The sequence below is a fragment of the Phocoena phocoena genome, chromosome 6 (assembly GCF_963924675.1).
Source record: "Phocoena phocoena chromosome 6, mPhoPho1.1, whole genome shotgun sequence".
Lineage (NCBI taxonomy): Eukaryota > Metazoa > Chordata > Mammalia > Artiodactyla > Phocoenidae > Phocoena > Phocoena phocoena.
Window position 1 is genome coordinate 21,009,224 of NC_089224.1, and position 144,179 is coordinate 21,153,402.

At 44.4% G+C, this 144,179-nt stretch overlaps 1 protein-coding gene and 1 pseudogene across 3 annotated transcripts; both read right to left on the reverse strand.

Moving 5' to 3' along the window:
• Positions 1 to 22,477: 22,477 nt before the first annotated feature.
• On the reverse strand, positions 22,478 to 22,804 carry LOC136124650 (anaphase-promoting complex subunit 15 pseudogene; annotated as a pseudogene).
• Positions 22,805 to 35,916: 13,112 nt separating this feature from the next.
• On the reverse strand, positions 35,917 to 88,820 carry SYK (spleen associated tyrosine kinase). 3 transcript variants are annotated; one of them, XM_065878603.1, is made up of 13 exons: positions 88,419 to 88,820; positions 85,914 to 86,074; positions 72,711 to 72,846; positions 69,457 to 69,538; positions 69,030 to 69,073; positions 67,269 to 67,337; positions 58,121 to 58,202; positions 56,523 to 56,700; positions 53,097 to 53,306; positions 52,065 to 52,254; positions 40,887 to 41,027; positions 39,370 to 39,482; positions 35,917 to 36,594 (listed from the first exon to the last, which is right to left on the reverse strand). In XM_065878603.1, the coding sequence occupies exons 1-13, from the start codon at positions 88,818 to 88,820 to the stop codon at positions 36,522 to 36,524; spliced, it is 1,881 nt and encodes a 626-aa protein (XP_065734675.1). In that variant the 3' UTR covers positions 35,917 to 36,521. The 3 variants fall into 3 exon arrangements, with proteins under 3 accessions (XP_065734675.1, XP_065734673.1, XP_065734676.1); XM_065878601.1 differs by lacking the exon at positions 67,269 to 67,337 and adding an exon at positions 66,640 to 66,648 and having other exon boundaries at positions 36,522 to 36,594; positions 69,033 to 69,073; XM_065878604.1 differs by lacking the exon at positions 67,269 to 67,337 and having other exon boundaries at positions 36,522 to 36,594; positions 69,024 to 69,073.
• Between the last annotated feature and the right edge of the window lie 55,359 nt (positions 88,821 to 144,179).

Below are 144,179 nucleotides of genomic sequence, written 5' to 3' on the forward strand. Positions count from 1 at the left end.
ACTTGGACCCTGCTCTGCCTCAGTGTCTGAGGGTCTTCCCTGGTGCCCCAGGAGCTTGCTCAGGGCCTGTGCAGGGCAACCAGAGCACTGGCTATTCAACTTCCCAAGGAGTTAACCTCAGCCAACAAGCAAAGCAATGAGTAGATGGTCCCCAGTGTGTCCATTCCATGGTAGGTCAATTTGGTGGCACGGTCTAGGCCGTGACTTGGAGGGCCCTGGGGGGACTGAGCCCAGTTGCCAAGCAATGTCTGTTCATTGGTGCAAAGCTGCTGGCCTCCTTTCTGCCCCTATCACGTTCCCTCTCCCTCAGGGAACCTCCCAGACCACCTCCCAGATAAACCGCCCGCTCTCCAGACCCTGTCTCAGCATCTGCTCACAGGGGCAGCTGAACTAAGACAGAGTTTGGTGGTGTCTTGAGAAGGCACATAGCAAACATTCAACTCATGTCAGCAGTTATTGTATCTTTGCCTTCTAGAAATGCCTTACATCATAATAGGGTTAGTTTTCTAATCCAGAGGTAGAAAATTCCATAGAAATGTAATGACCTGATTTCTGGACTGATTTCATGGTTAAATTAGGCTTGTACCTGTCTAATTCTCAGCCCTCCAAGATCAGAGAAACCTTGCTCTCCTTGTGTGAACCACCCCTGTCATGAGTCACTTCACCAGGCCTGTGTGGAACGTGGTGGATGCAGCAGAACCATGACAACCTCACATCCCGGGCGTGCTCAGGGGAAAGGCCCTGGACATGGGACAGTGAGGCGGGTTCCCCAGTTGGTGGTCTCTGTGTCTTTGTGGAGACCTAGCAGAGCGGCATAGAGATGCTTTGAGTCTTGGAGTTACAGGGCTAGCTTTTCCTGAGCTCTCTCCTTCAGGAGGATTTTCTCATTGCATTCTTATACCTCCTGGCTTTCAGGTACAATTATGGTCCCCATTTAGTAGAAGAGGAAGCAAGGTCCAGGGATGCTTATTGAATGCATGCTTCCTATGGCAGCTCATCCTCCCGTCCCTGTCCTCATAGCCTTGGTTCCCCAGTGACATCTAACATGCAAATGCGCACGCGTGCACACACACACACACACACACACCCCACACACACTCTCATACCCTCAACACATATTCACATACACACCCTCATACTCACACTCTCAAATACATTTGCACCACCACCCCACGTATGCCCCTCTCTCCCTCTCTCTCTTACCCACACACACACACACACACACACACACACACACGTATACTGCTAGACACTGGGAAGGAAGTTTTCTGGCTTACAAAGGTCATGATTGTGAATCATTTCAGCTTTCATTCCCAAGACATGTTGTTCTGTTTTGGAGATGCCAGGTTCGAGTTTAGTGAAACTTTGGGACAAAAACTTATTATAAAGTTGCTGAAAGAGCCAGGCCATGCTGGTATTCTACATGGGAAGAAGCATCATGCCAGTGGTGTACCAAGGACAGGGAGTGGGGTGGGGGCTTGTTGCCCTGGTGCAGACAATGTGGGCGGTCACTGACTGCAGAGAATCTAAAAAGGATGTACTAAAATTTTTTATTGTCACCCCACACTGGGAATTCTAAACAGTGTCAGTAATGACATACTCTTTCCCCCAAAATTCTCTGTTGGGGCAGGTCTTGAAGCACTGCTGCAGTTCCTGGAGCCTCAGTGATGTGTCATCAGCTGCATATGAGCAGGTGGTCATTTTCAACCTTTTAATAAGTGCTGTAGTGGGTCAGAGGTGATTCTTGGTCCTGGACACTCAGATACAGCTACACACTGGCTGTGAAAGCACGTTCTTAAGGGCTCTGACCATTCAAGCTCACTTCAGGCACAGTTGGGGTCCCCAGCTCTGGGGGGCTATGTGTTCCTGCATCAAAACAGTAGATCGGGGGCGTCCCTGGTGGCACAGTGGTTGAGAGTCCGCCTGACAATGCAGGGGACGCGGGTTCGTGCCCCGGTCCAGGAGGATCCCACATGCTGCGGAGTGGCTGGGCCCGTGAGCCATGGCCTCTGGGCCTGTGCGTCCGGAGCCTGTGCTCCGCAGCGGGAGAGGCCACAGCTGTGAGAGGCCCCCATACTGCAAAAAAAAAAAAAAAAAAATTATCACTCGCCTCTCCAGATCCCCATCTTGCATCAGTTGGCCCTGTGGCCTGTGCCCTCTTCCCCATGTGCACTCGTGGGCCCCCATCTCAGCCCCAGTAGCAAGCACTGCCATACAGCAAACACTCCTGCTGCACAGCCTTCCAGGTTTACCTTCCTGGCCCCCTTTTCCTACAGGGATCTCAGAGGCCCTTTGGCAGCTGCTGGATGGGGCTCCAGAGTGAAGGCTTAAGCTTGGCTACCCTGACCCGTAAAGAATTTAACCAACCCACCCATGACAATGAGCTTGGTATTATTCCTCTGCTTCAACTCTTTTCTGCCCCTTCCCTCCAAGGGAGCAAAAGGATGGGGGAATGGTGGGAGGAGGAGAGAACTGATCATTGTTCTATTCAGAGAAACAATAAGAACCTGCTGTATAAAAAATAAATTAACTAAATTAAATTTAAAAAAACAAACAAACAGAGAGACAACTAAATCAGATCTTCTTGTCCACCAGCAGACAAGTGATAGAGACTCTATTAGTCAGGGTTCTCCAGAGAAACATAACCAATAAGAGATGGAGAGAGAGATAGATAGAGAGAGAGAGAGAGAGATAAAGGGATTTCTTATGAAGAATTGGCCCATATGGTAATGGAGGCTCAGAGGTCCTACTCTCTGCTGTCTGCTAGCTGGAGACCCAGGGGAGCTGATAGTGTACTGCAGTCTGAGTCTGAAGGTCTGAAAGCCAGGAGCACTGATGGTCCCATTCCAAGGGCAGGAGAAGACCATGTCATGGCTCCAAGACAGTCAGGCACAGGGAGCAAATTCCCACTTCCTCTGGTTTTTTGTTCTATTCAGGCCTTCAACTGATTGGATGAGCCCCTCCACATTGGGGAGGGCAATCTGCTTCCCTCAATCCACCAATCCAGATGCTAATCTCATCCAGACACACCCTCACAGACACACCCAGGATCACATTTAAGCTGATACCTGGTTGACCCATTGCCCAGTTAACTTGACACATAAAATTAACCTTTTGTGCATAGCTATGATCTCTGGGTTCCTGGGGCCTCACCATTGTTCTGGGGGGCTCAGAACTATCTGGGCCTTACGGAGTTATTGAGAAAAGTTGAGGATGGTCCTCAGGCAAACCTGAGGGTCACTCCTGTGGGACAGCCAACATGAGGGCAGTTGAGGGGTGTCCTGCTGGTCAGCAGCCAGGAGGCTGCTAATGTCACTCCTTTTCATGGAATATGTGTTCCAGGCTCACTGGATGAGATGGAGGTTGGCAAGCATGGACTCCTCTCCCTCAAGGCTGGCAGCCCTGCCTTGGCTACTTGCAGCCCTGTCCTTTCACGTCCCACAGGGCCCAGCAGCCTCCTCTCTCTGATGCTGTGACCACAACCCTGGGCAGCCCTCCATCTTCCCACCTCACCCCAGCCTTGGATAGGCCAGTTATTCACCTGATACCTATTCAATCTATTATTCACGGAGAGCACAATGTCCTGCTCACTAGTCTTTGGGTTTTCAGATCCTTTTAAATGATTGTTTTTTTAATGTTCAAATGCTCTTTTCTGGCAGATTGAAAGCTTGCCTTTTAATACTATTGTCTCAAAGTGGGCTTCCTGTCAGAGGCCAAAGGTTGTGCATGGGGCTCTTTCTTTTTGATAAATTCCTTCCATAACAACCATCCTTCTGGAGAACACGTCTGTCGGGTAGAAGAAGGGACCTGAGGGCACAGGAAAGAAAAGCACAGCTATTAACACTGCAGGTTCTTTTCCTGCGGGAGGTCCGGGCTGGGGCAAGCTTCTGCCACATGGTAAGGGAGGGGGCTCTCAAATGTGTGTCAGCCCTCTGCCTCCTCTTTCCCCTTGTTGAGTTTGTCTTTTTATTATACACAAATCCTGTGCACAGTTAGAAGAAGTTACGTCTGGGCAATCAACTCAGTTCCTGAGTCGAGAGAAACAATTTTGTGCATCTTGGATAGGTTTTACCATCTCTGATGGGCCCTGGATGGACATCACATAAGAGATTTCTGTTACTTCCTTCCCTGATGATGTATTTAGGGACAAGACTTGAATGATTTTCGTAGATTCTTCTGATCTGGTGGATGGTTTTAGCCCTTCTTCAGTTCTGACATAGCTGGTACCCCTTCTGCTGTTTTCACTTGGGGGCTTTCAGTTTAGAAGGAAACTGGTTTAGAAGGAAAGAAGTTTCTCAAACCTTCTGCAGCACCACCACCTTGCCTCACCTGTCTGTACTGGCTTGGAAATCAGAAAAAATCAAAACACTTCTTTTTTTTTAAATCTGAAAATATTCTACCCTCTGTTGGTCATTCGATACTCTGTCTTGGAATCAATGGAGAGCAACTGACAGTGTTGCAGCGACAGGGACACAGGGAGCTGTGGATCACATGGGGAGACTTGGACAAGACAGACCCTGGCCGGACAATTCTCAAGCAGCCTGCAAGCCCTGGGCCACCTGCCCTGGGGTGAGGCTGCCCAGCAAGGTCCGGACTGAGGAGAGCACCACAGCAGGGTAGTTGGGAGATGTTGCTATTGGCCCGGGGTGAGCCTGCATCATCTAACATCCCCCAGAGGGGAGCTGGCCTCCTGTATGAGAAGGGGGCACCTGCTCACACAGTGGATCTCCTGGGACAGGCGGGACCTGGCTGTGGGCCTGAGACTCAAGGCAGCTGCCCTTGCGGGTGGTAGGGAGTGAATTGCATCTTGGAACTCAAGCAAATTTCCAGCTGGAGGCCAGGTGAATCTGAGAACAGAAACTTCTCCCTCGTTGAACAGATTCATCTACTCTTTTGTTCATTGAATGAATTTATGAAATAGTGCTTTCTTGGGGAAAAAAAATGCCCTGGAGCCTGAAAATGCAAGATAATACCATGTAGTTAATATGCATTCAACAGAAGCAGCAATATCACGTTATATTAGCACCAAACCAAGAATATGAACATCCAAACTTTTGAATTCTCCAATGTCAAAATCCTCTGAGATTTACTTTACTCCATCCAAGTGGGGAAATTTGACTTCCGGTTAGAAGTTTCTAAGTGGTATGTCCATGGGCTTCCTTGGATGGCGTGGCATCTTCTGGAGGTTCATGACATTGACCCCTTGCCACCTCCAACCTCCTTCAATCCAAGGAGATTTTTTGAGGAGAGAATGAGTGGCCTACTCCCACTTTCTTCATAGTGGGACAAGGTAAAGTGATCAAATGTGTTTTTCACAACCTTCTAGATTGGAGACATCTGTGGAGTCAAGCATACAGGTTTTTCTAAAAAGAAAATGTTCCTTTTGAATGATGTCATCTGCTTCTCCTTTCTCCCCTCTCCTACCCACTTATCCTTCCTTTCCTGATGAGATCTTCCAGCAAATCAAAGGTGGGGTTTGGTAAGCAGCTTCCCAGTTATCACCAGCTATCTATATGTTAAAATCTTTATAAGCTCAGTCAACACTGCCTGCCCCAGAGAAAGGGGGAAAGGGCAGTAATCCAGGGATCTAGAAGCAGCTTTCATGCCTCTTCGTGTACAGACTGAATTGTGCATTTAGTGGGGCTGGGTTTGGTTTGTTTCTCAAATTCTTTAGACAATAGCAACTGTTTCAACCTGAAAATACTCTTGAAAGCATCAGCACTCACCCCCAGCAAGTGGGAATAAGCACACAAGTGCCCCACAGCAGAGGAATGCACCAATACATCACCTGACATCCCCACCCTTCCCAGTGAGGGAACAGGCATCCAGAATGAGGACGAGGTGATCTACAAGCTCATGAGACAACATGGAGGAGAACCTTGCCAGTACAGCATGAGCCAAAGAAGCTGGACAGGAAAGTACAATTCCATTTGTACAAAGAACCAAATGAAGGGAAACTAAGCTGTGCTGTTGGAAGTCAGGGTAACAATGGCCCCGGGCCTGGCCACAACCAGGTGATCCTTCCGTGGTACTACTGACAGCTGCTCTTGTTCTGGGGCTGGATGCGTGGGTTGAACAGTTAGTGAGCCTTCAACAAATTGTGCACTTCAGAAATGTGCTCCATTTGTGTGTGTGTGTGTGTATCTCAGATTTAAAAATAAAATAAACAATCAAGGGCTGCATCAGCTGTGGGGCAAGCAGGTCAGAAGATCCATGTGGGCCTTTGGAAAGGAGAGACCCTTACAGACACTGCTTTCCTCCTTCAGTGGCACTTCCCTCCTGCGTGGTGGTCTGGTCTGTTTCCTCTCCATGGGCTGTAAGTGACAAACTGGGGATAGGAGGGGATGGCCAGCACAGACAGCAGTGGGATCCCCAAATGCTCCCCTCTCATGGGATCATGGCTTTGAGGTGGCTGACAAAAGGGGGAAAAAAAACAAAAAAAATATTGTTATTGTTGTTTTCAACATTAGGACTCCAGATTACCCAGAAGAGTGAAGACCCCCAAGAACATTTTGGCACTTGAAGTCAAAGATCCAGGGTTCTTGCAGAATCTCTTCAGAAGGACAAAGAGTTCAGACTGTAAGAAGAAGCAGAGGTATGAGGGGCAGCCCTTGGTCCCAGGGCTCTTGGAGGAAAAACCTGGGAGAGGATGCGAGCTTAAAACCTCCCAGAGCCAAGGAAATGGGTTTCCAGTGGCAAACTTCTTTTGAGGTTATAATCCAGGATTTATTATTGTTGTTGTGGCTGTTATTAGTTTGATTCATGTAAAAATTTCCCTGTCAGAAACCCTTAAAAGAAGAACCATCCTCTTTGAGATAAAAGAGGACAAACCAATTCAAAAATTTCACTTCCTCATTTCTTTTGCTGAATCTCAAGTGAACGTAAGGAAAAAAAAAAAAAAAAACACTGAGACACACAGACCTATTTTAAGAACAGCAGGTATTTCCACATTGGTGCTTTGACTTATTTCTAGACCAGAAACTGGATCGCAGGTCCACAAAGCCCCGTCCCACCTGGCGTTTGCTCTGCACGGGTTCTGGGAAAGAGCAGCATGGGGTCAAGCCAAAAAGGCAGTTCTGTCTTTTTTTATGATCGAATGCTGAGAATGTACTGATTTATAGCATCTACTTTGATATTTTACACAGAGGCCAAGATTGGAGCTTAGCCCAGTCCTTTCTGGAAATGTATGCTTTGAATCAGGAGGTCCACTTAAAGAAAAGAAGCAGAATTGTGTGTTCCCTGGTGACTTACATCACCACTGTTATGTGCAGCTATCCTTGTCGAGACTGTATCTGGGAGCTGCTCGTGGGAGGTTTGTTCCCATCTGAAGTGTGATGGTATTCAAGTCACCACGAGTGTACCCGCCGGGGGGATGCTTCCATTTCTAGAAACACGCCCCAATGAATGTGTGGGAAGGGATTTCACAGATTTCAAGTCTGGGTATTCCCCTACAAGGAATCACACAATATTTGAGTTTGAAATGAACATCTGGATCACCGGGTCCAGGCTGTGGTCACTGAGACGCATGGCTCGGGAGCCCCACCAAAGTCCATCTTGAGGTGGGGCTGCAGGAGGGATTTCCAAGGTGATGTCTCCAGGCTTGGCATCTGTTGGGATTATTGCCACATGGTCTCCATTTATACACTGTGCTTCCACAAATAAGTTATCATTTGACAACATTTACCAAAGCTAACAAGAGTTGAAAACCACTGATCTACTTCAGGTCGTTATTTTACAAATGAGAAAACCGGGCACAGAGAAACAGGACTGATCCAGGACTCCCAAACAGAAAGATAAGCAGATAGCCGAGAGCTGTCAAACATCAAAGAAAAATGAACATTATGAAAAAGTGGCAATCCAATTCAACAAATGGAAAAAGGCCATACAGCAAAGTTTTGAAGGTAATTATAATTAATATAGTCAAGGAAATTAGAGAATGTAAACTATCTATAAAACACGAAGAGTTTGTTATGAAAAAGAACTAGGGAAATTGGAAAATCAAAAAAATGATTGCTAATTACAGTATCAATAGGCTCAGTAGCAAAATAGACATGATTGAGGAATGAATTAGTGAACTGAAAGACCAGGCATTTCTTGCAGACTGTTCATGAGGACAAAGAAATCAGAATGAGAGAAAAGTGGACACATAAGTGGGAGAACCAGAAGTCTCGTTACTTATTTTCCTAGTGTTCCAGGAAAACAGAGAGAATCCAGGGAGGAAAATAATCAATTAACAAATAGAAGAACATTTACCAGATTTTTTTCAGTTCTAAGCAGGACTAGCCTCACTGCTGTGTGGCCTTCGCAGTCACACGGGGCCCTCTGCTCAGAAGGCCCTCCACTTGATTTAATGCCCTGCTGTCACCAACTTGAAATCGTTAATAATTTAAGCTTTGAACTTGTGTTTTGTAGGTAAGGTCTGGTGGGATAATGAAGCGTGCCTGTGAGCAGAGGAGACATCATGCAGAACTAATGTCTGCCGGTTTTTTGCTGCCTGATTCGAGTTCACAGCACCCCATAAATAGGGTTCCTATGCACTCAGGATGTGTGGAGTTTATTCAGCAAAACTCAAATCATGTACAGGTAAGTGTGTACCTTTATAGCCGAGGGAGTGGGGCGCTGACAGCTTGAGGAGCCACACTCTTCACTTGAACCAGAATTTGCTTCAAATGCAAATGGAAGGCAGTGGCCTTCTCAGCAACAAGAACACCCAAGGCACCCCGGCCTAGCTTCTCTCACCTGTTTACATCCCTGTAACAGCTGAACACTTACTCTAAAGTGATGATGACACAGCAGGAAAGGGAAACACCTTTTTTTTTTTTTGCGGTACGCGGGCCTCTCACTGTTGCGGCCTCTCCCGTTGCGGAGCACAGGCTCCAGATGCGCAGGCTCAGCGGCCATGGCTCACGGGCCCAGCCGCTCCACGGCATGTGGGATCCTCCCGGACCGGGGCACGAACCCGTGTCCCCTGCATCGGCAGGTGGTACTCTCAACCACTGCACCACCAAGGAAGCCTGGGAAGCACCTTCTGATTCAGTCCTTCCTTTCTCCTCACCAAGCCAAAGTGTCAATAAGTGAACTAAAAATACTTGAGTTCGTTTTTTGCAGTGTTTCCATTGTTCTGGTAAGAATGAAATACACCTGCATGTATGAGGTACAAAATAAGCTAGGTAATCTCAATCGTTCTTCGTGTGACTTAAAACGCTCTTTCACTTGCATTTAAAACTGGCATTGCACAACATAAAGGTTAAGGCTAAAATGTACACGAACAGTTTAAAATTTCAACTTTTCTTTATTTGGAACGACATTAAATAAAAACACCACGGCTAGTCAAGAAAGACTGTGAAGGAAAGGAAAGCTTTATACTTTGGTACCTTTAAGCATGCTGTTTTCCTATGTTTTGAACAAGGGTCCCCCATTTAAATTTTGCATGAGGTCCTGCGAATGAGGTAACTTGCCCTGTTTAAAAAGCCTGACTAATTCACAGCAGAATACATTTTAAACATGCTTATTTTGGAATTTCAAAGGTAAACGGGAATTCTTGAGGTTTCCAAAGAGAAAAAGAAGAGCTCATTTACAAGAAATGAAAGTGACCAGGATAAGTGATGGCCGAGCTGGGTATGGATTCCTTTGCTGACCACTTGGGATGTGGGCACCGAGGGGTCCCCTTCCCAGGGCTCCCCACTCTGAACAGCCAGGTGGCCCAGCCTGCATCTTGTCTTCATCTGGTCTAGAAAGCAAAGGAGGTGGAGAAGCCAGCATCCTGGGGCAGTAAGCAGGCTGGTTGTGAAACTCCTAGGGCTGTCTCCTCACAGAAGCAGCAGGGCTGGCTCTGGATCCAGTCCAGTTTCCTGGGATGTGCAGAGTTGCAACTCAGCTGGGCTCTCTCTGTGGGGCTGTGGGCGGTGGGCTGCAGCTCGAGGACACATTGGAACAAAGCGTCCCACTGCTCCAGCACCTGGACATCTGGGCCCAGCAGAAAGCCCAGGAAGATGGAGTGGATAGTGGAGGCCGACTGCCATTTTCCATGTCAGAGGATGGCCAAGACTAACTCTGAGTTCACGCCCTGTGTTCATGCGCTGGTAGACAGCGCACACACACACACACACACACACACATACACACACACATCTACAGGCATCCACAGACATACAGACACACACAGATACCTATAGACACACACAACACACATACATTACTATACGTTACACAGATACATACATAGGCACACATGCACAAATATGCACGGACACACATGAACACACCCAGACACATACTTATATATACACACAGACACGCACATATACAGACATACACATAGACATATACACATCGGTAGATATACAAACACACACACAGACGCACAGACACACAGACACACACAGCAGTGGAAATTTCTCCCTTGGCTCTTCAAATACAGAAATATACCAACCATTCACTTTGGCCAAGCAAACTCCTGTGCAATGTTAGGACCTGGTGAACGACACGGTCAGTCAGGGTTCTGCCTTTCATCCCGTCCTCTTCATTCCCTGGTAGAGGCACTAATGAGCAAACCCAGCCAAGCTGTCCAGGAGGAGGGATGCAGAGCAACAAAGCGTTGGGAAAAAGTCCAGTCAGCCAGGGGTGTTGGATGACCCGCTAGGTGCACACTTAGCACCGTCCTTGCTGCTCTGGTCCAGGCTCAGGAAGGAACGGAATGCAACTTCTGCTTCAAAGGACTTACAGCCAAACATCCATAAAACATACACCTCCAATTGGATGGTACATCGTGTTACTGGGGCCGTGAGAGCTGAGGGAATGCGAGGGAGTGGGCGCTCAGCAGTGGAAGGAAGGAAAGATTTATGGGGAAAGAGGGGTGGGCCGAATTCTCCGGCTGGAAGAGCTCAGGCCAGAGAGTGAGGCCAGGGTGAGCAGACAGGTGCCCTCACTGGGCAGGCGTGAAGGGTGGTGCCGGGCCAAGGACCCCGAAGACATACAGGGTCACGTGAACAGGTTCCTGTGATGCAGGCATTCTGTGCATTTTAAATGTGCTTTCTGGATCTCTGATAGGAAACCAGTCGACACAGGTTTCCATAAGAATTCAACCACGGACTCTGTTCTGCTGGGCAGAACGCAGTCTGTAAATCCTCATGCGAGCAGATGGTGAAGGCCGTAAGGCTTATGGGGAGGTGACAAATTGCAGTTGGGAGACGGGACGAGAGGGTCCTGATTCCAATGCACAGCAGAGTTGATCCACTCTGCTAGGTCAACAGCGTGTGGAGCTGGAAAGCTGCTGTTGGCTGAAAAGGACTGGCCCCAGGGAGGAGTGGATCCCTCACCCAGGTGCTCACAGCTCTTGGTCGAATTTGAAGCCCATTTGCAGGGAAATGCAAAGTGTAGGGTGAGTCCGCTCAGCCCACCTTCAGAATGAAATGCAAAATGACCTCGAAGGGGAAATCTTGTCTTTCTAACACAGCTGAACTTCCAGAAGTGTCACGAACCACGTGAAAGGGGGAAACCACATGTGGGGGGCAGTGGCAGCCATCAATTTTGACTTCTAAAATGCCTTTAAACTATCCACGTGCTGAAGATGGTTGCAGAAAATGACTTCCCCTGATGGTGCTTCTGTCTGTGTGGTTAGAGACTTGCCTTAGAGGATAAAGGGCCAAGCTAAAGGTTAACGGGGTAAGTGAGGGATGAGGGAATGGATCTTATTTAATCGTTCTCTCTGTGGTTGGAAAGAGAAGGCGCACAATAAAATCTCCAAGTCCAGACATTTAAAAACAGAAACAAGTGTATATTGACAAACCCACTCCGTGAAGGCAGTTCTACTCCTGTGGGAGTGGGCGATGTAGGTCAGGCAGCATCTGTACCATAGGAGCAGGCTCTGTGCTGGGCCTGAGGTCTGGAGAATCACTCTGGACCATCCAAGGGTGCCAGGCCCGAGCTTGGCCCTGGGTTATAGCAGGGGTCCCCAGGCACAAGGCACCCCCCAGCCTTGGGGTCCACCTGGATGGAGAGGTCCTTGGCCCTCCATCCTGGGAAGCCTGGGCGAGTGAGGATCATGTGGTAGCTGCCCTTGCTCTTACAGGTCCACCTTTGGAACTTGGTTCCAGAGTTGCTCTTGGGTGCTGAGGACCACTTGGACTCCTTGTGCAGGGCCCAGCTCTGTAGGTGCCTGGGAGGCAAAGTTTGAGGAGTCTCCACCCACTGCCACCAAAGCCTGCCCTTTTCCTTCTCCAGCGCATTCCTCAGCCTGTGCGTAACTTCTAAGTCTAACCTCACCCTCTCATGCTGCAGACACATGTGATAAGTCACGACGCACTGGTTGGAACATAAAAGCTTTCTTCCCAAGCTGAACCTCCCCATGCATGGACTGGAACTTTGCCTGGAGGAGCTGTGGTGAGAAGGTCGGGACTCAGCTCCCAAGTGGGTCGCTTGAAATTTTTCACGGTGATGTGCCCAAGTGTAGGGGAAATTGGAGGACAAAACACAGTTATCTGGGGTCTAAATCCCTGCCCTCTGTGTAGTGCTTTCCATAGGCCAGTTGTCAGTTAACTAAAAGGAGGCAAAAGAATATGTAGAAGTACATCTCTTTTCTCCAACCTAGAAGAATCACCTGTCACTCTTCTTGACATTTCTCAAACATTTTGGGGGTGTGTCAAGAAGGTGCCTCATCCTTGGCTTCGCTCCATGTCTGGGAATCAAGAAAAGACAGCTCAGCCCTGCAATGTGATTTCCTCCACTCACTGAGGCTCTGTGACCCGGGCAGAGTGAACACAGCACCACACAAGCAGTTATGAGGTCCACGGGCTCAATACACACCCATTTTGGGGGCTTAGTTGCTCTCTCTGTAAAACAGGGTGAATTAGACCTGGGATCCTTTGTGTTACCCCCTTAGAACCTACATCCAAACCATGTTGACTACATAGTAAACCTATTGTTTTTAGATTTCTTTTAATCAAAGGCCTGGACTATTCGAACCCGAATTAAGGAACCCAAGTCTTTCTGACGTCTGAGTGGCCTTCTCCAGGAATATGTGGTGTGTCCTTCAGTTCCCAAGGCCTCTAGATTGCAGATGAACAAGCCTGGATGAAGGGCCCTTCCAGCTCAAACTTTCGGCATCCCACCTCAAAAGGAGCCCACCTCGAGTTCAGGCCAGCAGGAATGAACATGCACCAGGCAGATCTTTAACAAGAGGACATAAGAAACCTTTCCAATTCCCTTTCAGCCCTCAATACATAATGGCAAAGATTAGACATTGCTTCCCTGAATTGAGTAGCCAGATGCCAACCACTTACTTCGAAAATAAATCACTTACTACATCTTTTTTACCTGCCGAAATGTGATTTCCAATACTGCATCCAGTTGGCAAATTTCAGGCTTTTGTGAAAATAGGTGGAACCTAAATCACTGTCTCCAAGACTGGCAAGCTCTCGCCCTGGTGTCATGCTGCCACCTAGTGGACGCTTGGGGAGCAGCCACATGCGGTGCCCGTCCTGCAGCAAAGCGCTCCCCTGTGTCAGCCATGCCCGTGGAAGGGGCCCAGCAAGCCTGCTGCCTTCCTGCCAAGGTCAGGCCAGACCGCCTATGTTGACTCGATGGGATGGTCATCGCTCCCGTCTTTCCCTTCTTTTCCTCCCCTCCCATCTCTTAAAAGAGGTTCAACCCAATGAAATGAATCCCCCCTGGAGGCAGCTCCTGCAGCAGAGGACCAGGTTTTTACTTGGAGAGAACACTGCCGACTCTTAGAAATTACCCTGGGCATGGCCCTGGCACAGGTGGACTCAACCCTAGCAGGTCGGGGGCTGTTAGATTCCGGAGGACAGGGCCTCTCCCCGTCAGGGTTTCAGGAATAAGGCTCACTTAGGGATCGTCATTCTGCCCTGGTCCCCCTAGTTCACTATAACAGGGTGCCTAGGGGCCCAGCACGAGCTGATCAAGTTGTCACTTGGTGGCTTCACAGGGGCCCACACATGTGCCAGGTTGGTGCCCCCCGAACATGAACTGCATAGAACTGCCATCCCACACCTGGAGGGACCCGGAGCTGGTGTCTGTGGACCTTATCAGACAGCTTGAGAAACCAGCTTACAGGCTTGTAGGCCCAAGGGATTGTGAGCTCTGGGTGGCAGAAACCAGGGTCCCGTACCTGGTTCCCCTCCTGTCCCAGTGTCTCATCAGCTCCTCCCCAGGAAGCCCCAGATGCAGGTGAGATGATCACTCCCGATTTAACAGCTAAAGCAGTGCCAGGCAGAAGGTGGTTTTCTCCAGGGCTCCCTGGGAGGGCCACTGGGAACTGGAGTCTGGTCCAACTCCACAGGCCACAGACAGGTTATGGGGAAAATCATCCCAAGTTCCAGGCTCCTGCTTCCGCATTGGTCCTTCCCTAGGACTCTGGAATTTAATTTTACTAGAACAAAATACTACCTGGGGCGTTTCCCCAGGTATTGGCTCTGGGCCTTCTTTGGGCTATAGAAAACCTTCTGCTGGCCTTTTATTCTTCTCTCTTCTCTAGTTCTTTCTCTCTCTCTCTCTCTCTCTCTCTCTCTCTCTCTCTCTCTCTCTCACACACACACACACACACACATACACACATACCCCTGGCTGAATCCCAGATTTTGAAAATCCCCACATATAAACCTGTCTCTCAGCCCTCCCAGGGTTTCTCTGTCCCTCTGAGGAAGGATGACAATGGGTGGCAGGGTGACATTTATCTTTGACCTCCAAAGCCCTTGAGCTGTTTCCTTGGGAGGGGGCTGGAGAGCAGAGGGGACTCCACCCTGAGGCCCTGCAGGGTGAGGTTAAAACTGATGACCTTGGGATGACCAAGGCCTCCTAGGGTCAGAGGGCAAAGCCAGAACACAGTGGTTGGACTGCGCACAATCCCCGCCAGATCTGGCTGGGCAAATCCACACGGAGAGGCCCTGATGACAGCCAGGGAGCCACCCGTGACTGTCCATCCTCTCACTGTTCTCTTGTCCATGTGGGCGGGAACCTCGGGAAATCTCTTCCAGTGCCTTTATCTGCCTGTTCCACCCCCGGACGGCCTGTGTCCGACACCAACAGGTGAACACAGCGGCTGTTAGACATCAACCACCAATGCCTGGGCACTTTCTCCAGGTGAGCCTGGCCTCCTCCAGTGCTCCCAGAGGCTCAGTGTCTCCCTGTGGATGATGTCACACCAGTGCCTGGTCCTGTCTGTGAAAAGCCTGCAGGGCTGCATAGGGTGGGCTGAACCCGGGGAGCAGGGAAAGGAATACTGGACTCTAGCAGATTCTAGCACAGCCCCCTTTTGTCCAGGTGACTTCTGACGTCTGCCTCCCCTCCACCGCTGTGCCCACTGTCCCGACTGGCCAGAGTCAGGGTGACAGCTGGGTCCAGAGAAAGAACCCATGGTCGTGAAGGCGGGGTGTCTCTAGGTTGTTAAACACAGCTGTTCAGAGATCAAAGTCAGGTGCCTCAGCCGGTCCCCAGTTCTCTGGTTGACCTGGAAGCAGGGGCCCGGGGCTGTCTCAGAGGATGGAGGCTGTGGTGCCCTGGCAGGCTGTTGGACGCATAGGTCAGTGAGGGCCATCTTTACACAAATGCAATCACATCTGATGTTGGATTCTGTGAATGAGAGTACTCCTCTAAGGTCAGCATTTCTGAGCCTACAGGCCACCGTGGGAAACAGAGGAGCGGACACACGGGCACACGGTGTTCGCACGTGGTTTTTCCCGGGATGCCCCAGGGCCCTGTGCTCTTGCTGGGATGATGTGGCCAAAGCCTGGTCCGTGCAGGTGGGGAAGCTGAGGGGACAGAGAGGAAGAGAGACTCAGGGCAGGAACAGCCAGTCCTGGCCAGGCCGCCTACCCATAGCTGCCCCCGTTTACACAGCACTGTGTCCTCAGCCCGCACTCAGGTGAGCAGGGGACACAAGGTGAGCATGGTGCTCCCCTCCTGCCCATGACCCTCACCCCGACCCCTGCAGGCTTGCGGACTCTCTGGGGACAGAGTCCTTTCTTCTCCTGCCTCAGGCCTCGGGAAGCTGCCAAGTGCTGGAGGGATCAGGGGGGATGGGCCAGGTACCCTCACTGACAAGCAGTGGCGTCCAGGGAACAGTCTGGCCACAGCTGCCAGTAGCTAAAGTGCACATGTCTACAGATTGCCAACAGACACATAAAAGAGTGCTCAACATCATTAATCATTAGAGAACTGCAAATCAAAACTACAATGAGATATCATCTCACACCAGTCAGAATGGCCATCATCAAAAAATCTACAAACAATAAATGCTGGAGAGGGTGTGGAGAAAAGGGAACACCCTTGCACTGCTGGTGGGAATGTAAATTGACACAGCCACTATGGAGAACAGTATGGAGGTTCCTTAAAAAACTACAAATAGAACTACCATATAACCCAGCAATCCCACTACTGGGAATATAGGCTGAGAAAACCATAATTCAAAAACAGTCATGTACCAAAATGTTCATTGCAGCTCTGTTTACAATAGCCCAGAGATGGAAACAACCTAAGTGACCATCATTGGATGAATGGATAAAGAAGATGTGGCACATATACACAATGGAATATTACTCAGCCATAAAAAGAAATGAAATTGGGTTATTTGTAGTGAGGTGGATGGACATAGAGTCTGTCATACAGAGTGAAGTAAGTCAGAAAGAGAAAGACAAATACTGTATGCTAACACATATATATGGAATCTAAGAGAAAAGTAATGTCATGAAGAACCCAGGAGTAAGACAGGAATAAAGACACAGACCTACTAGAGAATGGACTTGAGGATATGGGGAGGGGGAAGGGTAAGCTGTGACAAAGTGAGAGAGTGGCATGGACATATATACACTACCAAACGTAAAATAGATAGCTAGTGGGAAGCAGCCGCACAGCACAGGGAGATCAGCTCGGTGCTTTGTGACCACCTAGAGGGGTGGGATAAGGAGGCTGGGAGGGAGGGAAATGCAAGAGGGAAGAGATATGGGGACATATGTATATGTATAACTGATTCACTTTGTTGTAAAGCAGAAACCAACACACCATTGTAAAGCAATTATACTCCAGTAAAGATGTTAATAAAATAAAATAAAATAAAGTGCACATGTCGGTACTTCCCTGGTGGCATAGTGGTTAAGAATCCACCTGCCAATGCAGGGAACATGGGTTCGAGCCCTGGTCCGGGAAGATCCCACATGCCGTGGAGCAACTAAGCCTGTGTGCCACAACTACTGAGCCTATACTCTAGAGCCTGTGAACCACAACTAGTGAGAGCACATGCCACAACTAGTGAAGCCCGTGTGCCTAGAGCCTGTGCTCTGCAACAAGAGAAGCCACCACAATGAGAAGCCTGCACACTGCAACGAAGAGTGGCCCCGGCTCGCTGCAACTGGAGAAAGCCCACATGCAGCAACAAAGACCCAACACAGCCAAAAATAAATAAATAAATAAATTTATTAAAAAAAATAAAGTACACATGTCCTCTGACCCCCAGCAGTCCACACTCACCACAACACAGGACACACAGGAGTGGAGTCCCAAGGGCACTGGCTTCTTTGGAAAGAGCCTGAAAGCAGGTGGTCCTCTGGGAAGCTGACTCTGAGGGAGCGTCGGGGCAAGCGTTTATCAACGAGGGTGCAGGGTCCATACCATCAGCAGTGGACAAAGGAAGGGGCACAGCAGCTTTTCCACAGGGGCTCCAGGGCTCACATGACCCAGCAGAGCTGTCCCAGGTGGGCAAAAACCGCCAGACCTGCACAGACCTGGACAACCCATCTGGTTGGAGACCCACCCGCAGCCTCCCTCAGGAGGCCTGCCTATGCCATGAAGCTGCGAGGTGCTTAAACTCCACACTGGATGAAGTCAGGTCCCTGGGAACCCGAGATACTCCTTCAGGCCCCGGGTTTCCCTCTGGGACAGCTTCTGGCTTAGTCCTGGGAGCTCTTCCCAGTGGACCAGAGGTGGGTCACGGTACAGCTGAAGATGCTCAGGATGGGGCCCCCACCCTCTTCTTCCCAGGGTGGGGGACGCACTGCAATGACTTGTTCACATGACTAGATGTTCTAGTAAAAGGGAGGCATTTTGAGCACAGTGCGTGAGACCATGGTCTCCCTTCTGGACCTTCCCAGTGTATTCACATTTGTCTATTCTTACAAAGCGGTCCCAGACTGGATGAGATTCAGGCTCTGGAGATGCTTCTGCTCCCCCTGCCCCCTGAACACCCAGGGAGTGTCTTCCTCCCAAAGGCTGCACATCAGACTCACCCAGGGGCCTTTAAAAATTGCCAACACCCAGGCCACAGCCCAGACCCGAGGAAACCAGCATGACATTCCTCTGCAGGCAAGTCTGAAGGGCAGCAAATCGAGTACCAGAACCCAGACTCCTTGTTACTCCGGTGGGGCCACATCAGCCTCACCCGGGAGCTGAAAGGAATATAGGCCCCACCGTAGACCCACTGAGTCAGAACCTGCTTTTCAACCAGATCTGCACAGGAAGAAGTGAGAAAGCGACTGGGAGAAAGCGACTCGGCCCTCTCCTGGGTCTCCCTGGCACTAGCCTCCACTGCCCCTGAGAGAAGGGGCACCTGGCAGAGGAGGCAGGGCCACGGGAGCCCGGGTTTCCCTGCCGACACTTGTATTCATTTCCTGCAGCTGCCGTAACAAAGCACCACAGACTGGGCAGCTTAAACAACAGAAATGTATTGCCTCACAGTCCTGGAGGCTGGAAGTCCAAGATCAAAGGATTGGCAGGGCTGGTTCCTTCTGAGATTGTGAGGGAAGGATCTGGTCCAGGCCTCTCTCCTGGGCCTGTAAATGACTGTCTTCAAGTTCATGTGACATCTCCCTCTGTACATATCTCTCTGTCCAAATTTCCCCTTTTTATAAGGACAAAGTCATTCTGAATTAGGACCCACCGTCGTGACCTCATCTTACCTAAATCATGTGCAAAGACCCCGTCTCTGAGTCAGTTCACACTAGCAGGCACTAGGCTAAGACTTCAACAACATGTTGGGGACACAACTCAACCACACTTTTTCCAGAGTGTCTCAGGGTGAGGCTGGTACAGCAGCCCCCTCCTGATGGGTTGGAGCCGCCCACGGTCAAGGGAAATGTAGAGAGTTCCCCAGAAGGTGGCAAGCTGACTTCAGCTGCCCCTGCCATCTTCAGAAATCATCCTCACCGACTCACAGCAAAGCCTCAGGGTCCCACTCTGAAGGAACCATCGAGTTGGTCAGCTAGAGTCTCTCCAAGCTGGGAGTGAAGCTCTGGTTGGACCCTGGTGGGGACCCAGCCATTTCCAGTCTCTTGAGATGAGCCAGTGAACAGAATGACATGGAGTCCATCTGCACAGTGTTATGGGCTGTGTCATGTGCCCCAAATCCTAAAATCCTAACGAAGGGGAAATATGGACTCAAAGACAGACACTCACAGAAGGATGGCCACGTGAAGACATGGAGAAAACAGCCGTCTGCAAGCCAAGGAGAGAGGCCTCAGGAGAAATCAGCCCTGCCCACACCTTGATCTTGAACTTCCAGCCCCCAGGACTGTGAAGCGATAAATGTTGCTGTTTAAGCCACCCTGTGTGTGGAGCTTTGTTACAGCAGCCCTGGGACACTGCTGCACACAGGGATGTTGACCGGGGGAGGACTTGGTTCTGCTGGCCTAAGGGAAATGTTGGTCACAGGAAAGAGCATGTAAAATGTGGTCTTGGGGGCAGGGCCTGATGGCCACACCCAGCTGCAGACATACACACAGGTGTGCAGACAGGTGTGGCGGGCAGTCTGAAGAACACAATTTGGTTCTTGTTCCGTGAGACATGGGCCAGGAGCAGCCCCTCTGGGCCTTGGTCTCTGCATGGACTCCAGGGCAGGCTGCCCTGAATGCCCATCAGCATCCCTGGCCAGGGATTGCAAAGTCTGTTGGGGCCACATGTGAGACCCTGGGGGGCTCAGCAATAAGACAGGGTGTTCACAGATGCCGGGAGCCAGGGACATTACCATTGTCTCTATGAATCTGGCCTTAGTTTCATCCACAGGTGGTGTGACCTGGCGAAAAGGAGGATGGAGAATGTGGGGGCCAGGAGGGACCCTTCTCAGAGCCTGATGATGTCCTGATGGGGCTGAGCTCCAGGGGGCCCAGCTTGGGGGTGTAGAGAGGGTAATAAGGGTCCAGGTAGAACCCACAGTACAGTGTGGCCCTAGCAGGTGACTTCTCTCCTCTTTTTTGGCACTACTTGCCCACCTCCTCTCACACCACCTACACCCAGTTTCTCCCCTCCCTCCCTCCCTCCTCCATTCTCTCTCTCGCTCTCTCACTCCCTTGTTCTCTCTCTCCCAACACCCAACTTTTCTCTATCGTATTGGCTGTTGGCAGAGATGGATTCACCATGCAGCTATCTATAATTCGTACAATCCTCAGGGCCTGGGGTTTGCATGGGCTCCTTCCAAGATCCTTGGAGAAGACCTAGCAAGGTAGTTATGTTTTTTACATAAAATTTCCCCAAGTAAGAAATTTGATCTACAATCTCTCAAGACAGCTGTCTCTTTCCCCTCCATGTTCCTGGGTAGCATTGGAACAGCCATGGGCACTGTTAAAATTCTGGGAAAGGAAAGCCAAGTTAGGGATGCAGAGAGCCTGGGGTCCCTGCAGCAGAGTAACTTGGTTCCCTGCGTCTTCCATGTATACCTAGGTCACCGCCAGCCTTCCAGGCAGCCAAGGCCACCACCCATTCTACTGAGCACATGGTTTGAGACGGGAAGGTCACAGGTGATAGGATAGTGTCCTGTTTGCTAGCACTGGATTGGTTGGGGGGGACTTGCAGGAGGAACACGGTGGCCACATGCCGGGCTGGAAGCGTGTCTGAGAAAGCCTCCTCATGGTGGGAGGAGGGGAGGTCCTTATTGTGAGGCGAATCCCCCTGGCAGCCAGACACCCTGCACAGTGAGACTTATACAATCATTCATATGATTGCACCATGCTTTTGTTTTTTCTTTTTGATGGGAATTAATGGAATTTACCAGAATTCCTATTTTCTTGCATCAAACCTGTAGCCATCTTACACTCAGTATGCAGAATTGCACATTTTATACCTCCCGGCACTTTGGACCAATCTGAGCACACCTGGACCAGAGCCAACTCTGGTGGTTCCGATGAAATCTCTTTCTTAAAGTCGGCTCCACAACCCTGCGTGTGAGCTTCAGACTCCACAAGCCTGAATCCGCCCTGGCCTCCGGGATAGACATAAAAGGCATTCGGTTCCTCTGTTCCAGTGCTTCAGGGATGTGGACCTCCACCGGGATGTTTGTAAGAGAATGGCTTCAAGCTGAAATTAATGTGGATTTTGCTCATTGCTGGGCATCCTGCAAGTCGTCTGGGGACCCAGGTGCTGAGGCTTGTGCATTCGAGGCTGAGATCTCCCTGATTCTTCTCCTGAGCGAGGCCTGAACCTCACAGGTTCCTCTGAGCCACCCTGAGCTGACAACAGCTCCTGACACCTTCTCAGGTCCCCCAAACCCCATCCCCCTATTTGTCAGACTCTGCTAGCAGAGAGGGAGTGAAGGAAGCAGCTCAGTTCCCAGGCTGTTCCCCAATTTGCTGACCAACACCGACAGGCTGTTCCCTGTTCTTCCATGAAAAGTTGGAACCCACATCACAGAAAAGTGATGAAGTTTAACAGGGAAAACCACGAAGTCAGATTTATACCAGCCAAGAGAATTTTAGACCTTCACTCTTCACTGGGCTACTTTGGGATGGCAGGGACCTCTTAGAGGACTGTCCTGGCAGGTGTTCAGTGACCCATCGTAGAAAACATCGGTCCACACCATTTGGCTTCATTGGAGAAACCCAACCTGCTGGAACTCAGGTGAGGCTCTGACCTTAACTTCCTGTCCCAGGACCCCAAATGATTCCAAGTCCCCTAAGTCAGAGTCCTGATAAAAAGGTGCACCAGTGATGGGCCACACAACGGGAATGGATTGTACTTTTAAATATTGTCAATGCCTTGACATCCCTGGGCCCCATTTCAGAGGAATGCAGCCATGCTCTGCGAACGAAGCCTGGACATGAGCCTTTTTAAGGCTCCAGCTGATTCTGCTGTGCAGTCCGTCCTGGGACCCAGTGGTATTAGACAAAGACATCTGGGCTGACCACTTTCTGGGTGCACTTTTCTGAGTCAGGGACTTTTCATTTGTAAAATAAGGAGTTGATAATCACAGCTATCTCAAAAGTTGGTTGTTTTTTTATTTTTATATCAGTCCCGTGTCTTTATTAAAGAGAGTTAGAAAGAGACTAGGTCTGGCAACCAAGGAGTGAGGTACTGGCCAGAAAGGTGGGGATGCAAGGGCAGACTGATGGACTGGGAGGGGCCGAGGATACCAGGTGCTGGCAGCAGCTGAGGAGGTGCCCGAGGGTGAGCTTTCAGGCACTGGGGTTGGTGGCGGGGGGTGTTGGGTGATCAGCTGGTTCCGCAGGGTATCCAGGATAGATTGGGCAGGCCTGGAATCTCCCTAGATCATCCAGTGGTCCTGATCCTGTGAGCTGCCTTCCATGTCCACCTCACTGACCTCTCCATCATCGGGTGACTCATTGTAGTCATTCATCTCATCCATGCCCTGTGTGTCCCCATCAACCTCTGAGTCCTCTTCACCATCTTCATCCTCATCTTCATCTTCCTCGTCATCACAGTGCCAGGCCTGATGCTGCTGTTCCTGCTGCTGCAGCCCTGTCTCCTCCACACAGGGTCGATCCAGACTAAACCATAATGTCTCAGTCACACAGGGGAAGGGCGAGGGGAACAAGGTGCGCATGGCTTCTAGACTGGGTTTGAGTCCTGGCTGCACCACTTACTAGCTGTTTGACCTTGGCCGAGTCACTTAACCTCTCCAAGACTCAGTTTCCTCATTGCACCGGGAGGTGGCAGCTGGCAGCAACCCAGAAGCACTTCACTTTCAAAAGTTGGTTGATTTTAGGCTTAAAATAGAAAATATATCTGCAAATGCCAGCTGGATTATGCAAATGCAACTTTTATTACAGAGGGCTCAAAAATGGCACTGCACACACCTAGTCTACCAAAGCAGGCTGAACCATTTGTGGGCCTGAGCAATGCTCTGGGCATTCACACACTGTTTGAGTTTTTTACTATAAAGCCCTTTGCGTGCTGGTGCTCAGTGGTCAGAGGTGCAACCCATGGGCTGCTGCAGGGCATCATAGAGACATTCATCTCTCTGACCTGTGAGTGCTCACTGGGTGCTCTCCAAAAGTTGAGAATGGGGAGAGAGGAAGACTATGACCCCCACAGACTCTAATTCCACCCTCAAGTGATGTGGATAAGTAGTCTAACTTTGTTTTCTCTCCTGATGAAACCTCCAAGAATCACCAGTGGCCTGAGGCTTCACCTGAGGACCAAGTAGTGTCCGCCCCTCCCTGTTGACCATGCAAGGAGTTGTCTTTGGGAAAACCTGGGCCGTGGCTGGCTTCCAAGTGCCGTGCACTGTCGCTCTGCTGGTTAGGCTGGTTCCTCAGGGGCAGGAGGACAGGGAATTGCAGCAAAAGTCCAAGTTTCACTGAAGACGTACCTGCAGGTCCGGAAAGGATGCCCCCTGCTCTCGGTGGACCTGATTCTCATCTGACTTGGGGCTTCCCAGCACCCACCCCACCCTCTCACCGCAGAGCAGGGGGTCAATCTCTGCGCAGTGCAGGGAAAGCAGACCTTTCCTTGTGCATTGACATACTTGGCTCTTTCGAAGACGTCAGTAACAGTGCGTCAGGCCCCAGGTCCATGCCGGTAAGCGGGGGAAACCTGTTCTACACACTGAGAACTGAAAGGGGAAAAGCAGTTCAAGCTGGTTAATAAGAGAGAGTTATTTTCATGTTGAGAAGAGCATTAAAAGTACAAGAAGTTCTGAAAAAAAGAATAGACACAGACACCTGTTTGACAGAGTCACACGCACTCACACATACACACAAAGAATCCCTGGGGAAACATTACAAAAGAATACAGGTCCCATGAGCCAGCTGTGGACCCTGTGTTTCCAAACGATAACATACAAAAGTAGGAATTCGGAATAGAATGAACTCTCTGGCACTTTAGCCAGTGAGTTCTCATCGCAGAACGTTCAGGAAAGGATGTCGTACTGACGTTAAGAGAAGAGTGTCCCAGAATGAACAAATGTCTGAAAGTTTTGATTGCAGAGTAAAGTCGATTGACGTGGCTCTCTGTTCCATGCTATGCTTTATCTCGGCAGCCCTTTGCTTTGGAGAGATCCCCTCTGCTCAATTCTGTCCATCTCAAGACAGAACTCATCTCTGAGCCAAGGAGAGTCTGCTCGGGTCCTAGTGTCCTGATACCCGTTGTGTGTTTAGGTCACTTTTTTTCTGTCTGATTTCCCCGCCATGTTCATAATCATGTGAGGTACAAAGTGCTGGTAAGTGGGATTGGCTTCATCAAGCATCCTCTTTTCTTTCTTCTTCAGGGTTGAATGCTGACGGAAGTAAGAAGAGGTGGGGAGGGATGGAGCAGGCTGGAGGCTTATCAGGCAGCTCGTGCCCCTCAATTCTGACAGGTGCTGGGGGTGGCAGCATGCTGCAGTGTAAGGTTGCTCACCTGGGCACCCTGGCAGGCAGAAAGCTCCCTGGCATCCCTGGGAACACATCCAGTGTCCAGGGGTCCTGCTCTCCCAGATGCCTTCAGTATGAGAGGAGACACTTCTCTGGATGTTCTCCAAGCATCTCCAGATGCATCATGAAATCGAAAACTCACTTCCTGCACAGCAGGTGCAGATGACTTGCCTACTTCGGTGAAAATCACTTTCTTTCTGGAACAACCCACCTGAGAAGGACTCGAATTCAGCAAAATGGTTTTCTTTTTTTTAACATCTTTATTGGAGTATAATTGCTTTACAATGTTGTGTTAGTTTCTGCTGTATAACAATGTGAATCAGCTATACATATACATATACATATATCCCCATATCCCTTCCCTCTTGCATCTCTCTCTCACCCTCCCTATCCCATTCCTCTAGGTGGTCACAAAGCACCAAGCTGATCTCCCTGTGCAATGCAGCTGCTTCCCACTAGCCATCTATTTTACATTTGGTAGTGTATATATGTCAATGCTACTTTCTCACTTCGTCCCAGCTTACACTTGCCCCTCCCCTAGTACTCAATTCCATTCTCTACGTCTTCGTCTTTGTTCCCATACTGCCCCTAGGTTCATCAGCACCATTTGTTTTTTGTTTTTATTAGATTCCATATATATGTGTTAGCATACAGTATTTGTTTTTCTCTTTCTGACTCACTTCACTCTGTATGACAGACTATAGGTCCATCCAACTCACTACAAATAACTCAATTTTGATTCCTTTTATGGCTGAGTAATATTCCATTGTATATATATACCACATCTTCTTTATCCATTCATCTGTCGATGGACACTTAGGCTGCTTCCATGTCCTGGCTATTGTAAATAGAGCTGCAATGAACATTGTGGTTCATGACTCTTTTTGAATTATGGTTTTCTCAGGGTATATGCCCAGTAGTGGGATTCCTGTGTCATATGGTAGTTCTACTTTTAGTTTTTTAAGGAACCTCCATACTGTTCTCCATAGTGGCTGTATCAATTTACATTCCCACCAACATTGCAAGAGGGTTCCCTTTTCTCCACACCCTCTCCAGCATTTATTGTTTGTAGATTTTTTGATGATGGCCATTCTGACTAGTGTGAGGTGATACCTCATTGTAGTTTTGATTTGCATTTCTCTAATGATTAGTGATGTTGAGAATCCTTTCATGTGTCTGTTGGCAATCTGTATATCTACTTTGGAGAAATGTCTATTTAGATCTTCTGCCCATTTTTGACTAGGTTGTTTGTGGTTTTTTTTGATATTGAGCTACATGAACTGCTTGTATATTTTGGAGGTTAATCCATTGTCAGTTGCTTCATTTGCAAATATTTTCTCCCATTCTGAGCGTTGTCTTTTGTCTTGTTTATGGTTTCCTTTGCTGTGCAAAGCTCTTAATTTTCACTAGGTCCCATTTGCTTATTTTTGTTTTTATTTCCATTTCTCTAGGAGGTGGGTCAAAAGGGATCTTGCTGTGATTTATGTCAAAGAGTGTTCTTCCTATGTTTTCCTCAAAGAGTTTTATAGTGTCTGGACTTACATTTAGGTCTTTAATCCATTTTGAGTTTATTTTTGCTATTGTGTTAGGGAGTGTTCTAATTTCATTCTTTTACATGTAGCTCTCCAGTTTTCCCAGCACCACTTATTGAACATGCTGTCTTTTATCCATTGTATATTCCTGCCTCCTTTATCAAAGATAAGGTGACCATAGGTATATGTGTTTATCTCTGGGCTTTCTATCCTATTCCATTGATCAATATTTATGTTTCTGAGCCAGTACTATATTGTCTTGATTACTGTAGCTTTGTAGTATAGTCTGAAACAGGGAACCTGATTTCTCCAGCTCCATTTTTCTTTCTCAAGATTGCTTTGGCTATTCGGGATCTTTTGTGTTTCCATAAAAATTGTGAAAGTTTTTGTCCTAGTTCTGTGAAAAATGCCAGTGGTAGTTTGATAGGAATTACATTGAATCTGTAGATTGCTTTGGGTAGTATAGTCATTTTCACAATGTTGATTCTTCCAATCAAAGAACATGGTATATCTCTCCATCTGTTTATATCATATTTAATTTCTTTCATCAGTGTCTTATAGTTTTCTGCATACAGTTCTTTTGTCTCCTTAGATACGTTTATTCCTAGGTATTTTCTTTTTGCTGCAATGGTAAATGGGACTGTTTCCTTAATTTCTCTTTCAGATTTTTCATCATTAATGTATAGGGATGCAAGAGATTTCTGTGCATTAATTTTGTATCCTGCTAGTTTACCAAATTCATTGATTAGCTCTAGTAGTTTTCTGGTAGCATCTTTAGGATTCTCTATGTATAGTATCATGTTGTCTGCAAACAGTGACAGCTTTACTTCTTCTTTTCAGATTTGTATTCCTTTTATTTCTTTTTCTTCTCTGATTGCTGTGGCTAAAACTTCCAAAACTATGTTGAATAATAGTGGTGAGAGTGGGTATCCTTGTCTTGTTCCTGATTTTAGAGGTAATGGTTTCAGTTTTTCACCACTAAGAATGATGTTGGCTGTGGCTTTGTCATATATGGCCTTTATTATGTTTAGGTGAGTTGCCTCTATGCCTACTTTCTGAAGGGTTTTTATCATAAATTGGTGTTGAATTTTGTTGAAAGGTTTTTCTGCATGTATTGAGATGATCATATGGTTTTTATTCTTCAACTTGTTGATATGGTGTATCACATTGATTGCTTTGCATATATTGAAGAATCCTAGCATTCCTGGGATAAACCCCACTTGTTCATGGTGTATGATCCTTTTAATGTGTTGTTGGATTCTGTTTGCTAGTATTTTCTTGAGGATTTTTGCATCTATGTTCATCAGTGATATTGGCCTGTAGTTTTCTTTTTTTGTGACATCTTTGTCTGGTTTTTGTATCACGGTGATGGTGGCCTTGTAGAATGAGTTTGGGAGTGTTCCTCCCTCTGCTATATTTTGGAGGAGTTTGAGAAGGATTGGTGTTAGCTCTTCTCTAAATATTTGGTAGAATTCGCCTATGAAGCCATCTGGTCCTGAGCTGTTGTTTGTTGGAAGGTTTTAAATTACATTTTCAATTTCAGTGCTTGTGATTTGTTTGTTCATATTTTCTATTTCTTCCTGGTTCAGTCTCAGAAAGTTGTGCTTTTCTAAGAATTTGTCCATTTCTTCCAGGTTGTTCATTTTATGGGCATATAGTTGCTTGTAATAATCCCTCATGATTCTTTGTATTTCTGTGGTGTCAGTTGTTACTTCTCCTTTTTCATTTCTAATTCTATTGATTTGAGTCTTCTCCCTTTTTTTTTTTGATGAGTCTGGCCGTGGTTTATTAATTTTGTTTATCTTCTCAAAGAACCAGCTTTTAGCTTTATTGATCCTTGAGATCATTTCCTTCATTTCTTTTTCATTTATTTCTGATCTGATCTTTATGATTTCTTTCCTTCTGCTAACTTTGAGTTTTTTTGTTCTTCTTTCTCTAATTGCTTTAGGTGTAAGGTTAGGTTGTTTATTTGACATTTTTCTACTTTCTTGAGGTAGGATTGTATTGCTGTAAACTTCCCTCTTAGAACTGCTTTTATGGTATCCCATAGGTTTTTGCTCATCGTGTTTTCATTGTCATTTGTTTCTAGGTATTTTTTGATTTCCTTTTTGATTTTTCAGTGATTTTTTAGTTATTTAGTAGTGTATTGTTTAGACTCCATGTGTTTGTAGTTTTTATAGTTTTTTTTTTCCTGTTATTGATATCTAGTCTCATAGCACTGTGATCAGAAAAGGTACCTGATATGATTTCAATTTTCTTAAATTTACCAAGGCTTGATTTGTGACCCAAGATATGATCTATCCTGGAGAATGTTCCATGAGCACTTGAGAAGAAAGTGTATTCTGTTGTTTTTGGATGGAATGCCCTATAAATATCAGTTTCAATTAGGTCTATCTTGTTTAATGTGTCATTTAAAGCTTGTGTTTCCTTATTTATTTTCATTTTGGTTGATCTGTCCATTCGTGAAAGTAGGGTGTTAAAGTCCCCTACTATGATTGTGTTACTGTCAATTTCCCCTTTTATGGCTTTTAACATTTGCCTTATGTATCGAGTGCTTCTATATTGGGTGCATAAATGTTATATTTTCTTGGATTGATCCCTTGATCATTATGTAGTGTCCTTCTTTGTCTCTTTAATAATAGTCTTTATTTTAAAGTCTATTTTGTCTGATATAAGAATTGCTGCTCCAGCTATTTTTGATTTCCATTTGCATGGAATATCTTTTTCCATCCCCTCACTTTCAGTTTGTATGTGTCCCTAGGTCTGAAGAGGGTCTCTTGTAGACAGAATATATATGGGTCATGTTTTTGTATCCATTCAGCCAGTCTATATCTTTTGGTTGGAATATTTAATCCATTTACATTTAAGGTAATTATCGATGTGTATGTTCCTATTACCCTTTTCTTAATTGTTTTGGGTTTTTTAGGTCTTTTCCTTTTCTTGTGTTTCCTGCCTAGAGAAATCCCTTTAGCATTTGTTGTAAAGCTGGTTTGATGGTGCTGAATTCTCTTAAGTTTTGCTTGTCTGCAAAGGTTTTAATTTCTCCATCGAATCTGAATGAGATCCTTGCTGGGTAGGGTAATTTTGGTTGTAGGTTTTTCCCTTTTATCACTTTAAATATGTCCTGCCACTCCCTTCTGGTTTACAGTTTCTGCTGAAAGATCAGCTGTTAACCGTATCGGGATTCCCTTGTATGTTATTTGTTGCTTTTCCCTTGTTGCTGTTAATATTTTTTTGTATTTAATTTTTGATAGTTTGATTAATATGTGTCTTTGTGTGTTTCTTCTTGGATTTATCCTGTATGGGACTCTCTGTGCTTCCAGTACTTGAGTGACGATTTCCTTTCCCATGTTAGGGAAGTTTTCAACTATAATCCCTTCAATATTTTCATAGACCCTTTCATTTTCTCTTCTTTTTCTGGGACCCCTGTAGTTTGAATGTTGGTGTGTTTAATGTTGTCCCAGAGGTCTCTGAGACTGTCTTCAATTCTTTTCATTCTTTTTTTTTTTTATTCTGCTCCCTGGCAATTATTTCCATTATTTTATCTTCCAGCTGTCTTATCCGTCCTTCTTCCTCAGTTATTCTACCGTTGATTCCTTCTAGATAGAGAATTTTTAATTTCATTTATTGTGTTGTTCATCATTGTTTCTTTGCTCTTTAGTTCTTCTAGGTCCTTGTTAAATGTTTCTTTTATTTTCTCTATTCTATTTCCAAGATTTTGGATCACTTTACTATCATTTCTCTGAATTCTTTTTCAGGTAGACTGCCTATTTCCTCTTCATTTCTTTGGTCTGGTGGGTTTTTACGTTGCTCCTTCATCTGCTGCATATTTCTCTGTCTTCCCATTTTGCTTAACTTACTGTGTTTAGGGTCTTATTTTCGCAGGCTGCAGGTTCATATTTCCCGTTGTATTTGGTGTCTGCCCACAGTGGTTAAGGCTGGTTCATGACTTGTGTAGGCTTCCTGGTGGAGGGGACTGATGCTTGTGTTCTGGTGGGTGGGGCTCGATCTTGTCTTTCTGGTGGGCAGGGCTGCATCCGGTGGTGTGTTTTGTGGTGTCTGTGAACTTATTATGATTATAGGCAGCCTCTCTGCTAATGTGTGGTGTTGTGTTCTTGTCTTGCTAGTTGTTTGTCATGGGGGATTCAACACTGGAGGTTGCTGGCCATTGGGTGGAGCTGGGCCTTAGCATTGGGATGGAGATCTCTGGGAGAGCTGTTGCCAATTGATATTACATGGGGCTGAGAGGTCTCTGGTGTACAGTGTCCTGAACTCAGCTCTCCCACCTCAGAAGCTTAGGCCTGACACCAGGCTGGGCCACTGAGACCCTGTCAGCCACACGGCCGGGTACGTGGGGATTTTCTTGCTTTTTGGGATGTCTGAGATCTTCTGCCAGCATTCAGTAGGTATTCTGTAGGAGTTGTTCCACATGTAGATGTATTTTTGATATATTTGTGGGAGGAAGGTTATCTCCACATGTTACTCCTCTGCCATCTTGAAGGTCCCTCAAATGGTTTTCTTTTTTTTATTTTCCAGATGGTTTTCTTGATCAATGATCTTTCCTACCTTTCCTTTCCTGTTCATTGTCTGTGTAGCTGAGGCGCCACCTCTTCCCCCATGTTAGGGGAGGAGGGACTCAGAGCAACTGTTCACAAGCCGTGGGTATTAACAGTGCTGTCTTCCAAAGAGCTTTGACATCCTTGGTGGTTTATAGAAATTCATGGTGTCATTTCATATGCGCTATGGAGAATAAACAGTACTAGACACTGGCTCTTTACTTTTATGAACGAGGAAGAGTTGTTTGTGAACAACATACAATTTCCACTCACTGTTCCACAGTTGAATGTTAGTCATGGAAAACTGAGTCATTTGAAGACCTCAAAGACTGCAAAGGCATAAAGTCTCATGAATCACGACTTGGGTAAAATAACGCCTCACTGAGAAAATAGCTCCTGGAAATGTCCTCAGCTGAGTAACATGTGGGCTGAGAGCATCACTTGGTCAGCTAATGCCCCAAAAGGGGGCAGTGACTGGCAGCGCCCAGCTGGTGAGATCATGAGTTTAAACAGGCACAGGACGGGTTTGAATCAGCTCAGGACGTGCTGGGTGTCCAGGTGGATTTTTGCTGGATTTGGTGGTGGTGGCTCTGGAAATGTGTACTTTCTTAATGTAGGTTAATTTTGTAAAACTACAAAATAATAAATAAGTGGTCTTAAAAAGAGCTCTGTGTAATGAAACATCAAGTTATGTGCCCTGGGCCCTCCTTCTGTATCAAAATGCTATCATTTTATTTCTTTTTCTTGGAAGGAAAGATTGATTATATGTGTCCCAGTGTTGTGTGTATGTGTGTTTGTGCTTGTGTGTGTGTGTATGAGAGAGAGAGAGAGAGAGAGAGCGAGAGAGAAGGAAGGAGAGAGAGGGAACATGATGTATAAATAACCCACACTTGAGAACAGGACAGGGCTGGTTTTTCAGCTAATAAGAACAGGGTAACTGTTTCCTTGGATGATTTCAGGGACAGAATTACGTTCCCACAAGTGCACAGTATCCCACTGTAGAGACCCCTCCCTCCTGCGTGGTAAGTCTGGCATTTCCTAAAGTCTGTGAGGAACACCAGCTTGGTCTTGCTAGTAGGCATTGAGCACAATAGTGCTTCTGTGGTCAAAGAAGCCGGGAAAATGATGAGCTAGAAAAAAATGTGTGAAAAGGTCTTTGTTGCACTTTATTTCTTGAACTTTGGGCTAATGGGGCACCAGTGTCCTTACGTGGGAATGCACTCAGCCATGTTATTTGATCAGGGAACTGCTGGGTGCAGAGCACAGCTCTGTCTTCCAGACTCATGTTTGCAGGAAGACACCTGTGAGCTGTTTCTCCGGTTTTTCTTTGGATAGACAGCAGGGAGAAGGAAAAGGTGTAGGGCCTGGGGGCCTGACTGTGTTTTGCCTCTGCTGGGCTCCCAATACCTGAGAAAGGCCATGATTCAGGAGGACTTGCTTTCCCTGAAGCAGGGACAAATTCCACCCTGAGGCCACAAGCCAGTGTCTAGAAGGAAGCAACTGCTGCATAAAGTGGAAATGGCAGCATCGTTTGTCCTGAACTAGAATCTCTTTCTGGCTCTTTCAAATTATTTTCATTTTTTTGAAAATCAGCTTTATGTTTCAGAAGCTGGGAGCCACTGATGCTCCTGGCCTTAGGTGTTCTACAAATTGATAGGCAGTTCAGGGTCACACAATGAGTTGTCACTTCCATGTATCAGGTGGTCATTTGATACGTTTCTTTATAGCAATGTCATTCATAGCCCCCTCCCCCCCGTATGGGGGGTTAGTTTTCAGACCCTTCGGTTTGGCCTGTGTGGGTGGGATGGGAAAAACACATTCTCTTCCTCCAGTCAACAACACCAGAATGGGCCAATTTCAATAAAATGGAACTCTTGAGTGGCCAAGAAGTCACCCAAGCTTACAGGAAGTCAGCTGTTCTCTGCCGCCCCCCTTTCCTTCGGGCCCCAGCAGCTCTCATCTTAACTGTAGCTCGGGACAGACAAGGTCTAATGGGTGCTTCTTCTAAAAAGAGAAAGTGTTTATTGGCTGGTTCTGAAGTCCCCTCCTCCCCTTGGAAAGACAAGGGCAGGTCTTAAAATCTCTCTCTGCCCGAGCTCACTTTGGTGACAAAGCCATCTCACATCCCTGCTTCCAAGGATCACAAACATGTGATTACCTGGGTTCTGAGCCCTCCCTGGGGTTGAAGAAGTCACTTCCTGAGCTGTCACACAGTGCCACCTGCTGGCCTGCAGAATTCCCATCGACCAGGTTGCCCATTGCTCTTGGGGGCACAGGCTGTGGGGCCCGCTGGCATTTTTAGAATATGGCTCTTGGTCTCTGTGGCCAGCACTTACACGTGTCATCGTAGGTCAGTGGGTAACCCTCAGCTGCAGTCATGCACATCAGGAGGTTGAGTTTGTATGACTCGCCCAAGGTCAGTGCCGGAGACCACCTGTTGTGCCCTGCTTCCAAGGAAACCAGCCAAAGGGCTTTTTGGCAGTCATCCCCCTTCTGGGGCCCTCCAGTGGAGTGTGAGGCCAAACCCAGGTCTCCTCCAAACCTCTGCCTGCCAGGAGCCGGAGGACCTGTAGTGGGGCTGGGAGGGAGGCTGATGGCCAGGAGAGACTCTGGTACTTGACCCAGGCCCAGAGCAGGTAGAAGAGAGATGACTAGATCCACTAGCATGTATTCTGAGGCAGGATGTCTGCCCCACAGTGGCACTGAAGTGGTCATTCGGAATAAGGTTCAGTGTGCATGTGTGCTTATTGCAGTGTGTGTATGTGCATGGTGTGTGTGTGTATGTATGTGTATGTATGCGATGTCCATGCATGTGTGTAACCTCCTTTAAAACAGGGGATGGGGGCTCTGGATATCTTTTCTTGATATCCTCAATGCTCCCTAAGCTATCTGTACAGAGAAAGGGAAAGTTCACCAGCCACAATGCTGCTCTGGCCTCTTTTGGGATTTCTGTCTTGTTAGCCCACCTCTCATTAGTGTACAATGTGAGCTGTGAGGCTCTCGCTGGGCAGATCCCCTGCCCGTGAACAGAGGATCATGGCAGGCCAGAGCCCTCCTTGACAGGCCTTTTCCTGCTGTGCATGGCAGAAGCTTCCAGATCTGCTCCGACCAGCCTGCATACATCCATCTTTTTAGGATGTGGCTGGGGACTTACCATTTTTTAAAATACATGTTGCACATTTGACAATGCTGTTTGGCACCGTGTATTTGACAGTATAACTTATCATACTTTAATCACATCCATGAAAATCATCACAAAGCTCATTTCAAAGTTTTATTAAAAATCACAGTTGAAAAAAAGTCCAGTGACAAAAGATTGCTCTTCTGAAATGAATGGAGAATATGATGCCCGGATTGACAGGTAGAGTGTGCTCTTTGGGAGTCTGGGAGCCTGATAAACTGGCGGTCACCCCTACATGTGAAAACCCAGGTGGGGATGCAGTCATTGGGCTGGGGTAAATGTGAAGTCACCACGCAAAGGACAAAGGCAAGGCTGGTACCAGCAAGTGCAGGGGAAGGACATGCTCAAACGAAAAGCACTTGTAATTATTTTAACCACAGAATGAACTGTGTTTCTGCTACAAAAACTTTTGGTCCCACTGAGGTGACAAAGTGTTTGTGGCATCAGCAGACAATTGGTACTGGCCAGGGCTGTGTGTCTGATGTGCTGTCCTTTTGTTCCTGCTAAACATGGACCAAAAGGTGAAGGCACATGGAGGGCGCCCAGACCCAGGTAAAGACGTGGTTAGACCCATCGGAAGGGCAGCATGCATGTGAAAGCCCAGCCCTGCAGTAAGCCCTAAGCTTCCAAATTTTGCACATTTACATCATAAATCCTTCCACAAAGGTGCCTTTCCCTATGTGCCTTCCTCTGTGACCCCAGGGAGGAGAACAGTTATCTCTAACACAGGACACAATTTTCACTAGACAAGACTTGGGCAAGCGGCCACAGTGAAAATTCTACACACAGGCCTCTTTCCACTACGGGGAGAAGCAGAGGACAGAGTGGAGGGGAGTGCTGGCTGCCTCCTGGGCAGAGCATCTCTTGCCCACTCACATTTTAGATGTTCTTCATCCCCAGACTCCTGGGAAGGGTATTGAGCTGCTAGACAGTGTGGAAAATCCCACTGGAAAGAAGGCAAGAGCTCTACATGTTTATGACATGCATGCCCTCTATTCCTGTAAGTGTGTGGCCTTGCTACAGACACATTTTGCGGGTAGAAGAAGGACCCTGGGAGTTCAGCAGTGTGTATGGATGGTCTCTTTCTCAGATGCCGTTACTGCTTTATCCAGCCCTTTCTGTGATGATTCTACAAACAACCTGACCACAGAGATTGTGTCATTCATCTTTATAATCTCAGGGACTCTAAATGTGCATTGCCATTGTTTTGAGTATCTGCTCACCACACAGGGATCCTCTCTTTAACACGATGATTAAACCACCATGTGGCAAAAAAGCATGGGCGGCTTCTGAAAGTTTCTTAACACAAGTTCTACCAGTGGACCCATGTCTTCTGCTGGCTAAGCTGGGGTGCCGACTGCTGCCTTTCTCCGTGCCTGGCTCCCCTGTCACGAGTGGGGCCTCCTCTCTGGCCATAGGCTGGATGTATACTTTAAAATGTCTTAGGTACCACTGAAGACAAGATGGTCTGAGTTTATGCGTCTCGACTGACCTAAGAAGGATGGCTACAGCAAATCTGATATCAATGGGCTGATGATCTGCATGAGATCAAACATTAGCCAAGGATTAACTAAGACTCAGGGACTAGAAAAAATTTCTTGGGTCTTGTATCTTCAACCCAAAGTCACACTCAATGAGGTTTACTTGTGGAGAGGGTCAGGATCTGTGGCTTTATTGTGAATTGATACTTGCCTTAGAAACTCCTCTTTAGATGACTTTGGCCACCAGGTTGTCCCTCACTATGAATACAGAAAAAGTCAGGGAATTCTGGCTGCAGCCCCTCTCTAGGGGAGAGCAAGCTTGGACCCCACTAAGCAGACGACAGCCCACTGTACCCTGCTGTCTGTCCTAGGTCAGATCTGAGATGACAGACATCCTCTTCCCTACTGGGTCTCCACGAAGAACTTTATTTATTAGTCTCCAGTCAAGTACAGTCTTCAGAGAGGCTTTTGGGGGGAAAGTAAGCCAAGCCAATTCATTCCAACAGGCTCCATTTTTCATACAGATGTGAGTCTTCTGCCTCAGAACACATAGAGCAAAAGCAGTATCCATACTTGTTATTTTCCCTTAACTGGGCTACAGGCTTAGAAATTGCAGTGGTCCAGCCTGATTTTTTTAAGCCTCAAAACACTTTTATCGGGGAATGTTTTTCAGTGGCAGGGCTCAGTCTTGGGACCTGTAGGAGCCATGTTCTGGAGGCAGTCAAACCTCTTCTCCTCTCCTTTCCTTCCCTCCACGGCAGGCATCACAAGCCAAGGGCACCCTCTGGCCACTGAAAATGCAGCCGAAATGGGCAAGAGGGTTCAGCACGCCATGGTGATGCTGGGTATTCAAATGCAGCCCAGGAGCCCGAGAACTGAAAAGACAGAAAGAAATTTGGAAATAAATCCTGCAAATAACCTGCCACACAGACAAGAAACACACACGAATCCACGGGACCCTTGGTCCTGGTGTCCGTCTGTCTTCCCACTGCTCCTCTGGGACGGGTTGCTTTGTGGAGGGCGTGTTCCAGGACAGGCTTTGGGGAACGACAGTCAGTGGAACGTTCCACCTGAGCTGGCTCTCCCGGGTGGAGCAAGATGGAGACTCAAAATCAAAGCATTGGAATAGTCTTCCCTCGACTGCTCATTTGCTCAAAGGCAGCCACAGACGGGCGCGGGAGCCGTTAGTTAACCACATCGTAGTAGTAATTGCGCAGCCGCAGTTCCACTGCTACAAATCCGGGCCTGTTCTCCACGCTGCAAAGGGAAGAGAGGCATTATTGTTTGTTATCAATGCTTGTGAAAAAGTACTGGTCACAGCAGGGGTCTTTGCAGGCCAAGTGCTAGTGGAGTGGCGGCGCCCCACTTCCTCATGACCCTGCGGTCACACTGCATCCCTGCTTTAAGTGTGGCTGACCAGAAGTCTCTGGGGAATACAGTGTTAGGCCCACCCCAGACCTAAAGAACCCAATCTGCATTCAACAAGGTCCCCAGGTGACTCCTGTCCACCTTAAAGATGGGAAAGTTTTGTTCTCAAAGTCAGGATCTTTTAACCGCAGGTTCAGAGACTGTCTCCTTATGACCTAGCAAAACAGAACGTGTCTGAAAATACTTAGTTGGTCAGTGTGCTGCAGATATATATTTAACGTTTGACTCAATCTTTTTTTTTAAAAAATGTGGACACAATTTAAACTTCCCCTCCCCACACCCCAATCAGATGGCTCTGGATTTTCTGAAAAGACGCTGCTATTCTAAACCTTAACGTGGCCAGGCCTTACTTCTGTCACTGTTGGCAGGTGAGGCGATGATGTATATAAACCATGGGTAAAAGTTTTTGTAACAACCTGCAACCTCTAAACAAACTTCTATAGACATCTCTGCTTTCTCTAACATGGGCATACTGAACAGAATCAGTTGGAAGCAAGTATTTCTTAAAATTCGGAGAGTCTATCCTTGCTTGGAAGTTAATTTTATTTTGCAAGATTTTTGGCTATACTGCAAGTGGGTAAAACTGCCCAAAAAGTGACATAGAACTTGAGGTTAAACTGCATGAACTGTCCACATTCAACCTTTTTGACCTACAACAACTGTGATTTCATATGGTTCAGTCTAGTTATAAGAGAACAGCCAGGAACCACACATGGGAACCAAGAATCATTTACTGTTATAAGGGTAGCTTCTACAGAACCAAAATAGGTTGTCTTGTCAAATGGCATCAAACAAATGGTTGCACCTACAGCTTTCAAGAGCAGGCAATAAAACTGTGTAAAAATATCAGCCATCTGTGGTCATGTCTATAGACCACACTCACTGTGAGAAGATGTCTCTGGCCACCACATTGTGTTGCAGGAGGGGACGTGATGGCCAAGCCTGGGATGTAGGACCATGTGTGGAAACCTGTGTCCACACAGAAGGAAAGCCTCCCTCCTGCTACTAAACTTCAAGCCAAAGAATACAACTTCAACATCTTTGCCAAACAGTGTGTTCTACTCCTACCATGGGGATCCGAATGTACCAAGAGTCCCTCTGAGTCTTGCTGTAAGGGTTTCATCCACCTAGCAGCCTAGCACCAAGCAAACAAACTAGTGTAGGGAAACAGGAGTACAGACTGGCCTTCAGCAAAGACACCTGGTCAGGTTTCCCAGGGAATCTCTCCTTTATACCACGGGTGAGGTTGCCTCTAGGACATCACTGAGCTTCTGCAGAGGAGGGTGGCCAAGTGTCCTGTGTGTGTGCCAGTGTCCTGGTCGCTCCCGACTACCTGGGTCTGGGGTGCTTTTTCTTCTCTGATCCTCGTGCCCATTGGGGGCATTTCCGGCACTCAAGCTCCTCAACCTGCAGTTCTCGGTTGGAATGTCCCTCCCTAAAAGAGGCCAGTATGGACTCTCCAATGGAAGTATGACCCTCCTCCCAAAACTCTCTACTCTCATTCAAAGCTCCCTGTAGCTTGCTCTATAGCACCCATCACAATACATAATCAGGCGTTTATGTTGGGGTTAATCTGTTTCCTGTTTGCCTAGCCCAGAATTGTAACCTCCATGAGGAAAGTGGCAGGGAAATAACTGCCCTCTCTCTTGCTGACCCTGGGTCACTTCTAGATAATAATGAGATTCTTCACTTCCACTCCCAGCTACAGTTGTGGAAGATGATTCCCGGGGCATTGCAGAATCCCAGGTGGCATCTGAAAGCACCTGAAATATCCATCATCCTGAAGATACTCTTGCAATATCAGCTGTCATATCTGAGAACAAACCTGACCCTCGAAGTATCAAATCTACTGGCAGATATATGAGCTCCCCCGGATGACAGACCTGCATCATTGCCAAGTTGCAAGGGCGCTATACGCACACTTCAGTGTCAGAGAGACAGAGACCATGGCTTGGAGGTTTCCCCATGATGCATGTCCAGGCTGCCAAACCCAGGCAAGGTCAAAGGCCACGTCCCTGATTCTTAGGTGCAGTGTGTTTCCCTTGCCAGCTGAGCTGCCCTGGACATCACCTGCCTACAACGTCACATGTGCTCTACCAGGCAGGCCATGTGAGGCCCCTCAATGCAGACTCTAGGGCCACTGTTCCAAGTTCTGAGTTGCTTCTCGGGAAGTGCTACCTTGGCCAATCCATCTGTGAACTGGCCACCATCCGTGGTCATGCCTCACTCTGAAAGATGATCAGGAATTAGGAAGTATGACATCCCCCTGCTAAGTACCTCTGCCATCCGCTCATGCCAAAATAGCACGTATCACCAGACCAGACCCTTAAGCGTATGTTTTTACTTTGACCACCCCTCCACCCTTTGGCCAATATTATCTATGTTTAAATTTTGATATCCCGAATTAGAGTAATTGTCTATACTCCTTAGACTAAAGAATATAAGTGTGTGGTCCAGGAAGCAAGACCTCTCCCCGCATTGTTTGTTTAGAAAGGAGCCCATCCCTGATTCATGAAAAGACAGAATTCATGCTCCTTTCTAGTGCTCGGCAATTCTATCTATCCAGAGCATTGGGCTAAATGGCAGGAAGGTCTGGGTACTCACTCATAGGTCCAGCACAGGGTCATCAGCTCGTACATCTCTCTCGGACACCCTGGAGGGCACCCCATCCTCTCTCCTTTCTCCAGCATAGCAGAAACTTCACTGCCTTTCATTCCCTAAAACATGCAAAATATTCTTGAGCTTTTTAAACATAGCATGCAGCAAAACAAAACAAATACATCCTACCCCCCAAAAGAAACAAAAGAGTACATGCTGTGTGATTTCAACTATATAAAGTACAAAAAATAGGAGCACCTAATCTATTTTTTTTAATATTTATTTGGCTGCTCTGGGTTTTAGTTGCAGCACACAGGATCTTCATTGTCACGTACAAGATCTTTAGTTGTGGCATGTGGGATCTTTTTAGCTGCGGTATGTGGGATCTAGTTCTCTGACCAGGGACCGAACCTGGGCCCCCCTCATTGGAAGCGTGGAGTCTTAACCACTGGACCACCAGGGAAGTACCAGGAGCACCTAATCTATGATGCTAGAAGTCAGATGAGTTACCCTTGGGGTAAGTTTTGTGTGTGCAGGGGGAAAGGGGGGCTTCTGTTCTGTTTCTTCATTTGGGGGCTGGCTTCACGGGTGTGTCCCAATTGTGAAAATCCATCAAGCTGTGGCCTAGGATTTGTGCACTTTTCAGTATATATATATATACATATATATATATATATATATATGAAAAAAATCGGAAAAAAGGTAACAGCTACAAATTTGATAATGGGAATAGCCATTATTTCTATTTGAAATCTAATAAATGGTGATTTGGGTATATATTTGATGAAATAAAATTTATATTTTAAGGCAGGACAAGACAAAAATTAAACATAAAATTCTGCGTTTGTTTGGACATTCTCCCTCCCTCCCCGCTGTGCAGTGTACACCTGCATTACACATTAACCAGAGCTCCTCAAAGATGGGAGTGCCTGCTTGACCGTAAAGATCACTTTTTTTCCTTTCTCCTGACACTAGCACTGTGACTTCTTTAAAAAATAGTGCTCTTTCCTAGCTTTGTTGGTCATGGTGACTTGCCGCTCCCTCTGTACATGTTTACCTGGACTATGTATCCCTAGTGACCTTTATGTAAAATATCGGTATGTCATTTTGAGGTATGATCCTTTGTCTCAAAAATATATATGACTGTGCCTTCGACTTCTAACGGTGGAACAGTTCTCAGAGCTTTCCGAGAATCTACTTCCTGGGTTATAGTCCTCAGTTTGGCTCAAATAAAATTCCCTTTTACCCTTCTTAACTTGATAGTTAATTGAATTTTCGTTGACATATTTTATGCATATTTATATGTGTAATACACAATTTAAAAAAACCCACATACTGTCCAGATAGCTTCAAATATTTCTTTCAGTTTAGAATAAAGAGATCATATTCACCCCCCACTCTCAAAAGATAAAGACTCAGAAAGGGTGTCCAGATTTGATGATTTTCAGGGTCCTTTAAAGATAATCTGGGGCTTATCTGTTTTGATGGTCTGTTAATTAGGAAATGAAACAAATGTAGCTCACCCGATACGGCTTCTGCCCGTAGGAAAATGCTTCCCACATTAACACTCCAAAGCTCCAGACGTCACTCTTGCTGGAGAACTTGTAGTAGTTGATGCATTCCGGAGCGTACCACTTCACGGGCCACTTCCCGTGGGTCTGGGCCTGAAAACCAAGCACATAAAGAGATGTTTCATTAAGAATAAAATGGTGGACACCATGTTTGTTCATAGCAGCACTATTCACAACAGCCAAAGGTGGAAGCAACCCAGATGTCCATCGACAAATGAATGGATAAACAAAATGGGGTATATTGATACAGTGGAGTATCATTCAGCCTTAGGAAGGAAGGGAACTCTGATACACGCCACGACATGGATGAACCATGCGGTTACCTTTTATTATGCTCAGTGAAGTAGGCCATTCAAGTCACTAAAGGACAAATATTGTATGATTCCACTCATCTGATGCCCCTGGAGTAGTCCCATTCATAGAGACAGAAAGTAGAATAATGGTTGCCTGGGGCTGTGGAGAGAGGGTGGGATGGAGAGTAGCTGTTTAATGGGTATAGAGTTTCGGTTTGGGAAGATGAAAAGAATTCTAGAGATTGGTTGTGAGCAAAGTGAATGTACTGAACATTACTAAACTGTACCCTTAAAGACAGTTAAGATGGTAAAATTTATGTTATGTGCATTTTACCATAATTAAAAAAAAAGAAATAAAATCATGACTCACAAAATGCCTGTGTGTATATATCTGGTCTGAATCTTAAAAATATGTTAAATCTTAACATCTTAAATTTTTAAAATGTAAATACAATTTTTAAGGTTCAGACTGAAGTTTTTGTATTTTTTAGTCGCTTTCTCTTACCTCTTCCTTTGTCTACTCACAGCTTCTTGGAGCTTGGCGTGGCAATGCAAGAGTCAGGCCTGAATATTATTTCATGGTTTTGCTCCAAGAAATACTAGGTTGTTCATAATATATTTAACTATTACTGTACATTTGTCTACATCTTTAAGCCAACACTGTTTTGGGGGAGACGGTTTGCTAGTATTTAAAACAAAGTTGTAAACTTTCTAATTTAAAAAAGCAGGTGCTAGTAAAGAGATAAAAATCTTGCCAGCAAAACTCTTTCTTCGGGGCTTTAGCATTCAGCATGGTGTAGTGAAGTCTTGATACCTCCCATGGAAGTCACTCTAACCTGGGTGACATTTCTTGAAGTGGAGGGAGGGAGGTGAGTTGCCCTACGGTGGCCAGAGGAGACAACTCGGGGATATCAATCTGAGACCACAGGTGCTAGGGCACTTCTCTAAATGACACACTGCTTATATGTCTGTCTCATTCATGTTATGTATTATTTCTAGATTTTGATTTCAAAAGTTGTGAACAATCTAGTCATGTGTGCTATTTCAAGTTTATTCTGAATTTTAAACTGATAACAAAATAAACCTTTGACAAACCCTAAATATGATGAAAAGGGAATCTCTCTCCACCACAAACTCCAAATCCTCACCAAGAAATACAGCATGTTTGATCGTTTTTCTTGAATCCTTCCAGAAAAATCTACATATAAGTATAAACTGGTAATATATGCTTTCTTGAGGGGTAATCAAGCTATAGGTATATACATTTTGCACTTTTTACTTTTTCTACTTAACCATGTGTCATAGATATATGTCTATGTCAGCACATGCAAAGAAAGTCACTTTTAGGAGAGTTAATTGTATGCTTCGCATAAATCTGCTACAACTGATTTAACCAGCCTCCTACTGAGAGGTCATTAAGTCGTTTCCTGATTTTTGCTATTACACATCATGCTAGAATGAACATTACTGACAGTGTGTATCTTCCCTGTGTGTAGAGTATTTGTAAGGAGTTGCTGGATTAAAGGGCATTTGCATTTACAGTCCTGCTGCACAAATTCACACTGTCATGCACAGTTCTCTGAGCACTGAGCTAATTTGCTTTCATCACTATCATTTCTCTTTAATCTTGCTTAACTCTTTAATGTTTTCCATTTCACTTTGTTTTCTTAAAGAAATTCTCCATGTTCCCATCTTTTCATTTGTGTTCAGTCTCTTTTAGCTGCTTCTAACGTGGCTTCTTTTTTTTTGTACAGTATGATGATTGAGACACGTATATATTGCAAAATGTTTACAACATAAGGTTAGTTAACACATCCTTCACCTGACAAAATTGTTAATTTTTGTTGTCGCTGTTGTCATGGTCTACTTTCTCAGTAACTTCCAAGTACTATACAATGTAGTACTGTTAACTCTAGGCACCGAGCTGCAGATTAGATTCCCAGAATTTATTCCTCTTATAACTAGAACTTTGTACCCTTTGACCAACATCTTCTCATTTCCCCCACCTACCAAACCCTGGCAACCAAAATCTACTCTCTGTTTCTGAGTCTGGCTTTTTAAAATTCCACATATAAATGATATCATACAGTATTTGTCTTTCTCTGACTTATTTCATTTAGCATAATGCCCTCAAGGTCCATCTATGTTATTGCAAATGGCAAGATTTCCTTCTTTTTTATGTCTGAATATATCCCATATATTTGTCTACAGTTTTAAGCCAACACACACATACACACACACACACATGCACACACACACACACATACACGTATCATATTTTCTTTATCCATTCACCTATTGATGGATATTAGGTTGTTTCCATGTCTTGGCTATTGTAAATAATGCTGTAATGAACATGGGGGTAAAGATATCTTTATGAGATAGTGATTTCATTACCTTTGGATACATATACAGAATGGGATTGCCAGATGATACAGTAGTTCTATTGTTAATTTTTGAGGAAACTCCATACTGCTATCCATAGTGGCTGCACCAATTTACATTCCCACCAACAGTGTACAAGGATTCCCCTTTCTCCATATCCTCAACAACACTTGTCATCTCTTATCTTTTTGGTGATCGCTATTTTAACAGGTATGAAGAGACATCTCATAGTGGTTCTGATTTGCATTTCTCTGATGCTTAGTGATGTCAAATACCCTTACATGTATTTGTTGGCCATTTGAATGTCTTCTTTTGTCATAGAAATATAGAAAAAAATAGAATACTTCTATTCAGGTCCTTTGCCCATTTAAAAATCTGATTATTTGGGGGGCTTTACTATTGAGTTGTATGAGTTACTTATATATTTTGGATAATTACCAATTATCAGATAGATGGCTTGCAAATATTTTCTCCCATCTGTAGTTTGAACTTTCATCCTGTTGATGTTTCTTTTGTTGTACAGAAACTTTTTAGTTTGATGTAGTCCCATTTGTTGATTTCTGCTTTTGTTGCATGTGCATTTGGTGTCATATGCAAAAAATCATTGCCAAGACCAACACTGAGGAGCTTTTCCCATATGTTTTCTTCTAGGAGTTTTATGGTTTCAAGTCTTACAATCAAGTCCTTAATCCATTTTGAGTTAACTTTTGTGAATGTTATAATATAGAGGTCCAATTTCATTCTTTTACATGTGAATATCCAGTTTTTTTAACACTATTTATTGAAGAGACTATTTTTTCCCCATTGAACATTCTTGACTCTCTTGTCAAATATTAGTTGACTATATATGCATGGGTTTTTTTCTAGTTTCTTGATTCTGTTCCATTGATCTATGTGTCTGTTTTTATGTCAGTACCACACTGTTTTGATTACTACAGTTTTGTAGCATAGTTTGAAATCAGGAAGCATAATGCTTTCAGCTTTGTTCTTTCTCAAGATTGCTTTGGCTATTCAGGGATTTTTTTGGGTTCCATATGAATTTTAGGATTATTTTTTCTATTTTTGTGAAAAATGCCACTGGAATTCTAATAGGGATTTGTATTGAATCTATAGATGGCTTTGGGTAGTGTAGTAATTTTAACAATATTAACTCTTCTGATCCATGAACACAGGTTATCTTTCCATTTCTTCAATTTTTTTCATCAACGTCTTATTTTTGGTACATAGATCTTTCATTTTCTTGGTTAAATTTATCCCTAAGTATTCTATTGCTTTGATGCAATTGTAAATGAGATTTTTTTCCTTTGTTTCTTTTTCGGATAGTTCACTATTAGTATATAGAAATGCAACTGCTTTTTGTGTGTTGATTTTGTATCTTGTTATTTTACTGAATTTGTTGATTAGTTTTCAGTTTTTTGAGGGAGTCTTTAGGGTTTTCTATATACAGTTGACCCTTGAATAATGTAGGGGTTGGGGGTGCTGACACTTCACACAGTCAAAAATCCATATATAACCTTACAGTTGGCCCTCTGTATCCACAGTTCTGCATCCATGGATTCAACCCATAGTGGATTGTGTAGTACATACTAATGAAAGAAATCCATGTGTAAGTGGACCTGCACAGTTCAAATCTGTGTTGTTCAAGGGTCAACTGTATAAGATCATGTCATCTGCAAATAGAGATGAGGTAATTTTGGTTTATAAGCCTTTTATTTCTCTTTTCTTTCTTTCTTTTTCTTTTCTTTTTTTTTTTTTTGCCTAATTGCTCTGGCTAGGACTTCCAGTACTGTTTAATCAGTGGTGTGAGTGGGCGCCCTTGTCTTATTCCTTATCTTAGATGAAAAACTTTCAACCTTTCTCCACTGAGTCTAATGTTAGCTGTAGGCTTGCCATACATGGCCTTTATTGTGTTGAGGTATGTTCCTTCTATACTGACTTTTTTGAGACTGTTTATTATGAAATGATGTGAATTATGTCAAATGCTTTTTCTGCACCTAATAAGATGACCATATGATTTTTATCTTTCACTCTATTAATGTGGGGTATCACATTTATTGATTTGAGTATATTGAACTATCCTTGAATTCAAGAATAAATCCCACTTGACCATGGTGTATGATCTTTTTAACGTGTTGTTCAATTTAGTTTGCTAGTATTTTGTTGAGAATTTTTGCATCTATGTTCATCAGGGATATTGGCCTATAGTTTTCTTTCCTTGTATCTGGCTTTTGTATCAGGATAATGTTGGCCTTGAAAAATGAATTTGAGAGTATTTTCTCCTCTTCCATTTTTGGGAATAGTTTGAGAAGGACTAGCGTTAATTCTTCTTGATATGTTTAATAGAATTCTCTTGTAAATTCTGTTAGGTCCATTTGGTCTAAAGCACAGGTCAAGTCCAATGTTTCCTTATTGATTTTCTGTCTCTATACTTATCCATTGTTAAAAGTGGGGTACTGAAGACTGCTACTATTATTATATTGTTATCTATTTCTCCCTTCAGATATGTTAATATTTGATTAATATATTCAGGTTCTCCAATGTTGGGTACATGTATATTTACAATTATTTTATCTTCTTAATGAATTGACCCCTTTACCATTATAAGATGACTGACCTCCTTTGTCTCTTGTACCAGTTTCTGGATTAAAGTCTGTTTTGTCTGATATAAACATAGGTATGCCTGCTACTTCTTGGTTTACATTTGCATGGAATATATTTTTCTATCCCTTCACTTTGAGTTTTTCTGTGTCCTTGAAGTTGAAATGAGTCTCTTGTAGGCAGCAGCATATAGTTGACTTTTTTTTTTTTTGTCCACTCAGCCACTCTATGCTTTTTTGATTGGAAAATTTCATCCATTTACAATTAAAGTAATTATTCATAGGTAAAGACTTACTAATACCATATTATGGTTTTCTGGATGTTTTAAATTTCTTTTGCTCCTTTCTTCCTCTCTTCCTCTCTTCCTTTTTGATTTGATGAATTTCCATAGTGGTATACTTTGCTTCCCTTTTCTCTATCTTGTATGTATCTATGGCAAGTTTTTGACTTGTGGTTACCCTGAGGCTTACATAAAACATCTTATAAATATAAGTCTATTTTAAGGTGATAACAGCTTAACTTCGACTGTATGCAGAAACTCTACCCTTGTACTCCTCCCCACATGTTATGTTTTGTTTTGTTTTGTTTTTTGTAGTATGCGGGCCTCTCACTGTTGTGACCTCTCCCGTTGTGGAGCACAGGCTCCGGACGCGCAGGCTCAGCAGCCATGGCTCACAGGCCCAGCCGCTTTGCAGCGTGTGGGATCTTCCCGGACTGGGACACGAACCCATGTCCCCTGTATCGGCAGGTGGACTCTCAACCACTGCGCCACCAGGGAAGCCCATGTTATGTTTTTGATATCACAATTTATGTCTTTTTATATCATGTATCCATTAACAAATTATTGTAGCTATAGCTATTTTTAATACTTCTGTTCTTTAATCTTTATATCAGCATTAAGTGATTAACACAACACCATACTAGAGTAATGGGGTATGCTGAATTTGACTATATACTTACCTTTATCAGTACGTTTTATATTTGCATATGCTTCCATGTTACTAATTAGCTTCCTTTTATTTCACCTTGAAGAACTCAGAATTTCTTGTAAGGAAGATCTAGTGGTGATAAACTCTCTCAGCTTTTGTTTGCCTGGGAAAGTCTTTGTCTCACCTTCCTTTCTGAAGGACAGTTTTGGAACATAAAGTATTCTTGGTTGGCAATGTTTTTCTTTCAGAACTTTGAATGTATCATTCCACTCTCTCCTGGCCCGTAGGTTTGTGCTGAGAAATCTGGTGGTAGCCTTATGGGGAGCTCCCTTGTAAGGGACAAGCTTTTTATCCTCTTGCTGTTTTTATGATTCTCTCTTTGCCTGATTTTTGACAATTTTATTATTTTGTGTCTTGGAGAAGATCTATTTGAATTGAATTTATTTGGGGACCTATTAGCTTCATGAACTTGGATGTCCAAATCTCTCCTCAGATTTGGGAAGTCTCAGCCATTATTTTTTTATTTTTAATTTTTTTTTTTTTCAGTATGCGGGCCTCTCACTGCTGTGGTCTCTCCCGTTGTGGAGCACAGGCTCTGGACGCGCAGGCTCAGCAGCCATGGCTCACGGGCCCAGCCAGTCCACAGCATGTGGGATCTTCCCGGACCGGGGCATGAACCCATGTCCCCTGCATAAGCAGGCGGACTCTCAACCACTGCGCCACCAGGGAAGCCCTCAGCCATTATTTTTAAAAATAAATTCTCTGCCCCTTTCACCCTCTCTTCTTCTTGGACTTCAGAAATATATAACTTGTTTCTCTTAATGGTGTCCCATAAGTCCCGTAGGCTTTCCTCACTTCTTTTTATTCCTTTTTTCCTTTTTGCTCCTCTGACTAGTTAATTGCAAATGATCTGTCTTTGACTTCACTGATTCTTTCTTCTGCTTGGTCCAGTTTGTGGTTGAAACTCTCATTGAATTCTTCAGTTCAGTCTTTGTATTGTACAACTCCAAAAGTTCTGTTTGCTTCTTTTTTATGTTCTCTATGTCTTTGTTGAACTTATTTTGTTTTTGTACTGTTTTTCTGATTTTTATTAAATTGTTTATCTGTGTTCTTTTGTAGCTCTCTGAGCGAAGAATTATTTTGAATTATATGTTAGACAATCCGTGTATCTCCATTTTGGGGGGATCAGTTATTGGGCGTTTACCATGTTATTTTGGTTGTGTCATGTTTCCCTGATTCTTCATGATCCTTGCAGCCTTGTGTAGGCATCTGTACATTTGAAGATGCAGCCACCTCTTCCAGACTGTATGGGGTGACTTCAGTAAGGAAGGATTTTCACCTGTGGGTGGGAGCATGCTGGAGCATTCTTTGACCCTGGGTCTAGGGCATGGGTCCCCAACCCCTGGGCCAAAGACCAGTACTGGGCTGTACAGCAGGAGGTAAGCAGCAGGCAAGTGAGAAAAGCTTCATCTGTATTTACAACCACTCCCCGTTGCTCGCATTACCACCTGAGCTCCGCCTCCTGTCAGATCAGTGGCAGCATAGATTCTCATAGGAGCACGAACCCTGCTGTGAACGGCACATGCAAGGGATCTACGTTGCATGCTCTGTATGAGAATCTAATGCCTGATGATCTCAGGTGGAGCTGAGGTGGTGATGCTAGCTCTGGGGAGTGGCTGCAAATACAGATTATCATTAGCAGAGAGGTTTGACTGCACAGAGCCCATAATAAATCAATTGCTTGCAGACTCATATCAAAACCTTATCAGTGAGTGGCAAGTGAAAACTAGCTCCAAGCTCCCACTGATTCTGCATTATGGTGAGTTGTATAATTATTTCATTATCTATTACAACATAGTAATAATAGAAATAAAGTGCACAATACATGTAATGTGCTTGAATCATCCCCAAACCATCCCCACCCCCTGTGTGTGGAAAAACTGTCTTCCACAAAACTGGTCCCTGGTGCCCAAAAGGTTGGGGACTGCTGGTCTAGGGTACAGGATATCAAGTGCAAGGGTATGTGATGGCTGCAGGTCTAGGGGTAGGGCTTGATGTCTCACTTGCTTACATCTCTGTGGTTCACAAAACAACAACTGTGTGCTCCTTGGCAATAGCTACAGGGGATCTGCAGTGGCTGCAAGGGCTGTTGGGGTCCTCAGTGGTACCTCCAGGCCCAGCAGCTAGGGACCAGGCAGGTGTTGGCAGTGGCCAGAGCCAGTGGTGTGCATATACTCAGCTGTGGGGGCTGGCTGCAGCTGCCTCTGTAGTGACTGGGGCTGGCTGCAAAACACATAGTGGCAAGGGCTGGGCCTAGCAGCACAGGTTGAGGCCAACTGTGGGTGCACTAGCGGCTGCAGTGACCCTGGGCTACTGACATGCTCTTTTGCGGCTGCAGAGACTTGCCGTGGGTACATGCGTGGCACTAAAGGTGATGGGATTTGAGCTGGCAGTGTGCAGGTGCACAGCTGCAGGAGATAGCCATGAGTGCACACATGCTGGTGGGGATCAGCCATTGGGGTCCAGGCTGTCACTTTGCATACAAGCAGCTGCAGCAGCTGGAGCGGACTGCTGGTATGGATCCTGCTCCCCAGTGGGTGAGGTGGGGGGAGTAGGGAGGGACTCAGGTGGCTGGTGAATTAGAAAACCTGTAGGGCAAAAACCCTCAGCAGAGAAATCTGTTGGGAGTCCATGATGAGATCCTGCGTGATGAAAGCTGGGGGGATCTGCAGGATCTGCAAGGGTGGTTGAAGTCCTCAGTAGTGAAGGCTGCTGGGGTTCCTTTGCAGAGTAGGTCACCAGGAACCATGCTCACTCCTGCTGTGTAGCTGATAGTGGTAGCCCCCACTCTTCTCCCTTCTTCCTTGTTCCTAGCTGTCTCTAGACAGCTCAGCTTTGCTGGCCTCTGGGTTGGGTGAAACTGAAGCAGGTCCTTTGTGCACTGCTCCAAAAGGCTGGGGAAGCTGGTTGCTCACCCTGCTTTCCCTTTCCTGGTGAAGAGAACTCTTTCTAGCTGGGTTCTTGCCTCCACTGAGCAGTGCTGACCTGAGGGATGGGATGACGTAAGCAAAATTAAGCTATTGTTCCTTCCCTTTTTATGTAGTTATTCTCAAGTTTTTCATTCCACTGTGCTGCTAAAGCTTCTTAGGTGGACTCCAGCATTCTCCCAGAGCTGTTTCATTCATGGATAGCTGTCTAACTGTTGATCTTTGTTAGGGGACAGAAGCTGGGGTCTCCTACTCCATCGTCTTGTTCCTGATCCTTTGCCTTTTACTTCTATACTGCCTTCTGTATTTTCTTCCCCACTGATTTTCAGAGATTCACTGGTTTACTTTCAATGGTATGTTGTTTAATATCTGTGGCAATGGAAAAAATTGGCCCTCGTGTTCTGACATTCCTCCCCACTCCCTTGAATATGGGTGGTCTGTGGCTGCTCTGACCAATAGAATAAGTGGACATGACTCTGAGTCAGTTCCTGGGCCCTGAACTTAGGAGCCTGGCGGCCTCCATTTCCTGCCTCTTGAGTAACTTGCTCTTAGGACCCTGCTGCCATGCTGTGAGTAAGCTCAGGGGCACATGGAGAGGCCACATGTAGTTAAGTTATTGTTTAATGGGTACAGCCCAGTGGGGTTCCCAGACCACAGCCCATGTCAAATCAGTCATTAGCTGTGTGAGTGAGCAGAGTGGAAATAAATCCTCTGCCCCCTTGGAACCACCTCCTGAGACACTGTGGAGCACAGATGCACCATTTCCACCAAGCTCTGCCTACAGTGTAGAACTGTGTGTAAATAAATGCTTGGCATTGTTTTAATGCACTAAGTTTTGGGATTATTTGTTATCTCAACTTCTTCATCTCCTCTTTGAGTCCTTGTTTTAGTCTATATTTTCTTCTCTCTAATTATCTTGATGAAGTGCATGTTACAAAGTGTCTCCAACATAAAATCTATTTTTTTCTGGTGTGCATGTGTGATTGTTATTCTAGGCTATTGTTCCCTTTGCTCCATCTCCCAGCAGTCCCTGCAAAGGGCTCACTTGATACTTTTCTCATGATGGCTCATTTCTGAAGCAGCTTTGCTTTAGGGCTAGCTTCTATATGAAGAATGGAGTGAGGAGCTATGATGGGAACTCTGCTACTGTTGCTCGTACCTTTGTGCTGACCCTTAGCTGACCAAGAGCTGCTATCTGCTGCTATCTGTCATACCCACACCTGGCTCTCAGAGAAAGGGTGGGTGGGTAGGTGTGGATACTTAGGCATATTTCTCCAGCCACTCCAGGGTGTGGCACACAGGGCAATCCCCCAGATCCCATCCTGCCATTCACTAGTTAGATCTTCAAGGTATGCTGTCTTATTTCTGAGGTGGCTGGACATTCCCAGGGACCTGAAGAGGTGGGAATCTGTTCTTGGTACACTCTTCCACCACCTGGTCTCAATCCTAGTACATCTTCTAATTGATCAACATAGACTCTACATACAGACTGTGATTGAATTCATATGAGGATGGGGCTTTCTTATTTTTTCCCCTTCTTTTAGTTGCTATTAGTTCATTTGAGGGTTCAGAGAGGAGCTTTGAAAAGTCCTGCAAGAGTCACCTTGTTCAACGCATATTTTCCAAAACAATTTAACACAGGAATTCTATTCTTGTTTTTTTCCAAATGAATCGTCATTAATACCTTGATTCCCTATTGCTCCAAGGAACATAGTTTGGAAGATACTATTCTGAGTAAATCCCAAGTTGTGACATATTAGAGTATCTCCATTTTTTTAAACAATAGAATCAAAGCTTAAGAAGAAAATTTCTTACATAGTTATTTTTAAATAGGGAAATTGCTTCTTGAAACCCTACCATAATAAATTAAGAAAACACACATTTGCATTTCAGATTTTTACTACCTGATGCTCTGAATACTGGCTAAGTTGTTCCTACCTTGTAGTAGTTTTCATCAGCACGAAGTGCTTTGGAAAGTCCAAAATCACTGATCTTGGCATAATGTTGAGTAACCAGCAATACATTTCTTGCAGCCAGATCTCTGTGCACAAAATTGCACTCTTCCAAATACTTCATTCCCATAGACACCTGATGAACCAGCTCTATGATGTTCTTATCCTTGACATGTCTGAAAGTCACAAATGTGTTATTAGTGATAGTGAACAAGAGTCCATTTTAGAACAACCAACCATGCACACAGAATATGAACCCACTCACTTCCTATTCTTCTTAAGCAAGAGTCACAAATGGTGGTGACTGGTGTTCAGCTGGTAGAATTTTCAAGGTATGCTTTGAATTGCATGAAAAGCAGTATAATGGGGTGGTCAGACCTGGCTCACCAACAGACAGGCTTCAGTTGGAATCCCCCTTCCGATATTGGACAGCTAGCAAAACCAACCCTGAGTCTCAGTTAAGTATAAACATAATGTAGCAAATGGGATAAAGTAATCAGTGGCTATTATTATGACTTATTCCACGTGAGTTCCTCCATCTCAACCATGGCTGGAGATGAGCACAGAATGATTACTCCATCGATGGTTGTAATCAGTTAATAGCAACGGATGTTTTCAGAAGTAATTACTCAAGGGAATGTAGAGGTCAGCTAGACATGTAAAATATCACTGTTTTCTTTTATAATTGTTTATTTAAATATTTCTTTTAAAAGAGCATGTTTTTTCTGCTTGGTGAGGGGAGACTGCTTGCCAAGATAGTCTAAGGCTGATTCTATCACCAGGCCAGTACAGAGTGAGCAAAGGAGACCAAATTGTTGGATTAGAGTTTTTCTTTACACATTAAGAACTAAAGAGCACTTGATCCAAAGACTACAGCTCTCTTGTCTCCCTGGGTGTGGACCAACCCTGGGAAGGTGTGGGAGGAGACAAGGCTTCCTGTAGAAATCAGGTTATGATGTGCATTGGGCAGGTGCGCCCTGCCCCTCACAGTATGAGCTTCTGGGGTACCTAAGGATACCTGTTCTGCTGTAAATATTTGTTGAGTGGACCAAGTTCCGCCATCTCCATAACCAGCATCCAGGACTCGGCTTCGCATATCCCAATCATGCGCACAATGTAAGGGTTGTCAAGTTGCTGCATGACGTTTGCTTCTGCTAATAACTCATCTTTAAGAGCGGGGTCATTGGCCTCGTTTTTCAGGATTTTCACAGCCACTGTTTTCACAACTCTGCAAAAGAAATCACAACACATAAGAAGCTTTTCAAAGTGGCTCACATGTAGGTAACTATCTTTCATGAAGCATTAATTCCTATGCTAGAAATGATGTTATAGAAATATCTGTCACAGAATGGAAATGCGTCTTAAGAAGCCACGTTTATACATGACTAATTTTCCAATCATGTTCTCTCATTTTATAGACAAGGAGAGTAACACTCAATTGGTTAAAAATAATGGGAGAGTGCTGAAGAATGCCACAACCAAGCAGAAAGCCAACACATTGTAGAATATTTAAATAACTTTCCAACAAACTTTACAAACTATGACATACATGAATTCCAGTAACATCTTGAGATTTATCATCTCAGATTATGTGTAATGTATGTAAATACAACATGCCTTTAATATATGTTACAATGAATTTCTAGCTGGAGAATTAAAAAACATATACTGCTAAAGCTCATCATTTATAAAACTTTTAAAAACTGAGCTTTGCTAATTTTAAGCACACTTCAACAAGTTTGAAAAAAACTAATTACTTTCCATTTTCTAATAAAAACACCACCTGGGTCATGTTTCAACTCTTGAAAATATTCTGCTATAGTGGGGCTTAAATAAATGAATGGGACTTAACTACGTATGATTTGAGAAACTGCATCTCTCCATGATACAGTTCCCACAAATACAAGAAATATACCTCTTTTGTTGAACTCTGAAATGGGAGAATAAAAACAGAACTATCCCATAAAATAGGTAAAATAACAGAGTAACAGACTAAGTCTGACATACATTCAGAAAAGAACATACAGCTTCAGTGCAGAACTCAGAAGAGTATTTACACATTGGACACATGCTATAGCTCCTACACAGATAGAGATACACAGCATCACCAGCACCCTAGGAGACCCCTGCATCCTCTTCCTGAGACCAAGGAAATATTATCCTATGCTATCTCTAGACAGTTTATTGTTTTACCTTTCACATTTCAGTCTGCCATCCACCTGGAACTGGTTTCATGTATGGTGTGAGGTAGGGGTCAAAATTAACAAGCAAAAACCTCTTGATTCTTCCCAATGTTTAAGGAAGAGAGAACACCCACAAACTCTTCCAGAAACAAAAAGAGGAAGGGAACTTCTCAACTCATTTTATGAGGATGACATTAACCTCATTAAAAAAAAAAGAAGTTACAAGAAAAAAATTTACTGATATCCCTCACGAACGTAGATGTAAAAATTCAAAGGGAAATATTAATAAATTAAATTCAGTGATTTATGAAAAGATATGATGAATATATAATTCATGAACAAGATGGGTTTATTCCAGGAATGCAAGGTGGGTTGAACATCTGAAAGTCAATCAGTATAATTCACCACATGAACACAATAAAAGAGAAAAAGCCTGTGGTCCTAGCAGCAGAGGAGAAGTAGTACACAAAAAATGTAATACACATTTAGGATTAAAAACAAATCCCTCAGAAAAGTAGAATAGAAGGAAACTTTCATAATCTGATAAACAGCAGCTATAAACCTAATGGTGAAATGTGGAAAGTTTTCCCCCTGAAATCAGGAAGGAGGAATGAGGCTACTGCCACTTTTATTCAACACTGAACCACAGTTCCTAGTTAGTACAATAAGGCAAGGAAGAAATATAAAAATATAAGGATTGGATGGGATGAAATAAAACTGTTGTTATTTATAGATATATTTCTGGGTCAAAGAATACATAGATAAACTACTGGAAATAATAAGTGAGAAATAATAGGGGACTTTAAGCAAAGTTGCTGGGTATCAGGCCAACAGACTAAACCAGTCATATTCCTGCATTCAAGCAATGCCAAGGAATAACAATTAAGAATTTTAAAATTATACCACATATATTAACATCAAAAATACTAAATACCTATGAATGAATCCAACAAAGAAGTTGTACAGACCTCTACACAAAAAAACTAAACAACTCTGCTCAGAGAAATAAAAGACCCAAGTAAATGGAAGGACGTGTCACTGTTATTGATTGGAAGACTCAGGATTGTAAAGACATCATTTTGCCCCAAATTCACCTATATGGCCTCTCCTCTCCCCAAATCTCTAGCTGAAATTATGTATCTATAGTTATATCTATGTTAATTTATATATTTAATTAAGCAAGGAATTTGAGTATCACAAACTAGTTAAGACAACCTATACCTTAATACAGGATAATTTATATTCATTTTACAAAATAACTGTGATATATATATATATATGTATACATATATATTTAAAAATAAGCATAGCAGTCACATATATATATATACATATACACATACACATATATACACATGTATCCACACACACATACGGTGGAAGGGGCAGGATTAAAAGTGTAAGTTTCTGTGCATACTTTTGTCTATATTTTTGACCCTTGAATCATTTACATGATTCAAGGGTCAAGAAAAAAAATTTACACTAATTCCTTAAATTTAAAATAGCATCAAACAACCAAACCCAATTATATTCCTATCAAACAGATTTTCAGAGAAGATTTGTTTCAAAGGACTTTAGAAACCAGTATTTTTCAAAGTACTTAGGAACCAGTACTTTTACTGAACATTCCCTGTTGGATTCCTTCTAAAGACCAAATGAAGTACAAAGAGATTTTTAGTAATTTATCAATTCTGTTATGTAATATATACTATTATTTGAAATTACAGGATAAAGCAAATAATTATGCTAAGGATATTTGTAATCAAGAAGTTTCTGGTTAAGGGAAATGAGACACAATTTTTAAAAATCAAAGAAAATAAGTGAAAACACTGGGTTATCACTGAATGATTGCATTTTAATTAATTAGTACATATGTGCACGTGTGTACATATAAAGATCAAAAAAAAATATAGACACGTTTGTTAACAGTAGTGGTGTTTGAGTGGTAAAATAGGATGTTTTTATTTTCTTATATTTTGCTTGTTTCTATTTTCTAATTCTCTGGAAGGGACACATAATACATCTAAACTAATATGTATATAATTATTACATACACAGTTAATATATATAATGGATGCTTTCACTTCAATTGTACCAGAACAGAACAAAAACTACACTGTTGATAACAAAGGATTTAGCCATGCCAGGTTAAATTTTGCATTTGAGATTAAATAAACACAATACATGTATATGTGGTAGTTTCTAGAATGTAAGCTCACATGAGAATGAGTGTGTTGTGACAGGGCACAGCTTTGACTTACTTTTTCATCTGGTAGTAGCCCTTCTTCACCGTCCCAAAGTTCCCAGAGCCCAGTTCCTTGTCCTCCAGGGTCAGCAGCTTCCGGTCCAGGTAGACCTCTTTGGGCCTGATCTCCTCGGGGTCTGCATAGGGGCTTTCATAGACCTCGGTGTCCATGGGCAAGGCTTCTCTCTGGGCTTCTGCAACGCAGTCAAGAAATGCACAACCCTGGGGCTGGATCCCCCATGAAACTGCCATCGTCCCCCCTACCCCTACCTCCTGGGCTCACAGCTTGCCTTTTAAGACCTTGGTTACCTTGGGCAGTTATGGTGTCTGTGAGCGCTCAAGGCACTCAAGGCAGCTGGTAGCGGGGTAGGAAAAAGCCCTTCATCCCTGTTGTACTTTACCCCTGTTCTTGCACTAATGAACGTCGAGAAAGGGTCTTCCTGCCAGAGGCAAAGACAGATGGGGCCCTCCTAGTGGGCCGTGGTGGCTTTAAACTATGTCTGAAAATTGTGACCCTCCTTCATTGAGAGGTGGAATCTATGTCACCTCACCTCAGTGGCTTTTGTAATCATGTCAACCAACAGAGTATATCAGAAGTGATGTCTGTGATATACTCAGGCAAGGTTCTAAAAGGCCATGCACCTTCTGCCTGGGTTGCTGGAAATCTGCCTCTTGAAGCTTCAGACGCTATGCAATTGTCTGACTGCCCCGACCCCTTCTATGCTGTGAGAATGTTCCAGTCAGCCCAGGCGGAGAGACCAGACTGAGAGCCTCCGAGGCTCTGTGGAGACAGGGAGATGCTGGCCAGCTGCCAGAGCCCTGGCCCCAGTCTCACCACAGCCTCCACCCCCTGCTGGCCCAGCTCCACCCCCAATCTCCCTGCAAGAGGCCTGAGCCACCACGGACCAGCTCAGCCTTGTCCAGATTCATGATCTGCATGAGATAATTAAATGATTGCTGTTGATTTAAGCTACGAAGTTTGGGGGTGCTTTTCTTTTTGTAGCATTAAACAGACCAAGTTCACCAATTTAAAAAAACCTGGGGCCACCTAGAAAACCTAAGAAGGTCACCCAGAGGTCCCATTTCTGATCAGTCTAGTAGAGGCCTATTGAGTTTGAGGGGGTGCCTCTCTGAATCCTATCCTCTCCTGGCCTCACAGAATCACTACAATTCCCTGAACATGTGTTGAATTCCAACAACTCAGACATTCCTTCAGTTTTTACCAGTCACCCATTTCTTTCTGCACCTCCTGCTGAAACGTATTCCTGAACACAGACATTTTTCCAAGAACAGGATCTTAGAAATGGAAACTTTGAGCAGTATAAGTTATTGTTGCAAGAGGTGAGAAATCCTGAAGCAGCAGGACTGAAGGATATTTTCAACGTGGCCAATTTATTGTGATGGAGGCCGTACAGACCATTTCATCCAACAGACAGCACTGCTCACAGACACGTGGCATCTGTCCCCTGCCACCAGATGACAGGACCACTTGCTGCTAACCAGTGCTATGTTACAGCTGCTGACAGTGGGGTGAGCCCACCCTGCAATCGGCAAGGGACTGTGGGAGACAGCTCTGTGCTGTGAACACCCAGGGACAAAAGGTGCATCTCTCACCTCTTTCGTTGGCCCAGGGCCCTCGGTCTGGCTCATAAGGGTTGAACGTCACGGAACTTTCTGGCCTTTGGGATGAGGAGCCCTGAAGCACACAAATGATAACAGCTCACTTTTCTTCAGGGATAACACTGTTGAGTTGATCTGCGTAATTATTTTTATTTCCAAATAATCACATTTTAACTTAAGCAGGGAAGACAAAGGAAGGAACTAGGAAAAGAGATGGGAAAATAACAACGACATGGCTTATCTCATTCTTTGGGCAACTGATGGGATGCTGTGAGGGTTAAATAAAGCTCTTGCTCCCACAAAGAAAGGGGCAGGCAGGGGTCCCATTGTGAGAGAATTAATCATAACTGTTTGGGTGGTGCTCCTTCCTACTTACATGCCCTTTCAAATCCTACTTCCACTTACTAAAAGATGCTGAAAATTCTCATTATCCCTTTGGATTTGTTTTCCTCCATTACTTCTTTCTCTTTAATTTTATATTGTAGGGAAGTTATTTAAAAAGAAACATTAGGTATCCACCAGCTGCTCCCACCCACTCCCCAACTCCAAATATCTATGCCTTCCTAGTATCCTCTTATATCTTTATCATCCATGGAGATGTAGCAACTTTTGGGTAGATGCCAGAGGGTAGCACTGGTCAGTAAGCTAGAGGTCCCAAGAGGAAGCGGCTGCCAGCAGCCCAGGGTCCACTGCCCCTGCTGTCGATCTTCATCATTGTCGTAATCATCATCATCATCATGGACCCTGTGAGATGGGGAAGCCTCTTTTTGCTAGCCAGAAGGAAAGTAATTCTTCCTTGTACTCAGAGCAGGTAACTGAAGCATATGGAAACAAAGCCTTGCTGGCCATTATTAATGGCAACCTTCCCTGTTATTTATTCAATTTGCATCAGTCTGCAGCATGAAATAATGGTGGAAAAAATCCACTGTTATATTCCTATATCCTTTCCCTTCCGAAAGTCTCTATCTCAAAGTCTGTCTGATCCACCCTCACCCCAACTTAAAACAAGGGTATTGCTACTAAATTTGGTTCATGGGAAAACCACGATTCAAACTATTTTTTTGGCATGAGTGAGTGGAAATTTTATATATCTATTTACCTTAGCAGTGCCCAAACACTGGCCACAAAGGAATGAGATACTGCCAGATTTTGGAGGAATTTAAAGAAACAGAGACAGTAAGCTTAATTTTACACAGTCACTTATCTCCTGGCACACACTGAACCTTCTGCTGCCTTCCTGATATCCCAAAAAGCCCGGGAACCAAAAGTACAGTAACAAAGTCACAGTGCATCACTGCCGCCACTTGTCCACTTGTCTCCAAACCTTCCTGCCGCCTACTGAGCTCTACAGAGCCACTGCTCACTGGGCAAAGGCCCTTCTGACAGCCTACGGGACAGTCGCTCTTATGTGTCAATGGCGTGTCACTGGATCCATTTTCTGACGACTATCTCAGCATTCTTATCAAACTGTTTAATAGAAGTAGCTATGATATATCAAGAATGAAAACAGAATATAAGTTACAGGGGGCATAGTCATTTATTCACTGAATTAGAGCTTTTCTACTAAATTTGGTTCACTCAACCCACCACTGATGCTAAACAAAAATGGGTTCAACAAACACATGATGAATGAATGAATGAATGGAGATACCCTTCAAACTGGGAGATGTGAAGTGTAAACTTAATGTGATTTAAAAGTGAATTCTCTCTCAAGTTCTTATATTAACAAAGAATAGGTGTGGATAATTCCAAATGACAATATGCCACTTTTAAAAATTTACATATAATTACGAGATTATCGGACGTGCTGTGAGCTCACTTCTCATTTATAAAATAATTATCCTGTCTCAACAGAACTGTCCTAGGAGAAACTCGGTAATTCCCAAGGCTTGCCATCCTCCTGCTCTGCTCAATTCTCTCTGGCAATCAAACTCTAAGATGGAAATAGCTTTCAAATTTTGAAAAAAGGTCTCTTTTAGGTTCACACTGACTATCATTTCAATTTCTCTGATTTTCCCTCGAGGTAGGGAGGTTCTGAATCCAAAGAGACAAAACTTCAAGACACCAGGACCAACCATCATGGACAGACAGGGCACCAGCACCCCTTCTCTTGACTGGAAGACCTCCCACCCTTTGTTCACTTAGAGATGTATCCTGGGGCTGCAGCCTCTCCATCCCTGATGGAATGTTCTCCAGAGCAGGACTTCATAAAGGCTGTTACAATTAAGTCAAAATGCAATTACCTGCCATATGAATCCTGTGGGAGAGAATTTAAAAACTGAGGTAGGGGTGTAAAAAGTACTGAAAAGGATACTAGGGCACAAGGAGTAAGAATCAGTAGGGACGGACACAGTTTGCCTAAAGCCCTGGACACAGTAATGTATGCTCTGATTAGCTGTGTGGTGCTCACCCCTCATCTGTCTTGGCTATGGATAAGGAAACGGGTTGGGGGTCTTCTTTGAATGGCTGGGTCCCATCTTTTAAGCTGAGGTGGTTCAGGACTTCATTTCAATGTTGCCCACATGGACCACTACTTGACTATGAGCCTTTGCAGAGCCTTGAGTTTCCCTCAATAACCACATCAGCTCCCTGTGCAGACCCCTCGGCCCTCCCTGCCCTGACTGGGACAGAGGATGGAACTACACTCGAGAGACTGTTCTTTGGAAGAAATGGGAGGTTTTCTGCTGTGTCTGTTAAAAGGGTAGTATTGACTTTATATGAAGATACAAAATACAAGTTTCATCTTTCCCAGAGTACTCGGTGAATATGCCATTAGTAAAACAATGACAAAAGCCCTCTGGAATCAAATGCTCAGTTGAAAAGGAGAATTTGAGGACTTTGTAAAGAATGAGCTCTAAGGCAAAATGATAAATTATCGAAGAGTTTAAAGAATTTTTAAAGAAATTTTAATTTAATGAGAAACATATTGCTGGTCCAGTTTGCTGGTCCAGTCTATCATTTGTAATTATTCTTTCTTCCTTGTATTTGATAACTTATTCTGCCCTAATCAATAGCATCCCCTTTTCTACACAGAGAACAAGGTATAAATGAAATGTTGACTGTTGCTTTTTTCCCCATTTTTGCTGGTATTCGAAACAGAAGTCAAAGCTGAAAGACACCACTAGATGGCACTAGCTACCTTAGCTTTCCACCTTCCAAAGAGCAATTTGCGATTTTTCTTTAAGTTTTGCAAATTCAGGTAAAAACAGATCACTCCACAACAATAAAAAGAATATTTGTTTAGGTTATAAATTATGATCTGTGATCTCTGACTAGCCAGGCTTAACTGCAAGTAGGATATATATTTGACAAATATTCTTTCCGTGCCTGTTTCTAAGAAGTGCACATTCAGAAGTGAACAAGAGAGAAAAAAACATCGCTGTTATGGAGCTGGTAGGCTAATTCAGAGTTTCCTGATTGGGGAGTATTGCTAGATGTTCTGATGGCCATTTATAGACTTTAATTTTTAGACTTCTTAAAAGACATTTTCAAATCAGGCAACAGCAGTAATAAAGATGACAACATATTTGTCACAACTGAAGTGACAAAAAGAGCCAGTAGGCTTCAGAAATATTGGCTGCCCAAACCAGACATGGTTCTGGTCTCTGGTGGAATGACCGTGGTCCCAATGGGGACTAAGGTTCCACAGGTGAAGGCAGACTCTTCTTGGCCAGGGTATGAGATAATCTTAGGTTTGCTTCAGATCCATGAAAATAAACACTTCACCTTCATAATTAATCTTCCCTCACCTTAGAAGTAAAGATCTAAAATCTGGCCCTTTATAATCATGTGGAAATATTTTCTCAGGGGTCTGGTCCACTGCTCCCACATTACCAAGTAAATGAGTATGACTTAAGGATTCTTCTTTCTCTCCCAGCTGAACACTAGTGAATCATGTATGAAAATGTCTTAGGGCTTCCCTGGTGGCGCAGTGGTTGAGAGTCTGTCTGCCGATGCAGGGGACGTGGGTTTGTGCCCCGGTCCGGGAGGATCCCACGTGCCGCGGAGCGGCTGGGCCCGTGAACCATGGCCGCTGCCCCTGCGCGTCTGGAGCCTGTACTCCGCAACGGGAGAGGCCACAGCAGTGAGAGGCCCACGTACCACAAAAAAAAAAAAAAATGTCTTAAAATATTCCAACCAGCAATGTATGTGTTGGAATAAAACATGTAAAATGGGTTTTAACTTGAAATTCTGGAACACTTTTCCACAACTAAGATAAATGTGAATGCTATGTCTCATCTTAGAGACTGTGCCTTTGAACTGTGAAACAGAAGCACAGTCTTTAAGGCTGCTGTTGTTCCAACTCTGCCAATCATCCTTAATAGAAGGATAGGTTTATGCACTTAAAGTAGCAAAGAAAAATATTCCAAGGCTAATAACAGGAGAAATTTTATTCCTGTAAGGACTACAAGTCCTTAGAGTAAGTGATGGCAGGGGGTAAGGAGAGGGTGAATTATACTTTTATTTTTCAATTAAATCCATTTATATTTTTAAGTGTTAAAATGTACTAATCTCTAAAGAGAAGAAAAATACACCTGCTCTAAAGTTTTTATTATGGAATTTCAAATTATCTGGTTAATAATATTCTGCAAATCAAAAAACACTTTTCATTAACTACCTACATGCTAGAGTTAATTCAAGTTCGAACATGTCCATTTTGTGCCTGAATTATTAAAAACAACTATTTATATTGATCAAATTAACAAATTCAAGAAAATTATTTACACCTTAGCTTAACAAATGGGATATCTGACATAATTCCCACAAGTCTTTTCTCATGACTGGCTAAATAATGGAAAATTCCCCTTCTATTTGTGAAAACGTAAGTATTAGTTCTCCTAAAATATTTCTGGTGAGCAATTAAAATATTTTTAATCCATTGCTTAAATCACACAATCCTTCCTTTATCAATTAACTATTGATATTTTTGATATTTATGAAAATTCAATGCATACTTCAAAGTTGTTATAAATTTACATAGGGACTTCCCTGGTGGTCCCGGGAAGTGGTAAAGAATCCATCTTACAGTGCAGGGGACACAGGTTCAATCCTGGTCGGGGAACTAAGATCCCACATGCCTTGGGACAACTAAGCCCGTGCACCACAAATACTGAGCTCACACGCCTCAACTAGAGAGCCCGCGTGCCACAAACTACAGAGCCCACGTGCTCTGGAGCTTGTGCACCACAACTAGAGAAGAGAAAACCCCCATGCCACAACTAGAGAGAAGCTCATGCACCACAACGAGAGCCCGCGCACCGCAACGAAAGATCCTGCATGCCTCAACAAAGAGCTCATGTGCCGCAACTAAGACCCGATACAGCCAAAAAATAAAAATAAATAAATAAATAAATAATAAATAAAAAGAAACAGCAACAGCATGCTTTAAAAATAAATAGACAACAGCCCTCTTTTAGCCAGAAAAGTATTTCCACAGTATTAATCAGATTAGTTTCTAATATTTAATTATCCTTTAAAATTGATTAAATAATTTAGGAGGGGCAAATTTTAAAAGGCACAACAGTGTTTACTGTGAAAAGTGGGTCTGCTTGACACCCCATTTCCTACTCCCAAGGCAACTAGTGTTATCAGTATTTTCTGTATTCTTCTGGAACATTCTACACTATATCAGCACATATATACGTGCATGACTTTGTTGTCTTCAATTAACATTGTATTTTGGAAACAATTCTAGATCTCAGCTACCCATCACAGTATGAATTTTATTGTAGCTGATTTCATTTATTTCTCATTGCTTGACTTTTAAATTATTTCCAGATTTTGTCAATGATACAACGTTAGAATAAACATTTTCATATATACATGATTACACATAAATGCAAGAATATCTGTATGATAAATACCTAGAAGTGAAATTGCAGTTAAGAGGTTATATGTACTCTCAATTTTGATGGATGTTGTGAGATTGCCTTTCTTAGAGATTGTACCATTTCACACTTCTCCAATGAATTACAGCTGTGCTTACTCACCACACCCTTGTTCTGTGGTGTCACCAAGCTTGTTTATTTGGATCAGTTTCACAGGCGGACATAAGGGAGACCCACAGTTTTAACTTGCATTTCTCTTATATGAAATGGAACAGCTTTTCCTATGCTTAAGAGCTATTTATGTTTGCTTTACTATAAACTATTGTCCATTAATCTGTTAGACAGTTAAAACTTTTATTGATTTATAGAAACTCCTTACATATTAAAGATATTAACCTTATATATGTATCATCATTACTAATACTTATTCCAAGTTTATTATGTTTCTTTTGATGATGTTATGGTTCTTATCCACACATATTTTATTTTTAGGCAGTCTTACTGATATTTTCTTCAACTTTCCTTAGACATGTTCTTCTTTAATTTAAAGATCTACTAAAACTTATTTTCTGTATATTTCTTTAGTCACTGTGGGTGACCTGAGCTGGCTTCAGCCTGCTTGGGACAAGGACAGGGGTGGGAGTGGGGCTTGTCTCCTCACAGTGCTGGGTTACTGTTTCCTGGGGTGATGGCATTTTGATGTGTCAACCTGGCTAGCCTGAATGATATTCCTGTGTTAACGAATCAAACTGTGATCTTGGTACTGCTGTGGAGGGATTTTGCAGAGGTAATTAAAATCCTTAATTTGCTGATTTAATTTGAGGAGATTATCCTGGATGGGGCTGGCTTAATCGGTCAAGAGTCCTTAGAAGAGACTGAGGCTTTCCTAAGAGAGAAAGGGCACCAAGGGGAGAGGGGTGACTGACCCTTGGCTGGCTGTGAATGATAGCTTTGGCTCTTCCCTGAGTGGTTCCACCCTGCTCATCCTCCCTTCATGATGATCTGCTCTATGGACATGGAACTTGCCCCTACAGTTGTGTAAGCCAAGTCCTAGTGATAAGTCTGTATATCTGTGTGTGTGTACATGTATATAGATGTATGTATGTATAAATATGTACATGTGTGTGTTATGTAGGTACCTATGTGTGTGTATGTGTGTGAGTGTGCTGTGTGTCTTTCACGCATAAATCTCTGACTGGTCACGCTTCTCTGGGTGAACCCTGAATGATGCCCTTGGAAACCACAGAATTAAGATAAATGTGGATTGCTGTTGTCTACTCTGTCTGCAGTGAAACTGCTCATTTCTGGGACTGTGCATGGGGAAGGGCTATGTGTTGGCACACCAGCTGTGGGCCATCATAAAGAGAACAATGAAGAAACAAGCAGTGGGAGCCAGGGGCGTGGTCCACGTCCATGGGGGCTCCTCCATGGCTGCCAGTTAGACCTGGTGCGTGGAGAGGCCAAGGAAGCCAGGCGAGCGAAAGGTTCTGGACCTGCTGATGGGGCACCATGCATGGGCAACTCAGTGTCCCTCCCTGAGTTGTGCTATGAAGCTTTGTCAATGCAGCATTTGATCAGGACTCCTGAAAAGATGACTCATGATTGAAAATCACCCTGAACCAGAACACATTTTGAATCACCTCAGTTGATGGGGTACCATCTGACCTATTTCCCCCAGACAATGGTCCTGTGAGATGCCATCCTGGCAACCAGGTGAGCCCTGTCCAAGGAGAAGGGGCGAATGCCAACAGGGGTTGAGGGCCAGGTGGGCCAGAAGGTGGCCACTGTGGAAACTCTCCATGAGTTTCGCCTTTGATCATGGGGAATGCTGACCTCTTCAAGGTCAACGCCTCAATCACCTACTGGCCCTGGTGGGTGGCCTGAAACAAACACCAAGTCATGGGGCAAAAGGGACACCAACATAGAGCGCGTATTGCCTTGACAACCTGGTCCCCAACTCCTAACATGCCACCCTGGCATGGGTAGCCGTCACTGTCACCCGCCCTCCCGCAAAAGGGATGCCCCCTCATGGCTGATGTTTCCCACGAGCTGATCCACACTGACTGGGAGCATGATATCAAAACAGACAGTTATTCCATTCAGGTTTATTTCATAACTTTTCCCCTCAAACACCACACTAAACTCACTTCTCTGTTCTGTGGTCAACAAGATTGAGAACATCTAGAATATGACTGCCACTTGGAAAGAAAATCTCAGGGCTTTTATGCTTTTTATTTCCATTGTTTCTAATGAGTACTTTAGGCAATCTGCTTCATGAACTGACACTCAATTATATGCTGAAATGTTTGGAAAAATACCAACCGATATGAAAATGGAAAGAGTTATTAATAAAATAATCAATTTTAACCCCAATGATAAAACTGAAAAGTAAAAAAAAAAAGCAATCCATATACAAGTTATAAATACATTTTTTGAGGGAGGTGATTCATGATAAATAAAAATCTTTAAAAAAGAACTTTTTATTTCCTTCATAATTCAATCATATAGCGAACTATGAAAATGCATTACATGTCAGCTTTTTTTTTTTTGCGGTACGCGGGCCTCTCACCGCTGTGGCCTCCCCCGTTGCGGAGCACAGGCCCCGGATGCGCAGGCCCAGCGGCCATGGCTCACGGGCCCAGCCGCTCCGCGCCATGTGGGATCTTCCCAGACCGGGGCATGAACCCGCGTCCCCTGCATCGGCAGGCAGACTCTTAACCACTGCGCCACCAGGGAAGCCCTTATATGTCAGCTTTACTGTCTCATAAATAAAAATGGCGTTTCTAATTCTCAAATTCCACCTTGTCTTTATACATGTTATATTTAAAGTTCTGTGTTGGAACTCTACAGCCACAATAAAGTTACTGTGGCACTTGATATTTATAAAACCAATGGCCTTGTGTAGTCCCTGGGCAGGATCCACACAACCTTGGCTGTTCCTTCTGCCAACATGTAATTTATCTAGTTAATTACCATAACGCTGCAGCATGTGATCCTGGCTTGCTTTGAAAAGACTGCCATATGAGAATTCCCTCCCACCTATCACATGGACTGAAATGACTTCCAAGAGCACATTATAGCGGAGAGAGCACACTCACGGTGATGGACTTTGCAGGAAAGGGACTCGGACCACACAGAAAGCAGAGCGTGGGCTGCCCAAGAGGGCTACATATGGCAGGAACATGAGACCAGAGCAGCAGGAGGGTCGGCAGCAGGGTACACGGAGTGGGCAGCCACAGGGCAGAGTGTGGGTGCTGAGTGCAGGTCTGTCCTACCACTTAGTCAGGGACAGCAAGCAGGGGACGTTTTAGCACCTTTCTGTGGCCAGGCTTTGGGAAGGAGTATGATTTGATTCTTGAGATTATTCCACCCGCTGACCAAGTCTAGAAACCATAACGGCAAAGAGGAACAATAAATGTTTCAGAAAACAAATACAGGCTACCTTACATGACATGTTATTTTAACCTGTTCTATAATTACACTAACGTCCTCCAGATTCTGTTGATGAAATGCACTAGGGGTAATACATGATCATTAGAAAGGCTTCAGGAAAAGCCGACCACTTGAGCAGAAGGATCTGGAAAAATACTTTGGCAATATTTTCCACAGAAGGCTATAAAATTTGAGCTTTTACATTAAATAGCCGACTTTTCATACAGAATTATTAAGTCACAAACTCAAGACAAATCATCCTAAAGAAACTAATTTTGCATGCCCAATTTTGTTACTTCTTGTGGGTGCTGGTTCCATGATGTTTGTGGAAATTCACTGAGTTTGGCCCTTAGGGAACATGCATTTTTTTCCTATATGTTTTTCACTAGTCAATAAAAAGTTTTCCCAAAATGTCCAACTCCTTGAAGCCATTAGGTGATGCAAGGTTAAATAGAGGGCTTGATATTCTTTTAGGAGTACTCAGCCCTAAGCCCTCATGCCTCTTAGAGGAAAATTGACCTGTCTCATGATGGGTACAACCTTAAAGTTGACTCGCCAGGCCCATGAGCTGTATAAAGGGTAAAATAAAATGATGACTCCATTAAGGTGCTATATTTTAGAGGTTGATCCCAAAGTTCATCGGTATTTTAGCAAGTTCCAGTTCCCCCAGTCTGTGGACAGGGGCTGTGCCCGGAGAACCTGCCTGGTTCAGCACAGCTGCAGCTTCTGAGCAAGTCAATAGCTCCCTCAGAGGGCAGAGTGGGCATTCCGCCTTTTGCAGATTTTAAGGGTTAACAGGCAGAAAGTGAGGTATAGAGTGCACAGCTCACGATGGGGTAATTTTCATTCCTCACAGATGGCATCAAATGTCCACAGTGAGGTCCCCCTTAAAGTAGCAGGACATCATTCCTGCTTGGAGTATAAATCCGTGTGTCAACTCATAACAGTCTGGAGGGAGGAGAGAGCTGGAATTCTCTCTTTTTGGGAGTATCAGGCATGTGTTGGGCAAACCCACGTGGAGAAGTGTGGACAAACCACAATTCTCACCTCCTATTGACATGGAGGGAGATGTGGGTTCTGGCCAAGCCCCTGACTCCATACTTCTCTAAGGGCTTCTCTCATGTGATGGCACAGAGCATCCCCATTCCAAGCCTTCCTCCACCAAGGTATGGCCAAAGCAGCTCTCCTGGAAAGGGAGATTTTTCTGATAACAATGTCTCGGTTGATTTAACCAAAAGAGTCGGGCAGTCAACCTCAGGGAGATGTCTTACACACCTGGCTCGCCACACCATCATGCACGTGGTCACATGGATCGTGCACACGCCTCCACATGGACGGACCAGGGGCTGAGCCTGAACAATATGCTACATTTCCCAAATCTGCCAGGAGGCATATTTCTGATTTAACATTGGGTTGCATGGTCATTTAGTATACTTTTAGAAAATGGAGGAATTTTAACCTACCTAAGAAGTTAAGTTGGCTAGCTCGGATCTGAAAATAGGCTGATTCTAGCTGACACCCACAATCCCAGTTTACCAAGTGTGATGAAAACAATTACCATGACTCCTGTTATCTAAACATGCTTTTCATCATGCTAATATACAACTGTTTCACTTTTAACAGCATGGCTAAGTAACACTTACCACAGGATGGGAACTTGGAAGTTGTGGACGGAAATTAATATTTCCTGGTTAGAAAGAACATGGACAGTTACTGCTATGTTAGTGAAAACCAACTATTTATCCCCTCCCCCACTGTAGATCAATCAATGTGACTGTAAAATATTACTGCTTGAGGAGTAGATACATTTTCTGCATACATTTCTTGATACCCTCTTTCATCTTTCTCACATAAGCAATTAAAATGCATTTGTTTTTTAAAGTTAAACTTATCAGCTATTTTTTGATGAATGATATCTATAAAACTGGAGCAATCTGACATTATTTTAATCAATCAGTAAAAACAAAGCCTCATCCCATCTTGTTTGAGTTTGCAACAGACTAAATCTAAAACGAGGCTGATTATTATCAACATCTGAAAGAGTGAGACTCCAATGTCTTGGCTACTCACCCATTTGCCCATCAAATTTTTGACATGGAACTGTAAGAACTCTTAACAAACCATCTGACTTATAAGAATAATGCTCGACGAGCTGAAAAAGAAGAAAGTAAGAAAGTATAATAAATAATGGAGGGAGGCAATGGAGAAATCCTGACCTGGAGCAGCTGACTCCCCTTTTGGACTTTAAAAGTGATTCAAGGACAGCGCTTAACAACAGAAGGTGCTTCCTTGGTGGTATTCCTGATCCCTTCCCATGCCTCTCTCCTGCCACCCTCAGACTTCTGGACAGAAGTCCACATGCCACCTTCCCTTTTGGACTCTGCTCTTGGCTCACCCTCTTTCTTTCTTTCTTCTTTTTTTTTGGGGGGGGGTAGCAAGTTGCATTTATTTGTTTATATTCTCCCATATCTGTGTGATATTATAACAATGAATTCAGCACGCGAATGTTCATTCATTTATTCAGTCATTAAACAAACATTCTGCTGTGTGCTAGGTCCTGAGATAGGACAAAAGGTAAACTATGGTGAATCATCCTACAGTTGAGGTACTTTCTTGGTGGAGAGAGATATAAATGAACAATGTAAAGTGATTAATGGTGTAGTAGTGCTGTGGGCAAAGGCTTTGGAAGGACCAAACAATTCAGCCCAAAAGTTTCAGAGAGAAGATATCACAGCACAGGTGATGTAAGAGCTGGGACATGGGGAAAGCTGACCCTTTGGCAAATGGCCTTATGTTGACAGGATATGGACAGCCTCGGCTAATGGCTCCCAGAAAACTATGAATCATGACGCCTGATTGCTACATTAAAAAATAAATGAATGGCAAATAGATTTATTTATATCTAATCAAAATTATGCAATAGGAAGACAGTCTTAGTTTTCACATTTACTTTTCTCATACAGACATTTCCTCTTCAGACAATCTAAAATCTTCCTATCTGATATTTCTTCCTTATCTGTTTATTGGTACCTTTTCCAGTTAAGGACTTGTTGCTTCTGAATCTTCTTTCCTCTCAAAACTTACCTATTTAGATGAATGTTTGTTGAATGAATATATTTTATCCTTCCAGGGAGCATTCTGTTTTTTAAATTTTATTTTATTGTGGAAAGAACACAACATGAGATCCACCTTCTTAATAAATGTTTCAATCTGACCAGCCCTAACACGCTACTGAGATGGACATCAAAGTTCTCTCTATTCTGTTAAATGCAATAGTGTGTTCTAGGGCTAAATAGTATTGAGGTCCCTACAACAGCTGAAATATCATACATCTCTCCAATGTCATTCAAATATCTCCTTACAAGCTTATGTTTTCAGATAATCTATGCCACAAGGGTGTCTGGGAGGTGGGCATACATGTTAGGATTTCCCTCTTGGGCAGGGGTCTGCAAACTTTTTCTGTAAAGGGCCAGATAGTGATATTTTAGGCTTTTTCACTCCACATGGCATTTCTGTCACACAGTTCTTTATTTTTTTAAAAAATAACCCTTTAATGTATAAAAATCATTGTCTTCAAGTACTACACAAAAGCAGACCAGGGGCAGATCTGGTCCACGGATGTGTTGACTCTAGCTCTAAAGAAAGGAATACTAGAGTAGTGTAGCAGTTACCACCTCTCAGACTCCTGGGTGGAGGAAGGGCACAGAGGTACCTTACGTTGATGTCAAGGAAAACCAATGAAATCACACTTGTAAAAATGGAAGGTACTGCTGGCATTTTTATGCTCTTTCTTAAACATATATACAAGGGGAAAGATTTAATTAAGGCTGAATACTGTGAGATGCTGGAGGAATCAGTAAATGGGAAAGCGTAAATATGGGAAACAGTCTTGGGAAGGAACTTTCCAACAATTAAAGATGTTTAACATTATAGTCAGCATGCAGACTTGGAAACTGTGACTGGGCTCAGATAGGGAAAATGGTCATTCAGGAGAAGTATAATGGCTGTGTACCAGTGATGGAGCCCAGGACCCTCAAGCATTGGGCTGACAGATGGACTCCAGCGCCTTTAAATGCACACCATCAACAATTCTTGTAGGAAGTGAGAGACTCTGATGGGAAATTAATACCGGAAGGCAACATTCCCTACTCATCTCTCTGATTTGCATTGGGCATTAGTACCTAATAGGTTAAATACTCTTTCAAAGCGATACCATTAAAACAAAGCAAAGTCTGTGGTTGATAATAAGCTACATGCTAATGATCTACAAACCAAAAGACAATGTCAGCATTATGACTAATATGAATAAATATTAAAATACCCAGCATTCAAAGAAGAAGATTTTGTCCCCAACTACAGCATTAGGAACCAAAATACACCGTGTGGTGGTTACTCTAAGTGCTTTAAAGGTAATGGGGATCCCTGATCACAGTTTTTAAAAAGGCAAGATTTTGAGTCGGGTCCTTTCCTGCTGTAACCACACATGAGGTTCCTGGTGGGGCCTGGTGTGGACATTTGAACCCATCCCCGATGATGTCCCGCACCTACAAAAGCTCAACGTAGTTGTTGCTCTTGGGATGGCAGAGTCCCTTGGTTTTCTCTGTCTCTGGACCCACTACAGTTTATAGGATGCTTTGCCATTTCCTCATGGAGCTGTGATTTAGAATGAAGCCAAGTCATTCGTGCCCAATGGAAAGCAGGGATGAACACCGGATTAGGGCTCATTAGTGCCTAAGAAACTCCCAAATTACTCTCTGTTTTCGGGTTTACTATCAGGTAGGTCAAGAAGAACCCCTTTTTAGACCAGGGCTGAACAATCCTATACGAGTGGCAGCCTGAAGCGCAGGTTCAACTGCCAGGTTGCCCTAATTTTGCAGCAAGATTCATTTTGCAGTGAGAATGGCACCTGGCATTTTATATTAAATTTGGCCCCTCACAACTCAAAAAACAGTCTGATTAGCCACTTCTAGGCCTACCTTCCCAGCCATCCACACCTTTCTATTGTGTGTATTTGTATGATAGGCTGTTCTGGGCTCCAGGCAGAACGTCTTAGAAAGAAATGCCTCTAGCGCCTCAAGGCTGGGTCTCTGGTTGAAACTAAGCACAGTCCTGAGTGGGTACCACTTCCTAGTGCCAAGAGCTAAGGGGCCCTGGATAAGCTATGGGAGCCTCTGTCACCTGACATGATGACCCTAGACCAGTCATCCAGGAACCTGAAGGCTGAAAAGCAGACTCTGATTGGGCAGGTCTTGGCAAGGACCCAGGTGGCATATTCTAACAAGGTCCGGGGGCCAGTTCCTCTCTTTTCTGAGGATGACGTATACCTGCCATAGTGTGTCGAAATTCTTCCCGCCAGGGATGGAGAGCTTCCCCGTTTTGTCCTTATCGATGCGGTAGTGCAGCACCTTCCCCTCGTGCAGCAGGCACAGGGCGTAAGACCCGTTGTCCCTGGACCTGATCCTGGAAGAGAGGAGACAGCGCATCACCATCACTCCTACCGCCTGGAAGGGAGGAGTGCCCTGGGGAGGCACCCTGCAACAGCGTCCCAACCTCGGGGACAAGGGGTCAAGGACTTTGTACCCAGGGAGGCCCAGCCCACAGCTCAGTGACACCGCAAGCTCCAGACAAGGAAATGCTATGGTCAGGGACAGGCCACAGCCAAGCCCAGCAGGCTGGGGAGCATTGGGTGGGCATCAGGAGAGGCCTGGGCTCTGGGGGCAAGTCCTCTGTTTGCCTGGAGCAGCAATGCTGCTCAGCGTACCAGTAAGTGGGACCCTCAGCATTCCGCAGCTGGGGAGTCTGTAGAGCCCTCTTCACTCACCTCCTCTCTTCAGTGAGGTCTGCATTTGGATCCGATTCCAGGGAGTGCAGCTCCCCTGTCTAGCCAAGGGTGGGCGTGGAGTGGGTGAGTGTCTGGTGGGCATTTTAACTAGGAACCTTCTGGACCCCAGATGGAGGGGGCTGAAAGCCCTCTTCACTCCCTCAAGCTCGCTCTCCCCTTTGCAGGGAGGAGAGGGCGGGACCAGGACGGGTATTTAAAATGTTCCATGTGATGCGGTCAGATGACGTTGCCAGGAGAAGAAAATGTCCTCCAGCGTGGGGTGGTGAGCAGCAAGCAGAGCCAGGTCTGCGCTGGCTGTGCTGGGCGCCCAGGCTCTGCCTCCTGGTCCCAGTGGGTGCTCCTGGGCACCACCCCCTTCCCTTATTCAGGAAATGAGTCTTTTGAGTCTGATACCGAGCAGAGAGGCACCCGCTGTGATGCAGGGGGACCTGCCGCCCACGGGGAGGGCCTGTGGGACTTGGGGAGGGCGCAGGCCAGGTGGGGCTGCAAAGGCACGGAATGGAGGTGAAGCCCCTCCCCAGCCGAATTCCTTAGTCATCGCCATCCTCAGCCCATCTTCCCCTCTCAGCAACTCAAGCCCTTGGGATCACAAGATCTGCAAGAGGGTGAGTCACCGAGGTCCCAGCGGTCCCAGAAAGCCTCTCCGGCCTTGGCACTTTCTAAAATGAGGAAACTGAGGCCCCCAAATGTTAAGCAGTGTGCCCAATGCACTGTATTTTGGGAAGAGTTCAAATATGCCAAGCTGCCGTCGTATTTCCATGTTGAGGGGAAATTTCTGATGCCTCCTTTCGGTTGTACGAGGCCACATCCACAAGACGCACTTTGGAAGCTGACGTGGTCACCCTTGGCCTTGTAGGTTCACCTCAAAAAGCTAACCCAGGACTTGAGATATGAGCTGCATCTTTGGAACCTCGTTTTAAAAATAAGTTTAAGTCGTGCTTGGCTGTGCGTGATGAACGGGTTCCCTCCATGCACCAGTGCTCAGGGCAGCTGGTGTGGGTGGCGGGAAATGCCCAGACCTGCCTCGGCCTCGGTAGGGGCCACTTCTGAAACCTTCTGCTCTGTGAAAACATCCCTTCCTCCCAACCCAACCAGGTCACCGGCACCCCAAAGTGTAAGCTCCCTTTCACGGTTACATGGCCCATTAAGGCCAGTTGGTTGCTGTCAAACCGAAAAACCACCACACAGAAAAGGAAAAACATATTTTTATATGAGGGATAACTGAGTCTATCTTGTAGGGAAGCTATTTTATAATGTGGGGCTACTCACACCCGCTTTGTTTATTTTGTAAGCATCCGTGGCAAACAAATAAGATAGTTTGGAGGTACAAAGAATCATACAAATTCTTAATATGAAGCAATATCGACTTACGTGTACGCATATAAAAGGTGACCTTGGGATAATGATGCTCATAGGCCATTCCAAAATACCACTCTCTTTGATTTAAAGTCCTTTGTATCTTGGACCTCAGGGTGCTGGAATCAAGTACCTGGATCTGAACTCTGGTTTTCCAGATCCATGTCCAATGCCCAACCATTCCACCTTGCCTTATGCCCTGATTGACCTTTTGTTGTTAAAACTGGGATGGAGGATCACAGAATGTATGGGGAGATGGTTCAATCACCTCATTAGAAACTGGGAAATGCAAATTAAGACCACAATGGAAATACCATTACACGCCCTTCAGACTGGCAAAAATTAAAAAGACCAAAAATGCTATATATTTCTGAGAACGAGGGCAATAGGCACCCTCGTATACTGCCTGTGGGAGCATGAATCAGTTCAATCATTTTGGAAAACAGTTTGGGATTCTCTACTGAAACTGAACCTATTTATCCCCTCTGAGTCAGCAAAACACTCCAAGACATACAAAACATGTGCATTCTGCACCTATAAAGTATGTGGGGATGCTTATAACAGCTTTATCTGCGATTATCAAAAACCGTAAGCAGCCTAAGTGTTCACTAAGTGCAGAGTAAGTAGGTTGTGGGGTATTCATACCACAGAATGTCATAGAATAAAACAAACAAATGGCAGTGATACAAAGCACAGATGACTCTCACAAGTATAAAACGTATACTGTGATTCCACATGCATGAAGTTCCCAAACAGGCAAATGCGAACGGTTTTGATGTACGCCTAGGTCCTAGGTGGTGACGAGAAAGAAAAAAGAAGAAAAAAGCCAGGGCATGCTGGACACAAGGGTGCAGGAAGTGGTGTCCTGTAACAGGTGGGTGTGAGTGTGCGGCCTTCCGCGATGCTGCTTGTGTTTTAGTTCTTGACTCCAGCGGTGTTTGCTTTAGAATTCTCCATTAAGCTGCACTTACAGAGTGACTCACTCTTCTGTGTGTTTAGTATTTTCATAAGAAAAACAGCATTAAAAGAGAGCTGATGCAAGGCAGAAATAGAGCATCTCTTGCTTTTGGGCAGTGATTTCTGCAAAGGCACACGCTTCCTTGAGGCTCCCCCCGAGAATAGGTCCCAGAGGAGTTTCTCTCCCAGAGCTCCAGCCAGGCAACCTGTTTCAGCTCCCGGGATGCCAGTGGCAACAGCTACCTGGTGAGCACAATCTAAGGACCGGGAGGCACAGGGACAGGCTGTGGACACGCAGCCTGAGCAGCCCCCGAAGCAGCTGGCAGGAAACGAGGGCAGAGAAGGGAAACCCACAGGCCCAACATCTGTAGGTGGCAAAGCCCAGAGGCTTGGTGACACTAACGGCCAGTAACTGTGGGGTGTCTGCTGGCTGCAGGCAGATCCTGGGCTGGGCTATTTTTAATCTAACATACAGAAAATACTGGTTTGGAAGCTGAAGTAGCTCCTCCTCCTGGTCCCCTCCTGTTCCTCAGAAAGCCTCCCTTTGCCCTGGGACACCCACCAGGTTTGTCACATGGACGCCCAAAGGGGAAAGAGCAAAGACTAGTCTTGCACCTTCTCTTGGGGTTGCTGGCCTCCACCCTCCAGGTCAACTATCTTCAGGCATATTCCCGGAAGCCCCAGAATACTGTATTTTTTCCCAGTGAGTCTCTTGGAACAAGTAGGCTCACGACAGATTTGTGTTTTGCTACGACAGGGTGTGGGATTTCAGCGCTCTTGAACTGCGAAGTTGTCCTAACTGGCCTTAAGACCATCTTGAGGTCCTTGGTGAGAGGGCAGGAGAGCCACCTTGCCTCTGCGGGTGGATGGTCTCAGGCTCTGCGATGAGCAGGCCTTGCACCTCACAGACACCAAGCACTTGGCCAAGCTGAGGTGGGGAGAGTGTTCGTTCTGCCAGGCACAGCCTGGGGGGCGCTGAAGCCCTTTTCCACCCTCCTATGACCTCCTGGATCGGAGAAAACATGTGGTAATGATGCCCAGATATTGACAGGGAAGTGAGGACCAGGAGGTGGTGGGACCCTCAAGGTGACCTCCACCCAGCAAGGTCTGGGGACAGTGCATTGTGTCTGCTGCAGACAGAACAGGACAGCTGGGGCACATCCTAGCCCACCAGGCATTCTCACTGTCCTGTGCATTTGTTTTCCCATGGGCAGAGTAGAGCGTGGCTGGCTGGAGGGGAAAGGGGGTGCCTGGGATAAGCTGTGTGCCTATGGCTGGAATGGGCTGTACAAAGAGACAGGGAGGGGCTCACTTCCAGGGCTGACGCTGTATCGGGTGGTCAGATACTGTGGCATGGGGCCCAATGGTGGCTTCGAGACAGCAGCTGAGGAGTAAGGAAGGAGAGGATATGGGAGTGGCACGCCCAGTAGTATGCTTGCCAGTATAACGCTGAGAGCACCCCCAGACTCAGGAGAGGTATCAGCACTAATGATCCACGGAAGACAAGAGGAAATACAACTTCTGGGTGCTTTTGCTTTTTGCACTATAGCAAAATTTAGGCACGTGAGCACTCCATACATGCAATGAAAGCAGGATCAATATGGAACACAGGTCTAAATATGGGGCCATGCCAAGCTATTCTTTCACACATCTGCCTTTTAAAAAGTTTTATCAATTCCCCTCTCTCTCCCTCTGCTCTAGCTTATGAGGTGAAACTAGGTCATGCTGCTTCTCCTCCACCTTCATGGGGACCTTGATCAGACCAATGAAGTGATACTGACGTTAGTCCACAACCCCCTTTAAACTTTTTACTTCAGACAGGCCATGACACTTTATGCTGACCTGTGGCTGCAGAACCACACGTGTCGAATAGAATGGCACACTTTGATCCATGATGGCAACACCTAAGAGCGCTCACAGAACTCAGCTTTTATTGTGGCATATGAGGGTCATGCAGTCTCATTCATCTATGAATAAGGTTTTTTCTAAACCCAGAGATCACTTTTGAAATTTAAATATATAACAAAAAGTGAGTTATAACTTAAGCAGGGAAAAGTGAGTGGCAAATAAGAGCAAAAAAAAAAAAAAGTGAGATTTGCCTAAGGACAAATACCAATATCAGTGCTGCAGTGGACAGGGGGAGAACATCCCGGGCCAGCAGCAAGGTGGGCACCTGAACCTGAGATTCCCCCATTAAAGCAAGGACGGTGAAGAAGAAAACCTCTTCAACTCCGGAGAACAGTGTTCCCAGCATAGAACACTGAGGAGTCCCACAGATGAATATCAATCAAATACGAGCTCAAAAAGATCACCCAAAACATAAGGAAACAGGAGTTATAAGAAAGAGGTCAGGGAGGGAAAAAGAGCAGGAGAGACAGAGATTTATACACCTAAGGACTTTCTATATTGGAATCATCAGATACAGAATATAAGCTAATATACATGAAATATTCAAAGAGACAAAAGATGGAATCACAAAAACTAGCAAGCAATAAGATACTCTCAAAAATATAAAGGACTATTTGAGAAACAACAAAAACAAATGGAATTTCTAGAAATTTTTTAAAAATATAACTGATGGAAAAAAAACAGTGGATGGGTTTAAAGTAGATTAGATACAGATGAGGTAAAAATTAATGAACTGGAAGACAAATCCAAGAACATTACATAGTTCAGTGCAAAGAGAAAAGACAATAGAAACTAAGAAAGAATAGAGGATGAATTAAGAAGGTCTAAAACATGTTTAATAGGAGCCTCTGAAGGAAGAAATGATAAGAAAGAAGGATGATAATACTTGAAAAAAATAGATGAGTATTTTCCAGAACTGATGAAAGAATCCATGGTTGTAGGAAGCACAGATACAGGACAACCACTGGCTTAGCTTTAAACATATTACCTTGTTCATCTCTGTAACAACTCAGGTAACACAGTAGTTTCCCCTTTTTATCATTCAGTAAGCTGAGGTCAGAGAGATGAATTAAGCTATCTAAATCACAGAGCTATTAAGTGGCTGCGCTTGCCTGAACTTAAGTTTCTACAAATAGAAGCAGTTTCAAGGTTAACTCTGTCTCAACCAGTCAAATAATACAGGAACATTCCCTAATGCACATATGGTTAAAGACCCTCCAATGAACTTGGAAAATCTCAAATGATCACTATTCTTAATGTAGCTTAGGTAGGTATCCAGCATCTTGAGCAGGCTCAAATGTGGTCCTCAGACCAGCATCACTTGAGAACTTGTTAGAAATCCAAATTCCTGAGATATAACTCAGGCCTCGTGAGTTAAAAACTGGAGGGTGGGGGTGTGTGGTTTGACCCAGCAATCTGTGCTTTAACCAGCATCCAGGTGGTTTGCACACAAACAGAAGGTTGAGAATCACTGCTTACATCATCTGCTGTGGACTTTGTATCCATCCTGTGGAACCCCACTGAAGGTACTGTTTTCATTCTTCATCCTTTCTCCTAGTTTACATTTGTTCCTAGCTTATGGGGAATACAAGTGTATATTCTTACAAGCTATCTCAATGTCTCTGAAAAAAATGTAGCATATTCTGAATACATTTTATCCTGGTTACCTTACACTGAGCTGTACTTGCACTGAAAAAGATTACTAATAGCTATTTCCAAAGAGAGGCATCCACCTGCCATCCAGTATACCTGATGGGGAAGGGGGAGAGGGAGGGGGAGGGCATTGGTGAAAGGTATTGTTCTAATATTCAAGGATGGCCGGTATGTCACCCGGTGTCCCCAAGCCAGGTCTAACCTGGACAAGGACCACATGGTTTAGCACATTCCTGATTCTGGGTGGACAAAACCCTTTTCCTTAGAAAGCTACTGTCACCAAATCTTCTAGTACCCAGTTGTGTACAGAATGGTGTATGCCCTCATTGGACCATCTGTGCATGTTGCTCATTGTTTTACCTGTAGGTTCCCCTGGAAGGCCTCCTACAGGGCCCCGAACATTAGAGGCATGAATAAGTGAATGTGTATGTGTGTGTGTGTGTGTGTGTGTGTGTGTACGCGTACATGTGTGTAAAGGAGGAGAGCGTGTGAGGGGCATCGGGCTATAATGGAGAAGGATATGGTGGGGAAGGGAAGGGAAGAGAAGGGAGGAAGGGAGAAAACAATGAGAATGTCATACTCCATCTAGAAAATGGCTAATGAAGAAGGGATGACTCAAAGATTCAAGTGTTTATTTCTCCTTGAAAGGGACAGGGGAAGGAAGATCTGGGGTACCTGGATTTCAGATGCAGAGCACATAAGAGCACATCACACAGGGAACTCAATTGTTCTGCAGGGCTGGAAAGGTGGTTGACTGTGGAGGGCATGTGAAGGATAAACGGCACCACTACTTGGTACCTGCTCAGAGGCCTCTGCACTGTCTTGTTTCTCTGCATACAGGGCCCCAGGCTACCTGGGATGACTGTCACATATTAAAGAGCTGTCATGAGAAAAGCACGGGTTGAGGAGTCCCACGCATCATATGCAACAACCACAGGCCAGCGCAGGGTGCTGAGGCCCACCCCCAACTGCAGGGGATGTAACGCTCTACGACCTCAGGACTCGCGAAGCCCACAGGTCACAGCTCGTACACTCCCCAGCACGTGTGCCTCTCAGACCCTCGGACTCCAACTCTCCTGGGCTTCCTCTAGGCCTTTGTTCTCACCTTCCTGCCCTGCCCACACTACTCAGCTATGGCATGGGCAACACTCGCTCTTGACTTCTGCAAACTACTGTCCTGGTCTAAGACCTGACTCTCTGCCATCTCTCTCCCTGCAGAACCCTCATTCCCCTCTCTTCACAATCCAGGGGACCAGCCCAGAGGTCAGGGTCTTCCTCAGGACCTCACAAGTCTCCCAGACCTGACTGCACCACTGGTTTGGCCCAGGAGACTTGATCTGGCAGCACCTCGTCCCCACCTGCTCTCCTGGGATCTCCTTCAATCCCCTCCACCTCTTAGTCCCATGGCAATGCGGGCCTGGCGTTCACCAAGCATTTCCAAAATAAGACCTGCAGTCAGCACCTCTTGCCTTCCACCATTCTCACCCAGCGGCTCTGGGCACAGCCGCCCCGGCACTCATCCTGCTGTGGCTCTTCCTCCCTCCTGATGGAGTCCAGAACTGCCTTACTACCACCTCAGCCTCAGCTAAATCTAATCGGCCAGTTTAAGAATCATTTGGCAAATATTACAGTTGGTGTGTAAATAGGATGACCCTCTGGTCTGAGACAGCCCTGCTGACCCCTGCTGTACCCCCTCCCATCATGTTATCGGCCCCCTTTCCCTCTCCCTGAGTGGACAATCCATTCCCCGGTCCACCCCTTAGGGTCAGGAGGGACTTCCTGTCTGGTTGGATGGCCTTTCCTTCACACAGCTTGTCACTCCTGCCCTGCTCCTGGGCCAGGTCATGCTCAGGCGGCAGTGTTGACCCCTAAGACTCTGCACTGACACTTCCTCCTGCCCAGGACCACTTTCTTTTCTTTCTCTACTGATTCTCTTCTCCTCACTGCTCAGAACACAGCTGAAATGTCCCTTTCCCCAGAAAAAAGATTCCTACCACTGAGACCTGTTCTGAGCACTGGGGCTCCACCCGTGAAGATGGAGGCCGGTCCCTGCACTTGGGCATGCAGAACAAGTGGGACTGACGGACAACAAACAAGTGAACAGAAATAAACACACCAACAGTGTCATTAGATGGGACGACCGTGACGGACGGAGCGGGACATGTAGTCACACGTCACACACTTTGCAGTATGTGTTTCTGAATTTAACATCTTCCCCTAGGCTGTAAGCACGGTGCAGGCAGGGACTAAAGTCCATCTTGTTTGTCACAGTCCTATCACAATGCCTGGCACACATCTGGTGGAATGCATTATTTTGTGGAATGAAAGGCTATTTTTGCAGCTTTTTTTTTTTTAACAGCATACTTCTAAAGTCAGAGAATAAGAACTACAGTGAAAATGGCATTGGCGACTTACTGGCTTGATGACTCCTTTGACAAATCTGAGATACCATCTTTTCTGTGCCATGTTAATTCACCCGTTTGGAGAGCTGCCATCTGTGTGTTTTAAAGGTCACCTAGAACTCACTCTTCACTCTGTAAGACTTGCAAGGACTTTTAGCCAAAAACAATAAAATGTTTTCCTGGGTACTAAGCACAAAGCAAGTGACAATTCCATTGTTTTTCGTTTGCAGAACATGGAAATTTTAGAGCATTTTTGTTCTGAGATCCCTTACATGATGACACGAAGGGACTAGTACATTACATTTCAGCAGATGTGATGTGCTCTTGGAGCAGCACTTGTGAATGTGAGCTCTGAGCTGTCCTGCACGAACCACATGGTGAGATATTTCTGAACTGGACAGTCAGAGAACCATTGAACACAGCCCGTCCCCACGGCCTCGTTCGGCCCAAGCAGGGCCCAGCAGTGTGACCACACGGCCTTAGAGTTTTGTATGATTTGTAAAAGATATTTAATCACAGCCAGAGAAGACCACTCTTTCTTCCACTCCAACTTCCTTTTCCAGAGTTGCCAGTGATCCTAAAAATGGACATGCATTACTCAGAATGAGGTGTGAGCCTAGAGGAAGGACTGAGTTTTCTTTTTTCAAAATGAAGAAAATACTACCAAATTATTGTCAAATGAAGAGGCAAACATTATGCCGTCAATGCCGTCAAAAGATGTAAAAAATAAAAGGTGCTATAGACATGTGTCGGGAACTTAAGTAAAAATAAAAATATTACTTTTTCTAAATTTTGTATGTTTAAGGTATTGATTAGTCTTTTAAAAATTGTAAATCATTGTGATTTTTTTCTCACTCTAAAATATACTGTATTTTGTACCTAATTTTAAAGAGGGTCTTAAGAGGGACCCTCTTAAAGAGGGACCTTAAAGAGGGTCTCCAAATTATATATGCTTTGGACCCCACCAATTCTGGATCCTTCCTTTGGGGGAGAGGATACAACATTTTCAGAAAGTAAGCTTTGTTTCTCTTTCCTAACAAATCCATTTTGTAGTCACGCCTGAGCTGTGGCTAATTTCTCAAAATGGCAAACTGTGCTGTCATATGAGGCCTCAGAGAGCTGAGGGGACTCATCCCCAACACAGCCTGTCCACTCTGCCTCTATCCCTGATGTCACGAATGAGGCAGAGCTCCGGCCCCGACCCACAGGACCTGGGCTGAGGGTCCTTGTCTGGTGTTCCCTTCTGGCCAGCCAGACCGCAGACATAGGCAGGTGCCTTAGTCAGAATACCACAGGCTGAGGGGCTTAAACAACAGACGTTTCTTTCTCTCAGTTCTGGAGGCTGGAAGTCTCGGATCACGATGCTGGAGAAAGCCTGTTTCCTGGCATGTAGACGGCTGCCATCTGGCTGTACGCTCACATACATGGCCTTGCCTCTTTGCTGTAGGCAGAGTCCAGCCTCCACCTTTTCATAGATAATCCCATCATGGGGCCGCATCTTCATGGCTTCATCTAAACCTAATCATCTCTCAAAGGCCCCACCTCCAAATCTGTTACACTGGGGGCTGGGGCTTCAACATACAAATCTGTGGGGACACAAACATTCAGCCCATCATAGCAGGTGATGAAAAGCCACCTCTAGAAATGCCACAGATGACTGCAAGGGAGGGTCTATAGGCCACACTGTCCATCTCCTCTGTAAAGAGGCTTTATTCTCCAAGGACAGTACAAAGTCCCTGACAGCCACTCTTCACAAAGCCACTCCTGAACTGTCCCAGCTGAGCTGTGTGGACAGGAGACAAGAGGGGGGAGCGGGCATTCTGAGTGACGTGCCCTGGCACCACGCCTTGCATGGGGAGAGCAGTGGAGCCAGAGACAGTGGACGCCCTGGACGTGGCTTTTGCTTCTGCTTCCTCTCAGCTCAGACATGCCAGGGACACCGCATTCCAGCTCTCATCTCCTACTTGCCTGACAGCCTTGGGCAAGCTCCTCTGTGCCTAAGTCCTTGTCTGAAAATCAAGGGATTTAGACCATTAGCAGTGAGGTCCCTTCTGGCTCAGGGGTTCTGCTACCGCAAATGGATTTCATACCATAGTTCAAGAGGAGAGAAAACATGCACAGTGTGGCTGGTGAGCATGCTCACTTCTGCACCTCTGCACTGGCTCTTTTCTTTTCTTTTTTTTTTTTTTGCTGTACGCGGGCCACTCACTGTCGTGGCCTCTCCCGTTGCGAAGCACAGGCTCCAGATGCACAGGCTCAGCGGCCATGGCTCACGGGCCCAGCCGCTCCGCGGCATGTGGGATCTTCCCGGACCAGTGCATGAATCCGTGTCCCCTGCATTGGCAGGCGGACTCTCAACCACTGCGCCACCAGGGAAGCCCTGCACTGGCTCTTTTCTACACGCAGCCAGACGGGTCCCATTGAACTTCAGTTGGATCCGCCCAAACACCTTCCCGAAGCTGGACAGACTGGTTTTCCCAAAGCAAAGTCCTCCCAATGCCCGAGAGCCCTCAGTAAACTGGCCCCTATCCTCCATTTCTCCCCCTCTCACTCTGCACCAGCCACAGTGGCCTCGTGGTGGCCTGGCCCTCCTAGCACACTCCTGGCCTCTGGGCACCCACACATGCTGTTCCCTCATCAGGATGGCTCCCAGCTGCTTTCAGGTCTCTGCTCAAATGTCTCCTTCACAGTCAGGCCCTTCCTTGCCATCCAGCATAAAACAGAACCCCCAACCACAGCATGCTCTAGTCCCTTCCTTAAATGCTCCTATGCGCTGTGCAACTCTTGTTCAATCATTCAGTGTCTACTTCTGCCAATGACATGTGGGCCCTACGAGGCAGATGCCTCCGTCTCTGATGCCTAGGACGGAGCTGGTTTCCAGTGCCTCACGCAACTGTGGACACCAATAAATGCTGGTCCACAGATGGACGAGTCAGTTTAAATGATGGGAAAGTAGGCAGGAGACACATTCTTTAGGGAAACCTGGATGAGGCCGGAGAAGACCCAGTTGGAAGGACCCCATAATTGTGGGGCTGTCCCAGGGTGGGTGCTCCCTGCAACAGTCCCTTGTCTAAGTGGGGAGCAGGCGGTCTCCCTGAATGCAGCTGTTCCCTGGCGAGAGTCTGAGCGCAGGCTTCTGAACCGGTGAGAAGGCAGACGCCTTGCTGTTTGGATAACCCAACTTGGGGCTGACTTAACATACCAAGATGCCATGTATGCAGTCCCATGACAGGTGTGTTGGAAATTATTCCTAAGAAGTTGGTAAAAGTTCAAACCTCAGGGGAAAATGAACTGATAGGTGCCACACTGAGGGCAAAAAATATCCCTCTGTCCCATGATTTCTGCCAGTGGCCATTACTGCATCCACTAAGCCATCATCCCAGTCATGCAGTGTGCCAGCCTGGGCTGCTCTGGACTTGTTTTTAGGATTTTTTTTTTTTTTTAAGAGTATTGTGTTTAAGATCATTTCTTAAATAATAGGGATTATGGGAAAGTCTGAGGAAAATTCTTTACATAGATGGATACTCAGAGAAAACACTTCAATTCTAGGAAAAGTTTACAGTGCCAGCTGGGTGTGACTCCACATCCTTGGTCATGGGGCTACACTGGTGTGTAAGTGTCTGAGGCCAGATTGGGGCACCCAGTCAGCGTGTCCGGGGCGGGGGTCACTGGGCAGTGACAAACACAGGTGAGTATGCCTTGGCTGGCAGCCCCCCGGCATCCCACCAGCCACAGCACCTCAGGGGAATGAGGTAGACACCTGTCCAAGACAGCTCCTTGCCCTCTCTGGACCACCGACCCTGCCCCGAGGCAGCCTGCATCTCCAGCACCTCCAGGATGGAGGTGCACTGAGCACTGAGGATAAGAGTGAGCAGGCCTTGAGACACACACCTCATTTCTGAGATTATGAGGCCAGAGTCTGCACACCTGCTTGTGATCAAGTTCCTGCACTAACCTTTCATATGAGCGACTCCCAGCAAATTTTCTTTATTATCCATCCTATTGGTACTTCTCCCCAAAGAGAAGAAAAGTCTGAGATCTTGGGGCAAATGTGAGCAAACACACTGCAGTATCTTTAGCTTGGATGGATAGCCACAGATAGTGTTATGCATCCCATGTTTGTCATTAAAAGCAGAATACGTGGCTGAATAGATATTCTTCAATGATGTCCCTCAGTGCCCAAGAAAAGTGTTCACTTTGGGGCCATACTGGGCAAAACAAATGCTGAATTCCATGAGATGGCTTCAATTTGAGATGTCTGTGCAGCCAACCAACACACGTGTTTTGATGACAGCACATGATCCCTTCCCCAGGGTCACCAGGACTCCAGGAACGTGGAGGCTGAGCTACCCGTAACTGTCCAAGCAGGCCTGGAGCTACTGGGTGAAGGGAAAAGACACAATACTTACAAAAACTTTCCATTTGTCTTTGATCCTATCAGGACAATCTGCTCAGATTCATCCCGAGAGATTTTTCCGTGGAACCAGGGCATTTTTTCATGGGCTGTGGTGGCGATCAGCTTCTCCAGCTGAGGTTTCTGGCTGATAATGGCCTGCTCGAGAGCTTGACCCTGCCACGAGGAGAAGAGAGTGAAGCCATACCAAGCGAAAGTGACGAGAAAGACGCAGAAAGCATTTCCAATCTATCCTAAGTCCTGACATGGTAAAATGTAATCACATTTATTTATGTGTTTGTATGTTCATTCAATAAATAAAGCCAATAGATCTTATATATTATTTAAGTGCCTTCAAGTATATAACTAACAAAATAGATTTTAGGATACAGAGGTGGGCCCTTTAAAAGCCACATTGGGCTTCGGAAACCATCTGGTATAATCCATGGGGTCTAGAGAATGGTCTTCCTGCCCTCTTCCAATCAGTCACCTCCTAGAACTGACTGTTCTGTGTTAGACCCTGATCACATAATAACAATCAGGAAGATGTAAGACGTGCTTTTTCCTGTCTGCCTCTACAAGGCTTCACTCTGAGCACTTACACATGTTGCTGCCTGTAACTGCAAGAGATGTGATCACAGAAAGAGGAGATAAACCTTGAGAACATGGAAAACAAAAATGAGAAAAAGGCTGACAGCTGGGTGAATTCGCTTCTTCAACTGTTCTTAGTGGGAGAGAAATAGATATCTTTCACAGTAGTAAATAAACAACCTGAGCTGATTATTCCAAGTTATAAAAAGAATCAGAAGTGAAAATAAAAACAAAACCAACCCACACGAGGAGATGGAAGGGGGGAGGGAAGGCAGAAGGGAAGGTGTATTTGAAAATTTTGTCATGCTTCACAGATGGAATGAAAAACAAAAGCAGTAATAGTTACATACCAGAGAGGCATCCGATTCAAAGTGAGCAGAGGGCAAAAGCAAAAGGGTGTGGAATACTACTCGGCCATAATAAAGAACGGACCCCTGACACACAGCTGACTCACGAATGCATTATGCGGAGTGTAAGAAGCTGGTCTGAAAAGGCTACAAGCTGTGTGAGTCCATTTATATGCATTCTGGACAAGGCAAAACTATAGGGACAGAAATCAGATGAGGAGTTGCCAGGGGCTGGGGTTGGGGGTGAACATGAGGATGCTTGATGGGTGATGGAACTGTTGCATGTCTTGACTGGGGTGGGGGGCTACATGATGCCATGTGCTTGTCAAAAAATCATAGAACCGGGGCTTCCCTGGTGGCGCAGTGCTTGAGAGTCTGCCTGCCGATACAGGGGACACGGGTTCGTGCCCTGGTCCGGGAAGATCCCACATGCCGCGGAGCGGCTGGGCCCGTGAGCCATGGCCGCTGAGCCTGCGCGTCCGGAGCCTGTGCTCCGCAACGGGAGAGGCCACAACAGTGAGAGGCCCGCGTACTGCAAAAAAAAATAAATAAAAATAAAAATCATAGAACCATATACCTAAAAAGGATGAATTTCACAGTGTGTAAATTACACCTCAATAAATCTGATTTATCTGATTTTAAAAAAGAGTAAAAAGATGGTCTAAGACTTATGTAATGAATACTGATGAAAAATACTGAATACATAGTATCTGTTTGCAAGACTGAATTCAGTGCAGAACATATTAAAGGAGTAAAGAAGTCGGTGTATAGAATCCTCAGAAAGCCTGTAGTGTCATACATCCACATGGATATATAGAAAACATACATCCAGGAAACACAAGGAAATGGTTGAACACGTGGGTCTGAGCAGGAGACCATCAGGCAGCCTGGTGGCTCCTGATATCAAGTGCTGTTGAGAGTGTGGCAGGAATGTAAGTTGTCACAACCTCTGGGACCTTTCTGGATGACAACCTGTCAACATGTCCGAATCCTTCACTGTGGCAAATCCAACCTGTTCAGGGCTATTCTGCTGATGCTGCATAAAGCGTTAGGAGAATGTTACTAGCAGGATTATTTATAAACAACGAAGGTGTCCATCAATAGGTACTAGTAAAATAAATTATGGCGCACAGGAGGGACCATCAGGCAGCCAGTAACAGGCTGATGCAGCTGTGTGTCTATCGACATGGAAAGTTCTGCAAGAGATATTATGAAGGTGTGAAATCAAGTGCCAATCAGTGTGTTCAGTATGACCCTCTTGGGTAAATAAAAACCAGTATATGCCTGTGATGCCTCTCTGAAAGGGCCCAGCACGAATTGGGTAACAGTGGTTTCCTGTGATGGAGAAACCCACATGGCTGGCACTGTAGGGGCCCACCCTCTCAAGTGTGACCGCAAAAGAGGAAAGGCTGTCTTCTTGGAGTGAGGCATTTGGGGGCCCACACTGATGACTAAGGAATAGGTTGCTTATCTGAGGCACCACTGCATGGCTCTCACGCAACTGGGTGCCTGTGTGGAATTCCAGGGCCCGCGAGCACACGAGACCGTGCACCGACGCCGCCAGGGGACCGGCTGCCGCCCACCTGTAGGTTCCATGTCTGTTTCACATACTCCCGGATGAGGTTCTCCTTCAGGTCCTCAAAGGGGCCGGTTTTGGGCTGCACCCCGGGCGGCCGGTTGAAGGGCTTCTTGAGGAGGCAGATGAGGCCATCCAGCTCCTGGGAGTGGTAGTGGCAAAGCTCGGCGGGGCTGCTGTGGGCCCTGCCGCCCGAGATGGCGTAGGTCCCGTTTAGCTCCCGCTCAATGGTGTAGTGATGCGCTTTCCGGTCGTGCGCCACCGAGAGGGCGAAGCCGCCCAGGTAGTTGCGGCTCTGGCGCAGCAGGTAGAGCCCGTCGCTCATGCCCCCCTGGGCCAGGTAGTCTTCTGCCTCCTCCCGGGTGATGTTGCCGAAGAAGAAGGGCAGGTGGTTAGCGCTGTCGCCCATCCCTGCGCCTTCCCCTCAAGTGTCCACCTGGCAAAACAAAGACGGGGCAGTGGTCAGGACCTGAGCGGCATGACACTGTTAGAGCACCGACCCTCCAGATAAGGAGACAAGTCCTCCCGCCAGGCGGAAGCTCTTCCCTCTGAGACTCGGGTCTAGAGCCTGAACTAACTGTGCCCTCGTCCTTTCTGCCCACATAACCATTACATTTCCAAACACACCCTCTCAGTATTGAACCAAGAAACAGAGCATTGGACCAATGCAGTCAAATTAATCTTTTGTGTGCATGTGTGGGTCGGGGTGGGGGACAGAGAATTCTAAGAGACAAACTAAAAAGAGAAGTCCCCTTCCAAAACAGGGCTTAGGAGCTCTCTGACAGTCAGTGGGGCACAGGGGCAGAACCCAGACGAGCCCCTTGTTCTCTGGAGATGCAGTTGTCAAGAACACTCATGCTGGTCAGAGTTATGTGCAGTGAAGATGTCACTGGACTCCTTCTACGTGAACATTGAGGGTCTACTGTGTCACACGCTATAGCTGGACACCAGAAAGCTGAGCACTGGCCACATTTATATATGTCAAACCTCTGGCCAGGAGGTTGGACGGGCAAGTGGCTGCCCTGAGGCATGAAAGTGCCATCTTCCCAGAGCCCCAGGCCTCAGAGACACACTGTCCCCTTCCCACCCTCCTCCGGACCACTTCCTGGCACCCGCCTTGTACCATCCGCCGGAACAGTATCGAATAAATAGTGCAGGTTCCACATTTGATGAGGACATCTGTCACCAAAAACAGATACTTCTCGCACTAAACAGAAACACACTTCAGAGGGGAAGTGTGAAGGCAGTGAATGCAATTTGACAGGAAGACTGTTTGATCATTTGTGGTTGTAGATGAGAAGGATCTATAATGCCAGTCCAAAAAAGTGTATATTTTAACCAAAAGGGGATTTTCATCAATGGAAAAGTATCTAGATGACTGCATCTGTGCATCTAGGGAGCAAAGCACATACCCCTTCATGTTACACACACAGACATACACACAGACACCCAAAGAAACACACACAGACACACACACCACACACATACAGAGACACAGATACACACACACATGATTATGTGAAACAGCCTCTTCTCAACAGGACTTACCTTACAAAAGACAGTAGAACATAGTGCCTGCCTGGTAGAGGTAACAGAATTTTCTCCAGGCAATACTGCCAAATCAGTATTCCTGAGTGAGCCCCCCAAAAGACATGGGTTTTATTATAATTAGATTGTACAAATAATTTTCTCATTTGCTTCTCTTAATATTTGACTATCAATCACTAATTTTTCTTTGTCAAAGTTTCTAAACATTCATCTTCCGGCAAGGTTTTGTTTTCTCTTATAAGTACCATCCATATTTGCTCTTAAAGCAAAGACATCTGCTATTAACCAAAAGACATCCCTGGAAAGACAGTGAGTAGATGTTTCTTTGGGGAGCAGTAGTTCCCTTCTGCTTCTTTCTTCTTCTCAGGCTAATCCCTCTATGCCATTTGTGTTACAGTTTCAGCCCCTGCTCCCCCATCCCCCAAAGAGTGAGGGCTCTGGATTCCTTTCTCATGCTCTGCTCTGTTCCTGCAGTGGGTCTTCCAGGGCCTCACCTATCTGTCATGCACAGTGAGCCCACCTGCACTTCCAACTCCTGTCCCCTGCAGCTCAGCACTTTTCCAACCTCCACGTGCCTACACATCACCTGAACTCTGTTAAGCGCAGGGGCCAGCCGAGCTGCAGCGCCAACAATCTGGGTGACGCTGATGCTGGGCCCCTGACCATATCTGAGGCTGAGATCTCCATGTACTACCCACCTGCCTTCCTCAGCCCAGGCCCTCCCCCAGCCAGGAACACAGAGTCCTTCAAGAGTCCTTGCTTTCTCTCAGGCTGGTTTCCCAAATGGCTGTGGTGTGTGTTCCATTCCCTCTGTATCTCTTACCACTGCCCTTTCTAATGCAGCTTCCCAGCTGCACTGCTGTAAGCACTGATGTCCTGCTGCCCTGCCATCCCCTCCCCTCCTATTCTGCTTCATCTGCCCCGTAGGCCCACAGTTCCCTGCAGCTTGCCCCATCCCTCTCTGCCTATCAGCCTCATTCCTAGCAGGCTCGGTCCACAGGCCACGGCTGTCCCCTCCTAGCTCCTTGCTCACACACTCCCTCTGCTTGAGGGACACACCATCTTGCACACCTGCTCCAGATGCGCCCTCGATCTCAGCTGTCCCTAGTGCTTGGGACTTCTCACAGAGCTGCCACCCACCATTGGCCTCAACAGTAAGTCTTCAAAAACAATATTGTAAGTGTTTACAAATATTTTTTAATTTACATAAACCTTAACAACTATCATTTTTAAAATTCATCAGTTTGCCACTAAGATTTACATCGGTGCTGGCCCTCTGCTGTGAATCCCACATTGAAGCGAACCAACATGACAAGATAGAAGACAGGCGGAAAGGCAGCCTGCCAGGCCCATCTTCCAGGCCCATGCGGGATGCTCCTGAATGGCTCTGATGGTGCATGTCAGACTCACCCCTAAGCAGGTGGTACCTCTCTGGCTTCCCTGGGAGGGGAAAAGCCTGGCTGCCCTCAGTGTCAGCAGTGCCTGGCCAAGCAGCCCTCTTAAAATGGTGTGATTTCCTGGGCTGGAGGGCCTGAGCAAATGCACTGGGCCGTTGCCGTTGGTGGTGGTTTTGACAGTAGAGATGGTTTACTGCAAGGACAGCTTAGGGCACATTCTTGGGCTATTAAGTTTGGGAGATGAACAACATCTGCGATGCCTTCTCAGGACCGGCTCCCACCACTGCCCACCCGGGGCCTTCTCCACAACACAGGCCACGGTGATGGGAGACGGTCACCTTCATTGCAGCTGCTGTCCACAGAAGCTGCGTGACCGCACTGCTGCTCTCAGCCCTGTTCCTCAGACAGTAGCTCTCGCTCACTATGGTAAATAAGTACAGACAGCAGCTTCCCCGCTGTGCTGTGTACTCCCCTCCACAAGCCCGTTGACTTGGGCCCCTCTCCGTCCACACTTGCTCACAGGCACTGCTTAAATCTTCCTTTTCTTTGGACCCCAGGGAAAGTCTGTAGCTCAAACTCTGTTTAACACACACAGGGATAATACTCTCCTCAACAGTGCCTAGAACTTGCTACCTATTTTTTTTGTCTATTTCAACAGTCCCAGTTATTTTTCGCCATGTGTGAAATCACTTTATTGTGATAAATCATCTTTATTCCAAAGCTCAAAACTGAGAAACAAAAGAAGCCGTTGATCCCCGTGGACCAGGCCCCCCATCTCCTCCCCAAACACCCCCAGCACCTCGGCTGGTGCACAGGTAGCTCTTGAGTAAAGTGAGGTTTCATGCTATTGCCAGGTGAGTGCCTCAAAACACTACAGCATTGGGGAGGGTTGGATTGGGAGTTTGGGACTAGCAGATGTAAGCTATTACATATAGAATGGATTAACAACAAGGGTCTATTGTGTAGCACAGGGGACTATATTTGTTGTCCTATAATAAACCATAATGGAAAAGAATATGAAAAAGAATATATATGTATAACTGAATCACTTTGCTGTATACCTGAAACTAGTACAACACTGTAAATCGACTATACTTCAATTAAAAAAAATAATAACACTACAGTATCATTTGCCTTTTGGGGCCTTTTTATGACACAGGTTCAAGGTGGATTTCACACTAGAAAAATGTTTTATAACATGAAATAATGTTTTGTGATGCCTGGGCAGCCTATCCCCCTTCCTGGCTTAGTTTTTCTCCAGAGCACACCTCCGTGGGTAACAACCCTTTAACACAGTGTAACTTGCTGTTGAATTGGATTCTTGTCTCGGTCCCCACACCAGAGCGCCAGCTCTGAGAGGTGAGAAGAGGATGCCTTTGTTCACTGCCCTGTCTCGGCACACAGCAGGTGGTCAAAAATATTTGTTGATTAATAGGTATTGTAATAGGGAAGAACAAATCTGACTCTATATTGGATGTGTTTCTCTTACTTTAACCTTTGTATTCTATTGCTTTTGCTACAAGTTAATCACTAAAGAGATGTTGCCCATAGCTTAGAGAACACATAATGGCCCATCTCTGGAAACCCTGCCTCCCATGCCTGAGTGTTAAGCTAAAATACCTTCGTTTAGCTCACAGGAAATATCCTGACAAGGCCCACCTGTGAATGGCCACAGGAAAAGAAGAAATTAACACATTGCCTGCAGAGTCTGGCCAGAACCAGGAAATATTTGCAACAACTTAGTGTCACCTTTTTTACTTTACCTCCTCACCTCCCCCTCTTTGCTCTAGCAAAGAAACTAGCATCCAAACCCTGTTCTTTGGGACAGTAGTCCATCATCTTCTCAGTCTGAATAAAGTTGCTATTCCTCGCCCCAATACCTCATCTCTCAATGTATTGGCCTGTCGTACGTCGATCTTGGACTTGATAACAGTATGATTAAGTGAAAGCAGCTTTCAAAATAATGTGTCCAGAGCAATCTAGTTTTGTTTTTAAAAGGTTATATGTACCCAAGTATGTAATATACACCTAGAGAGTGAGAAAAGAGACATAAAATCTGAGAGGACAGTGGGTATGGAGGAAGAACCCTGGCTGGTTTTACTGGCCTCTTTTGTATTTTCTGTCAAAGCCTCTGCACTGCCCCATCCTCTTCTGCCTACTGTCCTCTGCCTGGCCTTTACTCCACACTCCATGAATCTGCTCTTGCCAATGCCACCAACCTCTAAATGGCCAGACTCAAGGTCACTCCTCTGGCTCTATCTTGCTTGACCTCCCAGCAGTGCTGGATGCCACCCAGCACTCCCACTTCAGTGGGTCAGTCCCTCTTCTTGGCCGACCCCTCCCCAGTCCACAGCTCCTTCCTTCACTTAATCTGTAACCCAGTGTTGGGTCTTCAGCTGCATCTTCTCCCAGCACATGGCCCTACTGCCAACGACATGCCCGTGGATCCCACATCCATCTCTCCAGGCTGAGCTCCTGACCTAAACGCTGCTTACCTGACGTTTAAACCTGAACATCTAAAGGGCAACTCAACCTTCAGATGCCTAAAATGGGACTTTCAATTGCTCACGCTTGGTCCTCCCTGAGCCCCTTCTAATTGAGGAAATGACACCAACTCTAACCAGTTGCTCAGGACGAGACCCTAGAGACTTTCAGGATCCCTCCTTTTCACTCATCATGCATGTCTAATCCACTAGCTTAGAAAAGAACATGTTTTCTTTCAGATGTGTCCAGGCCACCCTGGAACATGTCCCTTTGAGAAGCAGTGAGCTCTATTCAGAGACCAATGGGCTCCATCATGGGCTGGGGAATCTCAAAGGAGGTTGGACCAGCTGGTCTCCAGGGATCTCTTATCAGTTTTCCTCTAAAACATATCCCAAAGCCATGTCTTCTCTCTTTTTCCCCTGACATTCCCTGGGTAGAAGGTCCATCATCTCTCACTCACGTGGATGGAAGTCTTACCCGTTAGTTCTCCCTTCCACCCAGCCCTCCTCGTGGACCATTCCCCACACAGCAGGCAGAGTAATGCTAGCAAGCCATCTCCCTCTCCCAGACACATCCCAAACCCTCCTCCTCCGGCCTTCAAGCCCTACTTGGTTTGGCCCGAGCCCCCTCCTCACCTTGCCCACTTTCCCATCTCACCCGTGCTTACCACGTCCAGCCACACCACCCTCCTTCCCGTCTCAGACGCTGTACTTTCCCCCATTGCTGGTTTCCTCCTTCTCAGGCCTGTGGTCTCAACTCATGTCATCTCCTCAGAGGGGTGCATGCTGATGGCCGAGTCTAAGGTGGCTTCATGACCCGGTTCATCTTTATCTCCTGAAAAGGTTTATTTCCTGCATCACATTCACCACAAGCCTGCCCTCGTACAAGGTAAGGTCCAAGGTCTGGAAGTATCGACCTGCATCCCCAACACTTAGGGGCTTCCCAGGGGCTCACAAAATACCTATTAAATGGAAACCTGCTGATCTCTCCTTTTTAGAGTTTCTACAGTGAATAATGCCATTGCTTTACTAATATAAACTCTCACTGTGCAGCTGCTGCTTCGCCCAGGTGGAGAGCATGGTTGCAGAGTCAGACAACCTCGGAGAACATGCGTCCAACCTCCTTCGAGACCCACACAATTCCAATTTGCCCAAGACCCTCTTAAAGGTATAGTTGGCTTCAATGCCACCACCGCCGAGATCTAAACACACAAGTGCACAGGCCCCTCTTGGGCTGCTGTCGGTAGCCCACAAATGCAGCCATGGGTGGCTTCAGCTCCCAGTATCCACACTGGGTTTCTGGCAAATGAAAAGATGCCCTTTTCACATGTGGTCAAAGCACGTCCCCCACCCTTGATTTACACACTAAGACCGCTGCATTTGCCCCCTCTCACACTCATTTTGTTGGTCTCACCCATTTCCATCTGTCACCTTTCATTAAATCAGCACCGGGCTTCTCAACCTCGGCACTCTTGACATCTGGGTTGGATCATTCTCTGCTCTGGGGGCTGTCTTGCCCACTATAGGCTGGGGTAGCAGCAATCCTGGCCTCCGGCTACTAATGCCAGCAGCTTCTTCCCATTCCCCAATCATGGCAACCATTTCCAGACATTGCCAAATGTTTCCTGGGGCCAGTGTCCCCAAATGTCCCTTGACTGGAAGCCACTGTGTTAGTGGTTTGGCCTGTCCACAAATCTGATGTGTTCCTTCCACTGCTCGAGCACCTGCACCAATAAATTAGATAAATGAATATCCCTCTATCTAATTTATTACCATGATCACTCTGAGCACAGGACAGGGAGGGGTGGAAAGGATCAGAGCCCCGTGGAAGTAAATGTGTGCTGACCCTGGAGGAGAGCTAGGGGTGCAGAGCAGAGTCTGGGAGCCAGACAGGCTGGTGTCCCATCCCAGCTTGTGTGACCCGGGCACATTAGCATCACAGTTTTGCACCTGTGAGAGCGATGACGGTGGCACCAAAGTCGCCGTAACTCACCGCAGTCATGAGGGAGAGTGTGGAGGGGTGCCCATGACAACTGGTACCTCACAAGTGGGAATTCTGAATAAAAGAGAGAAGGAGTGGTTCATGGTGGAATGGTGAAGGGGAGGTATGGGCAGCCCACACTTGAAAGGAGAGTGTGTGTGTGTGTGTGTGTGTGTGTGTGCACGCAACCCCAGTAGACACCTTCACAAAGGCAAGATGGAGGCTTGAATGGAACCACAGACAATGTTTTCTTACTTTAAAATCCTGCCTAGTCAGGTAAGGCTTCATCCTCCATTCAATGCACTCTGAGGAGTTATATTTAGAATAGAGCCTATATCATCCCTGGGCTTTGATTCTGGCTGCCCACCGCCCCACCCCACCTCCAGGAGCCCCACCAGCAGCCCTCCCAGAGCCTGCAGAAACGAATTCCTGTGACCTACGATGAGCCCCTTGAATCCAACTAGCACTCTCACATCTTCCTCGTTTGACCTAAGCATCCTTTTGCACTTCCTGACATGTTATAATCTCCCCTGCCAACTAGACTTTCACAGTGCATTTCCCCAGTCCCAGAACCAAGGCTGCCTGCATGACCTTTGCCCTTTAAAATGCATTTAGTTTGGAAAATATCACTAAGTTCTAGCTTATCAGACAGCAGTTTCATAGATTAAGAGGAATAGCCCAGGCTTGCCATCATAAACAAAATGTTTCAGATAAGATTTGAGCTAATTTTTTTAAAAAAGTCACATTTCTGGGGGCAGCCTGAGTGGAAGATTAGGTACAGCTGCTCACATCTAGGCTAGTAGCTGAAAAAGCTGTCTGGAACCCACAACTCAGGTGGAAGGAAATTTCATCCCCAGCAGAGGACAACCAGAGTGAAGTCAACGTGATGAAGCGGGGCTGGGCTCTGCATGCCCACCCACCTCAGCTTTATAACCTATTTTTTCCTTGTCTGCATCCTGAAAGCCGTTAGAACAGATACTCCGTAAGGATCAGTATGTTTACTGTACTGTTCCCTACTGCCTAGAACAGAGGCTACCCTAAGAATGGGCCTCCACCCTGCAAAGCTCGGTAGGGAATTATAGAACGTATACATGGCAGGCAGCCTCCTAGATGACGCCATCAATCCTCATCTCTTGGTTCCAGGCCTTCGTGTGGTCCCTCCCACACTGACTGAGGGCTGCCTGCACAGTGAGAGTGTGGGATGCCTGAGCCTAGTCTGTAAAGGCCTTTACAGTTTACCCCTGGTCTCTGGGTCTCTCACCCTCGGAGAGGCCAGATGCCAAGTCGTGAGGATGCTCAAGCAGCTCTTTGGGGAACTGAGGCCTGCAGATAACAGCCAGCATGGACTTGCCACCCATAGGAGGGAGTCACCTCAGAAGAGGGTCCTCTAGGCCCAATGAGCCTTCAGACTATGCAGCACATGTGACTGCAGCCTCATAGGAGACCCTGATCCAGGCCAACCCATCTCAAATTCCTGACCCACAGACACTGTAAGGGATGCTAAATGATTATTGCTGCTTCAAGCCACTAAGTTTAGGGTAATCTGTTATGTAGCAATGGACAACTAATGCAGCATGTAGAATAGGGTCACATGAGAGAAAGGGGCTTCATAAATATTTGAATGATTTGTTGACAAACAAGGCCCCCAAATCTGGGGAGTGAGTGAGGGAAGTAATTAGAGGCTGGGTTCTGGCAGAGTTCGAATAAAACTTTCTGGTACTAGGGAGGGAAGAAGAGGAGGAGATAAACCCCTAAGGTCAGGAGGGAGGGAAATGAAGTACCTGTGCCCGGCGTGTCCCTAGGAGCTGCCATCTCAGTCTGCCTTCCTTCATTCCCTACTTCTACCCGCTGAAGATTGTCAGAGGCACTGACTCCAAGCCCTGCAAGGCTTGGGAACCAGGATCAGATCCCAGAGTCCAGATTAATTTTCTATCTCTGACAAATGTAACTCACACACCTACACAGCATCCTTTCCTTCCCTTCTTCCTCCTCTCTCCACTATGTCAATATTGCTACCCTTGCCTCTGTTCTCTTTTCATCTAATGCATAAAACAAAGCACAGTCAGCTCTCATTTTTGGCAGTGGTAGTTAGGCTCTACAAAGGCACTGTGAACAATGAATGTTCAAATGCTGAAACACTGCTCCTGGAGAAGGACTGGGTTAGGTTCTTGCGAGCCTGTGGTCCATGACATTTTTGTCAACAGATCAATATATAACCTTGTTTCATGTGTATTCCTGTTTAAAGAAACTTATTTCATATATATTGTTGACTTATTAACATTGCATTCATGGCCAACAGCACCATAACTCACACCTGAAGGAAGCTTATCTAACATGTGGTTTCTCTGTAAGGCATATCACAACCTTCTTGCCCTTAGGAACACCAGACAGCACTTCAGCACTGTGCTTGGGGCTCTTCTAAATAAGAAATGCACAGAAATATACAACACACTTGGCACTAAACAGACCACAGAAAGGACCCTTGTTTGCATATGAGCTGAGACAAGAGGGCAGAGTGTCTCCTCATTCAACCTCAGCAGGCAACGTATGTCTTGGGAGACTCAAGTTTTTCACTGCCTTGTGCGTGTCCACAAATAACCACACAAGTGTGGTGAGTATTGATGTGGGTGTTACAAATCTATTTTAGTGAGACGGTGGATTCATAAATATGGAATCCGTGAATAATGAGGATCGACTATAAGTGACTTTCCTCCACTCTCCCCCACCTGCCCCGAAAAGCCCCCACCTCATGGGTAGATACACGATGATGCCTTAATATAAGACCATGCTCTTAAATGTATTATTCTTATTATCTAAACCTGTGTTCAGTTCAGTGCTTTTTTTTTTTTTTTTGCGGTACGTGGGCTTCTCACTGTTGTGGCCTCTCCCGTTGCGGAGCACAGGCCCCAGACGCACAGGCTCAGCGGCCATGGCTCACAGGCCCAGCCGCTCCGCGGGACATGGGATCTTCCCGTACCAGGGCACGAACCCGTGTCCCTTAGCATCGGCAGGCGGACTCTCAACCACTGCGCCACCAGGGAAGCCTCCATTTCAGTGCTTTTAAACTTGGCGTGGAACCAGAAGAGGTAACCTATGTCTCTGTACTTTATTTTTTTTTAATTTTTCTTAATGTTTTTTAATTTTTAAATTTTTTAAGAGTATAGAATATTTTTATTGAATAATAATGTATACCTTAATCATAGATTCCATAAAAATCCCAACACTTGAATGCTAAAATATCAGCTACAAAACGATCATTTGCTTACTTATATACATTTTGTTCTTTTCTTCCTCCAAATTTTTAAATAAATTTTTATTTTATATTGGAGTATAGTTGATTAACAATGTTGCGTTAGTTTCAGGTGTGTGGCAAAGTGATTCAGTTATACTTATACATGTGTCTATTCTTTTTCAAGTTCTTTTTAAAAACCCTATCTGCCCTGGTTATCACTGGCCCAGACCTGCGCTTCAAGGCTTCTGCTTTTCTTAAGACCCATCAAACCATGGCTCCTGCAGGTGCTGTCCTCTCGACTACAGGGTTCAGCCCTTTCTACTTCCTGTGGAGAACATTTCAACAGCGCTTAGCACATTAAAGGTGGCTGATTTCTCATCACTGGGCCACAGTTTCCCCACATAATGTGGACTGAGGTGACAGTGGCAAGAAGTAAATGGTACCCTGGGGAGACAACATCTGGGGACAATTTCTGCCATTGCCCTACCACATAGGGGAACAAAATCAGGAAGATGCAAAAAGATAGCTTGGCTTATCATGCTCAAAGCCACACAGCCACCTCAATGCAAAGCAGCCCTGATAAAATTTGCCTGGGAATTTCCTTTGCAGGTCGAAGCTGAGAAAATTAAGTACCAGGACTTTGGTAAAAGGAAAAACTTCATCTGTGGGTTTGACTGATTTTCATAAGAAAGAGGAAAGAGCCCGGCCCAGAGGGAGAAGGGTTCTTCCTGGGTCAGTCAGGGACTGGCTGATTAGTTACAAGAAATGACCAGGCAAAGGGAGATGCAGGTGATGCAGATCCACCCCAAACAGTACCTGCAGACAGCTGCCCTCCATCAGTCTGCAAAGGGCCCTGGGCACTGCCTTCTGCAGCAGGGTTTTGCCGCAAAAAAAGAAAACTCATCAACACATCTGCAGCCGCAACACGGAGAAACAGAACCCAAGGACCCAGCCTGAGTTGGCCCCATGTCCACCCGGCCTCCTGAGTGACACCAGCTAGCCTCATGCAGGGCTGTCCCCAGGCCCCCTGAGGCCTGCTGGGCCGGTCATACTGCTGTAGACCTGGTCTTCCGAGACAGAAACATACTTCGCGACTTCAGCGGAGTGGCCCCTGTTTTGCATTTGTGGTACGGCACAGTTTCTCAGGTACAGACACACACATTTCAGAAACAGAAAGTAAGTCTAAGGCTGGCAAGAACATGATGTTTCACTAATATTTAGAAAACAGGGGCTGTTCCAATACTTGAAAACATTATCCAAACCTTCAAAACTGAGTTTTTTTGCTTTGCCTTCAAAAACCCTGAAGGTCCTGAAAACACATCAAGGAAAGACTGATGTATCTCAACCAACAACATCTGGATTTTCAGACTCCACAAGAGATGTTCAAGAACCTCTTTACTATGTCCACCTAATATTGCTCCCTCGACCTAATAAGCACAACTCACTGATACTACGCCTACATAAACGTTAACTCTTAACATAAACATTCACTCTCAACATATTTGGTCACAGATAAGCCACCAGCCCACCATAGTGAATTTAACTTTAAAATATGAATCATTTATTCATTCAGGATGTTTGTTGGGCATCTACTAAGTGCAAATCATTTTGTTGGGTGCCCTGTGGAATAGAAAGGGGACCTCCTGCCTCCAGACAGTGAGTAGGCATAAGAGGCTCATGGGTGGCGGGATCTGTTCCAGGGGCCCTGCTTCCATGCCCAGTACTGTGAAGATCCAGGGTCTCTACTGTCTATACCTCTTCTCACCGCCCAGTGTGACTGGCCAGGACCACTGCAGACGCAGCTTCTAGGCGGGAACTTACCATGCCCATGCCATGCACTTCAGGCTTAGCCCTGGAAATGTGGGTCCCGACCCAGCTCAGGCCCGCAGGTAGAGAAGGCAAGTCTGGATTTTAAACGACTTCCTGGTGATTTTCAAGCACTCTCCTGTTTGAGAACCTCTGCCGTAATCCAATGTATAACTCCCCAAGTGGGACTGGCAGAGAGAAAAGAGAGTTGAATATGTCTCTCTCCAGGATGTAGGGAGGAAGGGAATCAGGAGATGGGCCAAAACTGGGCTGCCGGCTGCCACAGCAGTGAAGTGAACCAGGGAAGAAAATTAAAGTCCCCCATAGTGTGCCTGCTGAGCCCGGGGCAGGAAAACTCGGCTCCAACTCCATCAGGGAGGGAAAGTTACCCCTGCACTACTCTACCAGGGCACCAAGTCACAGGCATGCTCGTCATGAGGCCAGATTTATGCACAAGGATGCGGTGATTAAAAATGAGCTATCCAAAAATGGGCAGAAGACCTAAATAGACATTTCTCCAAAGAAGATATACAGATTGCCAACAAACACATGAAAGAATTATCACCATCATTAATCATTAGAGAAATGCAAATCAAAACTACAATGAGATATCATCTCACACCAGTCAGAATGGCCATCATCAAAGAATCTAGAAACAATAAATTCTGGAGAGGGTGTGGAGAAAAGGGAACACTCTTGCACTGCTGGTGGGAATGTGAATTGGTACAGCCACTATGGAGAACAGTATGGAGGTTCCTTAAAAAACTACAAATAGAACTACCATATAACCCAGCAATCCCACTACTGGGCATATACCCTGAGAAAAACCAAAATTCAAAAAGAGTCATGTACCACAATGTTCATTGCAGCTCTATTTACAATAGCCAGGAGATGAAAGCAACATAAGTGTCCATCAATAGATGAATGGATAAAGAAGATGTGGCACATATATACAATGGAATGTTACTCAGCCATAAAAAGAAACGAAATTGAGTTATTTGTACTGAGGTGGATGGACCTAGAGTCAGCCCGTCATACAGAGTGAAGTAAGTCAGAAAGAGAAAGGCAAATACCGTATGCTAACACATATATATGGAATCTAAGAGAGAAAAAAAATGTCATGAAGAACCTAGGGGTAAGATGGGAATAAAGACACAGACCTACTAGAGAATGGACTTGAGGACACAGGGAGGAGGAAGGGTAAGCAGGGACAAAGCGAGAGAGTGGCATGGACATATATACACTACCAAACGTAAAATAGATAGCTAGTGGGAAGTAGCCGCATAGCACAGGGAGATCAGCTCGGTGCTTTGTGACTACCTAGAGGGGTGGGATAGGGAGGGTGGGAGGGAGGGAGATGCAAGAGGGAAGAGATATGGGAATATATGTATACGTATAACTGATTTACTTTGTTATAAAGCAGAAACTAACACACCATTGTAAAGCAATTATACTCCAATAAAGATGTTTAAAAAAAAAAATGAGCTAGACTTAGTGAAGAATCAATGAGCACGGGACCCTATCCAAGTTGTCACTGGGTGATGCCCTCTCATGCTCTCCTGAGCAGAAGAGGAGAAGTGTGGTTGCTGTCAGTGGGCTGAGGCCCAGGTTGCCCCAGAGTGCGTCCCAGGACATCCCCCTACCCCTCTGAGAACTTCACTCAGCCACTGTGTCCTGAAAGCCACCTTGTCACCCACTCTGCTTTGGGGAAAGGTAAAAACAACACACAAAGTCAGACGAGAGAACTCACATTGAAAGTGGCTGCGAGCCCTCACTGGCATTCTCTTCCTATGGGCAAACCACACAGGGAATCTGAACAGGCAGCAAAATGACTGAGTTTCCCCTGGTCCTGATTCAGATGACTTTCCAAGACCCTTTCCCACTCAGAGAACAGAGTTCCTGGCAAGGCCGTGGTCATCTCGCAGTGACTTGGCCTCTGCTGTCCCCTGTGGTGGTACCTGGAGAAAGTTTTTAGCTTCCAAGCACTATTTTACTTTCCTGTCCCCCCACCTCATTCACACAATACTTACAGGGACCCTGCAGCTGCTAGAGAAACCATACCACCTGATTTAAATGAAACATGCCTTTAAATCCTTTAAATGAAAAGATTACATCATCTACAGAAAGTTTTACTTTCTGTAGATAATTTTTACATTAAAAATAGCCATCACTTTTTCTCTAGTCAGTGAAAGAATAATGTGAGTGACTCATGATGGCAAAATATTATAGAAGCTTATGATCATATTCTTAGCTTTCATAAACCTGTGATATATATATACCCAGTGCTTAAACAAGTGGCAAAAGGTTCTATGAGGGAGAGAGAGATGATCTGACCACACAATAACTGCAGGCAAGGAGTAGGATGGCAAAGACCTGAGCCCCGGCTCTTCTGGGCATGCGGTCAGTGGGAGAAGGCTGGCTGTACAGGGAAGAGTACACGCAACACATGAGCACAGGCATGAACTCACTGAAGCACGAGTGTGGTATCCTTCCTGTGGGCAGCCACAGAGGGTAGAACTCTGAGGTCACCCTTCTGGATTTATTTGATTCAGACACATCTGACCCACCTTCCTTTTCTGGATTCAAGCATAGGTCTGCAATCAGAAGCCCAGGACAGCATGGAGTATGGGATGGAAAAGATCCCAAGATGGAGAGATGTATTTAAAGGGAGAACAGCAGAAATGGACAGAAAGCAGAAGACAAGCCTTACCAGCTGGAATACTTCCTGTCCGCACTGTGTCTGCAATTAGGGAAGTGGGCCTTCTGCTCCCAAATCGGCAAACCAACCAGAAGGCAGAAGTGCAATTCCCCACGCAACCAGCCTCCTTCACTTGCGGGTACAAAAGAACGCCCCAGGGACATGGAACCCAACAGAACAGATTGCACCGATGGCTGATCCTGTTACGCTGAGCCAGCCAGGAAATGCACTCTCCCAAGAGTTCTTGCTAAGAGAACTTTGTCCTGAAGTGCTAGGTGGGGTATACCAAAATCATCTTGGTTATTTTTAAAAGCCCTAGGACATTGTAAGTTCAAATTCCACCTGAATGCTGGATCGAAGAGGAGAGGAATCCTAAGAAAGGCCTTCTCAGAGAACTCAGGATACTGATTCATGGCTGGAGACTGGAGAGGTAAGCAGGTCATTATGGCAGGAAGGCCAAAGTGTAGGGTCAGAGTACGTGTGCCAGCCCTCTCCGACTCTGCTCCCAGGACTCCTGGCAAACAGCCGCTCATGGTACCAGCAGGAGACACAACTCCACACCTCTGGTGAGGTCCTTCAAGCTGAGTCAGGAGGTGCTTTCCAAGCATCTCCTAAACATCCACACCCTCTGCAGGAATAATGATTTTGAATTTCTCACTCCAGGCTGCGTCATCCCCCATGCTTGGAAAAAGAGCTGGGAAGAGCCTAGCCAGGCTTCACTCTGAAAAGGTGAGGAAACATCCGTGAAAGGCAAGATGGAGAGACACCCTCTCCAGACACTTGAAGCTGGAAGGAGCTCGGTGGGTGGTTTACAGGGGTGAGGCCAGGAGACTCCCAAAGATGTGTTCAGAAAAGTAACAGTAGCCAACCTGCACCTGAAGCCAGCAAAAATGACAGCTCAATGCAAAAAGCATTACCATTTTACAGGTGATAAACCTAAGACACAAAGAGGTTTATGCTGACCAGGATGACTGTGAGAAGGATGATGACGAAGATGACAAGCATGACAAGCAGAAGCAGCTCCCTCGTAGGGCATTGGCTGACCTGCATAACATCCCTAACGGTAGCGGCTACTGTCACCCCCAATTCACAGACTTGGACATTGGGCTCAAAAAGGTCAGTTACTTTCCAAAAAACACACGGGTAATAGTGGGAGACCAATGTTGGAAGCCAGCCCTTCTCTTAGCTACTGCCTTTAGAGACCCTCAGGTGGATGTGAAAAGGCGCCTCTATCAGCACATCCAAATGCAAGTTCAGAACTTTTGCAACATCAGCATCACCAGGAACTTGCAGGAACTTTGGCTCAAGGACTCCATCCATGTAATGGCTACAGACGAAAACCTAAGTCCTCTCAGATAGTGCTGTCCTCCGAATTCCTGAAAGCAGTGCATCACCAATTCCACGAATCTTATCTTGCAGTCTTCCAAACACGTCCTCTCTTCAAACAAAACCTGATCACACCACTTCTCTGCTGAAGATCCACCACTGTCCACTCTCTGATCTCAGGATAAACGTGCCCCTGTCCCCCAGCATCCACATCAGCTTCCCTCAGATCTCACTCCCACTGGGCTTTCTCTGTACAGCATCCTCGGATGCTCTCAGACCATCCAGCTCCCCTCAAGGTACCATGTGCCTTTGTTTTGTAATACTGACCACTGTTCTGACTAAATTTTAATTTACCTTTACTTAGACGTGTCTGATTATTTGATGAATTCCTGTCTACCTGAGGAGGGCCGAGATTATATCTATTCATCTCTCTCTCTTACTTTTTAAATAAACTTTTAATTTTAGAATGTATTTAGATTTATAGAAAAGTTGCAAAGATAGTACAGAGAGCTTTCATGTACCCAATGTCCAGCTTCCCCTATTATTAACATCTTACATGATTATGGTACATTTCTCATAACTAATGAACCGATAGTGACAAATTATTATTAATTAAAGCTCATACTTTATTACTTTCTTTGCATTTCCTTAGTTTTCACCTAATGTATTTTTTTTTTTCTGTTCCAGGACCCTAGCCAAGATACCATATTATATTTAGTTGTTATACCTCCTTAGGCACCTGTTGGCCATGACATATTCTCAGACTTTCCTTGTTTTTGATAACCTTGACAGTTTTGAGGAGTACTCGTCAAGTAGTTTGTAGAATGTGCTTCAATTGGCATTTGTCTGATGTTTTTCTCATGGTTAGACTGGTGGTTATGTGTTTTGGGGAGGAAGAACACAGAGGTAAAGTTCCCTTCTACTTAGATCTTACCAGGGTGCGTGCTATCAACATGACTTATCACCACTGATGTTAATCTTTGATCTTTGGCAAATGGGGTTTGTCAGGTTTCTCCACTCTAACATTGCTCTCCCACCCCATCCCCTTTCTATACCACCCCCCTTGGAAGGAAGAAACTGCACAGCCCACACTTAAGGAGAGGCACTTATAGATCACCATAACAAATATTTATACAATAATGAAAAAGTTTGAAATATTGTGAGAATTACCAAAATGTGATGCGGAGACATGAAGTGAGGAAATGCTGTTGAAAAATGGCACTGGTAGAGTTTTTTGACACAGTGTTGTGACAAACTTTGAATCTGTAAAAAACACAAAACCTGTGAAGCACAATAAAGGTAAGTGCAATAAAACGAGCTATGCCTGTATTTTTCCATTGTTGGACTGAATATCTTATACGTATCAAGGAGATCAAGTTGATTGACAGCGCTGCTCAGTTCATCTACATCCGTACTGATTCTCTATCTACTTCATATATCAATTACTGACAGAGGGTGATGGAAATCTCCAGTTGTAATAGTGGATTTGTCTATTCTTTTGGTTTTATCAGTGTTTGTATTTTGATGCTTTTTTGTTATGTGCACACAAGTTTAAGATTGTTCTGTCTCCTTAGATAGCTGATTCCTTTATCATTACCTAACATACCTCTTTATCCCTGATAATCTTCCATTTTCTGAAGTCTGCTTTGTCTAAAATTCATATAGCTACTTCAGCATTCTTTTGATTAGTGTTAGCATGGACTATCTTCCTCCATCCCTTTACTTTTACTTTATATGGGTTTTAACATTTAAAGTGGGTTTCTTGTAGACAGCATTCAGTTGGGTCTTGGTTTTTGATCCACTGACAATCTCTGTACTTTAATTTGTGTGCTTAGACCATTTGCATTTAAAGTGATTACTGACTTAATTGGATTAACATCTACAATGTTTGTATCTGTTTTTTTTTTAATTCACTGCATTTGTTCTTTTTTCTCCTCTGTTTCTGCTTTCTCTGGTTTTAATCAAGCATTTTATATGATTCCATTTTATATCTTCCCAGCATATCTTTTAAAAATTTTTAGTGGTTGTCTTGTAGTTTACAATATATCAATACATTTTAAAATTTAAATTCCATTTTCAAATAATACTATACTGTTTCATATATACAGGTACCCCGTAACATAGTACTCCCAATTCCTCCATCCTGTCTTTAAGACAATACTGTCATTCATTTCATGTATCCATATGCTATAATCAACCAATACACAGTTACTTCTATTGCTTTAAACAGTTAACTTTTTGACCAATTAAGATTATGAAAAACAAAATATCTTATTTTACCTTTATTTTTCTCTTCTTTATAATGCTCTTCCTTTATTCAGAGAGATCCAAGTTTCAGACCTATATCACTTTCCTTCCACTAAAGAACTTCTTTTAGTATTTTTTGTAGGGCCAGTCAGCCAGTGGTGAATTTTCTGTTTTTGTTTGAGAAAGTCTTTATTTCTCCTTCACTTTTGAGGGGTAAATTTATCTGGATATAAGATTCTAGGTTGTTGCTTTTATTTTTTTCCTGTCAACACTTCATATCTTTTACTACTCCAATTCTTGTTTGCATTGTTTTTGTTGAGAAGTCTGCTATAATTCTTATCCTTATTCCTCTGTAGGTAAGAGTTTTGTTTTTGTTTTTTTCATCTGGGCTCTCCTAAAAGTGTGTCTTTTGTATTTGAAATAATCAATACCCCACCAACCTCATTTACATGCCAAGCCACTATTCCCCTGCCCCAATCATCCCAAGGTCAGGTACCAGGCAACTAGGGACAGCCCCTATGCACCATAGCCCACTGAAATCATTCAAACTAGCCAATCCCAAGCCTACTTACCCTACCTCACCTGTTCTTTCCCACAGAAACCACAACAAAGGCTCTTGTCCACATTTTCCCCTCTCCCTCTGCCTCCTGACCAAACCTGGTGATTCCCCATGTTGCCCAGCATGGTATGCTGTGCCTGCTATTTCTAGAGATATGTGAATATAAAAACTTCTATCTTCATGACAGTTATTTCTGTGTCTTTGTGTCTTACCATACCTCAGTAGAACATAACCCAGGTACCCTTAAAACAAGGTTTCTACAGGTAAAGCCCAAGAAAGTGGAGACGCTTCTGAGACTGTGACCTATTGTGACCTTCTGAGAGTTTCTCTCTCTCAAACTAGTCCACACTTGGCCTCACCAAAGTGACCATTTAAGAGTTCCTGTCTTGTTAGGGCTCCAGCAGCATCAGGCCAGGTAGCAGGTTTTGGTGTTTCTAAATACACCTGTCTCTTCTAGACTTCTAGGTGACAATCTGCCCTAAGACTTCAGTTCTCTGATAGTCTAAGAAGAATCACTGAATCACAATTAGTCCAGCTTTTTTCTTATTCTAAGAATAAAAGTGAGAACACCTATTTTAGGTTCTTTATTTGTTGAAGCTGAAACTGGAAGATGGTGTCTCTTTTCTTTCACCCTTACCTGGTATTTATCCTATTAGAGATGGCCCACAAACATCTGTCAGATGAATGAATAAATGAATGAGTAATTAGATGTGATTACTCTATAACAGATGGTCCATAAGCATCTGTCAGATGAAAGAATGAATGAATGATCCAGATGTGATTACTCCATAATCGATGGTCCATAACCACATCATACCTATGAATTTATGAATGAATGAAAGAATGATTCAGACGTGATTTTCTGGTCCATAAACATTTGTCAAATGAATAATGAATGAGTGAGTGAGTGAGATGTGATTGCAGTTTTATCGAGACAGGCGTCCCAACTGCTCATCTCAAATCTAAGGCAGCCCACAGGTGCTCCGGGGTCCTGAGTCCACTCCACACTATTTCACTCCAAATCACTAGAGAACCCAACATCCTCTGACACACAGTGTACACCCTTTCCATATTTTCTCCTCAGGAGCTCTGAGACAGTCGTAAACTACTTTTGCCTCAAATGATTAGGTCTCTGCTTTTTCATGCAGGTCTGGAATGCAGAAGGAAAAAAAATATTTGTTTGTCACACTCCCCCAAATACAATATATTTAGAAAACCTTGATATGCCCCATTTAGATATTGACCAGTGTTATTTTCTACCTGGCTAATTAATAAACCATAATCTTGTCCCAAATTACAGAGAAGTTGTGGGCCTTATTGTCTTAATTCCCTTCTTTTTCCCTCTGCACAACCTTTAACAACATTTGAGGTCTACACCAAGAAAACTACAATAACTCTACAAAATTAAGGGCCTTGTGTTTTGACAGCAATGTTCACTTTTCACTTTCACCTGAAGAGCAAGGTCAAGCAGCATTTTCTGTGCCTTATTTTAGGCAGAACCCTCTTGTAGAGTCACAGAAAGCCTTGCATACATGGAGTGGAGAGGTGGTCTGTGACAGGCTCATGAGTTCCAGCTTAAGACAGAGTCCCTGGGTCCAAACACTGGACCTGTTGCTTTTAAGCCACGCAGCTGAGCCTCAGCTTCCCTCATTTGCAAGACGAGAATCTTGGTGAAACCCACCTCCAAGAGTAGTGTGGGGATTCCATTGCCAACCTGCGTGAAGTGCTCACAGCATGTAGCCTGGCACCTGGTATATGCCCCGGGTTGGCCATGAGGATAAGTGTCCTAGTGGCAGGCAGGGTGACGACTAAGTGCACACCCTCACTATTGGAAATGACCTCCTTACGTAGATTTTCTTATCCAATCACTCCCAGGATGGTGTGTTCATACATTCCTCTTCACCTGTCTCTGTGGTTCTGCAGCTAGGGTGATGCCATAATTACAAATGTCACCTAATGCTAATTGTGTTAGGGGGGATATCATGCCTTTTTTCAGAAAGGAACATTAAAGTGTTTAGGGGTGAAATTTTATAATATCTGTAGTTTACTTGGAATGCACTTCAGAAAAAAAATATGGAAAAATATTACCACGACTAAGTCATGAGTATACACAGGATCATTACACTCTTTTCTCCATGTGTCTGCATATGAGAAAATATTAATGATAAAAATGTAAGCTTTTTTTCATGCAAAAATATTAAAAAATGAGCATAAAACTTACGTTCCATAATATGGGCTTTAAAGACAAATTTGCAGCCTGTCCCCATCAGCCACCACTCTGACTACACGAGGGCCCATGACTATATTCAGGTACATCAACTGCAGCCCTGGGCAACGACGATCAGTAAAGACGCTCTGTATTTTATGGATCTTAGTGGAAAAAGTGGGGATGACCACACACCCTAGTCACAAACACACTCCTAGCACATAAAGTGATAGAGAGGATCAAGAATAAGGTGCAAGAAACTTTGAAAACATAGAGCCTTAAACAAAAAACACTCTCTATTATGACATCATTGAAAGTATTTTGTTCCCAGAAACCTCCAACTGCTAAAATGACCAACATTTTACCCTCCAAGGAACATATGACCCTTTATCACAAGAATTGCTTGGGTTCAACATCTCCCACCTAAAGAACAGGCTCTGCCCCACCAGAAGATGCCCTTCTCCCATTGGCTATGTGGTGCCCACCTATTTAGGCAACACCACTTTTGCTCATGCTAATTAGCATTTAATTTTATAAATTGCATCTGGACTGGAGGAACTATAAATATCCAATAAAAACCAAAGGTTTGGCCTGTTTCCAGTGGGACCTTTAGGCTGTCTTGAGTGTTGTTCAAAGAGATAGCTGGCTTCCTGGGCATGCTCCGGGTGTGGACCTGGCTCTTTACACCTGAGCTGTATGATGCAGTAAAGACCCCACTGGAGGGAAATGCCAGCCGTCGCCCTGCTGCACAGAGCAGTTTCTGCCTGACAACCTTCTGAGTCAGCCAGTGCCAATATGACCTGTGATGACCTAGGGGTCTGAATACTGGGAGCCACGAGGACTTTCTGGTGTGTGTGTATTACAGCATTTCATCACAAGCCTCCAACTGTGCAGCTGGGAGGGAACTTGCCATAAAATCAGTCCCTGGTTATGAGAAAGATACTTACTTAAAAATACTGCTATGAAAAACTATTCTTTCATAAGAAAACACTCGTGTGAGAATCAGACTCTTGTTTTGAGAACTCATTAAGGTTGTTACCAAATTTAAACAAAAATCATGTTGATGAAGTGTCAGGACTTTTAATCCTGATGATTGTGATCTGACCTCTGGACCTGTTCACCAATGTCCTCCTGGTACCAGAACAGTGCCAGGCACACAGTAGAAGCTCAAGAAGAACCTGCTAATTTAATTAACTAATACAAAATGCAAGGCAAAGAGATTTTCACTGGATTTTAAAATAGTTCTTTTCTTTCAAAAATATGTCTCATAAAAACAGTCACATCTAACTGGGTTTTAAAAATCATTTCCCTGATTTGTACCAAAAAAATAATAAAATACAGTCATTTCTCATTATTTGTGATAATTATGTTTTATAATGTTGCCACAAACACTGAATTAACAAATATTGAACCCTTGCTCCTAAGGGAAATACACAGCTAGGTTCCAAAGAGCCTAAGGTCACATTTTTGTCAACCAATCAATACATAACCTTGTTTTACGTGTGCTTCTGTTTAAAGATACCTTATTTAATATATACTGTTGATTCATTAACACTGAACTCACAGCAAAAGCTCCATAATTCATGCCTAAATGAAGCTTATCTAACACATGTATTTTACCCATAAGGTACAACACAGCCTTCCTGTGCTTAGGACACCACACAGCACTTCAGCACTGTGCCATTTTTTTTTAAATTAATTAATTAATTAATTTTTTTTTGGCAGTACGCGGGCCTCTCACTGTTGTGGTCTCTCCTGTTGCGGAGCACAGGCTCCGGACGCGCAGGCTCTGCGGCCATGGCTCACGGGCCCAGCCGCTCCGCGGCATGTGGGATCTTCCCAGACCATGGCACGAACCCGTGTCCCCTGCATCGGCAGGTGGACTCTCAACCACTGCGCCACCAGGGAAGCCCCAGCGCTGTGCCATTTTAAACAGCAAAATCACCAACAAAAAGCACAAAAATTAAAATGTACCACTCAATTGACCCCCAAAATGACACTGTTTACAGGATGAGCTGAAGTTAGAAGGCAAAGCTTCACCTTATTCAGCCTCAGCTAGGAACACGCATGTAGGGTGACTCAAGTAGTTTGCTGCTCTGCACATGTCCACAAAGGACTACAGAAGCACCATGGGTACTGATTTGGGGGTTACAAATAAATTTTGGTGAGTAGGTGAATTTGCAAATATGGAACCTACAGAATGCTAAATATAAGTCTTAGATTCATTATCCATTTTGAGTGACTTCTAGAATATTCACAAGGGGCCTCAATGGTCACAAACTAGATGAAAAAGTATGAGTTACTGTAAAAATCAACACAAGGGTAAAGAGATACTAACATTTGGAAATTTCACATCTCAATTCATCTCAGCTTCTGATAACCACCTTTCCCTTTATTTGCTTCACTCTCTAACAAGATGTTTCTTGGCACTCTCAAAAATGTAGGCTTTATTTACATTTACTAAAAATCAGTCCATTGCATAAGAAAAATCCGTCTGGTTTACTATCGTAGGTGTTGATATTTGCTGTAGATGAGTCGCACAGCTAACATGGCACAATCAATGCCTCGTACACAAGGCAATGCAGCAAAGTAAATAAAAGAATAAACAGACTTTGTACCTAGAGGGGCCTGCTGCTCACCAGCTCTCCAGCCTTGAGCAAGTTACTCTCCATAAAAAGGGTTCTACTTTATTTGGGATGTTCTTTCTTTAGAAGAAATAAAGGCAAAAATGGTAAACTGGCAGTGTTTGTTAATTATGAGTGTTATTGCACTTTTCTGAATTTTTTAAATGGTTATTGTGAAGAATAAATGACGTTACATCTGATTAAGTCCTGGTGCCGGGCCTGCTCTTTCTTTCAACTTGACTGTAAACAACTTGAGAGCAGAGAAGGATATGGGCTACAGCTGTAGCTTCAACACCTGCCACCATCCCTGGCTCGTGGAAGGTGGCCAGTGAATCAACGTAATGAACAGATCAAGAAACCAGCCAATAAAACGGCCCCAGTTGGCCAGGTAGATCAGAGAGGCTGGCAGAAGAGTGCCACATGAACTTTTGTGGTCATTCTGCAGTTTTCTGTTTGTTTGTTCTTAACTGTTCCTGTAGAAACTTAGTTGTTTGACAAAAATGCCAAACACGCTAAAGTTGTCCTGTATGATGAATATCAAAATATCAGATAGCCTGGATGTTGACCGAGTAAAGATGTCACAACCCCCTTCTCTCTAAAATCACCCCCCAAAAAGAACAAGAAAGAGAAATGTCATGGAAGTAGTAGACCGCTCTCACCCGGAGCAACAACCCAAGAGGAACAACAAAATGCAGCGAAGGCTTGTCCTGGGAGCACGAAGACTTTTAGGGAAGATGGTCAAGGAAGCGGAGGTGCTGCTGCAGACCTCAAAGCCTGCAGATGTGTAGTTTCTATAGAGCAGGAGGAAGCCAGCCACTGCCCAGGGGTGGAGAGGAGATTCTGAATGGCTAGCAGCCTCCATGGGAAGAAGTAAATGTTTAAGCAGTTCTTCCTTCCTTTCCTTTCTTTCCTTCTTTTCTTTCTTTCTTTCTTTCTTTTCTTTCTTTCTTTCTTTCTTCCTTCCTTCCTTCCTTCTTTCTTTTCTTTCTTTCTTCCTTTCTTTCTTCCTTCCTTTCTTTCTTTCTTCCTTTCCTTCTTCCTTCCTTCCTTCTTTCTTTCTCTCTTTCTTTCTTTCTTTTCTTTCATTTCCTTCCTTTCTCTCCCTTCCTTCCTTTCCTTTCTTTCTCTTTCTTTCTCTCCCCCCCCACTCTGTCTCTCTCTCTCTCTCTCTCTCTCTCTCTCTCTCTCACACACACACACACACACACACACACACACACACACACAGCATTACTTAAAATGAGGAAGATATTCTGTTAGGCTAGAACACATGCTGGGCCGCTCCCTGACATGATTCATTTCCAAGATGAGGAACCTACCCTGGATCTGTACAATTACACTAAAAGAATAAAAGGAGAGAAGCAACAAGAGAAACAAATAGCACACAAAGAACATTGGTCAGAAAATCTTCCCAAGGGGCAGATGAAATCACAACCACACATATAGCCATGGAATCAAAGGACTTCACAGAAGAGTCACTGTAGCTCTAAATGGAGACATGAAAGTCAGGGGATAAGACGGGAAGGCAAGAAAAGTCATGGGAAATAGGCTGGAGATCAGGGGAAAATGCAGGAAAGAAATGATGGCTATTATTTCAAACAGCAAAAAGAGAGCAGACATTAACACTGTGAAGAAGGTGGTGGACAGGATGGAGTAGCCTGAGAAAAATGAAATGAAGATGAACAAAGAGTGAAAGAATTCAACAGAAAAGGACTAGAAGGACAAAGGAGATCTAAAATATGCAAGATGGACATTCCTGAAGTAGAGAATTTAAATAAAGGAGTGGAAGAGATGTTTAGAGTCATAAAGTAAATTTCCAGAAATAAAAGAGGACTTTTCTCCTGTATTCTCTTATCCAGGATCCTATAAAGGGAAGGAAAGTACTGGGCTTCAGACTTCTCCTGGGCCATGTTCCCAGCCAGCATAGAGAGGGCTGAGGTCCCCAGAGGAGGCAAGAGTGTCCAGCCCAGAGACAAAAGGTCCAGCTGGGCTAAGGGCTGGCTACAAGCAGCACAATTTCAGGACATGGACTAAGAGGACTGTGAAAAGTAGGAAGGCTTTAACGCTTCTGCCAAGAGTCCAAAGGCCAAGCAGGCCCATTACACCTCCAAGACGGCTTCAAAATCACTCCAGATGCTTCTTATCTGTGCAGACTCAGGGCCCACAGCAGCCTAGGGGTGTCTAAGTCTGAGAGCCTGGGCTGCTGCCCCAGGTGTTGGTATGCACATAAAATCACAGAAGAGTGCTTTTAACAGCAAGTTCAATAGCAAAGCTCTAGGCCAGAGCAGTGATTCTCTACCCTGGCTGCAGGTGAAAACCACCAGGGTACTTGAAGTACTGGTGAGAGGGTCCTAGCCCAAACTAACTCAGAACCTCCAGGGCTGGGGCCCCGACAGCACTAATTTTTTTTTTTTTTTTTTAAGTTCTCCGGGTGATTCTCATGAGCAGCCAGGACTGAGAATCACTACTCTAGAATTACGGCCTCTGTATGGAAGGTTCAAATATCCAAACAGAGGTGACCACTGCAGTGAGCAGCAGCACGGGTTATGGAACGGAGGAAGATGGGCAGAGTAAAAACTTCAGTTTTACATAGAATTCTAAAGGAGAAACAGGAAAGGCATCATTCAGGAAACCACTTTCAGTTCAATAAAACCTCCTCACACACATTGATTTTGAGACGTACTTATATTGCTAACACAGTAATTCAGGTAAAAGAATCTTGCCCGTGTTCGCCTCGCCCATCACGCATGCGTATTGGCCGGGGCGTGAAGTCAGCTTGGGAATAGCATACGTGTTGCTCCACTTCCTGATGTCGGGCTGAATCATGAAAGGAAGTTCTATAATTCGCAAACCCTTCCAACTGCTTCTCTTGTGGTGTTTTATCTCTCCTGAAACTGAGCAGCACAGGAATTCCAGAGACAGGCAAATGGCGCATCTCTCCCCCGCCACCCAGGATGAGAATGAGGCAGAGATGGAGCCTAGTGGACGGGGCAGGCGCCCAGGTGGAGTGGGTCGCCCTGCCTGCGGTGGGCCCCTCCACCTGTCGCCTCCTCATCGCAGGCTCCTCGGGTGCTGCCTCTCACAGGATGACCTGCCTCTCAGCCCACCTCACCCCTGCCACTGCCCTCGGAATTCTCAAAGGCACATTCCAGAAATGAGTCTTGTTTTCTTGTATTTGCAAAAACAGAACATGGTCATGTGGTAAGCACTGCATTTTCCTCATTTTGTCTTGACGAGGAGCACACTCTCTCTTCAAATCTTCCTTTTAAAGTGGACAGAACCTTGGATTCCAAATATTTTGAGAAAATGACATTGGATTTTTTTTTTTTTTACTGCACAGAAATTAGTCAGTACTAAAGTTTTTTCCATTACCTCTAAATCCTCTTGAACAAAAAACTAGTTTATTCTTTCAGAAACTATACTGAACCAAAGGGTGCTTAACCCCAGCCTAGTATTCTCCAAGGCTGGGTTCCAATTAGACCGCTCCAAGAAAACAACTGGGAACCATTTCCCTTCCTATGTTACTCATTAGTAACCTCTCACTTACCCAGACTGCCATGGTTTGTTTGCATGTGCATGTGCACACACGTGTAGGTGTGTGCTGTGTATCTGTGTTGGTGGAAGCTGTTGTGGTGAGTAGGAGACTGTCACAGTGTTGAGGATGAAAGGGCCAGGCCAGATCCTGTGGACAAGACCTGGGGTCTCATCTGAAGGATGTGGGCATTCTGATGCCACCACCACTTTCCAGGGTCAGAGCCTCTTAAGGAAATGGGAGACAACCGGGGTCCACACATGGAAAAGTGTAATGATGCATTGTCCACACGCAGTAGTACCAAGGGCTAGGAAACGTGGGAGGGGGTAGAAGCTTGTGTCTTCTGACTCCCCAGGAAGAATTGCGTGGGGCTCAGGTGTAACACAGAGTGGTTAATCTGTCCCAAAAGCCGTACTGCAATGATGGAGATGTTTGTTCTTTGTCCCACACAGAGCCACCAGCCACATGTGGCTAGCGGCCCCTGAAATGTGGCCATTGTGACTGAGAACTGATTTTTACATTTTATTTCAGTTTAAGTATTTGAAATGTAAATGGCCACATGTGGCTGGTGGCAATGTCCTGAACAGCACAGTTCTAGGTCCTTGCCAGGGAAGCTGGGGAGAGGCCATCTGTCCTCACTTGGGCTAGGTGTCCGAGGTGGAGCAGCAGGCAGCACCTCCCTGGGACCAACGTGATGGGATTGCAGGTCGACAAAGGGAATATTATAAATTCACCCTGAGGAACAAGCTGTATGGTCCAGACACTTCTCCCTTCCAGATGTTTCTCCTACTTGGGCCAGGCTTGGGGCTCTAGGTTTTCTTTCTATTAACGAGAGACACATTTTACTCCAAATATCTAGCTTACTGTATCCAAATCCTATGTGACATATTGAAATGTAAGGAGGGGACTTTAAGAGCACCTACACATGCACAGTGGGCCCCATGCTGGGAGGACAGATCTCACAAAAATGTCCACAGCATGGTCTCCAAACGGATGTTGTAAAAATATATGACAAGGGCCAAAATAACGTTACACAGCATTTTAGCACTTCAGGTGAGAGTGCTGCCAGGACCCCCTGAGCAAGGTATCCTTGTCCAATCACTGGGGACAGGAGAGCACGCTCCCTAAGGGCTGCCTGTTAAAACCCAGGAGGGTTCCCAGGTGTACCGCCAGGGAATAGACACTCATTAGCTTCAGAGTCAAATGACACTTGGGCCAGAGCCACTCTTTCTGTGACCTTCCCATAAAGTCTTCTAATATCATTTTGTCCCCAGAAGACCCCCTTTTCAATCCCCAGGTAACCAGAGGCTACGTAGCTCCTTGACTTCCTCTACCCAAATACGACTGCTCTGCAGGGCACCTCTTTGCAAGCCATTCTGATGGGCACTCTGCACAGTGGGTCTCTGGGTGCCACAACCACCCAGGGGCAGGTCTTTCTGGCCTAGTTTTGAAGATGAGGTGCAGAGCTGAAGGAGTTTCAAGGAAGGATGAATTGAGACAGGCTGGGGCCCAGGACCTGGGACCCGGGACCTGGGACCCTTTGCTGCAATGTTCACACCTGGACAAACGTCTCCTCCAGGAACAAAATACAAAGAAACTATAAGAGACTAAAAATAACCATATGCATGCGCAGTTGGGGCAAATTATGGACAAGAAGGTACAAAAAAGACCAAAAAAGCCCCAACTGCCACTTCTGAAGAGCCAGGAGCAAAAGCAGGGGGTCAGGAACAAAAGCAGGTTACTGCACATGCCCCCTGCACTCAGCACCACCAAAGGGGTGGGCAGCCCACCTAAGTCACCCCTCTGGCCTGACCCCCCGGACCTACCCCTACCCTCACCCCATATAAGGAAACAGCTCACCCCCCCACCTCAGGGAGCAAGCAAGGGAACCTGTTAACTTGTTCCCCCTCCCCCTTGCTGCAGCAGGGGCCCCAATAAAGCCTAGCCTGAATTTCTTGTCTGGCCTCTGATCAATTTCTTTTGCTTAAGGAGGCCAAGAGTCCTGGTCAGTAACAGAATCAGAGGTGTGTGCCTGGTCTGCTTCCGCCACTCACACTGCCCCCAGAGGGGCTTTCAGAACTGGACGTTTATGGGTTACAGTCGTGGTCCTAGAAGTTTTAGTACAAAATATAGATGTGGGTACACTTGGTGAGCCCCAGGGTCTCCCCATGTGAGTGCTGCATGGTGCTCCCACGTGTGTGCTTGGACGGACAGGGTCAGTACCGGGAGGCCCAGCCACAGACTGTCCCCAAATGGCCCATAGTGGGAGCGGCCCCTCTGTCACCATCTGCTGCAGGCTTCGAGGCCCAGAAGCCACAGACACCAAGAAACCCAGGCCCTGGCTCTCCACCCACAGTGAGACTGTTCATTCACATCCTTCTCTTGAGAAAAACCATCTCACATGAAACAGGCAGATGACAGAAAATAAGTACAGTGGACTTGGAGTCACACTAGGAACTAATCTGAGAGATGGAAATCATTCAGCTTATCTTGGGTAGAAAATGTTACTGGTGGCTTTTCTATCAGACCAGTGCGCACATTCTTTCTCTGAGAATTGTTTCAACGTGCGCTCACCTCCCACGAGTCTCACAGCAGTGTGCTGAGAACACGCTGACATCCTCCCTCAAATGCCTGCCTCTGTAACTGCCACAGGCCTCCAGACTTTATGAATCCACGTTCCCAAGAAATGGAGTGTTTACGGCATAGAAACATGTGAGTTCTCTCAGTCACTCTCCTTCTCTCAATCTTTCACTCTCTCTCTCTCTGTCTCTCCCCCCCTTCCTTCCTTCCTTCTTTCCTTCCTTCCTTCCTTCTTTCTTTGCTATTACAAAATAAAATGTTGCAATGAATTACTGTATGCACATATATTTCCCCACCTTTGTTAATTTATGTGTGTAATAAAGTTCCTAAAAGTGAAATTGTTGAATCAAAACACATGTGCGCTTTACATTTCGGAAGATGTTACCCAACCGCCCTGCTGGTGCTGACCTGTGGGAGTGTCTCTTTTCCCCACACCTCACCACACAGCAAACCCTTAAATCAATGCAAGATTACACAGAGGCAAAGCATAGTTGTGTGCTTTCGGTTCATTTACATTTTGAGTTGCCTGTTCGCGTCCTTGACTGATCTTTGTATTGGAGTGTGTTTATTTTTCTCATTGATTTGAAAGAACTCACTGCATATGAAGGCTACTGGTCCTATACCACAGACCTTGAAAATAAATATATTTTATAGGTTTTTTCCCTCACTTATTTATATATATATATTTTTCATTTGTATAGGGATTTGCTTACAATTTTAGAAAACCATACTTATCAACTGTTTTCTATTATGGCTCCGTATTTCCTACCATATTTATAAAGGCCTTCACTCCACAATTATTTTAAAACTCACCTGTTTTCTCCTAGCACTTTTATGATTGCAGTGTTATTTTTTTTTTTTTTTTTTCGGTACGCGGGCCTCTCACTGTTGTGGCCTCTCCCGTTGCGGAGCACAGGCTCCGGACGTGCAGGCTCAGCGGCCATGGCTCACGGGCCCAGCCGCTCCGCGGCATGTGGGATCTTCCTGGACCGGGGCACGAACCCGCATCCCCTGCATCGGCAGGCGGACTCTCAACCACTGCGCCACCAGGGAAGCCCCGCACTGTTATATTTTTATTCTTTGTTAAATTCGGAACTTATTTTGGTATACAGAGCAAAGCTTTATTTTTCCCAAATTATCAGCTGGTTTTCCCAAGACCATTAATTGATAACCCATGCTCTGTTTCCTGACTGATGGGAAAGGCCACCCTTGCTTTGCACTAATTTCCACGTGAAATTTTTGTCCGTTGCCCCACTTTCCATTGCAGTTTTGCCTTAAGATCTTATAGAATTTGCCTCTCCTCATCATTCTTATGTTTCATTTTTTTCTCTGGGTCTCATAAGTTTCTTTTCTTAAAAATAATGCTAATCTAAGGTGGAAGGACAATTGTTTCTTGAGCATTTTAATTTGCTTAGTTTTGTGTGTGGTGTCCACGTACATCATGTTCCATAACCATCTGTGCACAAAGCTCACTTCAGCTGGCTTAGAAATCTCTCCATCATGATACCGGAGAGCTCCCTTGTGCTCTCAATGGCAGCACAGCAAGGCCACTTGGGAGGAGAGACCAGGCTCCACTTAACCACCTGCTGTGGGAGGAAGTGTTTCCCCTCCAAAATTCATATGTTGAAGTCCAGACCCCCAGTACCTCAGAATGGGACTTTTCTTGGAAATAGGGTCTTTACAGGGGTAAGTTAAAATGAGGTCATTAGGGTAGGCCCTAATCCCCTATGATTGATATCGTTATAAAAAGGGTAAATTAGGACACAGACCCATGCAATAGAGGGAAGAAGATGTGAAGATACAGAAAGAAGATGATGTCCACAAGCCAAAGACAGAGGCCTCAGGAGAAACCAACCCTGCCCACCTTGATCTCAGACTTCCAGCCTCCAGGACTGTGACATGATAAATGTCTGTGGTATTTTGTTCCAGTGACCCTAGCAAACTAATACACAATTCCTCTATTAACGGATACTGACAGTTGCCAGAGTTTTCTTAGAAGGGATAATCTAGAAAGAATATCGTGCACACATCTTTGCAGATATTGGCTCCTTCGGGGAAATCATACATGACTTTTCTATCTTCATTCTAGAAGGCATCTTTTCTTTGCAGTTGTCAAGCTGCCTTTCTTTCACTGAACCACTGAAATCCCACCTGCATCACAAGTGTTTCCACCATGAAATAGAACTACTTTTGAAATGTTCCTTTATCTCCTCCATTCCAACCTTCAGGACCCCATGTATGCACCCTCCCCAACTCTAGGGACAGTAATGTGTGCAGAGAGTAGCAATTCTGTCCTGTGTGGGGACAGCCACAGAGATGCAGGCCTGTTGTGCAGACAAAGGCTTGGTGCGTCCTTTTAAACCAGCTTCTCACATTACTTTAGTGCCCTTTGGGTGGTAAATTTGAAAGTCAGCTCAATCTGTGTTGGAAGGAGATGTATGCAAAAACATCAGATATTCTCATATTAACCTCTCATTGATTCAGGATTTTTTTGTCCAATTCCTACTGAATTTGCTTAATTTCTCAACACAAAGCTATAAAGATAATAATAAAGTTTTCTAAAACTCCTGGTAAAAGAGTGAAATCAACACGTCAAACTGGGCTTACGCCCTCCGGCTGCCTTCTCAGGCTCCTGTCTCCACTGACAGGACTTGCAATCTTCTCACCACCAGGCATGATGGCAGGTCCCTTGTTGCTCCTCATTGGAGCAGTGGATAGAAATTCTGGTTCTGGATTAGAAACACCTGGGTTTTAGGCTTCGCATCACAGCACCATCACTTAGCGGCTGGATAAGTGAAAGTCACTTTACCTTTCTGGGCCTCACTGCTTACCAGCAGGTTGAATTAGACATTCTCCAAGATCCTTTCTCCCTCTAATATCTCTGGCGTCCTTAAACATGTTTCTAAGAAACTTATGATTTGGGACTAGCAATTTCCTAATAATCAGTACAGACTTGACCACTGCAGCCCTCTCCTTGGACACACTTCCTGCCTAAGCTACAGGAGGGCTGGCCCAGCTCCCAGGACAACAGTGAAGACCAAAGAAGCCCCAAGCCTGCCATTCATGCCTGCTCTAGGGAGCTCCTCTCCCTCCTCCCTGTCACTTCCTTCACAGCTATGACCATCAGCTGATTGGTGTTGCTAAAAAACAGAAAGAAAAAAAGGAAGTGGTGGACTTCCCCTTCAAGTAAATACATCAGCTATAAATGCAGAGAAAGAAAAGAAACAGCATTGAAAACAATAACATAGAATATAAATCCATAACCATGCTGGGGAGCAAAGGAGGCATATTACTGGTGGGCTGGAAACTACTGCTATCGTTGAAGGAAGCAAAGCAAGATGGGCTCAAACTGAAGAGGAAAACCACAGCCTAAGTACAGGCAGCTGGGGATGGCTGTGAAGAGCCAAGGGTGTGATGCCTTGGAAATGACAAAGCCTGGGTGGGATGGGGTGAGGGAGAAGCAGAGCGGAGAACAGGCAGGCAGCCAAGCTCTCTCCAACTCTTCAGCTGCCAGCACCCTTAAGAGCAACAGGAGTCCCTCTGCAGGAAAGACGTGCGTTTGGAGAGGCAGGGTATGGCCACATCCATGAAGAACAGAGAGCACCTACACCACCCCCCATTGGTTACTGGCTCGTCCTACCCTGCTCACATCTCACCTTCCTCACATCTCATGGGGGACAGGTTACAAGAGGGCCATGCAACACACACAGCATTAAAAGACTAACTCCTAGGGCACCTCAAAAACAAGACCAGCATACATCCTAGAAGTACCAAGCACATCAGCAAAGCTAACCGCACAAAGGAAGGCACCCAATGGGCAAACAGATGAGTAGGTGCCAAAGAAGACAGAGGTCATGGAACAAGAAGAGAACATCTACGCTGGAACCAGTAATAAAAACAAATATTAGGCAAGGGCCTAATGTATCACTTAAAAAATAAATAATTAACTACCTTCTGTGCTTGCTAAAATATAAATGACTCAATAGATGGCCTGAATAACAGGATGGACAGGGCTGAAGATCCTTCTTGAGAAAGTGATTAACCTGTCAGTTCCATGAAATGCAATGAAAAGGGTAAAACAGAGGGAAAGAATGAAAAAAAAAGTGCATTCCCTGCAGCTTTGTGTACAGTATCAAAAATTAGAAAAAAGTCCTAAATGTCTATCAATAAACAATCATTTTTCACCCTGGAATAAAGCACGATGATCACTGATAGGAAGGGCTCCCCCAATCCTGTTGATTCAAAAAAGAAAGTTGCAGGATGATATTGGTATTAAGAAGGCACACACACACACACACACACACACACACACACATACCACCACCACCACCACCACCACTACATCGTCTAAAAATACACACATATATACACATGCATGAATGCACAGGATGAAAGATTAGAAGAATATGCACCAAGTTGCCCTCCCTCAGTGGGGATGGGCTGGGGCTGAGGGTGGTGGTTAAGGAGGGCTTCAATGTCGCCTGTTATATCTGAATTCTTCAACAATGGATATGTACTTAGACATCAGTTATGCAATTTAACACTTTTCAAAAAGAAAATGATAGTTCTCCCATCTTGGGGGCCAGAGAAACTAACTTCAGAGACAGTACTTACTCATCTGTGACCTATTTGGGACTGCTCTTATTAGCCTCCAGCCAAGACTACAGGGGCAGACTCCCAGAGCCACCCACCTGGGAGAGACTGTGACAGTTGTGCCAGTTCTAACCACAGGCCAGGTATGGGCACTGCATGCATGATCTCCACCGTACATCACAGTGAAATCCTCTGTAATCCTTCCATCTACAAAAACTAAAAACAGTAGCTTGAAAACACAGTGAGATTTGAACCCAGTGGGACCTCAGCCCCCCTACTCTCAACCACTGTTGATAAAAATATTCAGTGACTGTGACTTTGAAGCATTAGGGCAATCAAGTGATTCATATACTCTTAGCATTTTGGAACTTCCCTGGTGGTGCAGTGGTTAAGAATCTGCCTGCTAATGCAGGGGACACGGGTTTGAGCCCTGGTCCGGGAAGATTCCACGTGCCGGGGAGCAACTAATCCCATGCGCCATAACTACTGAGCCTGTGCTCTAGAGCCCGTGAGCCACAACTACTGAGCCCAAGCGCCACAACTACTGAAGCTCATGCGCTCTAGGGCCCATGCTCCGCAACAAGAGAAGCCACCGCAATGAGAAGCCCGCACACTGCAATGAAGAGTAGCCCCCGCTCGCTGCAACTAGAGAGCCCGTACGCAGCAACGAAGACCCAACACAGCCAAAAAATTAATTAATTAATTAATTAAAAAATACCCTTAGCATTTAAGAGGCATTCTGCCTCCACCTAAGCAAAGCCCGAGGATCTTGTAAAGGGGCAGCAGGTTACCCAGTGTTTCCCAAAGTGGACTTCGGAAGTCCTGGTCCCCAAGGTGCTCCAAGAACCAATGAATGCATCCTATGACCACAGGGGTGTAAGAGTTAAGTGACGTATGTCCTGACCATGCACAACACCTGCACAACGGCTCTGAACAAGCCCACGACAGTTACCCTGCTTACTCAACTTTATTCTGTCTCTCATTTCACTCACTTCAACAAGGAAAGCTTCCTCGGGAATACCATTTAAAATTGCACAGCACCCACTTCAGAAATCCAGGGAATCGAGGCTGGCCACCTGATTAAAGCCCTGTGGATTCCCTAGTCCCAGGAAAATACATATTCCCATCAATCAGATAATAAACCATCAGGGTCAGAGCAAATACAGAGGTGACACTGAGACTGATTTAAAACGTAGCTGCTAACCGCTAAATTGGAGCTAAAAGTAATCTTTCACGAAGCATGACTCAGAATATGTCCTGACAGGAGAAATTATAAAAGTTCCAAAAGCTACAAAAAGTAATAAGTTATATAAATAAGCAAATATCCATAGAAATCAAAAGTTTGGGGAAAATGTTTTCAACAATTATGACAATGGATTTACAATGGATTTGAAAGCTACATGAATGTTGATAAGAGTTATGTTAAGACTCCAAAAAGTATACAGGGCAGCAACTTGCAGAAAATATATTTAGCTAACTAACTCCCCAAAATATGCTTCAGTTATTAATAGGTGTGTAGCAAGACTGAAAAGAAACCGTCAGACTGGCATAAGGAGGCAGAGGGTTCCAGAAAAAGAGAGAAATGGAACTGATAGGTTGCTTGGTATATTTGACTCAGTGGGAAACTGAGTCAAGTTGGGGGGTGTTTAGCTTTGTGTCAGAGAGTTGGCAAGAGAATTGTAACAGGTACAGGACCAACTGAGAAAACACAAAAATGAAACAAGAGTTTACACCAGGAAAAACAACATGGAGTAAATGAAAGAAAATGGAACTATATTATATACTGTGCTCTAGCAGTAAATATAACCACAGCAAGGTAAACAAACACCAAATAGCATCTAAACCCTAAATTGTAGAAAGATTATCCTGGGTAATAAGAGTCTAGGACTGCCATGCACTTATTTCTCAGAGTAGGAAGTCAGGAGACATTGTCTAAAACCGATACATTAAAAAAAAAAAAAGCACAAGTGAACATAACATCAGGAAATAAGAAGGAAAATTCTAGAAGAAAGAGCTAAAAAGATTAAAAGATTGCTTTTGGGGAGCAGTATTAGAGCATTGGAAGTTATTCTTATAAATTGAAATTAAATAAAAAGAAAGATTAACTCTGGTCCCACCAAAAGATTTCCATGACAGCTGAACAGAAACGGATAGATTTAATAACTTGTTGGGCTGACCAACACAGCATGAAGATGTAGCAATTAAGACAAAGAGATGGAGTGGGAATGTAGGAGGTTAACTGTTGGACATTCAAATGCTCTTTGTAGCCATTCTGAGTATAACTAAACAAACCAATATTTAAATTGTGACTTTTCCTAACACTTGGCCCTTGGCCCTCTTCCTTCCTTCCACACTCCCCCCATTGACTGTATCCAGGCCTGAGCCTCACTGACCCTGACATCAGCCCTACACTCTCCTGTCAATTCTGCTGCCTGCCCAGACTCTCTTCAGATCAAAGATGTGACACTCAGCATGCCAATCTGCAAGCCCAGTGTCCTCCCACATCTGTGCTCCCCTCCAGGGCTCCAGCACAGCACTGAGGGGTACTGCCTTCTCCAGTTTCAGGAGCCAGGACTCCAGGGCCAGAGACAGGTACCCCCAGGACAGAGGATGCTGCTTACCAGATACTGTCCATCATAAAAGCTTTCAATATATCCCCCTTAGTAATTGAGGTGTTAACAATATTCTAAATCATCCTCACCTTCCTCTTCCCATCATCAGCCTCTGGCAGCCACCAAAACAAATACACAGTTTCCCAGAAATAAAAGAATCAAGAAAGAGTCATTTTTGAGTTGTTAAACCTACTATAATAGAAACTAAATATTCTTTCTTCTACTGGTATTTTTGGCAGTGGCTAAATTTGACTATACTTAAGATTCCAATGCAACCACCTTTCAGGATTCATAGGGCAAAACTTACATAACTCTTATTAAAGTAAAAAAAAAATAAAAATTCAAACCAACGCAGGCTAACATTTTGCCAGACAAAATTATAAGCTAGTAGAAAACTTTCCTGCTAATATAAAGTCAAAATGAATGAATAAACTTTTCCTTTAAAATCCAATCAGCCTAGTTTTTTTTTAATCTTCCTACAATTCCTCAGTTTAAAAAAACTCTCTTTTTCTGAGTGGAAAAAAAAGAAAACCCAACTTGTTCAATTCCAAGGTAGAAGAGTAAGATGGTAAGATATAATTAAGTCAGACAATTTAATTCCAATCTCTCTTTAAGACTCTGCCTTTTGATTTCAACTGCTGTAAAAGAAAAAGCAATGTTCAGTGTGCAGACATTTTTAAAAAATTTCTTACCCAAAGGCCTAAGTTCCTAATTTTCTCTCCACTCATCTGCAGGTAAATCAATCCAGAAGTGGAAGAAAGTGTTGGGGGGCAGGGTGGTGGTGAGTTAGGGAATCGTTGGAAAAAAAATTTATTTGGTGAAAAGCTGAGAAAGCAAAAATTAGCTCAGATTGTACAAAGTATCCAGCCATTCCTTAGGTACAGATAACAGACAGAGATAGAATGAGCTGCAAAGTGAACAGGAAACAGTATTTCTTCCAAGGCCATGCTGTAGCTGTGAAGGGTGGTAATAGCCCTTCTTTAAGTAACTACTGCCTTCTTTCTCTAGAATCAGACTGTCAGAAACTTTGCTGTTGGAAAGTCTCTCAGTAAGGATGAAACATCGTATTCTCACTTGGAGGATCTGTATTTTGATTGTTATCACTGAAAATTCAGGAAGTCTTGCTATTTCAGGCTTCCTGGAAAGGGGGGAACTACCCATCTAATTACTGGAAAGTGTGAGTTGTTGGGCAGTAGAAATGTAATTTGCTTTCAGAAGCAATCAGTAGCTTGACAGAATCTAATACAGAATCAGTCCCATAGCCCTAACTCCAAAAACTGCTGAAAAACAAGGTTTTTTGGTGAGTTTTATAGGGAACCTCATTTAGTGACATTGACACACGGCTATTTGTAGCCTCTCTTATTCCACTTAGTGAGACTTTTCACACTGTTTGTGCAGAAATATTAACATGTGGGATTATAGGATGCTGCCCAGGCTGTGTTGGAGTGGTGTGTAACATATGGCATCAGTATGTATGCAAACCTTTCTAAATTCTGAGAAATGCCTTTCTCAAGGCTGAAATTCAGATTCTAAATTTGAATTCTAAATTCTCAAAAATCCTGAATTCCAAAACATATCTTGGCACAAGGGTTTTGGATAATGATTATGGATATGCTATGTGCTAAGTGATGTCCTACTAAGAAGTCTTTGGTTTAATAGAGAAATCAGACCTGCACTTAGAATACTAAATATGAACCTAAAGAAGGCTAAGGTAACTTATTTCCGAAATGCAAATCTAGGGATAAAATTATCTTTCTGACAATTTCATCCCTCAGGAAAGATAAAGAGCTAAAATATACACCTCACTTTTATCCTTGGCTTAAAACATTAAAAACATTCTCGTTATTAAGATGATTTACAAAATCCTACATATTGAAGCACTCCAAATACAAAGAATATAAATGTTTCTATTTTAGCGCAAAATTTCCCTAAACAGATCAAAAGTTCAATGCAGACAGAACAAAATAATTTGATAAAATATTTTTAGTAGACAAAATTTCTCACTTAAAATACCTAATACTTTACAAGTATTTAAACCTTTTACCTCAAAGACAAACATATCCAGGCACTGTTTGGCCTTTTTTTTTTTTTTTTTTTTTTGCAGGGAGAGGGAGATGTGATATGCACATCAGTGAATTAAATTGCATTTAAGTAAAATGCCACCTGTGTAACAGCAATGAATTTGTTCTTACTAAAACAAAGAAAACAAATACTAGAATCAACTCCATTTCTTTCAGGAATTCTCCATCATCCCATGATTTTTCTTTTTTAACGTGAAGACTCAGATGTGACAATTTGAATCTCCAAGTCTTTAAATTACATCTCCAAGTCTTAATTACACACTGAAATGCCTCCAGGGTTTAAGAAAATGAACAACTCCAGTCAACAGTTTTACTTGGGTTAAACGGGAATCTTTGGCAAGTCAAGCAAACTCATTAAAATAACCTGCAATCCTGTTTCCAAAGGCCACCTGGCAGGATGGCATGGGCCTTTTGATCACCAGTCGGTTAATGAGTGGGACGACTCTGCACCGTGAATGAGATTCTCTTTCCCAAGCAACTGTACCTCAAACAGCCAAAAACTGAAACTCTAACTTCTCCAATGATTGTCTTGCTAGTTCTTGATATTCAAACAAACCAAAAAAATATTCGCTTTTGTATCGTTATTTAGGTGGGTTTAAGGTTTTGAAGCCATACGGCCAAAAATATCTTTAACTCAAATTCACATTTTACTACACAAAACTTCACTGCTCTTCAAGTCATTCACTGGCTGATGAAGTTATTTTACCATGAAAATGTGGAAAAAAGGGCAATGATGCTACATTGTCGTAGTGGTTCAGAAACTTTCATGTTTTTATGCAACTGCTCTTTCTTTCTGTAGTAAAAGTATGAATAAAACCTTTGCAGGCATATAAACAACCCTACATTGAGTCACTTCGACAAATACAGTGGAATTTTCCAGTGCATTCTGTGAATGGCCAAACGAAAATGTGTCCTTTCCGAGACCCCGACACGGAGTTTCTTATGCCTGCGGACTCCAGCTAAGTCTCCCAGGACCCAGCCGCTTCCGCACTTCCCTGCGCTCGCGGCAGCACCTGAAGTTTTGGCTTCTCGGCACAGGCCCCCACCCACGGGCCCGGCTCCCCGTACAAAAGCTGGACCCCAAGAGGCACTAACTAGTTTTAGGAGAAAAGGTGGCACACTGACTAGTTTTCAATCGAAAAATTTTATCGAATGTTCCCTCCGATTATCAAAGCAGGAGGGCCCTAGGCGTACCCGTCTGGGTTCGCATAGGCGCACAGACCTTGCGCGGGCCAAGGAGGAAGGGCCGCATCCTCACCTCTCTCGGCGCTTTCTCCCCTTCCACGCCGCCTTCCCAAGCCTAAAGGTGCGTCCCGACTGCCCAAGCGGAGAGAGCGAGCGGCCACACCTACCTGTATCAGGTGAGGCTAGGGCGGGGCGCGGGTTTCCGGGAACCGGACTGGCGCGAACTAGGGGGCAGCTCTGGGCGCCGCGCCGAGCAGCCCCCTCCTCCTCCCTGCTCCCGCCGCCGGAGTCGCCTCAGTCGCCCAGTGCATGGCGCTTCCTCATTTTGGGCAACTTCCTTAACGCTCCCAGGCAGGCCCCGCACTTCCTCCCGGCCGCCGCGCTCCACCGCCCCGGGACCGCCCCGCAGCCCTTGCGCCGCGAGCGCCCAGTGTGCCATGTGCGCCCCCAGCGCCCAGGGCAGGGCAGCGGCGGCTGGAGCGCGCCGGAACCCAGCCCGCGGGGTTGGCCTACAAAGCGGGAGGCCGGAGGGGAGAAGAGAGAGGAGCCGGGTGGGCGATCCTTGCCAATTCCCGGGCGCAGAAGGCCTGGACAAGGGGGCCTCATACCAAAAAAAGGGCGCGCGGCCAACAACAGGAGCCTCTTGCCACCTGGCCTGCCTGCTGCCTGATCCTTCCAAGGACCGACAGGCACTCAGGGGCACGCTCATTTGCTGTGCAATTGCTTGGGAAGAGAATCTTGTTCACTGTGCGGGTATTCCCAGTTACCAACCCAAGACGCTTCTACTGACTGGTGATCAGAAGGCCCCTGTCATCCTGCCAGGTGGCTTCTGCCTTAGGTGAACATCAGAATTTATAGCGCACCTTTGGGTGAGACCAGCCTGTCCAACAAGGGCAGTTTTCTGAGGGCTTTAATTATTACAAGGTTCTTGACAGTGAGTTAAACTTGCTTCCTTCTTACCCACGAACGGTTCTGTTTCATCCTAATTAAAGTTTCATCCTTCTCCGTAGTCTTTAAAATAGTTTAAAAACACTTATGTGGTTCCCCTCCCCCCTTTTTTCTGTTAACCCTCTTTAAAATTTTCCCATAAAAGTTTCAAGCCCTTCACATTCTTGGTAACAGTGGCTAACAGTACCTGTTTTAAAAAGTTGTACCTGAACCGAAATACAATCAATAAAATAAAATATATAGTGTGTTAGATTATAATTGCCATGGAGAAAAATAAGGTGATAGGAAGCATTTACACTCGGTTGGAGCCCCTCGGCATTTCCCACTGGGACATTCTCTTCCATTTATTTTTGCCACGAACTTTTTATTCCAAGTGAAAGATTTTTATTATGGTTATATTTGTTAACCACTGGACTTAATTTTACTGCAAATAACCAATAAAATATCCATTGTTGTCTAAACAGAGGCAGCAGATCCTCTGGCAATATTGTTGGAAATGGGCAGGAGGGTGATCTGTCTTGCTTTTACTAAGATTACAACGTTTCCTTAGGGAATGCTAGTGGGAGATGAGATGAAGTTTTGGATCCATCTCTAAGCCACCCTTTAGCATTGCTGCAGTCCTTCCCACCTTTGAGTCATCTTGAAAGTTAATTAGTATGCTTTTAATGACTTTTTTAAAAGTTAAAATCATCACACAAATGCCTAGAAAAAGAATCCTCCTAAAAGTCAACACATTTCTCCCAGCCTTTCTTCCTTCACCCCATGTGCCATTTCCTTTTGCTGACTTTGCTTTTTATCTTTCATTGAAATAAATCTTAGCTGTGATTATATGCCGAGTCCTGGAAGCCCTCCTAACAAAGCCCTGCACCCAGAGGGTCTCAGGGACTCCTGACACCTTTACTTTTTAAAGTCTCCTGTTACCTGGAGGTCCTTTATTTTTATATTTCTTTGAAAATAGTAAATATATATTTTATATGTGGTTTTGCTGTGTTAATTTCACCTTATGAAGTCTTTAACGTACACTTATGTTGTCTGAGTGTTAACCATTGCTTCTTGCATGGTGCCTGGCTTCCTTGTGTATTTGGTTACATTGGATGTGAGACGCGCATTGTCCTTGAAAAATTATTTGTGGAGATTAATTGAGGCCTAGGGAGAAGGTACTTTCTTTCAGAGAGAATTTGCCTTAGCTTCTGTCAGAAGCCTAGGGTGCAACTGGTGTTTGGACAATTTAAGGTAAATTCTCAGCTTTTGTGTTTTGGGACCACTTAGGTGATATGAACCTGGGCTGGAAATTTGGGCACAATTTTGGTCAGCTGGTGGTTACTGTTTCTCAAGGATTCATTTCTTATGCTCTGTGCTCTGCTCTGTGCTTCCATTCACATTTCTTTTAATCTTTGAGTCCGTGATTTTTGTATTCCATGCTTTCACTCCCTTAGTTCACTCCATCACTTTGGTGGAACACAATCTTCAGGAGTTTCCTGAGAAGCAGAAGTAGGTATTTTTTTCCTGTACACAGATATTTATTTTTTAAAAAACATATTAACAAGTAGATACATTACAGTTCATATGACTCCACAGGTGAATCGTGTCTTTAAAATAATTTAGGCAATCATATATTTCTAATGGCCCTAATACCCCCAATGAGAGTCCATATTTAACATCCTTATGTTAATTATCAATACCTGGGGTGGGTATGTTGCCACTGATAAGAGAAGCCATGTAGTGGTGGCCTCCAATGTGTTTAGAATTCTAGCTGACCACTAACTGGGATGTGAATCCCAGATAAGGGAAGTGGAAGTAGGTGTTTCAAAGACCTTCCATATCCCCAAAGTTTCTACCTTCAAGTTTGATTGATGGTTTAGATTGTAATTACACCTTTTTCTTCTCTCAAGATTTGGGAGAGAATTTTCAGGATTTTGTAGACTCACAAGATGTAGTTTTTGGGAGGTGGGGACATGACCTCATTGTGATACTCTCAAACTTCTGTTTTGTAGATGAGCCAGCGCTTTTCTAAATTCATCCAGTTAAGCGCTTCTCCTTTTCTTGTTTGGTTACTATTGGTAACTTACATTTTTATTTCTCCCCCTTCCTTTTTTTACTGGGAAGGGGTAGAAGGGAGGTATGGGTGAAAGAGGAGGAAGGGTTCTTTATTATTTTCTAGATAGTGGATATTATTTGGCTGTTATGAATAATCCTGCCATGAACATCTGTATACAAGTTTTTGTGTGGATATATGTTTTATTTTTTTCTTGGATATAAAACTAAGAGTGGAATTGCTGGGTTATATGGTAACTCTATGTTTAACACTTTGAAGAACTGCCAGACTGTTTTCCAAAGTGACTTTACCACATAAAGGTGGCCAATAGGCACATGAAAAGATGTTCAGAATCACTAATTATTAGAGAAATGCAAATCAATACTACAATGAGGTACCACCTCACACTGGTCAGAATGTCTGTCATCAAAAAGTCTAGAAATAACAAATGCTAGAGAGGGGGCAGAGAAAAAGGGAACCCTCCTACACTGTTGGTGGGAATGTAAATTGGTATACCCACTATGGAAAACAGTATGGAGGTTCCTTAAAAACTAAAAATAGAGTTGCCATATGATCCAGCAATTCCACTCCTGAGCATATACCTGGAGAAAACTATAATTTGAAAAGATACATGCACCCCAGTGTTCATGGCAGCACTATTCACAATAGTCAAGACATGGTGGCAACCTAAATGTACATCAACAGATAAATAGGTAAAGAAGATGTGGTATATATACACAATGGAATACTGCTCAGCCATAAAAAAGAAGGAAATAATGCCATTTGCAGCAACATGGATGGACCTAGAGATTATCATACTAAATAAAGTAAGTCAGACAGAAAAAGACAAATATCACAGGAGATCACTTATAGGTGGAATCTAAAATATGACACAAGTGAACTTACTTATGAAACAGAAACAGACTCACATGGAAAGCAAACTTATGGTTACCAAAGGAGAAAGGGGGTGGGGGAGGGACAAACTAGGAGTATGGGATTAGCAGATACAAACTACTATATATAAAATAAATAAACAACAAGGTCCTACTGTGTAGCACAGGGAACTATATTCAATATCCTGTACTAAATCATAATGGAAAAGAATATGAAAATCAATATATATATGTATAACTGAATCACTTTGCTGTGCACCAGAAACCAATACATTGTAAATCAATTATACTTCAATTAGAAAAAAAAAACAACAAAGTGGCTTTACCATTTTTAGATTTCCACCAGCAATGTGGGAGGGTTCCAATTTCTCTCCATCCTTATCAGCTCATGTTATTGTCATTTTGATTATAGCCACCCTAGTGCATGTGAAGTGGTATCTTACTGTGACTTTGATTGCATTCCTTTATGTCATAATGCTGAGAATCTTTTGATGTGCTTTATAGCCATTTGTATATCTTCTTTGGAGAAACGTTTATTCAGATCCTTTGCCCACTTTTCAGTTGGCTCATTTTTATTATTGAGTTGTAAGAGTTCTTTACATATTTTGGATACAAGTCCCTTATTTGATATAAGATTTGCAAATATTTTATCCCACTTTGAGGGTTGCCTTTTCCCTTTTTTGATGGTATCATATACCAAACAAAAGTCTTTAATTTTGATGGAGTTCAATTTTCTCAGTTTTTCTTTTTTTGCTTGTAGTTTTGTATTATATATAAGAAGCCATTTTCTAACCCAAGATCTTGAAGATTTGCTCCTATGTTTTTCTCTCGGATTTTTATAGTTGTAACTCATACCTTTATGTCTCAGATCCATTTTGAGTTAATTTTTATATATAGTTTGGAGCAAAAGTCCAATTTCAGCTTTTTTTCAGGCACATATCCAGTTTTACCAACAGTAGGTGTTGAAACAACTATTCTGTCCACAATTATCTTGACACCCTGTTGAAGATCAACATAAAGGTTTATTTCTGTACTCTCCATTCCATCTCATTGATCTGTGTATCTGTCCTTACACCAGAACTACAGAATCTTAATTACTGTAGTTTTGTAGTAAACTTGGAAATGGGGAAGTTTGAGTCATCGAGCTTTGTTCTGTTTCAAGATTGTTTTGGCTGTTATGGTTCCTTTGCATTTTTTATATGAATTTTAGGATCAACTTGTCAATTTATGCAAAAACAGAAGCTGGGGTTTGATAGGGATTGTGTCAACTCTGTAGATCAATTTGGGAGCATTTCTCTCTTAAAAACATTAAATATTCTTATCCATGAACATGGTCCATTTTTTTAGGTCTTCTTCAATTTCTTTCTTTTTCTTTCTTTCTTTTTTATGGTTCCTCTACTTCTTTGAACATATTTATAATAACTCCTCTGAAGTCTTTGTTCACTAGGCCCACCGTCTGGGCCTACAAAGGCTGTTTCTGTTGCCTGCTTTCTATTCCTGTGTATAGGTGATGATTCTCTGATTCTACGCATGTCTCATTTTCTTTTTTGGTTGAAAACTGAACACTTTAGGTTATACATAGCAAGTTTGGAGACTGATCTCTCCACCAGGGCTTGTTGATGTTTGCCTGTGTGCTGGTGTATTTGTCTGGTATTGGCTGGACTATTTTCCTGGCTGTGGGAAGCCTGTGATGTCACTCCTCTGAGGGCACAGCCTTGGGTGTGGGACAATATCTCTGACCATGGGGAGTGATTGTGGTCTTAATGGGGTCTCTTTGACTTTGTCTTTCCCTGATCTCCCTGACGAGTTTCTGACTGGTTTGCTGTTGGTGTCACACCAAGATTTTAACTTCTTTTAATTGCCTGCTAATTTCTTTGTTGTTTTCAACAATGCCCTGGGTATAAATTGCTCAACTGTCTGATCCAATTAAAGTCAGTTCTTTTTGCAGGGACAGATGTTACTAGGCTTTGAGGCTTGCTCCTACCCAGGAAGGCTCTTTTTAGCTACGTCTTGTTCTGGTTCTGTTAATCTTCCAGCTGGTCTGTTTTGCTTATTGCTACTAGTATTATTAAGTTACCATCTTCCTTTTAATTGCTCACCTCCAGAACCTCTATTGTTTTTAACAACACTTTTAGATGTGAACTTCCTTATGTTCTATTCCCATTAACTAACATTAGTCCCTATGGACCTACTCATCCCTGAACCAAACAATTGTTGCACCCTCCTTGGCATGCATGCTAGAGATTGTACTTGCCTATCTCAGACAGTAGAAAATTAAACTTATAAAATTGACACTTTTGGGCTTCCCTGGTGGTGCAATGGTTGAGAGTCTGCCTGCCAATGCAGGGGACACAGGTTCATGCCCTGGTCCGGGAAGATCCCACATGCCGCGGAGCGGCTGGGCCCATGAGCCATGGCCACTGAGCCTGCATGTCCGGAGCCTGTGCTCCACAATGGGAGAGGCCACAACAGTGAGAGGCCTGCATACCACAAAAAAAAAAAAAAAAATTGACACTTTGTAAAAAATGACTGGTATTTTTCTTTTAGTTCAGTAGTACTCAAATGAATTTTGTTTCTTTAAGTCTATATGTGGTCTTAGGGAGATGGTGAATGATTTGTGGAGGAAATTAAGTTAAATATAAAGTAAATAACTTGATGAGAAAATATTATTTTAAGAAAGTCTTCTAATGTAAAGCATTAAGCGTATTGGTATGAAATTCTATTAAATATTAGTACCCTGGGAATCATAATCTATTTCAAGTGTACCTAGAAAAAATATACCTAGAAACAAAGAAACATATTCTGATGCAAAATATGTTGCAGTTCCATGAATGGGCATTTCCTGCTTGCATTTCCCATATATCTCTTCCCTTAATAATGTTTGAAAAACTTGACTGATTTGAATTTTCAGGTTTGATATGGGGTTGCAGTTGCCACCTTGAAACTCAGTTAAAAATGAAAACTTGTCGTTCTTTTCATTCATACAAATGGCCAACAGGTACATGAAAAGATGTTCTACATCACTAATCATCAGGGAAATGCAAATCAAAACCACAAGGAGATACCACCCCACACCTGTTAGAATGGCTATCATCAAAAAGACTAGAAATAACAAATGTTGGTGAGAATGTAGAGAAAAGGGATCCCTTGTTCTGTTAGTGGGAATGTAAATTGGTGCCACCACTATGGGAAAGAGTAAGGAGGTTCCTCAAAACATTGAAAATAGAGCTACCATATCATCCAGGAATTCCACTTCTTGGTGTTTGAAGAAAATAAAAGCATGAACTCGAAAAACTATCGACCCTCCCATGTTCATTGCAGCATTATTTACAATAGCTAAGATATAGAAACAACCTAAGTGTCCATTGGTGGATGAATGGATAAAGAAAATGTGGTGTATAGACACAGTGGAATATTACTCAGCCATAAAAAAGAATGAAATTGTGCCATTTGTTAAAACATGGATGGACCTCGAGGGCATAATGCTAAGAGAAATAAGTCAGACAAATACCATGTGACCTCACTTAAAAATGGAATCTAATATATATATATATATATATATATATATATATATATATAAGCCCAAAGGTACAGAGAACAGACTGGTGGTTGCCAGGGGAGGTGGGGGACAGGAGAAATGGGTGAATGGTTTTTGTCTTTTTTTGCTTTAAAAAATTGTAGTTATTTTTGAAATTAAAAATGAAAAGCTTTCAAATTAATGTATCTTTTATATTATTAACACAGTTTGTTGTGAAATTTGTTGCCATATAGAAATTGAAGAAAGGAGTGACTGACTGAAGTTATCTGTCAATACATACTTTGACTTTTGAGTCTGTGGACCCTCAAGTCTCCCTCCTCTCCAAATGGGGGCTCTTTGATTTGAGTCAAAGACAAAATAGATTGCAAGGAATGTTGGGGGCTACTAGACAGATGGAGTTAAATGAAGACATAATTTATACACAGAAATGACTCAAGAAAGAACTCTGGATTTCCAAAGAAAATATATATCTAATAAAAGGGGTAAAATATAAAAGTCATGACAAGTCACAACTCTAGAGGCAGCTACTCAAACTTTTCTTGATGTAGTTTCAATCATTTCTCTGCATACAGAAACATATAAATGTGTGATTATATAAGATGTTTTATCACTCAGTTATAGGATTACATAACATGTTATGGAAATACATTTTTTAACATCTTTATTGGAGTTTAATTGCTTTACAATGGTGTGTTACTTTCTGCTTTATAACAAAGTGAATCAGTTATACGTATACATATGTCCCCATATCTCTTCCCTCTTGTGTCTCCCTTCCTCCCACCCTCCCTATCCCACCCTTCTAGGTGGTCACAAATCACCGAGCTGATATCCCTGTTCCCGCTAGCTATCTATTTTACTTTTCATAGTGTATATATGTCCATGCCACTCTCTCACTTTGTCACAGCTTACCCTTCCCCCTCCCCATATCCTAAAGTCCATTCTCTAATAGGTCTTCGTCTTTATTCCCATCTTGCCCCTAGGTTCTTAATGACCATTTTTCTCTCTTTTTTTTTTTTAGATTCCATATATATGTGTTAGCATACTGTATTTGTTTTTCTCTTTCTGACTTACTTCACTCTGTATGACAGACTCTAGGTCCATCCACCTCACTACAAATAACTCCATTTCATTTCTTTTTATGGCTGAGAAATATTCCATTGTATATATGTGCCACATCTTCTTTATCCCTTCATCTGTTGATGAACACTTAGATTGCTTGCATGTCCTGTCTATTGTAAATAGAGCTGCAATGAACATTTTGGTACATGACTCTTTTTGAATTATGGTTTTCTCAGGGTATATGCCCAGTAGTGGGATTGCTGGGTTGTATGGTAGCTCTATTTTTAGTTTTTTAAGGAATGTCCATACTGTTCTCAATAGTGGCTGTATCAATTTACATTCCCACCAACAGTTCAAGAGGGTTCCCTTTTCCCCACACCCTCTCCAGCATTTATTGTTTGCAGATATTTTGAGGATGGCCATTCTGACCAGTGTGAGATGATATCTCATTGTAGTTTTGATTTGCGTTTCTCTAATGATTAATGACGTTGAGCATTCTTTCATGTATTTGTTGGCAATTTGTGTATCTTCTTTGGAGAAATGTCTATTTAGTCTTCTGCCCATTTTGGATTGGGTTGTTTGTTTTTTTGATATTGAGCTGCATGAGCTGCTTGTAAATTTTGGAGATGAATCCTTTGTCAGTTGCTTCATTTGCAAATCTTTTCTCCCATTCTGAGGGTTGTCTTCTCATCTTGTTTATGGTTTCCTTTGCTGTGCAAAAGCTTTTAAGTTTCATTAGGTCCCATGGGTTTATTTTTGTTTTTCTTTCCGTTTCTCTAGGAGGTGGGCCAAAAAGGATCTTGCTGTGATTTATGTCATAGAGCGTTCTGCCTATGTTTTCCTCTAAGAGTGTTAGAGTGTCTGGCCTTACATTTAGATCTTTAATCTATTTTCTGTTTATTTTTGTGTATGGTGGTAGGGAGTGTTCTAATTTATTTCTTTTACATGTAGCTGTCCAGTTTTCCCAGCACCACTTATTGAAGAGGCTGTCTTTTCTCCACTCTATAATCTTGTCTCCTTTATCAAAGATAAGGAGACCATATGTGCATGGGTTTATCTCTGGGCTTTCCATCCTGTTCCATTGATCTACATTTCTGTTTTTGTGCCAGTACCATACTGTTTTGATTACTGTAGCTTTGTAATAGAGTCTGAAGTCCAGGGGCCTGATTCCTCCAGCTTCGTTTTTCTTTCTCAAGATTGCTTTGGCTATTTAGGGTCTTCTGTGTTTCTATACAAATTGTGAAGTTTTTATTTTTCTACTACTGTGAAAAATGCCAGTGTTCGTTTGATAAGGATTGCATTGAATCTGTAGATTGCTTTGGGTAGTAGAGTCATTTTCACAATGTTGATTCTTCCAATCCAAGAACATGGTATATCTCTCCATCTATTTGTATCATCTTTAATTTCTTTCATCAGTGTCTTATAATTTTCTACATACAGGTCTTTTGTCTCCTTACGTAGGTTTAATCCTAGGTATTTTATTCTTTTTGTTGCATTGGTAAATGGGAGTGTTTTCTTAATTTCACTTTCAGATTATTCATCATTAATGTATAGGAATGCAAGAGATTTCTGTGCATTAATTTTGTATCCTTCTACTTTACCAAATTCATTGATTAGCTCTAGTAGTTTTCTGGTAGCATCTTTAGGATACTCTATGTATAGTATCATGTCATCTGCAAAGAGTGACAGCTTTACTTCTTCTTTTCTGATTTAGATTCCTTTTATTTCTTTTTCTTCACTGATTGCTGTGGCTAAAACTTCCAAAACTATGTTGAATAATAGTGGTGAGAGTGGACATCCTTCTCTTGCTCCTGATCTTAGTGGAAATGGTTTCAGTTCTTCACCATTGAGCACGATGTTGGCTCTGGGTTTGTCGTATATGGCCTTTATTATGTAGAGGAAAGTTCCCTCTATGCCTACGTTCTGGAGGGGTTTTATCATAAATTGGTGTTGAATTTTGTCAAAAGCTTTCTCTGCATCTATTGAGATGATCATATGGTTTTTCTCCTTCAATTTCTTAATATGGTGTATCACATTATTGATTTGCATATACTGAAACATCCTTGCATTCCTGAGATAAACCCCACTTTTTCATAGTGTATGATCCTTTTACTGTGCTGTTGGATTCTCTTTGCTAATATTTTGTTGAGGATTTTTGCATCTATATTCGTCAGTGATATTGGCCTGTAATTTTCTTTCTTTGTGACATCTTTCTCTGGTTTTGGTATCAGAATGATAGTGGCCTCATAGAATGAGTTTGGGAGTGCTCCCTCCTCTGCAATTTTTTGGAAGAGTTTGAGAAGGGTAGGTGTTAGCTCTTCTCTCAATGTTTGATAGAATTTGCCTGTGAAGCCATCTGGTCCTGGGCTTCTGTTTGTTGGAAGATTTTCAATCACAGTTTCAATTTTAGTGCTTGTGATTGGTCTGTTCATGTTTTCTATTCTTTCCTGGTTCAGTCTCGGAAGGGTGTACATTTCTAAGAATTTGTCCATTTCTTCCAGGTTGTCCATTTTATTGGCATAGAGTTGCTTGTAGTAATCTCTCATGATCTGTTGTATTTCTGCAATGTCACTTGTTACTTCTCCTTTTCCATTTCTAATTCTATTGATTTGAGTCTTCTCTTTTTATTGATGAGTCTGGCTAATGGTTTATCAATTTTATTTATTTTCTCAAAGAATCAGCTTTTAGTTTTATTGATGTTTGCTATTGTTTCTTTCATTTATTTCTGCTGTGATCTTTATGATTTCTTTCCTTCTGCTAACTTTGGGGTTTTCTTGTTCTTCTTTCTCTAATTGCTTTAGGTGTAAGGTTAGATTGTTTGTTTGAGATGTTTCTTGTTTTTTAAGGTAGGATTTTATTGTTATAAACTTCCCTCTTAGAACTGCTTTTGCTGCATCCCATAGGTTTTTGGTCATCGTGTTTTCATTCTCATTTGTTTCTAGGTATTTTTTGATTTCCTCTGATTTACTCAGTGATCTCTTGGTTATTAAGTAGTGTGTTGTTTAGCTTCCATGTGTTTGTTTTTCTTACAGACTTTTTCCTGTAATTGACATCCAGTCTCATATGTTGTGGTCAGAAAAGATACTTGATATGATTTCAATTTTCTTACATTTACCAAGGCTTGATTTGTGACCCAAGATATGATCTATCCTGGAGACTGTTCCACGAGCAATTGAGAAGAATGTATATTCTATTGTTTTTGGATGGAATGTCCTATAAATATCAATGAAGTCCATCTTGTTTAATGTATCATTTAAAGCTTGTGTTTCCTTATTTATTTTCATTTTGGATGATCTGTCCATTGTGGAAACTGGGGTGTTAAAGTCCCCTATTATGAATGTGTTACTGTCGATTTCCCCTTTTATGGCTGTTAGTATTTGCCTTATGTATTGAGGTGCTCTATGTTGGGTGCATAAATATTTACAATTGTTATATCTTCTTCTTGGATCGATCCCTTGATCATTATGTAGTACCATTCTTTGTCTCTTGCAATAGTTTTTGTTTTAAAGTCTATTTTGTCTGACATGAGAATTGCTACTCCAGCTTTCTTTTCATTTCCAATTGCATAGAATATCTTTTTCCATCCCCTCACTTTCAGTCTGTATGTGTCCCTAGGTCTCAAGTGGGTCTCTTATAGAAAGCATATATGAGGGTCTTGTTTTTATATCCATTCAGCCAGTTTATGTCTTTTGGTTGGAGCATTTAATCCATTTACTTTTAAGGTAATTATCGATATGTATGTTCCTATTACCCTTTTCTTAATTGTTTTGTGTTTGTTACTGTAGGTCTTTTCCTTTTCTTGTGTTTCCTGCCTAGAGAAGTTCCTTTAGCATTTGTTGTAAAGCTGGTTTGGTGGTGCTGAATTCTCTTAGCTTTTGCTTGTCTATAAAGGTTTTAATTTCTCCATCAAATCTGAATGAGATCCTTGCTGGGTAGAATAATCTTGGTTGTAGGTTTTTCTCCTTCATCAGTTTAAATATGTCCTGCCACTCCCTTGTGGCTTGTAGAGGTTCTGCTGAAAGATCAGCTGTTAACCTTATGGGGATTCCCTTGTGTGTTATTTGTTCTTTTTCCCTTGCTGCTTTTAATGTGTTTCTTTGTATTTAATTTTATAGTTTGATTAGTATGTGTCTTGGCGTGTTTCTCCTTGGATTTATCCTGTATGGGACTCTATGTGCTTCCTGGACTTGATTAACTCTTTCCTTTGTCATGTTAGGGATGTTTTCAACTATAATCTCTTCAAATATTTTCTCAGTCCCTTTCTTTTTCTCTTCTTCTTCTGGGACCCCTATAATTGGAATGTTGGTGCCTTTAATGTTGTCCCAGAGGTCTCTGAGACTGTCCTCAATTCTTTTCATTCTTTTTTCTTTATTCTGCTCTGCAGTAGTTATTTCCACTATTTTATCTTCCAGGTCACTTATCTGTTCTTTTGCCTCAGTTATTCTGCTATTGATCCCTTGTAGAGATTTTTTTATTTCATTTATTGTGTTGTTCATCACTCTGTGTTTGCTCTTTAGTTCTTCTATGTCCTTTTTAAACGTTTCTTGTATTTTCTTCATTCTATTTCCAAGATTTTGGATCATCTTTACTATCATTATTCTGAATTCTTTTTCAGGTAGACTGCCTATTTCTTCTTCATTTGTTAGGTCTGGTGGGTTTTTGCCTTGCTCCTTCATCTGCTTTGTGTTTCTCTGTCTTCTCATTTTGCCTAACTTACTGTGTTTGTGGTCTCCTTTTTGCAGGCTGCAGGTTTGTATTTCCCATTGTTTTTGGTGTCTGTCCCCAGTGGTTAAGGTTGGTTCAGTGTGTTGTGTAGGCTTCCTGGTGGAGGGGACTAGGTCCTGTGTTCTGGTGGATGAGGCTGGATCTTGTCTTCCTGGTGGGCAGGTCCATGTCTGGTGGTGTGTTTTGGGGTGTCTGTGGCTTTATTATGATTTTAGGTAGCCTCTCTGCTAATGGATGGGGTTGTGTTCCTGTCTTGCTAGTTGTTTGGCATAGGGGTCCAGCACTGTAGCTTGCTCGTCGTTGAGTGGAGCTGGGTCTTGGCATTGAGATGGAGATGTCTGTGAGATTTTTGCCATTTGATATTATGTGGAGCTGGGAGGTCTCTTGTGGACCAGTGTCCTAAACTTGGCTCTCCCACCTCAGAGGCATAGCCCTGATGTGTGGCTGGAGCACCAAGAGCCTGTCATCCACACGGCTCAGAATAAAAGGGAAAAAAAGAAAGAAAGAAAGAAGAAGATAAAGTATAATAAAGTAAAATAAAATAAAATTATTAAAGTAAAAAATAATTATTAAGAAAAAAATGTTTAAAAAGTAAAGAGAAAATAAAATGGACAGACAGAACCCTAGGACAAATGGTAAAAGAAAAGCTATACAGACAAAATCACACACAAAGCATACACAGACACACTCAAAAAAAGAGAAAACGGGGAAAAAAAAATATATCGTTGCTCCCAAAGTCCGCCTCCTCAATTTGGGATGATTCGTTGTCTATTCAGGTATTCCACAGATGCAGGGTACATCAAGTTGACTGTGGATATTTAATCTGCTGCTCCTGAGGCTGCTGGGAGAGATTTCCCTTTCTCTTCTTTGTTCGCACAGCTCCTGGGATTCAGCTTTGGATTTGGCCCTGCCTTTGCATGTGGGTCACCTGAGGGCTGTTCTTCACTCAGACAGGACGGGGTTAAAGGAGCAGCTGCTTCGGGGGTCTGGCTCACTCAGGCCGGGGGGGAGGGAGGGGCACAGAGTGCGGGGCGAGCCTGCGGCGGCAGAGGCCGGCAGGACGTTGCACCAGCCTGAGGCGCGCCGTGTGTTCTCCTGGGGAAGTTGTTCCTGGATCACGGGACCCTGGCAGTGGAGGGCTGCACAGGCTCCCGGGAGGGGAGGTGTGTATAGTGACTTGTGCTCACACACAGGCTTCTTGGTGGTTGCAGCAGCAGCCTTAGCATCTCTCGCCCGTCTCTGGGGTCCACACTGATAGCCATGGCTCGCGCCCGTCTCTGGAGCTCCTTTAAGCAGTCCTCTTAATCTCCTCTCCTCACGCACCAGAGACAAGGCAACAAAGAGGCAAGAAAAAGTCTCTTGCCTCTTCAGCAGCTCCAGACTTTTTCCCAGACTCCCTCCCGGCTAGCTGTGGCGCATTAGCCCCTTCAGGCTGTGTTCACGCAGCCAACCCCAGTCCTCTCCCTGGGATCTGACCTCCGAAGCCGTTGCCTCAATTCCCAGCCCCGCCCGCCCTGGCGGGTGAGCAGACAAGCCTCTCGGGCTGGTGAGTGCTGGTCGGCACCGATCTTCTATGCGGGAATCTCTCCGCTTGACCTCCGCACCCCTGTTGCTGCGCTCTCCTCCGTGGCTCTGCAGCTTCCGCCCTCTGCCTCCTGCAGTCTCCGCCCGAGAAGGGGCTTCCTAGTGTGTGGAAACCTTTCCTCCTTCACAGCTCCCTCCCACTGGTGCAGATCCCGTCCCTATTATTTTGTCTCTGTTGTTTCTTTTTTATTTTACCCTTCCCAGGTACGTGGGGAGTTTCTTGCCTTTTGGGGTGCCTGAGGTCTTCTGCCAGCATTCAGTGGGTGTTCTATAGGAGTTGTTCCACATGTAGATGT

What these genes read in the sequence shown, in the direction of transcription:
- SYK (XM_065878603.1), bottom strand. Translation starts at nt 88,820, where the DNA reads ATGGGCGACAGCGCTAACCACCTGCCCTTCTTCTTCGGCAACATCACC. An exon ending in TTCCAAGTTCCCATCCTGTG is followed by an intron (nt 67,338 to 69,029) that starts GTAAGTGTTACT and finishes TATGGTTTCTAG; the next exon opens with ACTTGGTCAGCGGGTGGAAT. An exon ending in ACCCTGTGCTGGACCTATGA is followed by an intron (nt 36,595 to 39,369) that starts GTGAGTACCCAG and finishes TTCCCTTTGCAG; the next exon opens with CGTGGAGAACAGGCCCGGAT.